Below are 144,179 nucleotides of genomic sequence, written 5' to 3'. Positions count from 1 at the left end.
AAAACTAGAAATATCCTTGTGTGCATGCTTAGTCATTCAGTCATGTCCAACTCTTTGCAACCCTATGGACTGTAGCCCGTGAGGCTCCTCTGTTCATGGAATTTTCCAGGCAAGAATACTGGAGCGGGTAGCCATTTCCTTCTCAAGGGAATCTTCCTGACTCAGGGATCAAACTGGGGTCTCCTGCATTGCAGGTGGATTCCTAACTGTCCGAGCCACCAGGAAAGCCCAATATCCTGAATGTCTGTAACAAAGTAAATGAATTAAAAGATTGTGATGTATCAGTAAACAATAAAAAGGAATGCACTGATGATACACACAACATGGATGAATCTCAAAGTAATTTTCTATGTTAAAAAAAGCCAAACAGAAATGAGTACATACTGCATGATTCCATTTGCATAAAACTTTAAAATATATAAATTAATCAATAGTAACCAAAATGCATCAGTAATTGCCTGGAGAAATGAGATGGAGCGTTCAGGAGAGAAAGATGATAAAGGGGCAAGAAACTTTGGGGAGTAAAATGTTCATTATCTTGATTGTGGTAATGAATTCATTAGTGTGTACCTATGTCAAAACACATCAAACTATATACTTTAAATATGTGAACTTCATTATATGTCAGTGATAGCTTCATGATGCTATTAAAAATAATATAAAAATCTTCTGCAGTAAATTAGCTTGTTGTATTCCAAAAGATGTTCAGTTACAGTTGATGCTTTGGCATCAGTGCAAAAGACTCAGAAGCGATTAACAGAATGAAAGACATGGTCAAAGAACAGCTGCCTTGTGGCTTAAAAGAATGTAAAAATAACTTCAACCAACTGAGAAAAGAGGAAGCAATTTTAGAAACAAATGCTAATCATTCCTCATTTTATAAATTATTTCTAAATATATTTTGTTAGTAACCTGTTTTATTCCTTAAGTTGAAGGTTTTTTAAATTTAAAATTTAGAAGATACATAATCACACACACACATTTCAAGGAGAAAAGAGATTGCAATCACTGTGACCAGTTAATCTCAAATAATATGGCATAGTTTGTAATGTAAATTAGGGCTGAGAGGAGGCAAATGTTCTTTTAAGCTAATAAAACGAAATGTTACTTCCCAGTAAATAAAAGTCCAATGTATATTAGAGAGAAAACTGGATTTCTCTTATAGGCCTTTGTCTTTTGTCTCTTATAGACAGACTTTGGGAAGAAAATTAATTTTTGTGATGGCAGGATGTGTTTGATTTTAAATTCTCTAGAAGATAAGCCAGAGCTCATCATTCTTCATGTTCCCCTTCTCAAGGACCTCTTTCCCCCAACAGAGACTACCAGAGTCTGAGCTTATCTGCCTTAGAGCAGTGGTAACTAGAAAGAAAAGAAAGGTATATTGAAAATAGAAGTACTTAAAGCTACAAAATCTGCAAAGCTGCAGAAGAGACTAATGGGTGCTATGATGTAATTATTTCTGCTGGGTAATCTGACAAATACTTAGGACAAGGCCTCCTCTCCTGCCCTACCCTTTACACCAAAGGAAAAGAATAAAAAGAGAGGAAGTTCCATAGTGGTCCAGTAGTTAAGACTCAGCACGCCCAATGCAGGAGGCCTGGGTTTGATCCCTGTCAGGGAACTAGATCCCACATGCTGCAGCTAAGACCTGGCACAGCCAGATAAATAAATGAATAAAAATAAACATTTTAAAAAAGAATGAAGAGAGAGAAATGGTTTGGAAAGCATATTAGTCTGAGTCAAATCAGGAAAGAAAACGTCCACAAAGAAAGTTTGCCATATAAACAATTACTAATAAGAAGTGACATCAGCAAGAGAGTGGAATAGGAAATCTCAGCCCTCATGTCAACACAGGCCTCATGGAAATCCCAGAAAGAGAAGATAAAGGGAAAGGGGCAGAAAGCTTATTAAAAGAAATAATGACAGAAAACTTCCCAAATCTGGGGAGGAAAATGAACATCTGGATTCATGAAACCCAAAGACTTCAAACAGATTGAACCTAAAGAGGTCTATACTGCTACACATGATCATTACAGGCATACCTTGTTTTAATTTGCTTTGCTTCATTGTACTTTACAAACATTGCTTTTATTTTTTTAAGACAAATCGAAGGTTTATGACAACCTTGCATAGAGCATGTCTACCAGTGCATTTTCCAATCGCATTTGCTGACTTCGTGTCTCAGTGTCACATTTTGATCATTGTAACAATATTTCAGACTGTGTTACTATTTGTTATGATGATCTCTGATCAGTGATCTTTTTTCTTAATTTTTATTTATTTATTGAACTATACCAGGTCTTAGTTGCAGCATGTGAGATCTTCAATCTTCATTGCAGCACACAGGATCCTTTCATGGCATGTGAACTCTTAGTTGCAGCATGTGGGATCTAGTTCCCTGACCAGGGATCAAACCCCTGCTCCCTACAGTGGAAGCAGAGTCATAACCACTGGACCACCAGGGAATTCTCACAACATTTTTTAAGATTGAAGTATAGCTAATTTACAATGTTGTGTTAGTTTCTGGTGTACAGCAAAGTGATTCAGATATATATGTCTGTGTGTATGTTTATATTCTTTTTCATGTTCTTTTCTATTATGGTTTGTTGCAGGATATTGAATATAGTTCCCTGTGCTAAACAGTAGTAGCTTGTTGTTTATCTTATATACAGTAGTTTGTATCTGCTAATCCTAGACTTTTTGTTTGTTTTTAAATTTATTTATTTATTTTAATTGGAGGCTAATTATTTTATAATGTTTTGGTGGTTTTTGCCATACATTGACATGAATCAGCCACAGGTGTACATGTGTCCCCCACCCTGAACCCTCCTCCCACCTCCCTCCCCATCCCATCCCTCTGGGTTGTCCCAGTGCACTGGCTTTGAGTGCCCTGTTTCATGCATTGAACTTGGCCTGGTGATCTGTTTCACATATGATAATACACATGTTTCAATGCTATTCTCTCAAATCATCCCACCCTTGCCTTCTTCCACAGAGTCCAAAAGTCTGTTCTTTATATCTGTGTCTCTTTTGCTTTCTCACCTAAAGGGTTGTCATTACCATCTTTCTAAATTCCATATATATGTGCTAATAAATGGTGTTGGTGATTTTCTTTCTGACTTACTTCACTCTGTATAATAGGCTCCAGTTTCATCCACGTCGTTAGAACTGATTCAAATGCGTTCTTTTTAATAGCTGAGTAATATTCCATTGTGTGTATGTACCACAACTTTCTTATCCATTTGTGTAAACTTTTAGTTTATCCCTCCCCATTTTCCCCTTTGGTAACTGTAAGTTTCTTTACTGTCTATGAGTCTGTTTCTATTCTGCAAACAAGTTCATTTGTATCGTGTTTTAGATTTTACATATTATATGACATGTAAGTAATATCATATGTAAATGATATGTTTGTTAGGTTCGATCTCTGGGTCAGGAAAATCCCCTGGAGAAGGAAATGGCAACCCACTCCATTATTCTTGTCTGGGAAATCCCATGGACAGAGGATCCTGGAAGGCTACAGCCTATGGGGTCTCAAAGAGTCAGACACAACTCAGTGACTGAACAACAGCAACAACAATATCATATGGTATTTGTTTTTCTCTTTCTGACTTACTTCACTTAGTATGACAATCTCTAGGTCCATCCCTGTTGCTGTAAATGGAATAGTTTCATTCTTTTTATGGCTGTGTAGTATTCCAGTGTGTGTGTGTGTAAACTACATTGTCTTTATCCATTCATCTGTCAGTGGACATTTAGGTTGTGTCTATGTCTTGGCTATTGTAGATAGTACTGGAGTGCATGTATCTTTTTGAATTAGAGTTTGCTCCAGATATATACCCAGGAGTTGGATTACTAGATCATATGGCAACTCCATTTTTAGTTTTTTAAGGAAACTCCTTACTCTTTTCCATAGTGGCTGCATCTATTTATGATCCCCCCAACAGTCTAGGAGGGTTCCCTTTTCTCCACACCCTCTCCAGCATTTGTTATTTGTAGACTTTTAATGATGACTGTTCCGACTGGTGTGAGATGGTACCTAATTGTAGTTTTGATTTGCATTTCTCTAATAACTAGCAATGTTGAGCATCTTTTCATGTGCCTAGTGGATATCTGTATGTCATCTTTTGGAGAAATGTCTATTTAGGTCTTCTGCCCATTTTTTTGATTTTTTTTTTTTTTTTTGAGTCGTATGAGTTGTTTGTATATTTTGAAAATTGAGGCCTTGTTGGTAGCATCATTTGCAAATATTTTCTCCCAGTCCATAGATTGCCTTTTCATTATGTTGATGGCTTCCTTTGTTGTGCTAAAGCTTTGAAGTTTGATTGGGTCCCATTTGCTTACTTTTGCTCTTATTTTTATTGCCTTGGGAGACTGACCTAAGAAAACATTGATATGATTTCTTTCGGAGAATGTTTTGCCTATGTTCTCTTTTAGGAGTTTAATGGTGTCATGTCTTATATTTAAGGCCTTAAGCCATTTTGAGTTTATTTTTGTATATAGTGTGAGAATATATTCTAAATTCATTGATTTACATGTAGCAGTCCAACTTTCCCAATCCCCACTTGCTGACGAGGCTATCTTTTCTCATATAGTCTTACCTCCTTTGTTAAAGATCAATTGACTGAAGGGACAAGGCTTTATTTCTGGGCCCTCTATTCTGTTCCATTGATCCATATGTCTGTGTTTTTTTTTTTCCTAATACCATACTGTTTTGATTACTGCAGCTTTGTAGTACTGAGAAGTCTGAGAGGTTTATGTCTCCAGCATTGTTCTTTTCCCTCAGAACTGATTTAGCAATTCTAGGTCTTTTATGGTTCCATATAAATTTTAGGGTCATTTGTACTAGTTCTGTGAAAAAGGTCATGAGTAATTTGATAGTGATCACATTAAACCTGTAGATTGCTTTGGGTAGTATAACTATTTTGGCAATATTAATTCTTCCAATCCAAGAGCATCGGATAGCTTTCCTTTTTCTTAAAATCATCTTCAGTTTCCTTTATCTGTATTTTATAGTTCTCAGCATATAAGTCTTTGACCTCCTTGGTCAGTTTTATTTCTAAGTCTTTTTTTATGTTATTTTAAAAGGAATTGTTTTTTACATTCCCATTTTGATATTTCATTGTTAGTGGAAAGAAATGCAACAGAATTCTATATGCTGATCTTGTATCCTGCTATCTTGCTGAATTCATTCATCAATTCTAGTAGTTTTTGTATGTAAACATAGCTTTTACTGGAAAACTAAAAAGTTGGTGACTCACTTCATTGTGATATTCACTTTATTGTGGTGGTCTGGAACCAAACCCACAGTATCTTAGCAATGTATGCCTGTAAATTGTCAAAAGTTAGAGATAATGAGAATCCTGAAGCAGCAAGAGAAAAGTGACTCATGACATACAAAGGGACCCCCATAAAACTAGCAGCAGATTTCTCAGCAAAACCCTTGTAGTCCAGGCAAGAGTGGGATGATATATTCAAAGTGCTCAAAGAAAAATGCTATGAGCCAGTAATACTAACTATACCTGGCAAAACTCTCCTTTAAAAGTCAAGGAGAAGGCTTCCCTGGTGGCTCAGTGGTGAAGAATTTGCCTGCCAGTGCAGAGACATGGGTTCAATCCCTGATCTGGGGAAGATCCCACATGCTGTGGGGCAACTAAGCCCACATGCCACAACTATTGAGCCTGTTCTCTAGAGCCCATGCTCCACAGCAAGAGAAGCCACCACAATGAGAAGCCCGTGCACTGCAACAAAGACCCAGCACAGCCAAAAATAAATAATTTTTTAAAGGCCAAGGAAAGATAAAACTTTCCAGACAAACAAAAACAGAGAATTGTTCACCACTAGACATCACTGACTCGATGGACATAAGTTTGGGTAAACTCCAGGAGTTGGTGATGGACAGGGAGGCCTGGCGTGCTGCAGTTCATGGGGTCGCAAAGAGTCGGACATGACTGAGCGACTGAACTGAACTGAGACATGGTTTATAAGAAGTGCTAATGGGAGTTCTATAAATTGAAATGAAAGGACACTGAACAGCAACATAGAAGCATATAAATGTATACATCTCACTGGTAAAAGGAAATACATAGGCAGATATGAAAGTGAAAGTGTTAGTCGTTCAGTCATGTCCAACTCTTTGCGACTCCATGAACTGTGGCCCGCCAGGCTCCTCTGTTCACGGAATTCTCCAGGCAAGAATACTGGAGTGGGTTGCCATTTCCTTCTCCAGGGGATTTTCCTGACCCAGGGATTGAACCCAGGTTTCCTGCATTGGAGGCAGATTCTTTACCATCTGAGCCACCAGGGAAGCCCAATAGGCAAATACAGAATAATGTAATACTGTAATAGTGGTACATAGGACACATTTGACCCTGCCATAAACGTTAAAGACAAAGGCATTAAGAGTAAATATAAGCACAAAAATTTGTTAGTATATGCATGCACCCATGCATGCTAAGTCGCTTCAGTTCAGTTCAGTCGCTCAGTCATGTCTGACTCTTTGCAACCCCATGGACTGCAGCACGCCAGGCTTCCCTGTCCGTCACCAACTCCCAGAGTTTACTCAAACTCACATCCACTGAGTCGGTGATACCATCCAACCATCTCATCCTCTGTCGTTCCCTTCTCCTCCCGCTTTCAATCTTTCCCAGCATCAGAGTCTTTTCTTTTTTTTTTAATTTTTTAAATTTATTTATTTTAGTTGGGGGCTAATTACTTTACAAGTAGTGGTTTTTGCCATACTTTGACATGAATCAGCCATGTCTTTTCAAATGAGTCAGTTCTTCACAGCAGGTGGCCAAAGTATTGGAGGTTCAGCTTCAGTCATGTCCAACTCTTGTGACCCCATGGGCTGTAACCCTCCAGGCTCCTCTATGTGATTCTCCAGGCAAGAATACAGGGGTCAGTTGCCATTTCCTTTCCCCATTGTTAGTAGATATATAATATAAAAAGAAGTCAATACTGGTATTAGTAACATAAAGGAAGAGGAGTAAATGTGTAGAAATGTTATATATGATTGAAGTTGTTATTCATTTAAAATACATTGTGATAATGATTTCATGGATGTATAATTACCTCTAGACTCATCAAGTTGTATACATTAATTATCTACAGTTGTATACATTAATTATCTACATTAATTATCTATTAATTATCTTTTTGTATGTCAGTCACAGGGACGGCGGAGCCTGGTGGGCTGCCGTCTGTGGGGTCACACAGAGTTGGACACGACTGGAGCGACTTAGCAGCAGCATACTTAAATAGTTTTTTTAATGAGCAAAGAATGCAAAGAGGCATTTCAGAGAGTAAGAAATAAAAATTCCTAATCAAAAAATTTTAGAAGGCCCATTAAATATCACAGGAAGTTGGGGGAATGAGGGATTGCTTGGTGAAAGGTATAGAGAACTTTACAGAATCTAGAAATAGAAGTAGAAGCAGCTACCACTCCTAGACCCAATCCAGAACTTGCAGAGAAGTCATGACCATGACTCACTGGACGACAGAGAAGTCATTGTGTGGTCATGCCAGCAGAACTTTATAGAAACACTCTATCTGTAACTTGCTGGGAAAATTCTATATTCCAGGGTTCCTGGGAAGCTGGTAACAGGGAGGTGTCTCTTGGGAGGCACTCTGCTATAAAACCACTCAAGGGGGGCACCAAAGGAAGTTTCTGGACGCTGAAGGCTGCTGGCTGTAGTGCACTGTGGATGCTGGATGCTGGAGAAGTTACCCTCACTGGGGACACCCAGCATCATTTAGGAGCTTGCTGAGCAAGCACATCAGACCATGACATAGAATCCGTTCCCCCCCCAGTGTCTCTCCAGCACCTTCTACTGACAAAGCTGAACAGTGTGCAGCTGACAAAGGAAGAAGATTTTAAAGATCCAAACCCATTTTCCCACAGCAGGCAGACCTTAGAGTCAGTTTATCCGTAACGGGCGCAGGAAGTGAGAAAGGAGGAGCAGAGGAGTCCATGAGCAAGGTGATGAAGGCCTAAGAAGTGTCCACACAGCACACCTCCCACAGAGCCACCAGGTTCTGGGGAACAGGAAGCTGTGTGGGCTAGTCCTCCTCAGCCCTCCACCCATAAGTTATTTAAAATATTTTATTTATTGATTTATTATTTATTTGGCTGCATTGGGTCTTAGTTGCAGCATGCAGGATCTGTGTTGTGGCACACGACTCTCTAGTGGCATATGGGCTCAGTAGTTGCGGCACATGGACTCTCTATTTGTGGCACATGGGCACCGGAGCACGTGGACTCAGTAGCTGCCAATTGCTCTGCGACTTGTGGGATCTTAGTTCCCCAACCAGAAATCGAGTCTACATCCCCTGCATTGCAAGGCGGATTCTTAACCGCTGGACTACCAGAGAAGTCCCACCCATAGAGTTTGAGAGTCAGCTACTAGCTCTCTTTGCAACCGCATGGACAGTAGCCTGCCGGGCTCCTAAGAGTCGGACATGACTGAGCATTCACACATGCACTAGCTCTGTGCAGGTAAGAACAGTTCAGTATTTGCTTTGGGTCCTGTGTTCCTTCCATTCAGAAGACCTCATCCTCCAGGCTCTTCAGCTCTCACTGGCTGTATGTATAAGGTGGTTTACTAGCAGCCCAGGAGCATTTACTAGAGAGGATGGCTTGAACAGACTAACACTGTAGTCATTTCCCTGCTGGCAATCAAAAAGGAATGATAACATAAGAAACATTAAGTATTCTTTGTTGTTGTTTAGTCTCTAAGTCACATCCAACTCTTTGTGACCCCATTGACTGTAGCCCACTAGGCTCCTCTGTCCATGGGATTTCCCAGGCAAGAATACTGGAGTGAGTTGCCATTTCCTTCTCCAGGGGATCTTCCCAACCCAGGGATCGAACCTGCATCTTCTGCACTGGCAGATGAGTTCTTTGCCACTGAGACACCAGGAAAGCTCAAGTATTCATTACCATATACTAGAATAGGCACTTTTATAATATTATATGTGTTAATGTACATATGCATCTGAAAATTAGTGGCTCGTCCATCTGGCAGAGCTGTGACTTCAATTCATACCTTCTGATTCCAGTTCCAGAGTTCATCATGTGCAATACTGGCTCCCCATAAGTATCACCGAGATGTCTTATTGACAAGACATAGCTGAGTTTATTCTTAGTGCAGTAAAAGAGAGCAAACTTGACAGAATATTCGTTGAGGAGGGGAAAACCAGGATATTTATGAGATTTGGAAGTCTGGATTAAGGAAGGCATTTTAGTGAGGAGTCTTGGTTTAGGATTAGGTAAGAATTGTGATATACAATATCATGATTTTAGTATTGGTGGACACAGGAAGGTGAGAATTTTCAGGGCAAGGAATTAAAAGTCTCAGTGTGTAGTGTGTCTTTCAGAAAGTTCCCAGAATGGGCAATAAAGTTATTTGCAAATTTTACCTTCTTGGGCAAGAGTCTGCTGAAATAGTAAATTATGGTGATGAAGACAGTGGAGTATGGAGGAGTACGGTCACATTAATGATTGTAGACAGTAAGCTGGGTTTTGGTTGTCATCCATAAGGAGTTTTTTCTTTTTCTCTTTTTGTTCCTGGTAATCAAACCAATTCACGAATAGTATTGTGGCAGATTATTCTGTGAATGATCGTTAACCAATTTATACATTAAAACTAGTCTTAGCATAATAGCTAACACTTACATACTACTTTCTATGTGATTTTCATATACTATGTCATTTAATCATCGAAACAACTCTATGAAGTAGGTGTTATTTTCATCTATATTTTATAGATAGTGAAGTGATGCACAGAGAGGTTAAGTAATTTACTCTAAGTCACAGTGCAGTAGACAACTGAGCTGGGATTTGAACCCAGGCAGTCTGATTCCAGAATCCTTGGGCTCAGGACCTAATTAGTATACTAATTATTCCATGTTAGGGTTTTACAGCTACAAGTCCCTCAATTCATGTGCAGTTCATACAATTCAGATCAGAGAGGTAAGTCAGATCAATCCATTGCTCAAGGTTAGGCAGTTAATAAGCTATGGCCTTAAAACTAAGTTTTTGGACTTTCCCACCCTCCACTTGGTCTTCTGTACCTCTTAATTTCCAAAGAACAATTCATAAATTCCTTAAACATTGCCTGACAAAGACTAAGTACACAAAACATTTAGTTCTTTATTAGTTAGAGGTTTTTGCAAGTTAGAGCATTGACTAAACTTTGATTCCTGCTATAAAATGAAATAAGAAATAGACATAGAAATTCCTTGTTCTCATAACTTTGAAGTGGCTTCACTAAATGACTTGCATTAAAAGAGGTGACTGAGGGACTTCCCTGGCAGCCCAGTGGTTGCAATGCATGGGGCACGGGTTCAAGCCCTGGTTGGGGAACTAAGATCCCACATGCCGCATGGCGTGGCCTTTAAAAAAAAACAAAAGGTGGCTGAAAATAATAGTATCTTATTTAAAACAAATATTCAACTCTTACATTAGAAATGTAAACAAAGCAATGATTTGTGATTTCTCAATGTGTTGTTCCTTGCTGAAAGGATCTATAGTCAGGATAAGCACGGTGCGAGCTTAAAATTTCTAACAAGAAGGATGCACAGAAAGGAAAGATAAGCTATGACATAAACCTTTTTTGGAAAAGAAAAAGGCATGGCACCATTAAATTTCTAATGCTAAAGATTTTTTCCACTAACTCAGGAAATAAAGCTTTATAAAGCCATAAAGTCAAGCTTCTTTAGATTTTAGCAAAATGAAAACTCTTTTGTCTTTCACTTGATTTGCCCCTTGTTCTGAATTCTAAAGTCATTGGGCAAGTTGATATACAGTCAGTCTTTGAGGTAGCAGGGTGGGGGAAAAAAGATGTACAACTTATGAACGATTTCCATATTACCTTTCTGGAACTTCCCTGGCGGTGTAGTGGTTAAGACTCCTTGCTTCCAATGCAGGGGACATGGGTTCTGTCTCTAGTCAGGGAACTGAGATTCCCACATGCTGCATGGCATGGCCAAAAAAAATTTTATGAAGATATTACCTTTCTTTGCTGTGTGTTTCACAAGCAGTTTACATAACCTTTTCAGGATATGTCATCAGCAGCAGCAACATACTTACATAATGTATGCTAACCACACAAGGGTACTTGGCTTTTTAGTAAGCATGGTTTGAAGTGGGCTTTGTGCTTCCCGTCTTTACTCTTGGTGGGTAGAGTGGGAAGAGATAGGAGAGAGGCAGGGCGACAAGAATGTTCCCATAGGCCTGCTCGAAGAAAGGCAAGCGTGTGCTCCCTATTCATCCTCCCAACACAACACACACGACCACATTACATAAAGAGCCCCATGCAGATGAAAGAAGCTCTTTATGTCTTGCCTTGAAAATGACACAGTAGTTGTGTGTCTCTCAGATGACCTTCCCTGGATTGACATGCCCAAAGCCATGTATAACTTCTACTCTGCGTCTCACTGCAACCCCTCCTCAAGCCCCATTCTCCTGACACGATCTCCTTGGAAACCAACCACTGTGGAGACAGTCACCTGGTTTCTAGTAGTTTTCCCTTTTATACCAGGGTGAAAAGAATATTACAAGTGAATACTTGCTGAGAAGCTGCTACACCTTTACCTAATACCAGGCAGAGCAAATTCAGGAAATGCCCTCGCAAACAGGAGACTCTAATCCCGTCTTTTGCCAACCATGAGGGATTCTATTTGGACAGCCACTCAGCCTTGAAGTTTTGCCCATCCCTCTGAAATGCAACCAGTCAGCATTTTATCTCCACTTTATGTTTTAAATTGTATTTATTTATTATTTTCGGCTATGCGGGGTCTTCATTGCTGCATAGGCTTTTCTCTAGTTGTGGAGAGTAGGGGCTACTCTCTAGCTGTGGTGCGCAAGCTTCTCACTGCAGTGGTTTCTCTTGTTGTGGAGCTCAGGCTCTAGGGCTCGCGGGCTTCAGTTGTTGTGGTGCACAGGCTTAGTCGCCCCACAGCATGTGGGATCTTCTTAGACTAGGGTTCAAACCCTTGTCCCCTGTGTTGGCAGGCAGGTACTTATCCACTGCACCACCAGGGGCGCCCTTATCTCCACTTTAAAGAGTAAAATTTAATGGAACTGGGATTTCAAAGACATCCACTTAAATTCCGGTTTAGTTCTCTCCTAACCTTCCTAACCCTTACACCTCTCTAGGTAGATCACTCTTGTCTGTGATTAATCTCCCCCATTTTGATACATGTTGCCTCCATTTCAGATGGTGATGTTTTTAACCTCTTTTTCAAATTCTGAGTTGGATACTACTAATTGCCACAACATCAGAAGAAAAGATTAAGCTTGGGGTGGGGGGGCGGAATTATATATAACTGTTGACGAAAATGTGCACCTGAGACCTTAGAAAAGAACTGATGTTCCTGGGTGAGACAAATTGGGAAATTGGGATTGACATATATACACTATTGATACTATGTATAAAGTAGATATTAATAACTAATGAGAACCAACTGTAGAGCACAGGGAACTCTACTCAGTGCTCTGTGGTGACCTAAATGGGAAGGGAATCCAAAAAGGAGGGGAAATATGTATATATATATGTGTATGTGTGTGTATATATATGTATATGTATATATATATATATGTATATGTATATATATATATATATATATATGTATGTATGTATGTATGGGAACCCTGCATGCCGTAGTCCATGAAGTCGTAAAGAGTTGGACACAACTTAGAGACTTAGTTGAACACAACTTAGCAACTGAACAACAGTGAGTGTATACATATGGCTGATTCACTTTGCTATACAGCAGAAACTGACAGAGCAGTGTAAAGCAACTTACACCAATAAAAAATAATTTAATTAAATTTGAAAAAGAATTAATGTTCCTAAACAGTATGATTTTATTTACAGAAGCAATTTGTCTTATTATCCCTGGATTACCTTTTACTCCTGAATGTTGCATGGGGTTTCTATTTCAAGTTAAATTATATTTCCTTTTCTTTTCCAACCTAAACTTCTAGAGTAAATTTTGTGTATGTGTGTCTGTGGGCATGTCATGTATGTGCACCGCAAATAAATATTACTAACGTATCTTTTGTCAATGAAGAACTATGTTGATAAGTGTGTTTTAGCAAGGGCTTTCGTGAGTGGTGGAACTTTCTCAAGAAGTGTGGTAAGGACACAGTAACGTGGTGGCATATTTTCACAACAGAATGTGGTTGTGTTGGTGGGTAAAGGACTCCATAAAAGGACAAAAGCATGGATGCAGACATAGGGCCAACAAATACTCTCAAAATAAAAGGAAGAGAGAAACAATAAAGGAATTAAACACTTGGCAGTCCTGTTTGCTTCCCAGGTTCAGCTCAAGTACCAAACTAGCATAACAAGTTTTCCTTCAGGCTATACTTGACAGAGGTACTGTCAGTGTGAGATTATAAAACCACATTCAGCTTCTATAAATTATAGCATTCCAGCCCCTCTGGCTCATGTTGGGAGCATCCCTCTGTAGTCCCAGAGTGGCCATGGTCCTCATGTCTTGTGATAAGCTGAATAAAGTTCCCCCCCAAATGTCCATTTTCTAATCCCTTGAATAATCCCATGTTCTAATCTCATGGCAAAGGGGATTTATGGTTGCAGACTGAATTTTAAGGTTGCTAATCACCTGTCCTTATGATAGGAAATTTTTCCTAGATTATTAAGTGAGCCCAGTGTAATTATACTGCTGCTGTTTAGTTGCCCAGTCGTGTCTGACTCTTTGTGACCCCAGGGACTCTAACCCACCAGGCTCCTCTGTCAATGGCATTTCCAAGGCAAGAATACTGGAGTGGGTTATCATTTCCTACTCCAGGGGATCTTCCGACCCAGGGATTGAACCTGAATCTCCCGTGTCTCCTGCTTGGCAGGCAGATTTTTTTTTCTTTTACCACCGAGCCACCTGGGAAGCCCCATGTGTAGTCATAAGTGAAAGGCACTCAGTCGTGTCTGACTCTTTGCGACCCCATGGACTATACAGTCCATGGAATTCTCCAGGCCAGAATACTGGAGTGGGTAGCCTTTCCCTTCTCCAGGGGATCTCCCCAACCCAGGAATCGAACCAGGGTCTCCTGCATAGCAGGCAGATTCTTTACCAACTGAGCTATGAGGGAAGCCCATAGCTTCCCTTACGTGTAATCATAAGGGTCCTCAAATATGGAAGAAGGAGAGTGTCAGGAGTGATGCAGTATGAGAAAGACTGGACTGGCCATTGCTGACTTTGAAGATGGCTGGAGTCAAGAAATATGAGCAATCTTGAGAAGCTGGAAAAGGCAAGAAAAAGGATTCTCCCCTGGATCCCCTAGGAAGAGGACAGCCTTGGCAGCACCTTGACTTCCGTTGTATGCCTCCTTCAGGAAATCTTCCCGGCCCAGGGATTGGACCTGTATCTCCTGCATTGGCAGGCAAGTTCTTTACCACTGAGCCCCCTGGGAAGCCCCCACCATCACTAAATATAATATGTTTTTAATTTATTATTAACCTTATAAGAGATACATAGCATTTTATTATTTTGATTTTCATTTCTTTAATTATGTGCAAGGTTGAGGTAACAATACTTTTGACACTGAGTTACTCTGACAGATAACATGCTCATTTGGAGGTATGACAAATCTATTTATGAGAAAATATGGAATGCTTGTATATAAACTGAATATTAATTTGTAACTGTCAAGTTCTGTCACTTTGAAGAGTCCCTTAATCTCCCCGGGCCTCAATGTCCTCAATCTCAAAATGAGAAGATTGACCTAGATAATCTCTTAAAAGTATATCTAGTTCCAAGTCTACAAACTGAATTGATAAAAGGAAAAAAGATCAACGGGTATCACAAGTATAAATAATAAATGTCTTAGTCCGTTTGGGCCGCTATAACAAAATACCATAGACTGAGTGGCTTATGAACAAGGAACATTTGTTTCTCACAGTTCTGGAGGCTGGAAAGTCCAGGATCAAAGCACCAATAGATTCAGTGTCTGGTTAGAGCCTGCTTCCTAGTTTCTAGAGCTGTCTTCTTACTATAACCTAACACAGCAGAAGGGACACAGGAGTTCACTGGGCACTTTCATAAGGGCTGTGCCCTCATGGCCTGATCTCCCAGAGGCTGCACCTCCAAACACTGTCACATTGAGGATTAGATTTCAACAAATGAACTTTGAGGGACACAAAATTCAGCTGATAGCAGTAAATAAACCACAATTTGTAGATGTGGAAAAAAAAATTGGGGGGCCACGCCACATGGCATGTGGGGTCTTAGTTCCCTGACCTGGGATCAAATGCATGTCCCCTGCATTGGGAGCACAGAGTCTTAACCACTAGACTGCAAGGGATGTCCCCCAAATTCTTAAGATAATAATAATCCACAGCCCCATAGAAGAATTATATTTATCTCTGATTTTTTTTTACTGTATTTTCATATTGTTATGTTTATACATGGTATAAAATAAAGATGAACCAAATAATTACATGAGAAGGGAAACCTTCATTTAGAATTATTTGTTACTGAGCAGCAGGGTCCCTTCCAACCCTACTGCTTATACTGTGAATTTTATAAGACTGATATCAATGTCTGTACATTATTGATTTGTTTTATACAGAATTATGTTATGTATTTATTTTCATATATTTATATGGTTCAAACATTTGTCATTTCTAATGGGAATATTAATCTGTTGCCCAAACAGATCACAATGGGCCTAGTAATTTCTACACAGTGGTATTTCAGAAACTTCCAAGTTTTGACTATAATATGAGAAGTAAACGTAAAGGTCTTTGTGAAAGATGGTCTTTTTCTTTTCTTTTGAAGTACTTCCTTGGAAAAGGTTGCCTAAATTCTGTCGGCACTGTATAAGAATAGCATTTTCCCCTACACCCCTGTCAAACAATGACCTGTTTAAATTGATTTATTTTTGTGAATTATAGTTGCAATGACACCTTAGAGTTGCTCTAATTCACAAAATTTTAAATTCTTCTGGGAGCTTAACTTTTGAATAACATTTGAGGGGCTTCCCTGGTGGTCTGGTGAGTAAGAATCTACCTTCCAATGCAGGGGATGTTGGTTCGATTCCTGGCCAGAGAACTAAGATCCCCCATGCCACGGAGCAGCTAAGCCCACTTGCCACAACAAAGATGTAGTGCAACCAAAAATAAAATAAATAAATGAATAAGATTTGATTACTACATATATTTCCTCTTATGTAACTCTACATTCATATTCTTTGACCCTGCTTCCACTGGAAAGTAGTTATTGCCTTTATAAACCAGTATCTCTCTTACATACATATTTTAGATCAGAAATTCTTATTCCTGCATATCAAGTACAAATATCTTTCTCATTCAGTTGTTTTCATTTTATTATTCATTGTTGTAGGAAAATTTTTCATTTCTTATTTTATGCATTTTACCATAGATATTTCTGAGTTTAATTATCAAGAAATTATCTCCCTTTCACAATTAATTTAAGATTTATGATTCTATTTTCTTCTAGCTCTGTTCATAGATGGCTGTTTAATATTTAACCAACTAATTTGAAATATATTTAGGATATGATATAAATATCACTATAAATTTTTCTTCATATTCCTGTCCATTTTCTTCAGCACACTTATTAATGATTCATTTTTATTACTTGTATCACTTGACTTGCCATATATTGCCATCTTAAAATGTTATTAGTCTATTTTTTATATCTGTTCTACTTCATAGTTCTGTTTTCTCTACTTAAGATGGCACCAGAAAATTGTGACAATCATTTAAAACTTTGACAGAGCAAATCCTACAGTTGTTTTTTTATATAAAAACATTGGTTAGAATGTTTTTCCATAAAAAGTTTACCGATAATCAAGTTCTGTTAAGTAGTCTGTCAGGAATCACCATATAATCAGTTAACATTTTCTAGTTTACACAGCATTTTCCCAGCAATTAGCTCATTTGCTGCTGCTGCTGCTGCTAAGTCGCTTCAGTCGTGTCCGACTCTGTGCGACCCCATAGACGGTAGCTCATTTGAGCTTCATACTAACCCTGAGAGACAGGTCAAATTCCAGACTTGTGACTTCAGATATGAACACATGTAAGAAGTTAGTCCAAAAGTTACTCGGCCAGTAGCTGCTAGAAATGTCTCATATTCCAATCTGGAACCCTTTCCACCTCCTTATTATCTTGCATCAGAAAACAGTAAAATGCCAATTTTTAATTATTGTTATTTCTTAACTGTCATTTCCTTCAGATCAATTGAAAGTCATGAAGGGTCACCTGGTACAGGGAAAAACACAAAAATGTTGGCGTAGTCATTTATTACTCTTGTGCTCATAAGCAAGGCTTAAACTCTTTGAGCTCTTTTTTCCTGTCTGTAAAACTGAATACCATTCATTCTGTCTACTTTTTGAGATTTCAGTAATGAAATGGCATCACATATATGAAAATCCCAGGAACAAAATAGAAAGCCCAGAGATAAACCCACACACATATGGACACCTTATCTTCGACAAAGGAGGCAAGAATATACAATGGAGAAAAGACAATCTCTTTAACAAGTGGTGCTGGGAAAACTGGTCAACCACTTGTAAAAGAATGAAACTAGAACACTTCCTAACACCGTACACAAAAATAAACTCAAAATGGATTAAAGATCTAAACGTAAGACCAGAAACAATAAAACTCCTAGAGGAAAACATAGGCAAAACACTCTCCGACATAAACCACAGCAGGATCCTCCATGACCCACCTCCCAGAATATTGGAAATAAAAGCAAAAATAAACAAATGGGACCTAATTAAAATTAAAAGCTTTTGCACAACAAAGGAAACTATAAACAAGGTGAAAAGACAGCCTTCAGAATGGGAGAAAATAATAGCAAATGAAGCAACAGACAAACAATTAATCTCAAAAATATACAAGCAACTTCTGCAGCTGAATTCCCGAAAAATAAACGACCCAATCAAAAAATGGGCCAAAGAACTAAACAGACATTTCTCCAAAGAAGACATACAGATGGCTAACAAACACATGAAAAGATGCTCAACATCACTCATTATTAGAGAAATGCAAATCAAAACCACAATGAGGTATCATTTCACACCAGTCAGAATGGCTGCTATCCAAAAGTCTACAAGCAATAAATGCTGGAGAGGGTGTGGAGAAAAGGGAACCCTCTTACACTGTTGGTGGGAATGCAAACTAGTACAGCCACTATGGAGAACAGTGTGGAGATTCCTTCAAAAACTGGGAATAGAACTGCCATATGACCCAGCAATCCCACTGCTGGGCATATACACCGAGGAAACCAGAATTGAAAGAGACGCGTGTACCCCAATGTTCATCACAGCACTGTTTACAATAGCCAGGACATGGAAGCAACCTAGATGTCCATCAGCAGACGAATGGATAAGGAAGCTGTGGTACATATACACAATGGAATATTACTCAGCCATTAAAAAAAACACATTTGAATCGGTTCTACTGAGATGGATGAAACTGGAGCCCATTATACAGAGTGAAGTAAGCCAGAAAGAAAAACAACAATACAGTATACTAATGCATATATATGGAATTTGAAAGATGGTAACGATAACCCTATATGCGAGACAGAATAAGAGACACAGATGCATGGAACAATTTTATGGACTCTGAGGGAGAAGGTGAGGGTGGGACGTTCTGGGAGAATAGCATTGAAACATGTATATTATCATATGTGAAACAGAACACCATTCCATGTTCGATGCATGTGACAAGGGCTCAGGGCTGGGGCAATGGGATGATCCAGAAGGATGGGATGGGGAGGGAGGTGGGTGGGGGGTCCAGGAAGGGGAACACATGTAAACCCATGGCTGATTCATGTCAATGTATGGCAAAAACTATTACAATATTGTAAAGTAATTAGCCCCCAACTAAAATAAATAAATTTATAAAAAAAAAAAAAAAAAGAAAATCCCAAAGAAATGTTGCCCAGGAGAATCATCAAATTTCTCTGAATCTAATTTGTAATGTAGAAAATGAGGTGTGATCGCCAAGGTTTTGTCCAACACAGATATTCCATCATTCAAGGCTATTAATAAGGGAAACAATTGACATTTAAGGATACAGTATCATTACTAGATAATTGCAGTTTCCACCTTTTACAGAGGGTGGCAGTGCTGATCTCTGTAGAGACCAGAATTTGGGGAATTACAGCAATCTCTTTAGATTTTACCTATATTACCCCTCTTAAATATTATGAATGTATACACACATATACATGTATATGCACATGTATATTTTTAAGTGGAAACACAGTAAAACTTTGAGTTATAGTAATATCCTATTATGGAAAAAAAAGTTCACCATTGAGATGTCATTTGTACTGACATTAGAATTTCAGTCAGGTGATTTGTGCAACTACCAAGTAATTCTTTACAACGAATGTTATGACATTCGTTGGCTACCATCACCCCTTGCATATCAGTTCTTTAAGTAGGTTTGAGGTCATCCTTCACCACCACCCTTCTTATTACCTATGTGAAAAGCAGTGCCAACCATTGAAAGCAGAGGAGTCCATGGGAAGGGATTAAAAGGCACTCTGGTCTACCCACTACCAGCATTGGATTTTCTATACTTTATTAAGCAGAGTTAGTCTTGGGCTCAGACCGTGAAAGTTATGCCATTTATCCTCCAGCCTCTCCTTGACCTTTTGCCCAGTTCTCTCCTTTCAAGAAGGGCTGGATCTGAGAGGCAGAATGTAGAGGAAAGAGCATGACCCTGGCATCAGAAGATCTGTGTTGTCACCTTTACCCCGCTACTTTGAATTTGATTGACTCCAGGTTGATCATTTAAACCCTGGGCCTGGTTTCCTCATTTATAAATTGCAGTGACTAATAGCTTATTGAAGGTTGCCAGAAGATGTGACAAATAAGAAAATTTTTATATAATTGATACATTTGGGTTATTAATTTTCCAATATCTAAATATAAATATTTAATGCACTGCTTCTTACAGAAATTTGTGAATAATCCCATGGTCTCTGCATATGCTGCCAACTCTGCTTGAATGACTTCTGCCCTTTACCCTCTGCATTCTGACTCCTAAAGGCTGGTTAGCGTTCCCTTCTTACAGGATACATAGTACTTACACTCCCTTCTGTTTAATCTTTACCATATGTTCAATTCCCGGTCATCTGTTTATATCTCCCACTAGACAAACTAGAGTCTTTTGAGGGCAGAGACTTTGAGAACAAGCATCTTTATAGGTCCTGATAAAATAGAGGATGGTGCTGGAGAAGACTCTTGAGAGTATCTTGGACTGCAAGGAGATCAAACCAGTCAATGCTAAAGGAAATCAACCCTGAATATTCATTGGAAGGACTGATGCTGAAGCTGAAGCTCCAGTACTTTGACCACCTGATGCAAAGAGCTGACTCATTAGAAAAGACCTTGATGCTGGGAAAGATTGAAGGGAGGAGGAGGAGGGGGCAGAAGAGAATGAGATGGCTGGATGGCATCACCGATTCAATGGGATTAAGTTTTAGCAAACTCCGGGAGATAGTGAAGAACAAGGAAGTCTGGCATGCTGTGGTCCATGGGGACAGGGCTTAGTGACTGAACAACAACAATAACAGATAACTAATACAGAGGGCCTTTGACTGTGTGGATCACAATAAACTGTTGAAAATTCTGAAAGAGATGGGAATACAAGACCACCTGACCTGCCTCTTGAGAAATCTGTATGTAGGTCAGGAAGCAACAGTTAGAACTGGACATGGAACAACAGACTGCTTCCAAATAGGAAAAGGAGTACATCAAGGCTGTATATTGTCACCCTGCTTATTGAACTTATATGCAGAGTACATCATGGGAAATGCTGGACTGGATGAAGCACAAGCTGGAATCAAGATTGCTGGGAGAAATATCAATAACCTCAGATATGCAGATGACACCACCCTTATGGTAGAAAGTGAAGAAGAACTAAAGAGCCTCTTGATGAAAGTGCAAGAGGAGAGTGAGAAAGTTGGCTTAAAACTCAACATTCAGAAAACTAAGATCACGGCATCCGGTCCCATTACTTCATGGCAAATAAATGGGGAAACAGTGTCAGACTTTATTTTTTTGGGCTCCAAAGTCACTTCAGATGGTGATGGCAGCCATGAAATTAAAAGACGCTTACTCCTTGGAAGGAAAGTTATGACCAACCTAGACAGCATATTAAAAAGCAGAGACATTACTTTGCCAACAAAGGTCTGTCTAGTCAAGGCTATGGTTTTTCCAGTAGTCATGTATGGATGTGAGAGTTGAACTAGAAAGAAAGCTGAGCACCAAAGAATTGATGCTTTTGAGCTGTGGTGTTGGAGAAGACTCTTGGGAGTCCCTTGGACTGCAAGGAGCTCCAACCAGTCCATCCTAAAGGAGGTCAGTCCTGAATATTCATTGGAAGGACTGATGTTGAAGCTGAAACTTCAATATTTTGGCCACCTGATGTGAACAGCTGACTCATTGGAAAAGACCCTGATGCTGGGAAGGATTGAGGGCAGGAGGAGAAGGGGATGACAGAGGATGAGATGGTTGGACGGCATCACTGACCCAATGGACATGAGTTTGGGTAAACTCCGGGAGTTGATGATGGACAAGGAGGCCCGGTGTGCTGCGATTCATGGGGTCGCAAAGAGTCAGACACGACTGAGTGACTGAACTGAACTGAATACAGAGGGAAGGTGAGAGAAATGATGGATAAAGCAAGTACAAGTAAAATAATAATAAAAGGCAGACTGTGAGATGTCCTGTGGTAGCTAAAAGTGAGAATGGGTGACATTTGGTTGAGGAATCCACTTCATGGAAGAAGTAGAATTAGAGATAGTGGATATCGCAGGGTGAGAATAACTTGATCAGCAAAAGTTGGAAAGACAGCATCCTAGATGGTGAGAACAGCCCAGTCAGAGGCACAGTACAGGGAAAGAGAAGGACATCTTTGAGCAACAGAAAGCATGCTCATTGGCAGTGGGTAGAGTACAGATGGGGAAGTTGTGGGAAATGAGACTGAAAAACTGAACAGGAGCTTACTCTGAATTCAGAGATGAGGAAGCCATTCCTATAGACTAGTTCCTCTAACCCCTGGACCTATCTCTTCCTGCTCTTCGCCATTAGTCACCACCACTGCCATCTCTGCTGGTCCAATGATGAGCATCTCAAAGGTGTGGAAAGGGGAAGATGTATCCGATTGTATTGCTGACTCCAATTCTTCAGCCCTCCCTGCAGACAGACACTTGTCATGGTCTCATTGGGGGTGGAGTGGATTTCCTTGCCCCTTGACCTTGGGCTTGGTCATGTAACTTGCTTTCATAAATGATATCTGGATGGAAGTATCAGTGTGACAGTTTTGAGCCTAGCCTTAATAAGCCTTGCACATTTCCATTTGTTCTCCTGCACTTTTGCTCTCTCCAGGAGATAAACATGCCTCAGAACAAGCTTGAGAAGGCAATGGCACCCCACTCCAGTACTCTTGCCTGGAAAATCCCATGGATGGAGGAGCCTGCTAGGCTGCAGTCCATGGGGTCGCTAAGAGTCGGACATGACTGAGCGACTTCACTTTCACTTTTCCCTTTCTTGCATTGGAGAAGGAAATGGCAACCCACTCCAGTGTTCTTGCCTGGAGAATCCCAGGGACAGCGGAGCCTGGTGGGCTGCTGTCTATGGGGTCGCACAGAGTCGGACACGACTGAACCGACTTAGCAGCAGCAGCAGCAGAATGAGCTATCTCACTGAAGCAAAGAAGGAAAGAGTACATGTGGAGTAGAGCCTATCTAATACACAACCAGGCTTTCCAGATGGCACTAGTGGTAAAGAACCTGCCTTCCAATGCTGGAGACACAAGAGAAGCAGGTTCGATCCCTGGGTTGGGAAGATCCCCTGAAGAAGGGCATGGTAACCCACTCCAGTATTCTTGCCTGGAGAATCCTATGGACAGAGGAGCCCACGGACTACAGTCCATAGGGTTGCAAAGACTTGGACACGACTGAAACAACTTTGCACGCACAATATACAACCAGCAGTGTGAAAAAGGGCCACCCAGGCTGCCACAGCCTGAAGCAGGGGCACGTAGCCCAGGCCAGCCTAGATCAGCAGAACCCAAGTCAACCAGTAGATGCACAGAGTTCTTGCCCAACCTTTCCGATGTCACCACTGCAACTAGATCAGGGTGATCACTTGATTAACGGGAAGCTGACTCATAAGCAGAAGGCAAATGAATTGAGTCAATTAAAAAATACTTTTTTAGTTGTGCTGGGTCTTTGTTGCTACCCATAGGATTTCTCTAGTTGTGACGAGCAGGGCCTGTTCTCCAGTTGTGGCTTCTCATTGTGGTGGCTTGGCTTGTTGCAGAGCATGGGCTCTAGGGCATGTGGGCTCAGTAGTTGCGGTTCCCAAGCTCTAAAGGGCAGGCTTAGTAGTTGTGGCACACAGGTTTAGTTGATCCTCAGCATGTGGGATCTTCCCAGACCAGGGATCGAACCTGTGTCCCCTGCATTGGCAGGTGGATTCTTAACCACTGGACCACCAGAGAAGTCCAGGGTCAATTAAATTTTTGAGAGTTTGTAAAAGATTGCAATGAGTAAGGGATAGAGGGACTTCCCTGGTGGTCCCGTGATTAAGACTTTGCCTTCCAGTGCAGGGGTGTGAGGGTTTGATCCCTGGCTGGGGAGCTAAGATCCCACATGCCTCGTGGCCAAAAATCCAAAACATAAAACAGAAGCAATATTGTAACAAATTCAATAAAGACTTTTAAAATGGTCCACATCAAAAGAAATCTTAAAAACAAAAAGCAATGGAGTCTTCTATACATGGAGACTGAGGTGTCATTTGGAGCCCTGTACCACTTAATGAATAAACTGAGAAAGCTGATCTTTAAGTAGGAAAACAGAGCAGATGCTCAAAGAGTTTCAGAGAACAGTCTCAGAGAGGCCAAAAAAATGAAAATTAGAGTAGACTCAGTTCTCAGAGGCTTCTTGGCACCAGCAAACATAAGGCCTGATTGAGCTGCAGGTCTTGTGTATAAGAAGTTGTCTGTTTTGTCATTAAAACCATCACTTATCTCCCACTTAGCATATTCACTTGTGCACCTGCACACACACTCGCACATATATGCACACAGAGTTTTATTTTTAACTAACTTAAATGGATTTTGTTCCTTGGAACTAAAGAACTGGACTAAGATATTGTCCAAAATGGAAAAAGAGGAAAGGTGAGTAACCAGTTGTGTGATCGGTATTCCCTCACATGATAGAAAATCAAACTGATCGAGACTGTGTGTCACGTAGCTTTTGCTGCATAACAAACTATGTTGAAATTTAGGGGCTGAGAATAACAAAATATTTCAGTTAGCTCACAGTTCTGTGGATTATTTGTGATGACTGGGACATTTGTGATGGCTCTTGTGGTCTAGGCTGGCTGGGTTGAGGCTGGACATTCTGGGATAGCCTCACTCACATCCCCGGTGATTGTTAGGCTGGTTTTTCTTTTCCCTTTTTTTTTTTTTTTTTGCTGCACAACGTGACATGTGAAATCATAGTTTCCTGCCCCCTTCATTGGAAGCATGGAGTCTTAACCACTTGACCACCAGGGAAGTTTCAAGCAAAGGAGCCCTGGCCCAAATGAAGAAGCTTGTTTTAAGTGTCTGCTCGTCATAGTTCCTATTGCTCCCTTAGCCAAAGCAAGTCACCTGGTCAAGTGTAGACCTAGGGCGATGGAGACTAAGCAAGGGCTTGGAGACAGGGAGGAGTGAACACATTGGAAGCCATTATTGCAGCCCACACAACAAGCTACAGTGGGCAGGGAAGGAGAAGGGGCTACTGCTAAAGAAGGGCCTGTGAGCAAGGGCCAAAGGCCAGGAAAGTGGTATTTTTAAAGGGGTGAGTCTAAGAAAACCTCCAATTTGCTACAACTTGTCCTGCATAACAAGATTTTAACTCAGAGACTTGTGTGACTCTAAAGCCACAGAAACACTCATCTAAGTAGCTATAAAAAAAAATTAAATGTAGAGACTTCCCTGGAGATGCAGTGGTTAAGAGTCCATGCTTCTATTGCATGGGGCATAAGTTTCTCCCCTGGTCAGGGAACTAAGATCCCACAAGGCATGGCCAAAAAAAGAAAAAGAAATCTTGCCATTTGTGATAACATGAATGGATCCTGAGGGCATTATCCTAAGTGAAATAAGTAAGACAGAGAAAGACAAATACCATAGGATGTTACTCACTTGTGGTATCTGTAAAACAGAACAGAAACAAAACTCATGGATGTGGAGAACAGCATGGTGGTTGCCAGGAGTGAGGAAGGTTTGGGGGTGGGTGAAATGGGTAAAGGGGGTCTAAGGTACAGACTGCCAGTTGTAAAAAGCATAGGTCATGGGGATGGTGAGCAGCATGGTAACAATAGTCAGTGGCATTGTTCCACGTGTTTGAAGGTTGTCAGGAGCCTGAATCTTGAAAGTTCTCATCACAAGAAAAACATTATTTTAGTAACTTCTTATGGTGATGGATGGTGACTAGACTTACGGTGGTGATCATGTTACAGTGTCTGCAGGTGTCGAATTGTTGTGTTGTATACTTGAAACTAATATGTTGTCAGTTATACCTCAATTTTTTCAAAATAGAAGGAAAATAGTTACAAAATATACAAGTATCTGAGTATTTTCACTGTGATTGGAATATATGATCTGCCTTTTCTTCTTTAGAAAAAAAGAGTAAAATTAAACGGGGAAAATCAAAAGATTGAAAATAGTCTTTCCTGAATGCAGTCCATGTCACAAGCTCTCTTATATTTGTTAGCAGAAAAGGCTCCCAAATAATAAACACAATTATAGAAGGAAAAGCTATTCTACTGTAAAACACTTCACTGAGCGTGCCGAAGAAGGCACCAGATCCTCACTTGAAATGGGGCTTGTTCCTTTAAGCTTCGTAACCACGTAGCTGTGAATCATGAGTTCGAAGTAATCACTCTGTTCTCTATTTCTGAACACGTAGGCCAGTCTGGGTGTTCCAATCTGTGAGATTGGTTGACTGGCAATGTCTAAAGGATGAAGCAATATGGACTCTGTCACCTTTAGAATAGGCAGGCATTTCAAAGGATCTGGACATTGACACTACGTCAAAGCAAGTTCTCTTTAATGGGCAGAGATGTCCTATCACCTCATCCAAAAGAAGACGAAGTCCTGAACTGAGAAACTGATGGTTTTTTCATTGTACAAATACTAATTTATAGATAGAAGTTATCTTCCCTTTAACCAGGTTCCTCTTGCTAGGTTGCCTAACCAAAGATTGTGACATCACCATCATTTCCAGGCAGCCAGACATGAACTACAAAGAAAGAATTTCCATTTGTGGACTTTAGTGTCATGAACCAGCAACTGGAGGAAACGGCATAAAGGGGAGAGGAGAAGTTGAGGTATATTTGAAAATGGATGTACAAAATATTCTTGAAATTCTCCTGAACAGCAAGGATTTAGGGACCAACTGTTCTTAAAAGAAGGAGAAAAACCCTCTGTCCTCCAGAAGTTAGTGATTCCATCTTGTGCCAGTTTTCACAAAATATTTAAAATAGCCTTAGCTTTTTTTAAAAAAAAGTATTAAGTTCATAAGCTTATTAAAATACATGGAAAAGGAAATGGCAACCCACTCCAGTATTCTTGCCTGGGAAATCCCATGGACAGAGGGGCCTGGCGGGCTGCAGTCCATGGGGTTGCAAAAGACTCAGACATAACTTAGCGACTGAACAACAGCATTAAAATACAACTAAAAGGAATTCTAAAAAATTCATTTTATCATAAGCAAGAAAATACACCAGTGCAAGCAATGTGGTCAAAAGTAAAAGAGATTGAAGGAATACCCTGGCAGTCCAGTGGTTAGGACTCTGAGCTTCCACTGCAGGGGCATGGGTTCAATCCTTGGTTGGGTAACTAAGATCCCACAAACTATGTGGCGCAGCAATAAATAAAATAAAGTAGTAAAGGAGGTCAAGACCAGAGAATCAAAATGGCAATGGGAGGGAAAGAGTGGTGATTTCTCAACCAAAGTAGTAAATGCCCAGTAATGTACAGTCAGCTGAGGAGGATCAGTAGGGACAGAACCATCCATATCTATTGGAACTATTTCTAGTTTTTTTAAAAGAGATTTTTTTAGAGCAGTTTTGGATTCACAACAAAATTGAGCAGGAAGGATAGAGAATTCCTATATGGCCACTGTCCCCATACCCACAGCCTCCCCCGTTATCAACATCCACTACCAGAGTGCTACATTTGTTACAACTGATGAACCTGCATTGGCCCATCATTATCACCCACAGTCCATAATTTACAGTAGGGTTTGCTCTTAATGTTTACATTCTGTGAGTTTAGACAAATGCATAATGACATGTATCTAACATTATAGTATCAATACAAAGTAGTTACACAAACCTAAAAATCTTCTGTACTCTACCTACTCATCCCACACATCCCCACCCCACAAGCCCCTGGCCAGTACTGATCTTTTTACTGTCTCAATAGTTTTGCCTTTTCCAGATTGTCCTATACTTGAAATCATATTGCTTGCTCTCACTTAGCAATGTCCATTTCTGATCCTTCCATGTCTTTTCATGGCTTGATAGCTCATTTCTTTTTTAGCACTGAATAATATTCTTTTGTCTGCATGTACCATAGTTCACTTATCCATTCACCTACTGAAGGACATCTTGATGGTTTCCAAGTTTTGGCAGTTATGAATAAAGCTGCTATAAACATCTACTGCAGGTTTTTGTATAGATATGTTTTCAGCTCTTCTGGGTAAATACCAAGGAATACAATTGCTGAGTCCAGTGGTAAGAGTATGTTTAGTTTTGTAAGAAACTGCCATTCTGTCTTCCAAAGTGGCTGTACTATTTTGCATTCCCACCAGCAGTGAATGAGAGTTCCCACTGCCCCACATCCTCACCAGCATCCGGTGTTTCTGTGCGGTTTTTAATTACTCATTCTATAACGTAGAGAGATTGGTGACAGAGATGAAGACTTTGGTTTTGTGTAGTGGTGAGAAATGGGGCCTTGGGAGAATGGAGAACAAAAAGTATGGAAGAATGACTCTGAAAAGAGGCCACAATTTTTTTTTTCAGTGATTACTCATTTACATATATAATGTTTATATGTTTGCAGTATTTTGGGAAAATAGTAACATTGATTCCTTGTAGGTTGGCTTATATTCTGAGTGCTTTTTTCATGAATAGTAATAAATTCATTGGAGAAGGGAATAGCAACCTACTCCAGTATTCTTGCCTGGAGAATCCATGGACAGAGGAGCCTGGTGGGCTTTAGTCCATGGGGTCACAAAGAGTTGGAAATGACTGAGAGGACACACAGACACACACATGCCGGAGTCCAGCTCCAGCGGGTCCAGAGTTCCCTCGGGATGGAGGGCGTCGGCGATATGAATGAGAAGACACAGCGAGTCTCAGCGTTTCCAAGTGTCTTCCAACTTTATTGTTTTTAAGACAGCTTTTATGTTTTTAGTGGTATATAGAAACAAATGTAAAGTATGGAGTCATACCAATTCAGCTTAAGGGACATACCGATTCAGCTTAATGGGTATATCTTAATGGGCCTATCAAGTTAGCTCAATGGGCCAGCAGCTTCGTCTTTAGTTACAAAAAGCCTCATTTTGTTTACATCATCTTCTGGCCTGGTGGCCTGCTAACACCCTGTGACTCTCCATTGATAAAGGTTGATCAATCAGAACACTTTTGTATAGGGCACATCAGGAAAGAATTCATCAACAGGAAATTTTAAGGTAAAACCTGTTTTTGGTAATTTACTCTATGCCTTGAGCTTAACAGAAAAGAATGTAGTTCCATAAAGTCAAAGAACAGCAAGCTGAAATTCAGCTCTAAGTAAGAATCATCAGTTAAATCAACAATTGTCTTATTATTTGTATTAAAGCTAAACTTCTATTTATATAAATCTCTAATTATTATGCTTTTATTATATAGGCTAAATACATTAAGAGTAAAAACATAGTGAGTAAATACAGATTAAGTAACAGTTCCACAAAGCACTATTTTTTGTATTTCCTAACAAGCCTTTTTTCCTGCGAAGGGTTTTGTGCCCATAGGGGCTTTCTGTGTGGAGGCTCTCAATGCTGTTTTATTACTAAGGAATAGTCATGCACATTAGCTCCAAAGGCACAGGTACATTTATTAAACAAACCAATATGTTAGCAAAAGGAATTTAGATCAGCATACTCTATATCCCAGATAATTTTATTTAGGGTGCTACCGTTCAGGGGCCTTGTTGATTTGAGGTTTCAGAATGATCTTTTTTAGAAGGGAATCAGGAAAGGCCTTTTGCCTAAGTCATAGAAAATAAGAAGAGGTTTATTATAGTAAACATCAGAAAGACAGATATCTTTAAGGTGAGCGCTGAGGCAGCCTTCCGAGAATCCCTGAGGCCTGAGAAGCCTTGCTCAAATCAGTCCTCTTTCTCATGACCCTGTCATGAGTGGGGATCTCGTGAGCTGGCTCCCGGCACACATGTGCATCTCAGCACTTGGTAACCAACCTCATATGTCTGAGTGACCTTGGACAAGCAACTTAGATTCTTGCCTTTATTTTCTCCTACTCTAATAAGTTCAGCTGAGCTAGATAATCTGAAAAGATATTTCGAATCCTTTAATTAAAAAAATAAATCCAGGGACTTCCCTGGTGGTCCAGTAGTTAAGACTCCTTGCTTCTAATGCAGGGGGTATGGGAATCCCTGGTCAGGGAACAAGGATCCCACATGCCAAGGGGTGAGGCAAAAAAAATTTACATACATACATATATACATATGTTTCTTTACATATAAATTTCCCAAAAGACACAGATGACTTTAGTGGAATATTTCAAAAATAAATAGAATTTCCCATTAAAAGAACAATGAATATACTTCAATTAACATCATTGTTCCTTTTTTCTTACATGCCATTACTGAGTGATAAATGATAGGTTTTCCTCCGTTTTTTTCCTACTCAAGTTTAAATAGGGAGCTTAGACAAACAAACTGTAAAATTACCTTTTCTTTTCAAGAGCACACATTTTTGTCAAGGAATCAGCAAATGAACGATTGTAATCTCACTGAGACTGGTGAATTCCTTCATCCAAACATGTATTTTATGCCTACTAGGGGACTTTTGAGAAAGGCACTAAAGCAATTTTCTTTTCTTTGTTTGATATGAATGTGTGAATGGAGCACTTGAAAAGCCATTGCCCCATGATCATAAATGTAATGCATAATTTCTAATCATAATTGAACACAATATTGAACATAATCGTGATTACACTGACTTCACTTTTTAAAAATTAATTTTTATTAGAGTGCCGCTGTTTTACAATGTTATGTTAGTATCTACTGTAGAACAAAGTGAATCAGCCATACATATACATATAACCACTCTTTTTTGGATTTCTTTCCCATTTAGGTCACCACAGAGCATTGAGTAGCATTCCCTGTGCTAAACAGTAGGTTCTCATTAGTTATCTATTTTATACATAGTATCAATAGTGGATATATGCCATTTTTGAGCTCATTTTTGTCATTATTCATATTTTTTCCATCTTTATATCAGTTCAGCTCAATCGCTCAGTCATGTCTGACGCTTTGTGACCCCATGAACTGCACATGCCAGGCTTCCCTGTCCATCACCAACTCCTGGAGCCTGCTCAAACTCATGTCCATCAAGTCGGTGATGCCATCCAACCATCTCATCCTCTGTCATCCCCTTCTCCTCCTGCCTTCAGTCTTTCCCAGCATCAGGTCTTCTCCAATGAGTCAGTTCTTCACATCAGATGGCCAAAGTATTGGAGTTTCAGCTTCAGCATCAGTGCTTCCAATGAATATTCAGGACTGATCTCCTTGAGGATTGACTGGTTTGATCTCCTTGCCGTCCAGGGGACTCTCAAGAGTCTTCTCCAACACCACAGTTCAAAAGCATCAATTCTTCAGCGCTCAGCTTTCTTTATAGTCCAACGCTCACATCCGTACCTGACTACTGGAAAAACCATAGCTTTGACTAGATGGACCTTTGTTGGCAAAGTAATGTCTCTTCTTTGTAATATGCTTCCTAGGTTGGTCATAGCTTTTCTCCCAAGAAGCAATCGTCTTTTAATTTAATGGCTGCAGTCACCATCTGCAGTAATTCTGGAGCTCCCAAAAAATAGTCTGTCACTGTTTCCATTGTTTCCCCCATCTATTTGCCATGAAGTGATGGGACTGATGCCAAGATCTTAGTTTTCTGAATGTTGAGTTTTAAGCCAACTTTCTCACTCTCCTCTTGCACTTTCATCAAGAGGTTCTTTAGTTCTTCCTCACTTTCTGCCATAAGGGTGGTGTCATCTGCATATCTGAGCTTATTGCTATTTCTCCCAGCAATCTTGATTCCAGCTTGTGCTTCATCCACCCCAGCATTTCACGTGATGTATTCTGCATATAAGTTAAATAAGCAGGGTGACAATATACAGCCTTGATATACTCCTTTCCTGATTTAGAACCAGTCTGTTGGTCCATGTCCAGTTCTAACTGTTGCTTCTTGACCTGCATACAGGTTTCTCAGGAAGCAGGTAAGGTGGTCTGGTATTCTCATCTCTTTAAGCATTTTCCACATGGAAAATTCCATCTTTATATATAGTAGCCAAAAGCAGAAAATAAAAAGGAGCATACATCTTTGTCTTCTGTTAGCCACTGGAGGCCTGGAGGTGAGCATATGCCGAGGGAAAGGCATACAAGCACGTGAAAGAGAAAGCATGAGGGACATAAGAGAATGTGAGCCTAGAGAGCCAAACAGATGCTAGGAGAAGGAAATCAAAGCAAGCAAAGTGTCATGGTCCCACCTTAAGCACCACTTGCATTTAACAGATCAAACCAAGACTTCAGAGGCATTCCAGGTATTATCCTTGTCCAGAACCTTATCAGGAACAGGTTTTCAATTGAAACCTTCTCAACTTGCATCGGTTCAAAGGTTTTGGAAGACAAGAAAGCTTCTGGATGCTCATACTTTGACTTTTCCAAAAGAGCCACTGTCTCAGTTGTAACCAAATATGACCAAGAATTAAATTCTGTGAGGAATAGAGATGACACCAAAATGTACTCATCATATCATTTCTCTGGTGCTCTAAAACCAAGTGCCTAAAAACAGCAACCATTTATTATCTCTCATAACTCTCTATGAACGAGCTAGACATAGCTGGTTTTCTTGCTCTGGGTGATATTGGCTAAGGTCACTCATTCAGCTTGGTCCCTCATTTAGCAGCTGCAGTCAGCTGGGACCTCTGCTGGGGCTGATATATCCAAGATGGTTTCATTCATGTATCTGGAAGCTGGTGTTGGTCAACAAAAATGCCATAGTTTTCCTTCACATGGCTTCTCATTGGCTAGTAGGTTAGTTTGGTTTTCTTAACAGCATGGTGGCTCAGTTTCAAGAGGGCATATGTTTCTTGTACAAAGACTTATTCAAGTCTCTGCCTGCATCATGTTTTCTAACATCCCATTAATCATGAAAGTCACATGGCCCAAGCCCAGTGTCCTCTGTACCTGTGAAGGTACAGAGGTGACTAATTTGGATAAGTGAGAGTAGAGTAGTTACAGGAGATGGAAATGTCTATAAGGTAATGGATAGGTTTTGTCTGCTTATCAAGGGAAATGTTACCATTTTATAACAAAAACATTAATATGGGCAGCCTCTGACACAATATATTCCAAAACACAAGTCTATATTTTGTAATGCTTTTTTACAGCTTAGACTTTGTACATACCGCCCATCACACCTATGACAGTTGTATGCCTTTATTTGTATCCAGTAGCAAAATCTGTAACAAAACTTTAAAATAACCACCCCCCACCCAGCCAAAATGTGGGAAGGTACAACACAAGGACATTATCATCAAAAGGCACAATTCATTAGGAGCCACTTATGTAACAGTCTATCATATTGATAGATTCATTCATTCATTCAACAGTTACTTACAGAACACCCATACCCTAGGGATATAATAATGATCAGGAGAAAATCCCTGGTACCAGGGAGCCTTGCACATTGCATTTGAGGTCAGGAATCTGCATCCTTAATAAGTGCCCTAGGTGATTCTGAGACAGACTAATGTTTGAGAATCTCTGCCTCTGACCTTTACTACCAGTATTCTAAGTGGATTATTTGATTGTTAACAGAGAACTAAGATTTGCGACAACAGTTCTATACAAGTCAGGGGACAAATTTCTCATATCTCACAGTTTTGCCAAATCCCAGAAAAATAGAAATTCTAGCATACGCATGGCACAGTGGCTCTCAAAGTGTGGTCCTTGTACCAACAGTAGGAGCATCACCTGGGAGCTTGTTAGAAATGCAGATTTTCAGACCTCATCTACTAAACCAGGAATTCTGGGGTTGTGGGCCCAGGTTTTAACAAATCCTCTACATCAGGGATCCCCAACCTCTGGGGTCTAATGCCTGATGATCTGAGGTGGAGCTGATGTAATAATAAAAGAAACAAAGTGCACAATAAATGTAATGGGCTTGAATCATCCTGGAACCAAACCCCATCCCGGTCTGTGGAAAAATTATCGTTCATGAAACCAGTCCCTGGTGCCAGAAAGGTTGGGGACTGCTGCTAGGTGGTTCGGAGAAGGCAATGGCACCCCACTCCAGTACTCTTGCCTGGAAAATCCCATGGATGGAGGAGCCTGGTAGGCTACAGTCCATGGGGTCGCTAAGAGTCGGACACGACTGAGCGACTTCACTTTCCCTTTTCCCTTTTATGCACTGGAGAAGGAAATGGCAACCCACTCCAGTATTCTTGCCTGGAGAATCCTAGGGATGGCGGAGCCTGGTGGGCTGCCATCTATGGGGTCGCACAGAGTCGGACACGACTGAAGCGACTTAGCAGTAGCAGCAGCAGCTAGGTGGTTCTAATGTAGGTAAAGTTTGAGAATGATCACCATATCTATTATAACTGTAACATTGCATGAAATGATATATAATGCTAGGTAGTTTGTTGTTGTTGTTCAGTCACTCAGTTTTGTCCAGCTCTTTGTGACCCCATGGATGGCAGTATGCCAGGCTTCCCTGTCCTTCACTCTCTCCTGGAGTTTGCTCAAACTCACATGCATTGAGTCGATGATGCCATTCAACCATCTATCCTCTGTCGCCCCCTTCTCATCCTGCCCTGAATCTTTCCCAGCATCAGGGTCTTTTCCAATGAGTCAACTCTTCAAATCAGGTGGCCGAAGTATTGGAGCTTTAACATCAGTCCTTCCAATGAATATTCAGGGTTGATTTCCTTTAGGATGACTGGTTTGATCTCCTTGCTGTCCAAGGAACTTTCAGTAGTCTTCTCGAGCACCACAGTTCAAAAGCATCAATTCTTCGACGTTCAGCCTTCTTTATGGTCCAACTCTCACATCCATACATGACTACTGGAAAAAAATATGGCTTTGACTATACGGAGCTTTGTCGGCAAAGTGATGTTATACTTAGATTGTTAACATGCCTGCGAGGAGATTTTCCAGTTTACATAGCAGGAGGGGAAGGCCCTCAATCTGGCTGTTATTATCAAGGATATTTAAATTTTGAATCTGTCTTTAACTTCCTCTGCTACCTTGGGCACAGCACTTCGTGTATCTGCCTAAATCGTTCCAGTCCCATAAAATACAGGAGAACCGCTCCTATTTATTATAATCCTTTCCAGCACTAACTCTCCAGGTTATACTTATTTTTTTGTATCTCTGTCAATCCATATCCAAGTAATCATTAGAATAACCAGGAGAGATTAAGGAAAGGCTACCTTTCCAAACAGATTAGACTATCAAATCATTTTGGACAGCTGATTTTGAATAAAGACCTGATCAAAGAGGCAGACAAAGTTGAGAATTGCCATTTCCAGAGACACAGATTCAGGTTCTCTTCTGGGGAAGAGAAAGAGTAAAGGGCTTATACAGGCAAAAGCCACAAGGTGGTTCAAGAATTACAACTGAACCAACATAAGAATGGGAATATTTGCCTTTAAGGAATCGTGAGTTATGTTACAGTAAGGGTTCGATAAGTATCTTGAGTTTCTGGAACACTGGGCATAAGTTGCATAAGTTGAGAAACAAACAAACAAAATGCACTAGACTCGAAAAAATAAGTCGGGCAAATATGAAAAGACCAAGAAGTGTTACCGGACAAAAAGAAAAAAATTCTCTAAGGAAATGTGGCCTTTCTGCTTATATAAATTCTTTGTAAATTAATAAGAAGAAAAACTAGAGGAGAAATATAAGTGAAACACCCAGAAACTCTTGGGGGAGGGGTGGAGTTAACACTGATTTCTTGCTGTACCAGTCTGAGATATTTCACAATGAGCTTTTGATGACTCAAGCTACTTAAATCCTTCTCATGAGGGACCTTGGTCTTTACCTCTGGATTTCTTTGATAGAAACACACCTGCTAGTAAGCCTCCATCTTGCCTTTCATGATGAACTGTGCTACTTCTAGAGTGTTTTCACAGACACTGTGTTACTTAAGTCTCACATTAACCTACCCATGTCAGAGATACTTTCCCTATTTTACAGACAAGCAAAAGAAAGCCATGGGAGGCAATGAGATACTCAAGTTCAGGAAGATTAAGTGTTAAATGCCAGGGTCAACTTCAGACCAAGGTCCTTAGTTTTCCAATCCAGTGTTTTTTCTATCACTTTGCCTTCAAGTCTCAGTGGGTGTTGGGGAGATCAAGGTGGATCAGCATCCTATCTTCTTCCTTTTTATCCATTTCTCTTCCTAATTTTCCTCAGGTTGCCATCAAAGGGCACTCTGCTTGTGTCAGGAGGTGAAAATTCTGGTCTTGGTTCTACCACTGAAGGTCTCAGACAAGTCACGTATGCACTCTGGGCCTCACGTGGACCATTGATATGATGAGATTAAATTCATTTTATGGCCAGACAAGAAAAATTTAAACATATTATTCTCGGCCTGTTTGGGCTTTCTCTGTCCCCTTTAGTGTGTATTCTGCATCTGCATCACAGACCTCCTTAGGAGATACCATTCCTTTGTAACTTTGTAAACAGTCAGGATGACCCACTACTAGCTTTCTACATGCAGATCTGGATTACATAAACATGTCAATGTGTCATTTAACATATCACCTTTAGTCTCAAAAACATAACTGTGCTCTGTCTTCTGACGGTCCTTAGAGCTTTCTAAAAGACGGTCTCCTTGGCTGTAATCCTCAGGTTGGCTCAAAAAAAATTTTCCATTTCTTTCTTGAATTGACTTTTGATTAATTTCTTTTTTAGGGGTGGGGCACGCTGCACGGCATGTGGGATCTTAGTTCCCCGACCAGGGATCGAACCTGCACCCCCTGCATTAGGTGCAGAGTCTTAACCGCTGAACTGCCTGGGAAGTCCCTTGATTAATTTTTCATCACCAGTTATTTCCAACTTTTTCTCATTGTGTGAAAAATGGAATCAGAATATATATTGGTTGATTTTTATATTTATATATAATAGATTTAAGTTTCCAGGCTGTAGCTGGGGTTTAAAGGGATAAGAAACAGCATGCAAACAGGGATGATTCCAAAAGAATGAGAGTGAATAAGTTTCTGAGAGTCAGAGTAAATATTTAGGGTGTGGAGTTGAGATAAGGCTGGATTCTCCCATTTAAGACCCATTGATATCCTTGGTATCAATCATCAATATCAAGGCTGCAAAACAAAGAGCTTTGTTGGAGTCTTAGGAATTGCATTTCCAGAGACACAGATTCAGGTTTTCTTCTGGGGAAGAGAAAGAGTAAAGGGCTTATACAGGCAAAAGCCACAAGGTGGTTCAAGAATTACAACTGAACCAACATAAGAATGGGAATATTTGTCTTTAAGGAATCGTGAGTTATGTTACAGTAAGGGTTCGATAAGTATCTTGAGTTTCTGGAACACTGGGTAGATGTTCTGAATGCCTATGTTAAAGATAAGGGTTCAAAGTTTAGATTCCATCCAGGATAAGACATGCATAAGTCACATTTCCTCAGACATAAGTTCTGTTTTGGTAAAGGAATGACAGTGTGGAACACACAGACTATCATGGGAACCACAGGATCAATAAGTTTCAGAATCTCTCGGGTACATCTAGCCCTACTTTTTCTGAAACGTCTGAATTCTGATCACACGTACTGTCCTGTTAGAATCTGAGAGTCAAAAGTGTGTGAAAGTTCAGACATGCTCAGGGATTTTTGTTTAATGGATCAGTGTGGTAGGTTTGGTGACTTTCTTTTTACTGCCTGTTAGAGTCAAGGAAATCTTTATCTCTATCAGTCAATTAACATTTTTCAGGGTTTTCCATCTGGGGCAAGTTGGCCTAATTCCTTTACATTTGCTGGTATGCCTGTCTGTGTCTTTTCCTTTTCCAGGAAATTCAGAAATACTGTTTCATCTGCACTCCTAAAGCAAGTCAGTTTATCAGTACTTACCAAGTCCAGCATCTCCAGAAGCAGGCCTCATCTGGAACACTAGACTTTGATTTCTAAACAGAGTATAGGAAAATTTGCTTCCAGAGCAAGAGTGAGAAAACTGTAAACACAAGAGATGAATAAGTGATGTGGTGGAGAGTAAGGCAAAAGGGGAAAAAATAGAAATGTTCCAGAACACTGAGAGATTAAGGAAATGGGGTGGGAAAAAATGTGAGAGTGGGAATAGTACAATGCTTTTGAAATTGATAGAGCATGCTGGTTTACAGAATCAATTTAGTGATTTTTCAACCAGCATTTTAAAAAGATGATATGCAACAGAATAACGAAAATACAGAATGCATAGGATAGAAAGATAAATATTGTTTTGGAAACATTTAGAATATATGTAACTATATAAAATATATATAACATGTAACTAGATAAATTATAAAGGCACGCGCGTGCACACACACACCCACACATTTGCCTGGGGTTGTTTTGTTAACTATTTCTCATAGTAGGTCTCGGTCCAGAGTTTAAAAACTCCTGAAAAACAGGATCCCAAAGAACCCAGCAAGGTAAATTCAAGGTCAAATGACCAGGCCCCTTTTCTCTCTTTTTGCTGTCCACAGCATTTAACAGAGGGAGAGGAAATGGCGGGTAAGGGAGAGGACACCAGAGGGAGGTCAAGCGAGGAGCAAGGGCGCATCAGGACAGGGAGGAGCCCCGGGACTTTCTGGATAGTCAGTTGATGACCGGACGAGGTTGATTTGTGAGCGCTTTCCTTAAACGCTAAACCGAAAGAACTTCTGAGTTCCTTATCCTTGAAAAACCTCCAGAGGCGAAGGATTCGCGCTGCTCCTGAAGGTGACACTACCTAGGGTCAGCTCCAGTGAAAGGGATTATTCTTAAGTGGGACGAGGAACGGGGAAGTGGGCGGGGCATCGGAAGCGCGGGAAGGCCTGGCGGGGTCAGTCCGGAGAGTGACTCACGCCGTGCTCTGCACAGCCCGCCAGAGGAGCAAGCAGTTCTGCATTTTGGAACCCATCCGCGAGCCGAAGCCCCAGGGCGTAGGTGGGCTTGTGCCCCTTCCGCGGGCCAGTGATGCTCCCTGCAATGGGCAGCACCGCTGCCGGCGGGCTCGGCAGCCGGCTCGCCGGGCCCACGTGACCTGCCGCGCGGGACACCGCCTCTGCCGCGCCCAGGCCCCGCCCCATGACGTCACGCTCCCTCAGATTGTCTGAACGTTCCTTCTCTTTCCGCTTTCGGTCATTGGCCGGCCTGGCAGACAGCGCCCCCCCCTTCGCCCCGCCCCCGAAGTCGTGGGGAACGCGGGTGGGGGCGGGGCCTGGGCCGGAGGGGCGGGGCGAGAAGGCTCCGCGCCGGTAAAGGGGCCGCTCGAAGCGTGGTCCGAGCCATCTACTGCCGCCAGCCTGCAGGCCCTCCAGGCTTGCCGCACGCCCCTTCCCCGCCCGCCGCCGTCACCAGGGAAACGGGTCAAGACTGCCCGCCGATCCCAAGCTGGTTTCATGGCAGCCGCGAAGAAAGCAGTTTTGGGGCCCTTGGTGGGAGCAGTGGACCAGGGCACCAGCTCGACGCGCTTTCTGGTGAGCCCGGGGTGGGTGCCACTTGAGAAGGTGCTGAACCGGGGCGGGAGCCTTGGAACGCCGGGGCTGAGTGTCGCGTCCCCATCCCGTTCTTCCCACGGCCCGGGGCCCCGGCCACGGGGCAAGAGGAGGAGGCCAAGGGCACCGTAGTGGGACTTGCCACGCTGGAGCCGCCCCGCCCGGGCCTGGGGGAACGCGGCCTCTTGCGACCCCCGCGGCTGAGCTGAGTAGCCCTGGCCTCGGTGGTGGAGCGCGGCCGCCTACTGATGGGGGGATTCCTCCCCCAAAGGGAGCTAGGATTCATCGAGCATCCGTGCAGAGCGGCCCGCCTGCAGCCGGGGACAGGTGGCCACACTGACCGCTGCTGCAGTCTTCCCCAGAAGCATTTGGCCTGCCCGGCTTAGGACGTCCTTGGATGGGGGGAAGCTGTGTCACGGCTGTGGGAGCCTAACACAGCGTCTTGTGGAGCAGTCAAACAAATATAGTATTTGCGTGATGATGCCTTGTCATCCTCTCCCACAGACATTGCAGAAGGTAGAATGCTCGGGGGCTGGCTAGTGGCAGAACACCTTAGGAAAAAGTCACTCTACACTGCTTTTACCGGGATCTTGATTTCATTTCGAAGCTTCGTAAATTTCAGTTCCGATACTTTGCCTGTTACAAAGATGACTGTCCTCTCGGCACTTCACAGCATAAAGTGACAGGGAAATTGTTTCTCTTTTTATTTGCCATGTGTGACAGCAGAGTTTTGCCATAATGGAGTGCTATTTAAGTGACTCTCTGCTGATTGGTTTGGGGCAATTAGGAAACTTGCTCTTAAAGTGATCTAGTACTGAGTTCAGTAAGATCATTTAAAAGTAATTGAAATAAACTGTTGTTGGTTAAGAGCTCATTCTTTCAATGGGCATTTGACTAACCTGGCAAGTTGATGTAAATATTTAATGATTGCTTAACTCCCTCTTCACTTCTTTGTCTCAATTCATGTTTTCATGTCTTCTTCAGAATATATACGTATGTATATATTGTATATATCTTATTTTTTATACATTGTATATATATCTTATATTTTTTCAGAACTCTATTTAGTTGACCACTTGACTAAAACCTGCATCTGTACCTTCATTTTAATACTCATCTCTCTTGTCTAAAGTCAGAAGCTTTTAGTCCAGTTTTAGCTTGGTTCTTACTTAATGACTTACGCTGGTTTGAGCTGCCAAGACCTAATTCTCCTGTTTCTTACATTGTTTATCTTTTGATCAGACAGGGCAGGTTTCACTTTATCTTATTTTCATATAAATATTTATAAAGTAACCCTGAATCATAAGTAAGAAAGATCACCTAACTGGTTTGATTAATAAAGTACACAGTCATCACTACCATTTCCCAAATTAAGAAAGACCATTAAGACATGTGTGCTGACTAACTGTGGGTTGAGTTTTGAAGCCACGTTCAAGAATTGCCCACGTAAATGCCTGCAGGGGACAGACAGGTAGAGGGAGGAGAAAGGCTGGAGAGTAGACTCAGGCTAAAAGGACAGCCTCTAGCTGCCAGGCAGGAACACTCGCCTCATGTTGCACAAGCTTCAGATTCTTTAAGAAGAATTGATAGTCAAGCGTTTTCAGTGAAATCTTCCTGTCCTTAAATGTTGGCAACTAGTTGCTAACGGACTGTAGGGGCCAAACCAAACATGGCAGTTGTTCCCAAGTTTATACAGCCTTTGCCCTCTCTGAAAGTGTGTAAAATATTTCCTAACTCTGTAGGCTGCCTTTTGAGTTGCCAGCCTGACTGTGCTGGTCTTCCTTTTGACTCGTCAGTGTTGCTGTACATGGGGCTTCCCTGGTGGCTCAGATGGTAAAGAATCTGCCTGCAATGCGGGAGACCCAGGTTCAAACCCTGGGTCGGGGAGATCCCCTGGAGAAGGGAATGTATTCTTGACGGGAGAACCCCATGGACAGGGGAGCCTGGTAGGCGCTACAGTCCATGGGGTCGCAAAGAGTCGGACACAACTTAGCGACTAACACTGTTGCCATGCATGTAGCCCAGCAGTCTTCTTTATCTACTGCAGGTTGTTCCTGGCCCCTCAGATTCTGTTGCCCGAGGAGTGTCTTTCTGTAATGGTGGGGAAGGAATGAATCAACTTTCTATTATCACAGTCAGTTGTTCAGCGATTGACATGAATAGCAGGAGCCTTTAAGAAGTTGGCTGCTGTTTACTGTGGCTTGATCTCAGTGAGTAAGCTGAGGTGCACATGCAGAAGGCTCCCATCCTGCTTATAGAGTGATGTTTAAAAGTTGATCAGTAAAGTTTCCTGCTCCTTGAGAAACAACTCTTCAAGAAAGCTTCAGAGGTAGATAGAAGACTACCTTTGTGAAGAGATCCTGGGTGAAGTAGAGAAAAATCTGGCAATGGTTTAGAAAGGGTTTTTTTCCTCCCTTGGTTATAAGGAAAGAAGTTGCTAAACCACTGTCTGCAAAATTCAGATAATAGATTTGCTGAACAAGTGCTTCAGTCACAAGGTGATCCCAGGGGTTGTTCCAGTCATATCGTTCCACATTGTAATTATGACTCAAAGATAATTGCTTACTTTCTCAGGAAAGAATACAACAGATAAGAACTGTCATAAGGAAGCATATAAAGCGAAAAGTATTAAAATAATTTCCTGGCCATTATTCATTGCATTTGCATGTCTCATTCAGTGTTCACAAGACCAATCACCTCACTGAGCTTCCCTGTCCCTTTTTCTATGCCAGTTACATTTTTTTCTCCCGTAAAGGACACAAGATTTCTTTATTCGTGTTCTCTCATCCAAGGGAAATGCCTCCTCCTCATTTTCCCATATCTGCTTCTTGAAATTCTGTTCTACCTCCAAATAGTGGCTCAGTTACCATCTCTTGGTGGAAGTCTTTGCTCAAACCCTTACTCAGAGTTTCTCCTCCTTCCTAGACCATTCTTTTTATGTCTCTGTTAATAGCTCTTATCAGCTTTACTTTGTGTTATCATATATCTGCTGAACTTAAAGCAGGAACCTCCTTTTGGAGACTTGTTCATCTTTGTATTCCTTAAAATATCTTGGTCAACATGACAAATGAACACCTGTCTTCTCTACAGGGAGTGCTTTACACATATTTCTTGAAAAGATTTTTATAGGTCAACTGAATTTTAATTCTGAGTCTCCTTTTTATTTTGTCAAAAAATCTTAAACCTCTCTGACTGATTACTTAATTGCTTCTCTTTTAGTAGTAGAACTGCAAATTTAGGATGTGTTCATTTCTTCCTCTAGTAGTCAAAGACTTAATCTGGGGACCCTAGGCATATGTTTTGCACCAAAGGAAAATTTCCAACTTGTCTGATAGGAAAGTGAACTGGGCTTGGCACAGGTTTACCCAGATTGCAGAGTAGGAACTTCTTGGAAAGAGAATTAGTGTAACAGGTTTAAAGGAGGGGCCATTTCTTTATAAGACAAAAGCTTCAGCTTAAACAGTCAACTTCCTTCTTTAATTTGGTAGCTTTGTTGTTTCCCCATTAGATTGACTGTTAAAAAAAAAAAACAGACTCCACCGTAGGAGGTGGGAGAGTGGCTCAAGAGGGAGGGGATGTGTGTATATTGATGGCTGATTGATGTTGATATATGGCAGAAACCAACACAACATTGTAAAGCAATTATCCTCCAATTAAAAATACATTAAAAAAACAAAGGCTTGGATTGTGTTGTACCTGTGATGTGTCAGGTACTCATTGAGGACTTTCCCAGCATTATCTCATTTAATCCTCATAACAACTGTGATGTGGGTAGTATTATTGAGCTCCTTTACACAGCTGATTAGAACATGTTGGGGAATGTGCCCAAGGTTGCAGAGTGACTGGTGGAACTGGGCTTCAAGTCCAGGTGTCTCCCAGTGAGAAACCTATTGTCCTAACTCCTCCTGCCTTCAGTAGGCTCCCCAGTTTTCTGAGTACAGTTGTTTCTCCATATCCAGGGGATTGGTTCCAGGTCCCCCATGGATACTAAAATCGTAGGATGCTCACATCCCTTATATAATGAAATAGCATGTCACTTGCATATAATCTAGGCACATCCTCCCTTACGCTTTAAATCCTCTCTAGGGACTTCCCTGGTGGCTCAGACAGTAAAGTGTCTGCCTACAACATGGGAGACCCGGGTTCGATCCCTGGGTCGGGAAGATCCTCTGGAGAAGGCAATGGCACCCCACTCCAGTGTTCTTGCCTGGAAAATCCCATGGACGGAGGAGCCTGGTGGGCTACAGTCCATGGGGTCGCAAAGAGTCAGACATGACTGAGCTACTAAACTTTCAACTTTCAGATGACTTAAATCTAATACAATGTAAACTGTGTAAGGAGTTGTAAATACAGTGTAGATGCCAGGTACAGGGTAACTTCATGTTTTGCTTTTTGGAACTTTCTGGAATTTTTTCGTAGAAAACACTTTGGATCTGCAGTTGCTCAAATCTGTAGAAACGGAACCATGGATGTGGAAGACTGATTGTGGAGGGAATATAGGAGTCTGGGCACTTACCAGTTCTGATTATAGTCCCAGATGAATCTTCACCAAGTAAAACAGACTTACACACTGGTTTCACAATATGTTTTTTTTTTTTTTTAAAGGTTGCCTTTGAATAAGTACTACTGATTTTGATCATCTTGTGACTCAGATTAAGTGGGGCCTGGGCAGGGCTTAGGTGTAGTCACCATGGATAATGGTTGTGTAACCATTTTGTTCCAATAGCCAGCATCTGTGAAGAATGGCTTGAATTGTAGCTCCATGCTTATTTTGGCAGGAAACATTGCCTTGGCCCCGGTTGTCTCATCATACTTAGAGATCTCAAGGTTAAGGGATGGGTTTCCGCTTTCTTTCTTTCGTTTATGTATTCAACGCATAAATATTAAGAACCCATTAGGGGACAGGGACTAATGAACAGTGAATTTGGTAAAATAAATTTGGCCCACAGCTGGAATGAGACCCCTCTTATAATAAATGTAACTGTGTTTTCCAACCCCCACTAAGTTGGTTTTCTTTCTTGCCCATCACATTACAGAAATGGTAAGAACATCTCATCAGAGGGCTGCCACCCTCTCTTGTCCTCTTGTCTCATAAGCATAAATGTTTAGAGCCTTCAGTTGAGACTTCCATGAGGGGCAGAGTGGTATCTTTTTTTCCTCCTCTCCAAAGCTTAACACAACGTTTGGCATCTGGTAGGTGCTCCTTGGACTTCCCTCATGGCTCAGTGGTAAAGAATCCACCTGCCAATGCAGGAGACACAAGAGACATGGGTTTGATCCCTGGGTCAGGAAGATCCCTGGAGGAGGAAATGGCAACCCACTCGAGGATTCTTGCCTAGAGAATCCCATGTACAGAGGAGCCTGGTGGGCTACATACAGTCCATAGTTTCGCAAAGTATTGGACACGACTTAGCGACTAAACAACAGCAGCAACAGAGGAGCTTGTTACATGAATAGACATCAGCAGAGAGAGGCCTCCAGGGCTCGATGTGTTGTCTAGAACTCTTGGACTGAAAGACTAGAGAGGGAAAACTTGTGGGGTCTTGGGAAAAGTTGGATTTAACAACTATAGTTATATTAGCGGTATGTATAAGTATATGCTATTGAATATAACCTCACTTTTTAAAGAAAAATATGCCATTTGCTATGTTCTCTTTATTTCTCTGGCTTTGGGAAGATGCCATGATGCCGTTTGTGGTCAAGTATGCAATGTAACATGTTCGTAGCTAGTATTTTTATTTTAGATGCTACAGATTTACATAACATCGTGGTGTTTTAGAGACGGAGTTTGCATTCCTGAAAAGTGTCTTACTTACCCAGTAGAGTGTGGCATGAGTAGGCTAGTGGGGAAATCACGTGGGGAGGGAAGTGAATGCATGTTTATGATGGGATGCTTGAGTTAGTCACAGGGTGGGTGAGGCAAGCCTGAAAGACAGTTACTTAGTAAGGACTGCATTTCATGTCTCCACTAGTCCGCTTTAGCTGAGACAGAAAAGGTGGGCATTGTTTCAGAAAGTTCTTTGAAAACAGTTTTTATAGAAGTAATTTTCCTTGTTTTAGGTTTTTTTAAGTGTCCCCCTCTTCCAAATCTGGAAATTGATCATAATTTAGGCACAGTGGTGAATATAGACTAATGACTTGTAATTCTCCTGCTTATAGTAGAAATAGTAGTAGTAAGTGGTAGCAGTAGTAGTAGTAGCAACAGTAGTGGTGGTAACATCTTTTCCTACCTGAACTTGTTTCTTCAGGTTTTCATTGCCCTCCCCCACCAAAAACAAACTCTGGCACTGAGACATGATTTGGGCTTAGAGATGAATACAGAACTGGTGATTTTTTCTTGTTTAAATCCGAACTCTTATCACCTATCTGCTGTGCTGGTGGTAGTAGTAATAATAGGCACAGTAATCAAAATAGTAGCACTGATAACAACAGTAGTGGTAACATCTTTTGGATACATGTTGTGTGCTCGCCCTATATGAAATACTTTTCATACATTACTTAGTCCTTTGCAGATGGAAAAATCAGCAACTTAGAAAAGTTAAAGTCAGACAGCTGACATAGGACTTCCGTGGAGGTCCAGGGGTTAAGGGCTTCCCAGGTGGCACTAGTGGTAAAAAACCTGCCTGCCAGTGCAGGAGACATAAGAGACACAGGTTCTATCCCTAGGTTGGGAAGATCCCCTAGAGGAGGGTATGGCAACCCACTCCAGTTTCCTTGCCTGGAGAATCCCCATGGAGAGAGGAGCCTGGAGGGGCTACCGTCCATGGGGTCGCAAAGAGTCTGACACAACTGAAGCAACTTAGCCCACGCACCAGTGGTTGAGACTCCATGCTCCCACTGCAGGGGGCACCTGTTCAGTCTCTGTTCTTGGTCAAGGAAGATCCCACATGCTGCCCTGCACAGCCAAAAAAAGACAAACACAACCAAAAAACTGATATGGACAGGGCTGAGCTTGACCCCCAGCCCCAGCTCTTCCAGGCCGGTGCTTTTTGCCTCCATATGACATCAGGCATGAGGCTCTCAACTGCCTTTCTGGCTCACATGCAGTTCTAAAACTCTCTGTCTTTTAATAGACATGTGGTTGACACAGAAGGTCGTATAAGTTTAAGATGTACACTGTGTTGTTTGATATATTTGTATATTGCCATATGATTACCACCATAGCATTACCTCCGTAGCTCTGCCTTGTCACATAATTCTCACTTATTTTTTTTTGGTGGAAACCATTAAGATCGAGTCTCTTAGCAACTTTGAAGTTTCTGGTACATTACCATTGACTGTAATCACTCTGCTGTGCATCAGCTCTCCAGGACTTATTTATCTACTAGTTCCAAGTTTCTGCCCTTAATGGATCTCTTTCTTTCAGCTATTTCCTCAAACATTAGCAACTGACTGCTGGGTATCTTCACTCAAATAGAGGTTGTTTAAAATGAAACTGGCAATCGCTTTACCTCTTTCCATACTGTAATTACTGCTCCTTCCCATACCTTTGTTTTGTAACATTGCCTACTCTTTTTTTAAAAACGTTTTATTTTATATTGAGGTATAGCCAGTTAACAATGTTGTGGTAGTTTCATGTGAACAGCGAAGGGACTCAGCCATACATATACAAGTATCCATTCTCGCCCAAACTACCCTCTCATCCAGGCTGCCACATAATATTGAGCACAGTGCCCTGTGCTGTAAGTAGGTCCTTGTTGGTTATCCATTTGAGTATAGCAAACTCTTAACTTGTAACCTGTAACCCGTCATCCTTGAGTATTCCTGCTTTTTTGTCATTCCTCCCTATCCAAGCCCTTGATGCATCTAAATACTTATATCTCCTAAACTGAATATCTCAGCAATGCACTTCATTCAGTACCCACGGCTGCCAAGACACCTCTAGGCATCTTACATGGATCACTGCAGACACATACATCCTCAGCTGCTTTCCCTGCCTCAGCCTATCTTCCCCACTGTTCCCAGTCTGTTTGCAAATTACATCTTCTGAGAGCCCTTCTCTGATTCCCCCCCAAGTTTCAGTTGGATGTCCTTCCTCCTCTTAATAGCATAGGCAGCCCTATGTTAGAAAACCTCTTCGTATTCTCTGCCACTTAATGGATGAAAACATCACAATTAGTCCCGGTATGATTTTGTACTGGAAAAGCTCTGGTATTTAGAAAACCTAGAGCTTAGCCCTGTTTTGTCAGTCCTATCCCATCTCTTGGAGCTCTGTTGGTTAAGTAAGAGAGCATTCTGTTATGTCCATGGGTTTCAGTTTGTATTGTCATTTTGCTTTCTGCCTTGGAACTCCGTGGTTAAGCTCACTTCTAGAAGAGTTTAAATCTGAAAGCTGAAGTCAGTAAAATATGGAATCTAAGGTAGGATGTGGTCCAGAGACTGAGCTAAAACTCTCTATCCCTCCCTCCCGGCTTCTGAAGGGTCCTAGAGATGTGGGGAGGACACTGAACACTGGCCCAGATCTCTTCCAGATCCCATAAACTCTTGTATATTCCTTTAAATGAATTTTCTTAAAATGAATTTTTTTAAAGAGAGTTTCTGTTCTGTGCCATTGTGCGTCTGCAGTTTGGACTGATCTTTAAATTGAGTTTCAAACTTGAAAAGGGCAAAAAAGATGAGGAGCATCTGTAACTCAGGGGTGTTTCTCCCTTGCCATCTAACAGTTTTTACATGAATGACCATGCTACTCATTTTATAAAGCAAATTATATAGCCATTGCCATCTTTCAGTGACAGTGGCTTTTGAAATCTACCTGAAAAGAACAGACTAGTATTTTCACTCCTGGGTAATGTGTTGTCATTGGAGTTACCTACCCAACAGCCATAGAGTCTTATGGAAACATCCTTAGCTTACTTTGGATACTTGTCCACCTGCAGACAAATGGATAATCAGGAGGCTTCATTACAGTTCCTCATGTGAACCTAGATATATGAGAAAAGCACTGCTCCACAACTTCACTGTCCAATATGGCAGCCACTGGTCTCAGGTGGCTATTGATCACTTTGAATGTGGTTAGTCTGAATTGAGTTGGGCCAGAAGTATAAAATCTATACCAGATTTCAAAGACTTAGTGCTAAAAAAGTAGACAAGCTAATCAATTTTGTATTGATCACCTGTTGAAATGATTTTAGATATATTGGTTTAAAAAATGTTATTAAGATTAATTTTACCTGCTTTTGTTTACTGTTTTTTTGTGAGAAAATTTTAAATTATAAAGTTATGTTATGAATTATATGCGGCTGGCATTTGTGATTTGCATTATATTTTTTTGGATGGTGATCCACGAAGCAAGTTGCAGATTCTAAAATAGTAAATCTAAAACGTGCCCCATACACTGGGAAGTGGTGCACAGGGTCAGATCCTAAACACCTAAAGGTGATGTCCATTTTCTTCTCAGAGTCAGAGCTCTAAAGAAGTAGAGAGGTCTGGACTTGATCCTCTTACATCCACATGTTCTGTGATCAGACATCACTCTCTAATATGCCAGATAGGATTTGCCAAATTCCTTCCCTTTTCAGTGCCTATTTCAACAGCCTTTAAATCCGTTTTTGTGTGTGTGCATGAGGGTCCTGACATTAGCCTACTTAAAACTAGTGGGTGATGGAAGAGGAAGCATACTCCATTCATAGCTCCCTAGGTCCACTGTCGAAGTCTTTTATGAATCCATCCACCAAAAAGGCACACCTTATTTTTTTAAATGTTTTAACTGGAGGATAATTGCTTTGCAATATTGTGTTGATTTCTGCTGTACAACACCACAAATCAGCCATAATTATATGTGTATCCCCTCCCTCTTAAGCCTCCCTCCCCCTTCCCATCCCACCCCTCTTGTTTCTTGTTCCAGAGTCCTTTGGGGACTTGTAGACTTTGGGAGCAGGAGTCACATGAGGAAACATTATACAACTATGGCTTCCTATTAGAGTTTCTGCCATATAACCATTTCCCATTTGATTTAATAATGTATCTCCTAACAAGTACCTGATAGACCACGGTGTTTTAGATATTCAACAAATGTTCATTAATTACCGACCCTAGGCCAGGCACTATTCCAGGCCCTAGAGAAACTTTAGAAAATAAAATGGGACAAATGGAGTGGACATCCTAGAAACTTACACTAATGCTAAATTTGTAAATTACTGGTATATTACACCGGTGGTTTCTGCCAGCTGCCTTTTATTTATGATGTGTCGGGTTAACCTTTGACTTGTGAGATATTTTATCTCCTCAGAGGACTTGAGAATTTGCCTTCTTGCTTTCATTATGTTTATCACTTCCTCCCCAAAAGATGATATGTGTGGTGAGTAGGGAGGTGAGCAGCAACAAGACTTGCTATGTGTTTTCCCTTATTACTTTGTCTTTCTGAGTCTGTCTTCAGTGAGGAATTTTCTCCCACAGGAAACCTAGGCCTGGAAACACTTTCTTAATTGGAGGTGACTTTACTGCTGCAATTAGAGTGATTGGGGAAGTTAATTTTAATTAAAATATGAACTCTTAACTCTGAAAGACTAAGTCATGTGATACTTAAATATAGATATAACCAGGTGAAAAATAATACTTGGAAAAGAAGTTGTTAGGTTTTTAGGAAGCTTTGTTTTAATGGTGTTAAAATTGCAGAGGCTAGTACTGCATTTATTCTTTGGTAGCTTTCCTCCACGGGTTTTAATGTTTTATAATCAAGGGTCACCAATTCATGTCACAGAGAGCACTCAGCTTGATGCCATGGTCGGTCCTCTTCTCTCCTTCCTGATAACGACTCTCCTTGGCTCTCATAAGAGTGAGATGCATTGTTACACTTTCCTTCAAAGGAATTTACACAGGATGCTTTCCTGCCTGGGCATCTATGATTCCTGTTTCTACATGCAAGATGGATGCAGAATGGAACCTGACACTATCACTATCAGCACTGATCCAGCTTTTTTATTTTTGGTTTTCCTAATCTCTAAAAGAAATCCATGCTATTCACTGGTTGATGTATTAAATTTCCTACATCTGGAACCATTTTTTTAAAGAATGAAGAACTGCCTCTTCAGCTTTATCTTTAACAGATTTTCATTTATCTAAAAAGAAGTTATTTCTGAAGCTACCTTATAACTTGCATGATTCTATCTGAAGAGAAAGTAGAACATCTTGTCAGGCATTTCCTCTGAAATGATTTTTCTATCAGTGAATAAGAACATCAGTTGCTGAATAACTTTTGAACATCTTTGCTGTCTACCTGCATTTTTTACTCTACTCTTGCAATATATTTTTCAGGTTTTCAATTCAAAAACAGCCGAACTACTTAGTCATCATCAAGTGGAAATAAAACAAGAGTTTCCAAGAGAAGGGTATGTTTCCTAATTTAATATGTAAAGATACCTCGTGTTTATTAGTCCATCTCAACCCACCTGCCCTATGTCTCTGTAAAGTCAACTTAACCAAATACCCTCCTGAGAAGACAAGGAATAGGTATTAATCAAGAAAAGAAGCAGTAACTTGGGACTTCCCAGATGGTCCAGTGGTTGAGAATCTGCCTTGCAGTGCAGGGAACTTGGTTTCTATCTCTGGTCAGGGAACTAAGATCTGACTTGCCAAGGAGCAACTGAGCCCATGTGCCATAACTCAGACTCGGCTTAGCAAAAAGAATAAATAAATAAGTAAATATACATTAAGAAAAAGAAGCACTAACTTGGTATGTCAGCAAAAATGTGGATGACTGATGGCTTAGAAATTCAGGGACAGAAAAGGAGTAATAAAGTAATAAAGCAAAGGTGCATTAGATATCAGAAATTCCACAATGACTTTGAAGTCATTTAGTTTTATGTCTTCATTATTGTCAACCCGCTTCTCTCCTGATTTGCACGTGAGGGTTTTTTCCTTAAATAAAGAGATAGGTTTTTTTAAATTCATATATCTTAACATCTGCTACTAAATCATCCTTTTGGGAAATAATGTTCATATGTAGTAATTGTGGTATTACTAATATATATGCATTATATAGTACATATACATATACTGTACAGTGTTCAAAAATTGATATTTATGATACAACCACTTTGAAAAACTATGTGGCAGTTTCTTATCAAATTAATCATATATCTGCTGCATTCCACTCAGGAATTCATCCAAGAGAAGTGAAAGCATATGCCTATGGAAAGACTTATCTACATGAATGCTTATAGTAGCTTTGTTCATAATAAAACTGGAAACCCCTCAAATGTTTGCCATCAGTAAACAATGAATATACTATTCATCAGTAAACAATAACAATGAAATACTGTTCGACAGTTTTAAAACAGTGACCTGATACATTCAACAACATGGTTGAATCTCTTTGATGTCATGGAAAATGAAAAAAGCTGGGCATAGGAGAATACATCCTATATGACTATCTAAAATTTAAGAAGATGCTGAACTAATTAGGATGATAGGAATCCCAAAAGTGGTTGCCTGTGAGTGTGTGATTGACTTGAAGGCATGAAAGAACTTTTCTGGCGCAATGGAAATATTCTATATCTGGATGTGGGTGTTGGTTAGATTGGTATATGCATGTGTTGAAACTCAACAAATGTATGTGCTTTAGATCTGTTCATTATATTGTAAAGTTTACTTCAATTTAAGAAAGAGGAAATCAAAGCAGTGCCTTACCAGATTTTCCATTAAAAATGTTCTCCTATGTTTCAGGGAATTCCTTTGTTTAATAATAAAAGTTATTGACATGTTACTAGCATTGGAATGACTGTCCATAGACCTGATCCCATTGCAGTTTAAGAGAGATGATAGTTAGTCTTGGAGGAATAGAAATTAGAAATATGTGGAAGGAGATCGGGTTTTTGGAAAGAGAAAATTTAGAGACAGAATTCATACCTTGGGAAAGCTGGGCAGGCCTAGGGGAAAGCTGCGCAGACCTGGAGGAAGGCTGAGAAGAAAGGCATTTGTCATTCCCTTGCTACTTCCAGATTGTAGCGTAGGATTCTTTTAATTTGTGTCATTTCTACTTTTCCATAGATAAGGTATGCCATTTGTTTCTCCCATATATTCATCCTTGTCATTTATTATGAGCCATTCTTCCTTCTGAGGTCCTTGTACCTTACGTACAATTGCACTGGGACTTGGTCTGAAAACTTGGACCAATCACTTGTCTACATGACATAGTTCTTGGAAGGAATTAAAAATTTTTCCCTACTTTCTAACAAAACATTTTAGGAAAAATCATGACAAAAGTGATTAATATACTTATTTAACGTTAGAATTTGTTGTGCTTCATAAATAAATAAACAAATATATAAGGAAGGAAATCAGTGTGTCAAAAGAATAATAGCTGTATCTAGTCTGCTAGTGAAACATGAATATTATCAGAATTCATCAGACCTACAAGATATAAAGAATCGGGGAACTTATTTCTTACTGGATTTGAAAAAATGATTTTAAAACAGGTAGAATATCTGCTGTTTGTGGCCTAGTATTTCCTCCTTTCAAACGGTTAATTACTGTATGAAGAATAATAAAAATGTAAGGGAAATTGGCTCTTCTTTAAGTCATTTCTTTAGAATATTGGGTATGCTTTGCTTATCTGATTTTCTTCAGTTTATGCAGCCACATCCTCATAAGTGAACATCTCTAGAGAAATAAATTATATCTGTCTTGCTTGTTTGTGGACTAACCAAAATACTTTCTTTTGTTTGAAGGTGGGTGGAGCAGGACCCTAAGGAAATTCTGCAGTCTGTCTATGAGTGTATAGAGAAAACGTGTGAGAAACTCGGGCAGCTCAATATTGATATTTCCAACATAAAAGGTATTTTTAATGTTTTACTCTCTCTGTGATTATCTCAGTTAAATTCATTCATTCATTCAGCACATACTCGAGTGCCTGTGCAATGGCAAGCATTTCTTCAAGAACTGAGGATACAGCAATAAACAGGAAGATTAGGTCCCTTTTCTCTTTGCTTCTGGTGCGTTTGAGACCACCAAGAAGAGCAGAGAAATATTAGCTAATTTCAGATATGGATAAGTTCCACGCAGAAAATAAAACCCAGTGATATGATCGAGTATATGGAGAAAGGCTTCCTTTAGATTAGAAGGCCAGAGAAGGCCTCTCTGAGGAGGTGACACTTTTTCTGATGTCTCGGAGGCCAAAAGGGACCAGCCAAACACTCTTCATCTGGGGGAAGAGTGTTTGAGGAAAAGAAAGTAGCATGTGCAAAGGCCCTGAGTGGGTATCAGCTTGGCCAATTCCTGGATCGGAAAGAAGGCCAACATGTCAAAAACAACGTAAAAGAAGGGTTGTTTCTTACAACCTGATAAAGGCTTTCAGTAGGAATTGAAATCTGGAAAGTGGATAGGTCCTTGTTGGCCAGTTAGGAGTTTGGATGTTGTTCTTAGTGTCACAAGGAGCCATGAGAAGGCTTTAAGTGAGGTGATAGAGGATAACAGGATCTGACTTGCGGTTTAGAAACAAACTTCCTGACTGCTATGTGGAGAGTGGATAGGAAAGGTGTAAGTGTGGATGCAAGGAGACCAGTGTGGAGACCACCGTGGAAATCCTGAGAGAGAGAGGACGATGACTTGATCAACAGTGGTTGTAGTGAAGGTGAGGAGAAAGGGCCAGAACTTGCTGATGAATTAGATGTCAGGGGAGCAGAGAGAGTACTGGGGTGAAGGGGAGAAATGGGTCACAGATGAGACTTGGTTTTGTTTTTTTCCTGGAGCTCTTGGATGGTTATAGAGATGCTCTTTACTGAGGAGAGAAAGAATAGAATAAGGAACAGCTTGGAGTGGACAGAGATTATTTGAAATCAAAGCACTTCATGTATGAAGTTGCCCTAAAATAATTGAGAGTGTGAGATTATTATAGATGCCTCTGTTCATTCCTAGTAGTTTTAATAGAATATCTGCCTATGTTTGACTTTGCTTCATTCATACAGGGAGGAAAAAATAACCCAGACATCTAAAATTGATATGCTACTAGTGTAAAGGGTGAAAGCATGATGTGGTTATTGCCATCTCCTTAGAGTTTAAATGTTTCTAGCTCATCATTCAAGGGGTATTCTCTTTCTTGCTTGGCTAATTTGTCTCTAGATAGAGGGAACAATTAGTTGTTGTTGGTGGTGGTTCCTTAATTAATGTCATCTTGGCTCTGAAATTGACTCGCACTCCTAAGTTGAAACATTGATTTTTTTCCCCCAGAGTTTCCCTAATTTCCCTAAATAAAAGTCATTTCAAAAAAAGACTAAGCACAATCAAAACTAGTCATTCAGCAAACTCAGAGTGCCTACAATGTGCTAAGTGCCCTTGGGACACAGTGGAGCACAAATAGGGTTGTACAGCTGTCAAATGGGAGAAACATGTCAATCCCATTACAAATTCATGGGATACTGTAACAGTGATATTTCTGTTACTGCAGATTTTTACAAGAAATACCCACGGGCAGTTTGATATAGGTTAACAAGTTTTTAATGTCCTACCCTCATTTTATTCCTACATCTAAGGGAAGAACTTCACACTTCTTTTAGAGTTGCATTCACCAAGTTTTCGATAAGTTGCGTGTGAAAGTGATTATTGGTCAGTTTTCTTGAATTGTCCTCAGAGCTTTCACAGTCTAAACAGTCTAAACATATGAGGCATTCAGCAGCACACTTTGTTGTCAAAACATCCATTACCAGTGACATTAATCATCTAGGTGGCTGAATGCCATGTTCAGGATGTAGACTCCAGAGCCACTGGCCATGATTTTGACCTCATTCTACCTCCCTTACAGGTGAGGTAGGCTGCGGCGTGTTAGCCTTCTGGACCTACTCAGGTGGTTCTTTTTTCTCTTGTGTTTGTGGTGTTCCTGAAGATGACACATAACTACAGTCCAGGTGACTTGTCTTCCACTTGCATTGTCTTCAAGAGCGCTGAACACACAGCTCCCTGCTCTCTGCTCCTCTGTGTCTGGCCAGTGTGCAACTTATACCCTAACCAGAGTGACCCAGCACTTTCTTCTCAACAACTCCCAGCCTATGGCCGAAACAGAGAACATTCCACAAGCCCGTCCATACCAGGCCAATTGTGCTAAAAAAGTTTTTTTTCCCAGATAATTTCTTGAATGGGCACTGTCAAGGGCCAAGCTTTGGCTAGAGCTCTAGGTCACAGAAGCCTCATGATGTAAAGGATTTTCCATCACCCAAACCTAGTTGCGGATGAGGGGACAGGAAGCCATCACAGGTCGTGGAGCTCTTTAGTGGTGGATAGCATGCATGCTCAGCTGCCCTGTCTCCTGGTCCAGTCCTCTCTTTCCTGAGCCACACAGATGTTAACCTCAAAATGGCTTGAGTTTTGAGTTCCAGTGTGGCAAATAAATGATTTTTTTCCCCCACTAAAGAGTGACTCATTGATCACTTACCTGGTAGTCACTGAGTTCATCATAGCTGGTTGTATTTCTTTTACAAACTCCAGTTTCATTGGTTTTAGTTGTCCTCATCAGCCGAAGTGTGTTGATTTCAGGTCCGTACAAACAACGTCTCTAAAATCAGAGGTCACTTTCCAGTTTAACAGCTCACAGGAGCCCAAGACAGGTAAATAGGCTGCTGCCTTCCGTCTTGGCTTAGAGAGCTGGGCAGGTCTGTTTGCCTGTCACTGGACTGAAGGAAATACAAAGTATACAGACTGACTAGCCATTAGAAAGACTGAAATAATGCCATTTGCAGCAATATGGGTGGACGTAGAGATTGTCATAGTGAGTGAAGTAAGACAGAGAAAGAGAAATGTTGTATGACATCCCTTATATGTGGAATCTAAAAAGAAATGGTACAAGTAGAGTTCCTTACAAAACAGAAAGAGGCTCACAGACTTAGAAAACGAACTCATGGTTGCCAAGGGGAAGGACAGGTGGAAGGGATAGTTAGGGAGTGTGGGATGGGCATATACACACTGGTGTATTTAAAAGAGATAACTAACAAGAACCTACTATATAGCACAGGGAACTCTGCTCAGTGTTCTGTGACAGCCTTGAGGGGAGGGGAGTTTGGGGAAGAATGCATACACGTATATGTATGGCTAAGTCCCTTTGCTGTTCACCTGAAACTATCTCAACATTGTTAATTGGCTATGCCCCAATAAAAAATTTAAATAAAAAGTACACCGAGTGACAAAACTAGATAATCTCTCTCATTCATCCTCTGTCATGAGGTACAAACAGAACACAAAATACACTGTTACAAAGTTGAGAGCATCAAATCCTCAGTGATTAGATAGTAGTTCTCACACCCTTGCAAAACAAGGAAACTCCCACATCCACTGCCTCACCCTACTCAACACATCCACAGACATTTCCTTCACCTCTCAGACTTGGCCTCTCAGAAAAGGTATTCTTTGTCCCAAAGCACTTCTCAGCAGTGGCCAGATATCATTTGCAATTGTTACAACTTGCCATAAGCACACAGCTTTATACTGCTTCCCACCTGGCTTCCAGTAGTCCCAGAGCCTTCCTCTAGGGATTGTATTATTTTGTGTGTGTGTGCTCAGTTGTGTCCGACTCTATGTGACCCCGGACATAGCCCGCTAGGCTCCTCTGTCCGTGGGATTCTCCAGTCAAGAATACTGGAGTGGGTTGCCATTTCCTCCTCCAGGGGATAGTCCTGACCCTGTGTCTCCTGCATTGGCAGGTGTACTCTTTACCGTGGAGCCGCTTTCTTTTACTATGTGTGTGTTTCATTTTTTTTTTCAGAAATGTGTTCCAATTATAAATTATAACTTATTTTTAAATAAGGATGCATGTCATCTATAATTCTACGAAGACAACAATTATGACATTCTGGACTCTTTCCAAAGGCTTTTTCCTCAGTATATTTTCTTAACTGCAGTTATAACTTTTCATAGGCAATCTTAAGCAAAATTTAACCAGATTTTGAATGTAGCATTTAACTAGTTAATTTTATAGTGACACTCAGTGTTGAGGAAAACAAAATCCTAGAAAAGTATCTGCCAGATACAAGAGGAATACATCGGGGTGTTTTGTTTATTTGTTTGTTTTTGTTTTTTTATACATTGGGCTTTATATGTGCCAATGATTATAATATCTGTAGCTAAAAGACTTGTATGTCATATGCTCTTATTGTAGCTTGACTAGGGTGGCAAATTATGAAACCTAAACATGTTATTCTGAAAAAGAGAGAATTAAAATTGGAAACTAGTAAGATAAGTACCTGTGCAGTCAGAAAAGGTTTCTTTCAGGAGCATAGAAAAACCTAGAGGATTTTAGGGTAAAAATGGCAAGAAATCAGCATGTGAAAGAAGTTCAGAAGTTCAGAGACCTCTATCAGAGAAAGCAGTGCCAGACGTGTTTGTGTCTGGAAGAGACTCCTGAGAAAGCTGGTTCGCTGGACTTTGTCTGCAAGAAAAGCACTTTTGCTTGGCACGAAGAAACCAAATTGAGAGAGAGGGGAAAGAAGGAGTGGTCAGAGTGGAACCTGTGACTGATGACTCAGATGGCAATAGCTCTAGATAATGTTCTAAATACCAGGTAGAATGAGCCAACAAAGAAGGGTAGCCTGAAGGGCGTAAAATAGTAACTCCAGGATTGCAACTCAGGAAGCAGACAACTAGTTAACCGCTAATGAATGCAGTGGGGAGGAATAGGAGAGTTTAGTAGAGCATGAATTCCTGATGAGTCCTCATTGTGAAGTTCACCTTAACAACCATTGCCAAGGTCCTGCTGAGGTCTCTAGCCTCTGCTGTGCCCACAGTGCTGCTAGGGAATTCCTTCACTTTTGTGTGTCCCACTTCATTCAGTCCCGTTCCTTGCGACTGACACTCCACCGTCTGCATAGCAATGATGACACTGAATGGCAGCCATAAGTAACGTGTATGAAGTGGTTACTGTGTGCCAGGCACTGTTTGTTTTTTTATTTATTTATTTTTAATTGGAGGGTAATTGCTTTACAATATTGTACTGGTTTCTGTCATATATCAACATGAACCAGCCGTGGATATACATGTGTCCTCTCAGGCACTGTTTTAATAGGCATCAATTCAGGTTTCTCTTTTTGTAACCTGGTAAGGCTTGCCTGGTGACTCAGATGGTAAAGAATCAGCCTGCAATGCAGGAGACCCGGGTTCAATCCCTGAGTCAGGAAGATCCCCTGGAGAAGGGAATGGCAACCCACTCCAAGTATTCTTGCCTGGGAAGTTTCATAGACAGAAGAGCCTGGAGGGCTACAGTCCATGGGGTTGCAAGAGGCAGACAGACTGAGCAACTAACACTTGCACTTTCAAGGTGGGAATTATTGGTAATGTCCATTTTACGGAAGATAAAACTGAGACCCAGGGTTACACTGCTAGAAAGCAGAGGCAGTCTGGCTTTGGAGCCTGAGCTCTATTGAACAATGCCCAAGATGCGCAACCCCTGTTTAAGCAGATCACCTTGTACGCTACTTCACAGAGAAAGTTGAGGTCCTGGCATCTAAATTCCTCGACTTCCTGTCCCTGTTCTTAATGTCTGTATCTCTTGCCCCCTTCCCTCCACCACAAGGGCAGCAAATAACCTTCTGCCCTAGTGAAGCTCCTCCCTGGGTGTTAATCTCATCCCCTCTGTTACTGTAAGAATCAGGATGGTGTTCCATTCATTTCCAGACCCCTTCCTCCCCTACCCCCATATTCTTCTTTCTCTTCCTGTATTCCTGCAAACATTTTTGTCTTCCTTTTTTAAAAAATCACCCCCAAATCTCTTCCTTTCCCCCTGTGCCTCTAAGTTTCCTGGTAATGGAATCGCATTCATCTTTGTATGTCTAGGCAAGGTGTTACAATGAGTAACTCTGCGTTGGATGAAGATTATTTAAAACAAGGGAGCTGTTGGTTCCCTTCAGATCTCTGTTGGTCAGAATGTTGCCAGTGTGTTTATTCTGGGGTACAGTGTGAGTAATTTGGACAGATAGTTGCGTGTTCCTAGGGGAGGTGGTGAAGGGACTTTAAACCATGCTGTATGGAGGTGGGGGCAGTGGAACAAAATTGGATTGTTCAGCCTCTACAAGGGAAGAGAAGGCTGGAGGGACAGAATAACTGCTTCAAGTGTGAAAGGCTGACCTGTGGAAGGAGTCACCTTATTCTTGTATTTTCAAAGAGTGTGGCAAAGATCGACAGGCAGAAGCGACGAGGAAAAGGATTGTTTTCAAATAGCAAAGCTGTGCAGTAGAGATTGGTCTGCCTCGTGAGGTAATATCTTTTCACTAGAAGTGCTGTCTGAATGGTCTCGTAACAGGCAATTCCAGAGATTTGAGCATAAGTTGGGTTGATTATATTGCCTTTAAGGTTAAATTCTGAAAGAGCTCCACCCTTTAGCCCAGCGTATGCAACTCTATACATGTGGGGAGTATTGAGAAAAATATACCAATGCTCCGATGCTACCCCAGGTAGTTAAATCAGAATGTTTGCTCCAGGGCCTGGGCACTGAAATTCTATAAAAGCTCTGCAGTTGATTCTAATGTACAGCCAAGTCTGAAAACCTCCAATTTAGCTGAATCAAGCTAAACTGAATAAAATGGTATGGAATGGTATTTTATTTAGAGTAACTTACTGTAACTATAGCCCTTGAGTTGTACATAGGTTAGTATGAGATAATTGCCATCACATATTGTACTTATGCCTGATTCAAACTCTATGTCTTGTAAACTATTATTAAAATACATAAAGAAAACTGAATTTCTAACTAACCGTAATATGAGTTTACCCAACATGAAGGATTCTATCAGTGGCTGTTTTTATAAAATGCAGATGTGTGTGTGCGCCACACACACACACAGAGAAATGTCTTGTAGCAGTTCGTAAATAAATGAGTGAGGTTATTGATGGTCACCTCAGCATAATAAGTAGGGTGTTGTAAACTGGGGAAGTTATTGCATTCCCTTTTTATAAGCCAACCTGGGAGTCTTTCTTTTCACTATTGATCTGGGTCTATGTCATGGTGTGCTGTAGTAAAGAGGAAAGGAGTCTAGGGAAAAAAAAGAAGCTTGACTTGGAGGTTCGTTTTTCCTGGGGCCATTCGAAGAAAATCAACTCAATACCACTACCAACGTTCTAAATATTTTTTTTTCCACATTGTTATGTTTACTTGTGCCTATATAAAAAAAGAGAACTATCCTCAGGTTTTTGCTTGTTTTTTTTTTTTAATTCTTTTCTGTTTAATTTTCTCTTTAAAGCTATTGGTGTCAGTAACCAGAGGGAAACCACTGTAGTCTGGGACAAGTTAACTGGAGAACCTCTCTACAACGCTGTGGGTAAGCTGTTGTGCATAGATGTCAAATGCAAGGCATTTTTCTACTTGCAGATGTGGTCATCCTAAAACATCTGGCTCCAAAAGCATGTAGTCATGTTTCCTGTAATCTCAAAGAGTCTTCTAAGAAATGGGTTGTTATATTTTTACCAATTTCAGATAGTTATTCCCATGTTGAATTAACTCTTTCTTTTGCTCGCCCCTTCCTGATAATTTGTAGTAGACAAATGAATCAGTATGGCTCGAACTTTTCGTAATCCCTGCTGTTTCTGACACCTAAAAGAGATCTCACCTCCTCCTCCCCTCAAAACTCAAGATTACACATGTGCCCAGTCCCATGTCTACCTCTCCATAAAGTACTTGTGTACTTGTTCTTCCCATATAGGCATTTGAATCGACTCTGCTGAGCTTATGAAAACAAAAATCTCATCATTTTAGCTCCTTCTGCTATAAATGTGGCTATGTCCACAGGGTGGAAAGGCTCAACCTCAAACATACCACCATTAGATATCACGCTTTATCAGTGGAAATGACCATGTATATTTTAGTCTCACTCTTCGCAGCACATGACAATTGAGCACTGAATGACACTGTCCCTTACTAAAAGGAAGATTTTGTTTTAAATATACAATCACTAAAAGGCATCATTCTGTCACTAATAGAAAAGCACCATTTTTTGGTCAATAAAGTAACAGGTTGTGGGTTGGGGAGTGGAGGCAGAAGTTGTCAGAGGTGGAATGATTTACGGAGTGAGCAATTTTTACTTTGCAGTTACTTTAATACAGATTGGAAAAAGTGACGTTCAAGCAGAAAATATGCTTAAAAAGTGTTTTGTAAGAGTAGCTTGAATCTTTTGGAAAGAATCTTTATAAAAAATTAAGGTGTTTAATGTTACTGTGTTATAAGAAAGCATTTAGTATGTCTTCTGTACTTGTGATAAAAAAACTAAAGATGCAAAAAAGGTCAAAGAATTGCAGCCAAAGGTCCTATTAGACAAAATACCTCTTTTGAATCTTTATTTTCTTCTTATTCTCATGAGCAGCTCATTTTAAATATAAGCAGGATATTACAATTTTAGTGACTAGGAGAGTATTCTTTCACAGACCAATGTTAGCCAACTTTTTATACTAGTTAGGGTTTTACTTTTTGTTTTCCCCCTCATGAAAGGAAGGGCCTACTCACAGGAACCAGAAAGTTCTTGTTAAACTGTTAACTTTGAATTGTAGAAATGCAGCTTTGGACTTTGAGTTGTCATCTTAAAATAATGCAACTAGGTTAGTTGAAATTATACTTATAGTGAAGGATTTCAGTAAATATTTTACCAGGAAGACTTGATGTGCTTATTTATTCATTCCTGTTTCTTCTACAATTTCTAGTTTCCTATTTAAAAAATATCAGGCGTTCAAAACAAGAATGACTGAAAACCAAAGGAAACAACTGACATTATAAACAGACCCATAGGAAATCCTAATATTAGAATTATCAGACTTTAACCATGATCTGCATGTTCAAGAAATTCATGGGGAAGATTGATAATCTTAGAAAACAATTAGAAATTTAAGGATAGAGATTTTATAACAGTATTAAACTCCATTGATGAGTTTTACATCATATTAGACACAGCTGAGGCACACACGCACAAAGGTTTAGAAAATGCCGAAAAGTATCTAAGAGAAATATAGAGTAAGATAAGAAGGTTCAACATATTTTTAATTGGGGAGCCAGAAGAAAAGAAAAGTGAGAGAAAAGTTTTTCAAAACTGCTGAAAAATATGCCACCAATTCAAGAAGCAATATGAATCCCCACGCAAGATATATACACAGAAAGCCATACACAAATATAGCCTGAGACCTGAAGATAAAAAGAATTTTAAAGTAGCCAGAAGATGTGATTTGAAGAGAGCAACACTAAAACTTCTAGCTGATTTCTCAATGGAAACAGAATACAGTTGAATAAAATCTTTGAAGTGCTAAAAGAAAATAATATCCACCTAGAATTCTATATTTAGTGAAAATATCTGTAAGAAATGAAGGTAAAATATAAAGGCAACGACAAACCAAAACTTAGAAAAATCATACAAGCAAACCCCTACTGAAAGAAAAACTAAATAGTTGTTTTCTGGTAAAAGGACAAAAATGTTCTCAGGTGGAAATTCGGCAATGCAAGGAGGAACACAGAGGCCAAGAAAGAGTAAATATGTAGGTCATTCTAACTGAATTTTGACTATATAAAATAATAATGTATTGTGATGTTCCAAATATATTAAAATTTTAAATACTACATGGCAAAAATAGTAAATGAAAGAAATATGTGGTAGATGAGGTTAAAGTGTCTTGTGGTCCCAGTACTGTCAAGGAGGCATGTTGTAATCTCTAGGGTAAGCATAAAAGAGTAAATAATGTATAATAAAGGGGGAAAATGGAATGACTTTTAAAAGGAAGGCAAGAAAGGAAAGAAAAAGGAATAGAACCAGGAAGGAAGGACAAATAGGAAACATTTAAATCCTACCATGTAAGTAATTACATTAAAAAGGACAAGATTACTCACTTCAGTAAAATCTAGCAAAGGCGTTAATTGAAACTGCTAATAAGCTGATGGGATTAGAACAGTAAGATTGGAGAGACAAATTGGCCAGACCTTTCAGAGCAAAGATACAGCTGGTATGTTTGGAAATTGAATAGGACATAAACATGAGGCAAAAATAAAACAGGGCTATAAGAGTTTTAGCCTGAGAGAACAGAAGGAAATTAAGTAATATTTAAAGAGTGCCAACATGAGAGAAAAATGACTTTCTCTCTTGGAAAAGTTGAATATGGGACTTGGAATTAAAGCTCATTTCTGGACAATTAGAATTTGTGGCTCTGTTATAAAGAGATTGTTCAAAATATAGACTTAAAAGTTGATAACAGGAACTTCCCTGGTGGTCCAGTGGGTAAGACTGCATGCTTCCAATGCAAGGGGTGCAGGTTTGATCCCTGGTCAGGGAACTAAGATCCTGCATACCTTGCGGTGCATCCAAAAAAAAGAAGTTGTTAATATAGTCTCGGTTTATTATAGATGAATTCACCATAAGAACGAAGGTTACATGATTTTATGCAACTGAAGTTGAAGTGCCTTTCTGTAGACAGGTTCTATGATGACCCCTAGGCATATAGTGACAATCCAGGCAGTTACTGGCTTGCCTTGGTGACACAGAAGGCTAGGGGTAGAAATTTGGAGGCTAGACAAGGAAAGACAATAGAAAAGGAGGACAGAGAGTAATTAGCTGGGAGGAGACGCCACTAAGTCATGACAAGGATAAATTCTGCCTCCAATTTTCTTCCACCCAGGAAATACTAAGGTGGCATATGTCCATGCAAGTTTTCAGTTGAGAATATCAACACAATATGTTGATATGAAATCTTTAGCACCTTTATCTTGAAACAAGACGAAAGGGAATTGATGGAAACAGAATCAGCTTTTTACATATCTTTGTCTTTGAGCTTCTTTGTCTTCATTTATATCATGGCCTGTGGGTTTTCCACTTTTTCCCTCTCTCTGTATCTATATATTTTCTTCCTTCCTTGTCCCTTCCTCTTGTAAACGTTTTCTCACTCGAAGCCTATCCTGTGCTTCTTCGTTTTTCTCTCTGTTTACTTAGTAAATTATATAACCAATGAACAGTATTTGTTATAGGCAAGCACAGGAGAGGGACAGTCTTCTTTTTTTAATTGCTTTTTGCCGGAGTCCAGCTCCAGCAGGTCCAGAGTTCCCTCGGGATGGACGGCGTCGGCGACACGAATGAGAAGACACAGCGAGTCTCGGCATTTCCAAGTGTCTTCCAACTTTATTGTTTTTAAGACAGCTTTTGTATTTTTAGTGGTATATAGAAACAAATGTAAAGTATAGAGTCATACCAATTCAGCTTAAGGGACATACCAACTTAGCTCAAGGGACATACCAACTTAGCTTAATGGGTATATCTTAATGGGCCTATCAAGTTAGCTCAATGGGCCAGCAGTTTCAACCCTCATCGAAGCCATTTGCGTGTCTTTAGTTACAAAAAGCCTCATTTTGTTTACATCATCTTCTGGCCTGGTGGCCTGCTAACACCTTGTGACTCTCCATTGATAAAGGTTGATCAATCAGAATACTTTTGTATAGGGCACATCAGGAAAGAATTCATCAACAGGAAGTTTTAAGGTAAAACCTGTTTTTGGTAATTTACTCTATGCCTTGAGCTTAACAGAAAAGAATGTAGTTCCATAAAGTCAAAGAACAGCAAGCTGAAATTCAGCTCTAAGTAAGAATCATCAGTTAAATCAACAATTGTCTTATTATTTGTATTAAAGCTAAATTTCTATTTATATAAATCCCTAACTATTATGCTTTCATTATATAGGCTAAATATGTTAAGAGTGGAGAAGGCAATGGCACCCCACTCCAGTAGTCTTTTGCCTGGAAAATCCCATGGACGGAGGAGCCTGGTAGGCTACAGTCCACGGGGTCGCTAAGAGTCGGACACGACTGAAGCGACTTAGCAGCAGCAGCAGCATGTTAAGAGTAAAAACATAGTGAGTAAATATAGATTAAGTAACAGTTTCACAAAGCACTATTTTTTGTATTTCCTAACAAGCCTTTTTTCCTGTGAAGGGTTTTGAGCCGGAGGCTCTCAATGCTGTTTTATTACTAGGGAGCAGTTATGCACATTAGCTCCAAAGGCACAGGTACATTTATTAAACAAACTAATATGTTAGCAAAAGGAATTTAGATCAGCATACTCTATATCCCAGATAATTTTATTTAGGGTGCTACCGTTCAGGGGCCTTGTTGATTTGAGGTTTCAGAATGATCTTTTTTAGTAGGGAATCAGGAAAGGCCTTTTGCCTAAGTCATAGAAAATAAGAAGAGGTTTATTATAGCAAGTGTCAGAAAGAGAGATGTTATTTTTAAGGTGAGCGCTGAGGCAGCCTCTCGAGAATCCCTGAGGCCTGAGTTGCTCTGCTCATCAGTCCTTCTCCTCATGACTGTCATGAGTGGGGATCTCATGAGCTGGCTCCCGGCAGCTTTTTATTATGTCACCATTTTTATGGGGTCCTTGATAGGTAATCTACTCACTCAACCCCTGTACAATAACAGAGAGGAGAAATTCGGGGTCCTATTAGTGGACATGAAACAGGCTTGGTGAAGACGTTGAAGACCAAGAAAGGCTATTTGTTCTTCCTTGTCAGTAGGATGTGTTTGTTCTCTGACATCTTTTATAACGGCATGCTTATGAGGTAGAAAAACATGCAAAGGCATCCATTGAGGCACAGACGGTCTGTTTCAGAAGCTTCATATTGTCTTAGTGTTTCTATGTTAGCTCTGTGATTGGCAAGGTGAACACTGGTGTGATACCCAAGATGGAGATTAAACACATCCCTCCTTCCTAGTCCCTGTGCCATGATGCAGCTGTTTACCATGATGGTCTCACGGATGGATTGCAGCAGCTTTGTGGCCCTGGATCTGAAGCAGGCCTCTGCCTTCTCTCGCCTGTCTTTCATTTTCCTCATCCCTCTGACTTTTCTCTCTCCCTCTCAGCATTATCTTCATCATATTTTCCAAATAATTCCCTCCACTCTTCTCTCCACCATTTTTCTAAGCCTTTTCCTTCCAGAATCACCTTTTTTTTTTTTTAGTGGTCTACAGGCCTTGCTGTCTTCTTAATAGTATTGAAAAGGAGGTTTAGATTGACAAATGTACCACAGACTAAACTGATAAAGAAGCACAAAGCTCCACAGGTAGTTCAGATGCTAAGTGGGGGAAGGCTTGAATCAACTGATATTTTAGCAAATTCATATACACATTTCACTGATGCTGCTGGGGAAACATCCTGGCCTGACTCGGATGGCCCGGCTCTTTCCCCACTTCCTGGCTAAGTTTCGTTACTCACTACTGAAGTTGCTTGGTGCGCATGGCAAGCCAAGTGCAATAGGACCCTCATCGTGGTAGCCTTCTGTCGAACACAGTTCATGATTTAATGTCAAAATATTATTCATAGTAAGGACTAATATCCAGGGAGGCCAGAGTCACTGATGTGAGTCCTGTAGTATATTACAGAAAACCACCAATAAAAATCATGTGTCTCTCAGCCATTATTCCTTCTTTAAATGGTATTACAAACGTTTTTTCTAAGGTACTGGATTTAAAGTTTCCTATGACACAAGACTCTTTATGCAGAGAGTGACAGTTTTAGACATTGGTCATTTTCTTTACCTTTTTTTTTTTTAATTTTTGCATATTAGTTCACCCCAGGCCAATGACTAAATCTGGTTAGTCATCTGTTGAGATCTGAAGGAACCCTGAGCTCAATTCTTGTATCTTTTTGGGAAGTGGGATATGTTTCAGAGTATCAACATGTAAGAAAACCATAGCTGGCAAACCTCCTAAAACTCCTAAGCACACTTGGTCTTAAACAACAAAGGTGTGGTTTTGTATTGTATTGTTTTTCTTGGGAAGGGAGCAGATTGTTATTTTTTGTTAAAATATGGAGTATTCCACTCTGTCACAATCCACTTATTTTTCAATTTTTCATGTCCGTTGTTACATAGTTCTTTGAATGCCTTACATCTCCTTCAATCCTGGGTAAAGAAATACTGCCATATTTTGTGGTGCTTGAATTCCTCAACTCTGCCAGTTTAAATAAAAAGAAACTAAATTAGAGTTCAACTTGGAGCTATGTTTTTTTCATATTCTATTTAAGGCTGTGACTTCTTCTGGGTTACAGCTATATCATAGAGATTTAATTCTGGACTCAGACTCTGGGTTCAAATTCCGCCTTTTCCACTTACTGTCATTTTGTGCCTGTTTCCTGAGTGATTAAGCTGGAGAAATTAAAAGTGGCCCTCATAGGCTTGAGGAACAATGAATTAATACACATAGGACACTTAAAACAATGCCTAGCAGACTATCAGGCTTCAGTAAGTGTTCAGAACATGGCCACTATTCTGAATTGGCTGATGACCTTTTCAGTCCAGGAATGCCAGATGAAATGGCTGGTTTAAACAACAGGTGTTCTTAGGGGAAACACAGAGCCTACCTGGGGCCCCATGCACTCACGTCAGCCATTGGCATCTTGGCATCTATACACCTAAAAGCTGAAATAGGTTTCAGCCCCCAAATTTTGACAGACACGTTTTCATTCACTGCCCCCTCCCCCAACTCTCCGTTTTTCTTTTGGTCCCCACCTGATTTCAGAAAATGTCATCAGCTGAGGGACAGTCTCTTCCCCTTTGCAAATGACCTCATACCCATTATAATAGCTTAACCTTTGGCTAGTTACCATAACACATAGCAGTTAAATCTGGTTTCCTAGATTTCATGTCCACTGTGGGGAAAGCAACCCAGTAACACTGAGTGTAACTGTCAGCAGTCCTTGCTTAGTTCTTCCATAACCTGTAGCCTTACCTTATCTCACTGTCAGGCCAGTAGCACCTCATAGCAAACCATCCCTAGAAGCTGTATTATTTGCCTTTGCTTCTAGTCAACTAAAAATAATTTAGATGATCTCTAGTGTCATTTTTCCCCCCTTTGGTATATTTCCCTTCTATTGTTATGACTAACCAAAACTGATTCAAATTTCTAAATATTCTAAAACAGATTTCTTCCTCTATACTGTTTACTACATCACTCAATTAACCTTGACCCATGGGCTTTGAGGCAACTGCATTTTTCTTTACTCTTAAAACTTTGTTTTTCGGAACAAACTAAATCTAGGAAACATATATTGGATATGACTTCATTTAATACAAAGACAAGTTCCAGGTCGCCCAAGTTGGGTTTTTGAAACCTATTCATTTGATGGTGTGAACCATTTAAATCCAGTTTATTTAGTCTAAGTAAGGTACGTGTTTTCTAGAAATAGGCTGTATGGTGTTCTGGACTCTGTTTTCCTTCCGATGTTTTTCTGAATCACTTTGGGACTGAGCAATTCCCTGTTCCCTCTAGACGTGCTGTTGCTTTCTGTGGACTTTACCTCCTGCCACCCTTCCAGGGAAGTGCTTTCCTGGAGCACTGCCTTCCCAAAGCCACTTGTCTTCCTATGGGTGCCCTGCCCTCTTCCGCAGAGACTAGCAGTTCCCTTAACATTCCATTCATACGTCCCCTAGTGATGCACTCACTCACTGCATCACACAGCATTTCAGTTCTGCGGTTGGGTCAGCAGTCAATAACCAACTGAGCCACTTTCCTAACTGGGACACAGACTGTGTGGCCAGGTAGGGAAGAGTCATCTGAACAAGAAGCAGGAATTGACCTGATCTTTGTCCAGCCGGAAATGCTATTGAACCAGAGACTGGACAGCCTCTGTTCCCCTACTGCTCCACGTCTCTTCCTTATCTTTTTCTACACTCAATTGGGTAGGAAACTGTTCATTCTGATGAACTTGCCCATGTGAGCCACCATGTCCTAAATGGTCAGGAAGAGAACGCAAACCTTGAACCTGGCCATCTCTAGCATGAATTGCCATTATTTCTCCTAATGCTCCAGCTGCTCCAGTTTCTCCTGGTCCTTCAGATCCAGCTGCCGTTGTTCCCTCTGGCTCTTCAGTTCCAGCTGCTGGTGCTTCCTCAGGTATTGGTGCTCTGGCTCTTGCTCGCGCCCCAGCTTCCAACTCAGACGTGTCGGGGAAAATTGACTGCTGCCGTTGGTTCTGGATCTAGCACCTCTTCTGATTGTTCTCAGAAATTACCTCCACATGGGGCTTAGTCCTCCTGCTCGGGATCTTCTCTTTGGCTTTTCGTCTCTTATTCTGCTCATGTAATTTTGCCATCTTAGCTCCTTTAATGAGTTTTCTAATTTTCCTTTGTTCTTAATTCAATTAATTTCAAGCATTTGTGTATTGCTTGGTAGTGTACCGACCACTGACATTTTCCTCTTTGGCAGTTTTACTAATTCATTCCATGTATTCTAATTGCTTTAGGCTCGAGTTATAAAAACAAAAATTCTGCCAGCCTTCTGTGATCATGGGATAATGGAAGGAGAGGGACTTCTGAGACCATCTAGTCTAAACTGCCTAATTTTATATTCTGGAAACCCAGGTCCTAAAGGGAAGTGAGACTTGCTTGAGTCACATAGCTTGTTGGCGGCAAAGCCAGAAAATGTAGATTTTGCCTCCAGTGTTTTGACTGTCTTCGGTGAGGGGTTCATTCTGTGGATACCAGATACTGGTACCAGATACCAGTACTGTCGATACTTCGAAGCTTTTAAGTGAGGAGCATAGTGCCCCATTAACTTAAGTAGTCCTTGTCCAAGAGCAATAGAGGCACAGAGCCACTTGATCATCAGTGTGTGTCTAGTTTTGTTTTGAAATTAACAGTTGGAACAAATTCAGTGTCCTAAAGAACATGCCCTAAAAAGAGGTTCTCAAGCGTGAGAAGAACACTGAATAACACAGGTAGGAGGACTCAGGCCCTTCTTGCCTGGACTCACAACCAGATTCCTACAATGCAGGGACTTCCCTGGTGGTTAAGACTCCACGCTTCCACTGCAGGGGGCGCAGGTTCATTTCCCTAGTTGGGGAACTGAGACCCCACATGCCATGCAGCATGGCCACAAAAGGGAAAAAATAAAGTAAGAATCCTCTGATGTAGGGACCAGAATGTGTGATTGCAAAATTTTCCAGGTGGTTCAGGTGTGCTTTCTGGATCAGAACCACTGCTGTTGAGTCTCGCAGTGTTTCTTAAAGAGAGGGCTTCTGTTTGGGCTTCCCAGGTGGCACTAGTGGTAAAGAACCAGCCTGCCAATGCAGGAGACGTAAGAACATGAGTTTGATCCCTGAATTAGGAAGACCCCATGGAGGAGGTCATGGCAACCCACTCCAGTATTCTTGCCTGGAGAATCCCATGGACAGAGGAGCCTGGTGGGCTATAGTCCATAGGGTTGCAAAGAGTCGGACATGACTGAAGCCACTTAGCATGCACACGCTATTGTGTTTCAGAGTATTTCTTTAGAGAGGGCATCTATTTAAGAGGTGTAATTTCTGGGCCCCCTCCCCAGACCTATTGTCCTAGAATTTCTGGCAGTGGAATTTATCTTTCAGCTCCCTAGTAATTTTTATGTCCATTAAAATATAGAAAAATGCTGACGTGGAAGGCTTTGAATCAGTAAACAAAAAAGCCTAAAGCCTAGAGAAGTGTCCCTTGATAAAAAATAAATTTTACCTCATGATTCAGCAAACCAGCATCACTAAAACAAAGTTTCACAAGTCAATATTTATCCTGCTGAGTTCAGTGAATGTTGACATTTTCTATCCTAACCCATCTTATTTCATTTTTTTTTTGCATAGGTAATCAAAGTTACATTGATTTTTAAACCCCTAACCCATTGTAGTTTGAAACATGGAGGATTGAGATGTGCTTGTGAATTCTACCTGTCACAGAAGATGTGGCCGATTCAGCTCTCTTCCAGGGCGCAGCAGGTCCCAGCTGCACACTCCCAAGCTGAGTTGAGAACAGGGACTTTCGCGGACTAAACACAAAATCTCAGGCAGGCTAATCTGACTACACCTGAACCAATCATTGGGACAAGATCCTAGAGCTGAGGGAAGGGTGGAATCTCAGGCTGAGGTTGAAGGAGGGGTGGTTTCCTAAAGAGAATTAGAGCTACAGCTCCCAGCAGCGGGAGGAATGGGTGCCTGGCAGCAAAGAGCAGAGGTCTTTGCTTGGCTGTGTATTTCCATGAGCTTCCTCTTGGCCTCCTGTTTCCTTGGTGATGAAGAATCTTGTTTTCTACTTTGGAAACCAGTATAGCAGGTGTCCCCAACCCCCAGGCCATGGATCAGTACTGGTCCATGACCAGTTAGGAACTGGGCCACACAGCAGGAGGTGAATGGAGGGTGGGCAAGCAAGCAAAGCTTCCACCTGTGTTTACAGCCGCTCTCCATCCCTCACATTACCGCCTCCGTCAGATCAACAATAGCATTAGATTCTCATAGGAGCTCGAACCCTACTGCACTTGAATCATCACCCCTCTCCCCCACCCTGGTCCTGGAACAAATTGTCTTCCACGAAACCAGTCCTTGGTGCAAAAAAGATTGGGGACCACAGCAGTGTAGTATCCTGAAGTCCCTAATTCAATTCTCCTGCAAAGTAGCCACCATCAAAATCAAGCACAGACTGCCCTCAAGGGAAATAATGCTTTAAGTAATTAAAAAGAATTGATTAAAATCCACAACAGGAAGTAATTGGTTTTTAAATGAAGAAGAAGGCGTAGTATAGTTAAGGGTGAACCGAACTGGACAGTAATGGCCAGCACTCACACGGGTAGCAGACAAGCATGCATGATCTCCCTGGTGCCCTTTAAATAGACTGTTTTCAGGAGGCATCTGAGCATAGTCAGTGCCTAAAAATATCGAGTGAGCACTCACAGATTCCAAGTTACAAAAGTTTGGTTCAGAACTGAAATCTGACAAATAAAGCTCAGCTGATACTATTGTTTATCTTTCACAGTTGCTTTGTATATCCTTTAATGTGTTCTCTTTCTCAAGCCTTCTGTCCTAAAGCAGAACACAACTTCCTACTAGGGAGATCAGAAAGTGGGTGATAGTTACTCAGTAAAAACAAGGTTGATCTGTTAAAATGGAGAGTTTACTTTATAATCTAGCAAGGAGAAAAATGGTGACCTTTAAATGATTCGTGTAATGATTCTGAATTCTAGTCTACCTTGAAAGAGTTTAATATAAATAAGCATTCTGTACATAAGCAAATGAATCTAATTTTTCCCCTCTATAATAGTGTCAGGTTCTCTCCTTTGTCACAAATTGCTGCCCAGTTTTTCCAAGGTACAGCCTTTTATACCTAGTACAGTGATCCTGAGCTGTGCATTTTGCCCTGGCAACTAGCCTGCCTTGCATTTAGATTTTTTTCTGCACTCGTGTATGCATAGAAAGTCCATATCCAAAACAGTTTTTTCATCTTTTTCTATAAAAAGGATACAAAATCAGCACCCTAAGGTATGTATTGTTCTCCTAACTTGGTCTATAATTTTGCATAAAAGCTTTAAATTCTCCCTCATAAATTTATCCTCTCTTCTAACAATATGCCCATTCATTTCTAATTTTCTAATTTCTGTCTTTGGAAAGCTACAGCATTTTAATTGCTTTTAGAAACTAATCGGTCTCCTATCCTTTACAGTGATTTCATTAAGGTCTGATTTTTTTTTTAATCAAGTTTTTCATATTTATTATTGTGTTTTGATCTATAGTGTGGCTTGACCTAAGAACCCAGTCTACCGTTGAGAGTCTTAGTAAAAGAATCCCAGGAAATAATAACTTTGTCAAGGTAAGAGATCTCTTAAAAAATATGCTATTTATGTGAAACAGAAAACCATTCCATGTTCGATGCATGAGACAAGGGCTCAGGGCTGGGGCAATGGGATGACCCAGAGGGATGGGATGGGGAGGGAGGTGGGTGGGGGGTCCAGGAAGGGGAACACATGTAAACCCATGGCTGATTCATGTCAATGTATGGCAAGGACTATTACAATATTGTAAAGTAATTAGCCCCCAACTAAAATAAATAAATTTATTAAAAAAAAAAATGCCTACCCCACATTAAAAAAAAAAATATGCTATTAAAATGCTCATTTAACAGAAAAAAAGCTTGGAGATTTCACCAGGCTTTCTGTCTTATTGCACAATAGTTATTTGATACAGTTTATAGAATATTTCTCTACAGATAATTACCTTTCTGTCTTCCTTGCCCTGTGGTGAATTGGAGAAATAATGTTCCAAGATTAATAGGCTGAAGGGGATGATAAAGTGTCCCAGTGGCTTAAACCATACTCCCTAGGGAGTGCTGTAATTCCACCATGCTTTCCAAATCCTTCTCTCTTGCTTTTTCATCATCCATGAAAGAAAGTTCTGGGTGCTTTTGAGGTTTTAGGCATCTGGACTCAGGGAGAGAAAGTAGAAGACACTCCAGCCTTTATGTGAATTCCTCTTCCACTTTTCTTCATACGAAGATGCCAAAAAATTGCCTAGTTTTCGGTCCTTATATAGATCTCTCTTCAGACAAATGGGGAGAAAAATTTTAAAACAGGTGAGGTACTTTTGTTAGCAAGGTCAAGTTCTAGTATCCAAAAGGAAATTTCAGAGTTTTTTGTTTCTTTGATTTTTGGTTTGTTTGTTTGTTTGGGGCTTTTGGTTTATTCCCTTTATATTTGTCAGTGGGACTCTTAAATGGTAGTTTCTTGTGGTTGTTGGTTATGAAAGTGAAAGTGTGAAAGTGAAAGTCACTCAGTCGTGTCTGACTGTTTGCAACCCCATGGACTATACAGTCCGTGGAGTTCTCCAGGCCAGAATACTGGAGTGGGTAGCCTTTCCATTCTGGGTTGGGATCTTCCCAACCCAGGGATTGAACCCAGGTCTCCTGCTTTGCAGACGGATTTTTTACCAGCTGAGCCACAACTAGTGCTCAAATTGCATTAATTGTTTTTCTCTCCAAAGCCATTTTAGGTAACTTTTACACTTTCTACTTAAATCATGAAAATAAGATACTTAAATGCTATCTTACTCTTTGGTTTGTGGGATGACCCTTGGTCCCTCAAATGAAAGCAGCATATGTTATTTATATTATTTCTAAAGCCCATATGTTATTTCTATTATAATTTTTGAGCATGGATCTTTTTTTTCCCTAGGAAAGCTAGTAAACTGTGAGTTAAGATTCTTAACTTACAAGGTTGCATTACAGTGTTAAATAGTTGGAGATTTTTCACTATGCATATCGATGGGAGGTGAGAAGGAAAAGGGATCACTTCCTGCAGTTGGGTGAGGTGCTAAATGAGAATGGGGATCGAGAAGGAAAAGATAGTTGCATTATTTTGATGTATTTTTTTAATCCCTTTCACCAGCCCTTCTAAATGTAGTGTTTAATATGCTAACTAAAATGAATTGGACTGGATCCATTCTCAAGGAAACCTGTATTTCATTTTTACCCTCTATCCTTTATTCAGTTAACCCTCCCTTTATTGAATGTATTTGTGGAATTTATGCAAACTCAATCTTTTATATATATATACACACACACATATATATACACGCTATTTAAATTAGTTGAAGTAACATTGGTTTTTAAAATCATATAAGTTTCATGTGTACAACACTGTATTTCAACTGGCAACTACTTTCTTAAATAGAACAACTTCGTGTTGCTTTCATCTGGTGTGTCTTTGAGCTCTATTGTCCACCAATTTTATGTTATTTGAATATATATGTGTGTTTGACTATGTATTTATTATATTTTTAGCACACAAATATATTGTTTTTGTTAAGTCTTATCCATCTTAAAGCAGTCTTCTGATTGTGGTCATTAGTTTATGAATTGATAAACTTGCATTCTCTGATTTTCAATAGTTTTAAATATTAATTTCACCGAATATAAAATAAAAGGCAGGGTTTTGGACTAGGTTCTGTGTGTAATACTAACTTATCACAAAAGTTAACATCTGTGGCTGAGCTATCTAGGTTTCAGGGCATGTGCCATTTAATTTTCTCTTTATCTTGCTACATGGATGCTCTTTGAACTGCAAACATATCACTCTGATCTTTGTTCAGAAATATACTTTCCTGTGCCACGAGATAGGAAAAGTGTTTTTTATCCGTAATACTTTGAGATTGCCTTTAGGGTCATTGCATATTTTGTAATTTGTTGACCTTTTTGATTTGGTGTTTTATTTGAAGCTGTTATGAATTTCATTTCCTGGCTGAATGTCATAACTGTATTTAGTCCAAGACAGGCCTTCCACTTAGCACTTATTTCAGTGCAGTGAAGCTTCGTTGGCTCCTTGACAATGTGAGAAAAGTTCAAAAGGCCGTTGAAGAAGATAGAGCTCTTTTTGGGACCATTGATTCATGGCTTATTTGGGTATGTTTAAAAATCATGTATGTATGGAAAACATTTTTAAATTGCTTATCTTTTTTCTATGGAGAGTTTCAAACTTTTTAGTTGGCTGCATCATTAAGAAAAGCCACTCAAGAAACAGCAGAAAATTTCAGCTGCCATTTGAGAGGCATTTTTGGCTACTTCCTCTTGATTTTTTTCTTGCCTTATTTCAGTAAAAATGGAGGATGATTGCCAAAACCGTATCTCATGTCTGTTACCTTTAGCATAACTAATTTAGGTAATTATCAAGTAGTAAATTTCAGTCGCCTGTATCCCTTGCCTATTATTCACTCCCTTGGCACATGCAGGGGACTGGTTCTAGGACCCACTGGAGATAGTTTGCACTCTGTATCTATGGATTGTGTAATACTATAGTTTTTATTTTAAAAATCTACGTATAAGCACACCAGCACAGTTTGAACCTGTGTTGCACAAGGGTTAACTGTACTTCTTTTCCACTAGCCATTTCTTAGAAGAAATTATCTCTTCTATTTTCTACTATTTAACATGGTAATACATCTGGGACTACTTTTTAGCATTTGCTTTCAACATCACGTAGCTGTCTATTACTTAATTAGGCCACAATATGAAAAATCATAGTGGAAATTTCTGATGTATAATCTTCTTGCCTAAACTGAACATGAATGAGTAGAAACAAACATTTCCCAGATACATACATTTCTTCTCTTCCCTCCGTCTCTTTATCTCCCTGCCTCTCTTATTCTGTTATTTTCAAGGGCATTTTCAAATACACCCAAAACGTGGAGGGAATAGTGTCATGCTGCTGCTGCTGCTGAGTCGCTTCAGTCGTGTCCGACTCTGTGCGACCCCATAGACCGCAGCCCACCAGGCTCTGCCGTCCCTGGGATTCTCCAGGCAAGAATACTGGAGTGGGTTGCCATTTCCTTCTCCAGTGCATGAAAGGGAAAAGTGAAAGTGAAGTCGCTCAGTCGTGTCCGACTCTTAGCGACCCCATGGGCTGTAGCCTACCAGGCTCCTTCGTCCATGGGATTTTCCAGGCAAGAGTACTGGAGTGGGGTGCCATTGCCTTCTCCGAATAGTGTCATGAACCTCAAGAATAATGAGTCAGCTACAGTCACTGGCTATGGCCAAACTTGTTCCCACTATACTCACTCCCCATGGATAATTTTAAAGCAAATCCCAGACATATAATTTCATTTGCAAACACTTCTATAAGTGTGGGATTATTTTTTTTCAAAGTTCAGGGGAACGTTAAAGGAACACTGCCCCTCTTGTCACTTGCCAGATCCACAGAGCAGATCAGACAAAACCCTCTGTCAGGAAGTGGCGCCTTCCCCAGCCCTCCCTGTCTTGGCCATGGCACGCTATGCTTTGTGTTCATGGCCAGCAGTTTTCATATGTTTTAGTCACAGTTGAAATAATTCGGACAATAGTTCTCACCATTGCCTGGAGCCAGAGTAAGACAGTATGTTGAACTCTGAGCTGCAGGACACTCGAGGCAGCACATTGAGCTGTCCCCCTCCTTACCTGTTCCCACATGATGCCATTTCTGCACTGCTGTTCCTTGCTTACTTCTCACTGCTTCTGCATAAAAGAAAGCAGCAGTCCTTGTAGTTCAGGTCCAAGGGTATTAACATTAGAGAGTTTAAAGCTCTGCTTTCAGGATGTGTGCTTGGGTCAGTGAGGTGCAGCCCAGTGAGAATTGTTACTTCAAAACAGGCACACATGCACACATACAACAAGAACAACAGGAGCAACACAGGTCAGTAACATCCCAAGAGGGAGGCACATCAAATTTAATAAGACTCTGCATCTTCCAAAGATAAGAGGATGAAAGCAAAACTGATTTTTTTTTTCATTAAACATCAACTAGAACTGCTGTCTGCAATGATGGCCACTTGACCACATATGGCCATGCAGCACTTGAAATGCGGCAGGTCTGAATTGAGGTGTGCATGAGTGTAAAATATACACTGCATTTCCAAGAGTTAGTATAAAAAAAGAAGGTAAAATGTCTTAGTAATAATTTCATACATTGAAAGGATATTTTGAATATATTAAGTTAAATAAAACTTACAGCATTATTCATTTCACCTGCTTCTTTATGGTTTTTAAATGTAGCAACTAGAAAATATCCAATTACATGTGTGGGTCAATGCGGTTCTGTTACATTGTATTTCTGTTGGACACCAAAGAACACTAGAAGATGAAGTAATTGAAATGTTCCATTCTCTTGCTGTATGAAGTCTACAACAGCTTCTAGCTCTTGACAAAGTAGAAATTAAATTGCAAATAAGTACAGATTTAACATGTCCTTTTCTTCTGTCCAGAGCTTGACGGGAGGAGCCAGTGGAGGTGTCCATTGTACAGATGTAACAAATGCAAGCAGGACGATGCTTTTCAACATCCATTCTTTGGAATGGGATAAAGAGCTCTGCGAGTGAGTTGTGTTTTGCCCTCAGGATAGTTTTCCAATTTGTTGCCTGTCTATAACCTAAATCTTAATTATTTTCAGATTGTCAGTGGAGCACCAAACTTTGCTGATATTTAACTACAATATACAAGTCTATGTTGTATGCTCTTTTTTTTCTAATTGGAGGATAATCGCTTTACAATGTTGTGTTGGTTTCTGCCATACAACAATGCGAATGTGTATATATACACCTTCCCTCTTGAGCCTCCCTCCCCCACCACATCCCACCCCTCTGGGTCATCACAGAGCACAAGGCTGGGCTCCCTGCAAGAGACTATTACTGCATATATAATAAATAGGCCAAAGTAAGTAATTGTCTTGATTATTCTTCAAGGAAAATTAGGTTCCTTTATAAAAGTACTTTGTTTTTTGTGTACTTTTGCTTTTGTATTAATTTCTTTATGTAAAGGTAGAATGTTAAATATCTAAGCCTACTGTTGGCTTATTTATTTCTTCCCATTTAACTCAACTCTCAAATATGCCCGTTTTTAATTGTTGTTTGCATGCCTTTAAATTCATATAAATGTTTCTAGATGTTTACTTAAAATAGTATTATATACTCAATCTTATTTTACTGTTTTTTTAGATTTTTTGAAATTCCAATGAAAATTCTTCCAAATGTCCGGAGTTCTTCAGAGATCTATGGCCTAATGGTAAAAAGAAAAAGAAATTTTTTAAATTTAATTTTTACCTTAAAAAAACAACCTTACTATTCAGAATTCAAAAGTCAATTGTGTTATGTTTTATTAGAGACCCGTGAATTTTTTATGAATGTTGGCAGTATGTAAAATAAGAATTTAGTATTGTCTAAATAGTTTTATAATTTCGAATTCTTGAGTCCTTCTTGCCAGTTTGTGTTTTATATATACTTTATATAAAATTACATATAAAACTTTATATACTGTGAACTTTATTGGCTTTTCTTTGAGTATTTTAAAGTATTGATGAGATCATCTAACTGCAGTAGGTGATAAGGGAATATTTGAGCCAGTTTCTTCTTTTAATCCAAATAACTGTTTAGTAGTTGCATTGCCTGCTTTTAATTTATAGGAAGGTCTCTTCACATTTTAGTGACATTCTTTTTCCTATTGAATCTCCTTTAATGGCCAGACCATGTCTCATATTAGATTCTTTGTCAGCCTGAACAAAACTTTAGCAGAGAAGCTGAAGGCAAAGAGTCTGTTCTGATTTGTGATTGTTAATTAAACTAGTTTTCATCATGGGCATTTTTACTGTTGCTTTCATTGAAACCCACAGAAGAAGTAGTCTAAGCACAAATTACACGTAGCATCGCTGAGTATCTCTGATTACACACCAGGAATGAAAACCTCTAGGATGATTTGAACTGGTGTTTAAGCTCAAAAATCTAGAATTTATGGTAAAAATTAAGAAAAGTCTAAGATTAATTGCCAAAAAATAATGTTTGGAAATTTCTTAAAAAATATTAGTCTACTTATAGACTTAATAATACACTAGAACACCCAAGTGTTCTGGTTAAAGCTTAAGCAAAAAGTCTTAAGTGTTTCATTTATAATAAAGCGTTTTAAGGAAACATGGAATTTTTTAGGGGAAGTGTAATCATTGCTTATCTACAGTTTAAAAAAGCTTTGATAATTTCATAGCTACCTATAAACTGACTTGGGTCAGAGGAAAAAAAAACTGTTCTTGAGAAACAGTTTCAGAGGATGGTTGAAAAAACATTTAACTGGCCTAGTTTTCTCTTGCATTTAAAATATTATCCTTCTGTCCCCCTCTCTCCTCCTTGCTGACTATAGAAAATCTCTCATAGCCCGGTGAGTAGGTTGCCCACCAATGATGCTACCCATTCATTTGGAAAAGATACAGTGCATTTCCATTTAGTTTTAGATAAGCAGAAATCCATTTACTCAGCAAATTAATCCAGACTCTTCCATGACCCTCCAAATTATTATAAGCTCTAGTGAAGCTTTAGTTATTGTGAAAACATAATCTTATTTGTTTCTTTTTAAGTCCTCCATAAAACTGGGAGTGATGTTTCAAAATAAAAGACTAAGATAGTTTTCTGAAATGAGAAATTCTGATGGTTCCTATTACAAAGTACAGTTGTGATGTGCTTTTGGGCTTTAGCATAATAGGGAAATAAGGTATAGTTTTTAGATGTTCTCTACGTCTCCTAAATGACATCTTGCCCAACCTTTCAGACCAGTTAGTTGGAAATGCACTGTCACTTTTTCTGCATGCTTCACCAGAGAACATTCCCAGGAATCCTCCAGGGACCCCCTCCCTGTAAAGAAAAAAGAGCGCTTTCTGTGCCTGACTGCACATAGTAGATTCTGCTGGTAGTTTGATAATAACTTGAATAGTGTAAACAAAGACTTCTTCCAGCATCTGAATACCTTAAATATCCAGTCTCTAGGTTTCCTGATTCACTTTCACTTATAAGCCAGGTTCAGATTGTCCAAGAATGTATACAGTAAATAAAAGGTCTTGGATTAACCCAAAAGCATAAAAGAAATAAAATATTACCCCACTATCTAGTGAGTATTTTCTATCTTGTGAATGGTTTCCACATGCATGCTCTTATTTTCCTAACCATAGCTGTGTGAGATGGCTTCTCTTCTTCCCCTCACTATCGCAGAGGGGGAACCCAAAGCTCCCAGAGAAATGGCAGACTGAAAGGTCAGGTGAAAGCTTTTGTTAGGTCCTCTTCCTGATATTGGAGAAGGAAATGGCAACCCACTCCAGTATTCTTGCCTGGAGAATCCCAGGGACGGCGGAGCCTGGTGGGCTGCCGTCTATGGGGTCGCACAGAGTCGGACACGACTGAAGCGACTTAGCAGCAGCAGCTTCCTGATATCAGGTTCATCATAATGTTTGTTCGGGTTTTTTCTGTAAGATGATATGGAAAAACCTGAACGAACTTTTAAGCCAATCCAATACATCACAGGTACTTTGGGGATCATATTCCTTTCCCCTAATTCCTTGATATCAATACGTGTTCGTTTGTATTAGTGTAAGTATTTTTTTCAAAATTAAATTTGGTAAAGTTCACAGTCAGCCACTTAAATCTCATTTTTTCCTCAGAGTGCTTACTGGCTCAAAATCAAAACCACTATTCATGACACAAATTAACTCTTGCTTATCAAAACTTGAAGAATGATGTTGGCTATGAACAAATAATGCTCCATACCTGAACCCCTCTCTTGTTTCTTACTTATCAAGAGCAGTTTGGGTAGGAAGAACAGTTGGTAAAATACAGCCTTCCCAAATAAACATGTTCCATGCTGGTTTTATAGCTCTGTGTTCATTATGAAGGATGTGTTAGTCTGTTCATAGTAATATCAATAATAGCAAAGAACTAATGGTCTTTGGCATTCATATAAGCTCAGGCCCATTTTGCAGATGAATAAGTTGAGGTATAGAGAAGTTTCAGCAGCCTGCTCGGTGACTAACTAACTAACTAACCAGGAGTAGATCCTGTATCTCCTGGCTCCCTGTCCAGTGTTTCATGTCCATGTCTCTTCTTGTCATTCAAGGAATATTTCTAGTATCTCTCCCTCTGAACCACTCATGTAGTTGAAACACTTGCTTTGTCTTGTCTGCCCACATGCTCTGGCATGTTGCTATTTGCGTTCATTTCTGTTACAGTTATGTTAGTAGAGCCAAATTTGTGATTATTCATAATCCTTTTTTAAAATTTTATTAGAAAGCTGGGGCCTTGGAAGGTGTGCCAATATCTGGGGTAAGTTTCATCACCAAACATCTCCCTACCACCTCCCTACCCCAGCCCCTTTCGTGTTCTGGCTTTCCTTAATCAATCTGTTCCTTCTTTAACTATGGAAAATAAGTAAGAGCAGAAGGATTGGCTAATTCTTGTTTTGACGGGACGCAGTGTGGGCTATTGAGAATTTTGTTGAGTAAATTAATTCTAACTCTCCCTTCCTATCCCTGTTCGGAGCATTAACATATGGGGCAATGGCCAAATGGAGGCAATGCAAAGAATATAAGACAGTTCGCTCCTTCATAAATGAAGAAAGAGAAATAAATCTTATGGCTCTCCTAAAAAGAAAATGGATAATATTGTCTTAGTATTCTTTATTGTCATATATCCTTTCAGTGTTTGGGAGACCAGTCTGCTGCGTTGGTGGGACAAATGTGCTTCCAAGATGGACAAGCCAAAAACACGTGAGTTTTAAGAAACAGACCTGCAAACCAATGAGGTCTTGTTTGTTTTTCCCTTTGGTGTTTGGAATGAGGAAAAGCTTTTGAAGTTTCTCCAGACTGAAAATTAATAGTTCAAGGGTGCCAATACAGTTATATATGTATACACTTTTTGCCATTTGTTTTTCTTCATCTTCTTCACATAAATCACACCATGGCATATATAAACATACTGATGAAGCTTGTGAAAATCTTAATTTATAAAATTCAAAACCTTTTCCATACAGAAACTAAATGTTGGTTTAAAGTATTTTTGCCTTGGGACGGACTTCCCTGGTGGTCCAGTGGTTAACACTCTGCATGTCCAATGTAGGAGGCATGGGTTCAATCCCTAGTCAGGGAACGTGACAATCCCACATGCCATGCAGGCAGCCAAAATAAATAACAATTTTAAAAAATTTTTTAAATAATAAAAAATAAAGTATTCTTGCCCTTTGCAGAGGTTGTTGGAGGGAGGCTGAGCAGAGGGAAGAAAGCCATGATGAAACTCTAATTTTCAACATATTGTTTCAACATATTGCACAAGACTTTCTCACTAATTTCAAAGTCATATTTTTGTGGGATTTTTCAAAGTTGTTTCTCTGGCACTATGCTTTCTCCCCGTCATTTGAAGTTTCTGCTTCAAGACAAAACAGAAGGATTGACAGAAGTAGAGATTTGGTGCATTTTTCTTCTCATCTCATCTTAATAGTCACACATGTAGTCTGTAACAAGCCCCATATTTAAGAGTGGTAAGATGACTCCCACTTTAGGATGAGAAAAACAGATATTCAGAGAAGTTAAGCTAATAAGTGAGGAAAGCAGTCTTTGCATCCGAATCCAGCTGATTGACTTAGGGCACTTGACCTTTATACTTTACTGTCCCCTATGAGGAAAAGATTTCCATAGCCCTGGCAGCAGGCTGTCTACCTTTAATGGTTTTTATCTTGAGGATTCTTTTTTTTTGGCCACACCCCACAGTATGTGGGATCTTAGTTCCTGGACCAGGGGTCAAACCCACACCCCCTGCAGTGACAGTGTGGCATCTTGGACCATCAGGGCAGTCCTGTTGAGCATTTTCTAATTCTCTCATTAATGTTAACTTCAGTGCTTACATTCTCCTTTTTGTCAGTAATGGAATGTCTCTATATTTTAGAGGTAGTGTTCTTATACTCTAGTAGGGTCAGAAGTCCTCATGCAAAAGTGTGACATTTGGGTGACAGTTTTTCTGAGAGGAAAGATAGGAAAATTCTTCACAGGTCATGGTATCCTGTGGGTCTAGAAACATATTCTTTGAATTCTGGATTCCAGGTAGCTAAGTCAGGAGTCAGAGAAATGATAGATAGAAAAGTAGGCTATCCCCCCTACTCTTTCCTCCTCTGCCTGGCACCCTAATGCTAGTAAAGCAGATGCTGTCTCTCTTTGGCAAGTACCTGACACTGTAGAGCACATGGGAGGTGCCCAGTAAAGTTGCCTGATTTTGTTTCTGTTTATGCTCCCCTCCCTCTTAAGCATTATCAGCCAATTCCGGAAATGCGGGATTTAAATTAGGGAGGGCAGGGTGAGTACCTCAGCAGCCCCTGCAGGTTGGAAGAGGGGAAGAATTGTAAGATCTTTGGCTCATGTTTCTCTTCCTGAAGGAAAAGGTCACAGATGTACAGTTCACCATAGTATAGATCAGAACTTATGTGCCATAATAAACTTGGAAGTACTGCTGTTGGGTTTCAAAGGGAGGGAAGAAAAATCACAAAGACTGTTAGTAGTGAGACGTTTTGAAGACTGAGCAGTATTGGTGAACACATGGAACACTGAACCAAGATGCAAATAATGAAATGGAAAACTTTATTTAGAGAATGTAGAGAACATTTGGGTAGGGAAGTGATTGTGGGGAAATAAGGCTAAGGTGGTGTGACACCCTAAATTCCAGAGTAAGGAGTTTTGTTTTTTTTTTCCTGGAAGGCAATGGGATACTTCCTGAAGGTTTGGGGGCTGCTGTTCAGAGATGACTGGAGCTGTTCATTAATGATAAGGCAGTCCTGGGTTAAAGTGAGGAGAGGGCTTCCCTGGTGGCTCTGTGGTAAAGAATCTGCCTGCCAATGCAGGAGTCACGGCTCAATCCTTGATCCCAGAAGATCCCACATGCCGCATAGCAACTAAACCCCTATGCCACAATTACTGAGCTTGTGCTCTAGAGCCCAGGAGCCACAACTGCTGAGCCCACATACTGCAAGTACTGAAGCTCCCGCACCTAGAGCCTGTGCTCTACAACAAGAAAAGCCACCACAATGAGAAGCCCTAGCATTGTAACTAGAGAGTAGCCTCCACTTGCCACAACTAGATAAAGCCCGCTCAGCAATGAAGACCCAGCAGAGCCAAAAATAAATAACTAAAATTTTTAAAAAAATAAAGTGAGGAAAACCTAGAGGCAGAGAGGACATGGAGGCCGCTACAGCATCTCAGTAACAGCAACAAGGACTAAGAAGGATGAGGAGGACCGAGATGGAGGTATGGGTGGATGTCCATGGCACTGCACAGGAACACGAGACAGGAAGTAGGTATGGCGTCTAGTCATCTGGTCCCAGTGGTTAGACGTAGCCAAAGTATGGATTGGGTTCAAGTAGAAGACTTTCTGTTTGGGATACGTTGGTGATGCTGGTAGGCTATACATTATACATACATGGTCATGGGGAATGAATGTAGTATAAAAGTATAGATTTTGAATTTCCCATATTTAGAGGTGATTTTTGAAGCAATAAGAACTGATGAAATTACCAAGAAAAAGTATACAGGTAGAGGAGATATTTAGAAGAAGGAAGAGATGACAGGATGGAGAATTCAGACAAATAGAATGTAGTGAGTCATTAATGTGGAGATCCAGGGTCTCTATTTAAGACTCTACTAGGGTCTCTATTTAAGAGAGGGGCTTGGTCAGCGGTGCAAAATAGAACAAAAAGGACATAGAAATCAGGTCTTCAGTGGTGACCTCCAAGAATGAAGCTTTAATAGAATGCTCAGGATGGAAGCCAGGTTACAAATGGTCAAAAGAGATGCAGGTAAGTAGAAGATCAAGACAGCAAGACAGAATGTGCTATGCAAAAAGGCAACCATCCAGGAAGGGGGAGTGAAGTAGACAGTTTGTTAGATTAATAGGATCTTTCCAACTTTGGGGAATTTTGTTTGTTTGTGTTTTAATTTAAGCTTGTGTTTTAAGTGCCTCCTTTCTCCCAGGGGCTCTAAGTGTAGTAGCAGAGGCCTCCTGCCTCTTCCACAGATTCAACCAGGACTACTCACACACCCCCACCCCGCCACCCCCACTGTCTGAACACAGTAGAATCTTGAAAAAGGATTGGTAGACCATATAAATGCTGAAAAACCCATATATTTTTGATGATTGGGAAGAAAAAAATAAATAAAATTTAAGAGGAAAATAATTGCCTATATATGGCTTTGAAAGCAGTAGCCTGGGGACTTCCCTGGTGGTCCAGTGGTTAAGACTCTGAGTTTCTGCTGCAGGGGGAATGGGTTCTATCCTTGGCTGGGGAACTAAGATCCCACATACTGTTCGGCCACAAAAGAAAAATGCTGTGGCCTAAATGTAGCAAAGAAGTCTCTTCATGTGTTGATAATGCTCATTAATTACTTATGAAGTGTACATGAACTTAAGAATTTACTTCTATTAAGTACCTTGAGCCTCTGTGTCAATTTCATAATTTAGGACTTGTACACTACTGTTCAGTATACATAGTGTTTATATGGGGACTAAATCAGTACAGATTTCTCCTTTATAAAGTGTGGAACAGATAATTAACTTCTACTTTTATGAATATTTGTTCATGGAGACTGACTTAAAATACGTAGATTTTTCAGGGTCATAGAAGTAAAAAGGTATAGCAATTTATGTGTTTTGACTTCATAAATGAACCTAGTGTTATTTGACTGGTGTCTTTGAAAACTGAGATAGATACTCATGAATGCCATGCTCCCTGAATGTGCTGGCTGGCCATCAAGCAGCCCACAATCATGCTTGAATCGAGCAAAAGAGATAGATGGTCTTGGGCGAATTCTTCACATCAGTGGTTCCTGGAAAAATGTTTTTCAGGAAAAATTGCCCCCATTCTGTTTGCTCCATAAGACAGACACAGCCAGTGGGGTCTGTTGGCTTAGCGCTGACTAATATTAATAGCAGCATCTGCTGGGATCTGTCTGCGCACTCCTGGGCTAAGCCCTCCCCCTTCTCCCACCTGGGCTAACGAATGTCGAATGTCGCAAGCACAGCAGCAAGGCCTGTGGGGAGGGAATCCCAGGCAGGTTAGGACAGCTGTGGTGAGCCAGGGATGACAGCCAACTCATTTGAAAAGTGTTGCCATGGGACCCTTGCTGATATCAGCTTGAACCACTTATCTGCTTGGCACAATTCAGAACCACTAATGCATGTCCAAGTGCCAGATTTGTTGCAGAGTCCAAAGCTTTTGCTGATAAGGCCGCCACAAAGTGAATTCAGTTCTTCCCTGGCAGCTGTGCTACGTGCTGGCTCTGACTCTCACTCTCTGAGCACTGTTAGAACACCCTATTCTGAGGGGAAGGGAGAAGATAGACCAGCAATAGCTTTTCCCTCCTAGCCACTCCTGTCCCAAAATCCAGCTACACTTTTCCCCCACGCAGGACCTACACCCTCTCCATGCCGGAGGCTGACGACTGCCTAATGATGGAGCTAGGCCGGCCTGCCCCATTGCTGAATGGCTATTAGCCATGATGTTTCACTCCACGTGGATTAGAAGAGATGTAACCATGAGAGAATTTAGAATTTATTGTAACTCAGTGCTATTTTATTAATATAAACATGGATCTGGGTTACAACTAAGCTCTGAATACTATACTTGCATTTTTTCATTGTAGTTCAGTCACTCAGTAGTGTCCGACTCATTGCAACCCCATGGACTGCAGCATGCCAGGCTTCCCCATGGACTGCAGCACACCAGGCTTCCCTGTCCATCACCAACTCCTGAAGCTTGCTCAAACTCATGTCCATTGAGTTGGTGATGCCATCCAACCATCTCGTCCTCTGCCGCCCCCTTCTCCTGCCCTCAATTTTTCCCAGCATCAGGGTCTTTTCCAATGAGTTGGCTCTTTGCATCAGGTGGCAAAAGTATTGGAGCTTCAGCTTTAGCATTGGTCCTTCCAATGAATATTCAGAGTTGATTTCCTTTAGGATTAACTGATTTGATCTCCTTGCTATCCAAAGGACTCTCAAGAGTGAGTCTTCTCCAGCACCACAGTTTGAAAGCATCAGTTCTTCGGCACTCAGCCTTCTTTATGGTCCAACTCTCACATTGGTACATGACTACTGGAAAAACCACAGCTTTGACCATATGGACCTTTGTAGGCAGTGATATCTCTGCTTTTCAATACGCTGTCTAGATTTGTCATAGCTTTTCTTCCAAGGAGCAAGCGTCTTGTAATTTCATGGCTGCAGTCACCATCTGCAGTGATTTTGGATCCCAAGAAAATAAAGTCTGTCACTGTTTCCATTTTTTCCCCATCTATTTGCTATGAAGTGATGCGACTGGATGCCATGATCTTAGTGTTTTGAATGTTGAGTTTTTCCATTAGGATTCCACTAAGTACATTTTCTTCTAGACTTTTTTTTTTTTAAGGAAACACATATTTTTAAAATATTTGTTTGTTTATTTTTGGCCATGCTGGGTCTCGGTTGCTGTGCAGGCTTTCTCTAGTTGTGGCAAGTGGGGGCTACTTTCTAGTGGTGCTTGGGCTTCTCATTGTGGTGGCTTCTCTTGTTGCGGAGCACGGGCTTTGAGGCGTGTGGGCTCAGTAGTTGTAGCACATGGGCTTAGTTGCCCTGTAGCATGTGGGGTCTTCCCAGACCAGGGATCAAACCAGTGTTCTCTGCATTGGCAGGAGAATTCTTTACCACTGGACCACCAGGGAAGTCCCTAGACTGTTCTTTAAAACATTATTCCAAGAGTGTATATGATATTTGTTAACTTTTGAAACTTTTCTAAAAATTTAATTTCTTTTATTGTTCTATGTTAAATGTTAATGTTGTATTATTAATGTTTCAGCATTTACTTTTAATAAAATTGTCCTACTGTTCATTCTTCCCCTAACTGTAGGTACGGAACAGGCTGCTTCTTACTATGTAATACAGGCCGTAAGGTTGGTGTTTTTCAAATTAAAAGATTCATGGAAGTCTTCTTTAACTTCATATAAATAATACTTCAACATAATTTGCTATTAAGTAACTTGTGAGTCAGCAGCTTTTAAAAAATTTTTTACCAGGGTTTAATTTAGAGCTCAATAAAAATGATGAGTATCACTACATTTGAAGCATTCTTGTAAGAACCATTTTAGGTTCTTTGACTTTTATATGTGTATTTTTAATTGTGTCAGTAGAATATCTCACTAGGAGCTTGTCAGATTCTTAATTCATGTCTAATTTCCAACAAGGGATAAATTTGTACTATATGAGTGTATTGTTCTTTTTAAAATAATTTTTTATTGGAGTTAATAGTTGATTTATAATGTTGTGGTAGTTTCAGGTGTACAGCAAAGAATGTCCACTTTTTAAAGATTCTTTTCCCATGTAGGTCATTACAGAGTGTTGAGTAGAGTTTCCTGTGCTATTAGTTATCCTTATTAGTTATCTGTTTTATATATAGTAGTATTTATATCTCTATCCTAGTCTCCCAAGTGTATTGTTCTTAATACTGGCAATTTTGATTTTTAAGATATATTTTCTAAATTGTCATGTTTATTGAATTATGTTATAACTAGATCATTTTTGCTTTAAAAATCTTCTTATGCTGTCTTTTTGTTTTCCTGACTATAAACTCTTTTTCTGTTTCCTACAGTGTGTATTTTCTGAACATGGCCTTCTGACCACAGTGGCTTACAAACTCGGCAGAGATAAACCCGTATATTATGCATTAGAAGTAAGTACATTTCAATCAGTATAGATAATATGACAGACATTCAAAGCTAATAAAAATCACAGTGTTATCTGTAAGAATGAGAAGCAACTTCTCATTCATTATAGTTTTATCATGACATTGCAACAGTTAAGTCACAAAAAAAGCTCCGTTTCCAATTCTAATTCTCCTTATTTCTAGTTACTTCCTAGAAATAGTGTTCAACTTCTCAAAGTCATCCATGAGGGACGGAGGGAACTTCTTCTAAACTCTGGTTAATGTAATTTTGACCTCTTCATGTGAAGTACAAATGTTCTTATGGCATCTAGAATGGTGAATCCTTTCTAGTAGGTTTTCATTATAGTTTGCCCAGGAGGGATTCATCAGAGAAATCACTGTCTATGGCAACTGTAGCCATACAAGCTGTCTTTCTTAAAACAATGAGAGTTGAAATTCAAAATTACTCCTTGATTCATGGGCTGCAGAATGTATGCTGCGTTGTTGTTTAGTCACTAAGTCGTGTCCAACTCTTGCGACCCCATGGACTGTATCCCACCAGACCCCTCTGTACATGGGATTCTCCAGGCAAGAATACTGGAGTGGGTTGCCATTTCCTTCTCCAGGGGATCTTCCCAACCCAGGGATCGAATACACATCTCTTACATTGGCAGGCAGATTATTTATCCGTGAGCCATCAGGGAAGCCCATATGTTGCATTACTAGGCAGGAAAACAACATGAATCTCATTGTAGGTCTCCATCAGAGCTCTTGTGTGACCAGGTACGTTGTCAGTTCCCTTCATATTTTGAAGGGAATCCTCTTCTGAGCATTATGTTTCCACAGTGGGTTTAAAATATTCAGCACTTCATATTGTGAACAGATGTGCTGTCATCTAAGCTTTCTTGTTTCATTTATAGAGCACAGGCAGCATAGATTTACCATAATTCTTAAGGACCCTAGGATTTTCAGAGTGATAAACGAACTTTGGCTTCAACTTAAGGTCACCAGTTGCATTAGCCCCTAACAAGAGAGACAGCCTGTCCTCTGAAGCTTTGAAGTTAGACATTGACTTCTCTCCAGCTGTGAAAATCTCAGATGTCTTTCCTTCCAAAATAAGGCTATTTCATCTATATTTAAAATGTGTTGTTTAGTAGCCACCTTCATTAATGGCCTTAGCTAGATCTTCTGGATAACTTGCTGTGGCTTCTACATCACCACTTGCTGCTTCACCTTGCACTTTTATGTTACAGAGACAATTTCTTTCCTTAAACTACGTGAACCAACCTCTGCTAGCTCCAAACTTTTTTTCTGAAGCTTCCTCCCCTTTTCCAGCCATCATAGAATTAAAGAGAGTTAGGGCCTTTGCTCTGGCTTAAGGGAATGTTGTGGCTCATTTGATCTCCTATCCAGATCACTCAGACTTGCTCCATATCAGCAGTAAAGTTGTTTTACTTCTTTATCATTCGTGTGCTCACTGGAATAGCACTTTTAATTTACTTCAGGTTTTCCTTTGCATTCACAACTTAGCTAACCATTTGGTGCCAGAGGCCTAGCTTTCAGCCTATCTCAGCTTTAGATATTATTTCCTCACTAGTTTAATTATTTCTATTGAGTTTTTGGTTTAAAGTGAGTCATGGGACTCTTCCTTTCACTTGAGCATTTAGAGGTCATTGTAGGGTTATTAATTGGCCTAATTTCAATATTGTTCCATCTCGGGGAGTAGGGAGGCCTGAGGAGAAATAGAGAAATGGGGAATGGCCAGTCAGTGGAGCTGTCAGAACATAACACATTTATCGTTAAGTTCGCCGTCTTTTATAGGAACAATTTGTGGCACCCCAGAACAGTTACAATTACAGTAGTAACACCAAAAATCACTAATCACAGATGACCTTAACAAATATAATAATAAAATTTGAATTATTGCTAGAATTACCAAAATGTGACACAGAGATACAAAGTGAGCAAATGTTAGAAAAATGGTACCAGTAGGCTTGCTCTGTGCAGGGTTACCACAAACCTTCAATTTGTGGGGGGAAAAAAAAACCCTAGTAACTGTGAAGCGCAGTAAAATGAGGTATTCCTGGGACTTCCCTGGTTGTCCAGTGGTTAAGACTCCACAGTCCAATGCCAGGGGCCCAGGTTTAATCTCTGGTCAGGGAACTAGATCCCACATGCTGCAGCTAAGACCCTGTGCAGCCAAATAAATAAATGTTTAAAAAATAATAAAATGAAATATGCCCACTGTGGGATTTGTGCCTCCATGACCATAAGTACTCTTTCTGCTACTCTAGCCTGAGAGTTCATTAATTTAGTCTAATCATCCCATCATATCATTGGCTCCAGGAGCATGTATTAAAATATCTAGCTCTTTTTGAATGAATTATCAAGCCACATCTATGCCATTTTTGTATTAATATTTGCACAGACGATCTTTTGTTCATCTACATTGAGGTCTTTGTTTCTTCCTATTAAATTTCATGATAGTGATTTCAGCCAATTCTGACACAAGTCTGAATGCTTTTTCATTCTTCACTCTTACTCTTCCAGTTTTGTCTTATCTGGAGACTTAACTCATTAGCTTTATGATTTTTTTTAATTTATTTATTTTAATTGGAGGATAATGACTTTACAATACTGTGATTGTTTTTGCCATACATCAGTATGAATCGGCCATAGATATACATGTGTCTCCTCCATCCTGAACCCACCTCCCTCCCCACTGTATCCCTCCAAGTTGTCACAGAGCACCAGCATATACATTACTGTATGATTTTGTTTTGATTCATGTAATTTTTTTTAGTGTCATAGAATTTTAAAGCTGAGGGAAGCAGTGGATTAGATGACAACAGGCTTCGCTACACCCTGCTATCCCCTTGTTTCATGCGTGAAGAAGGGAAGTGAAACGGGAGTCATTTGGCCAAGGTAGTTTGATGCAAATCCACTTTATTGGACATCAGAGTCTAGATGCCTAGGCTGCCCCACTGGACCATCTCCTTCCTTATATATCTGAATATTCAGGGCTTCAGTCTCCCCAGTCCAGTGTTGTTCTCACTGCACCCCCATATGTCACACCCTTCTTCTGCTAACCTAGCAACTCAGTCATAACACACACACACACACACTAGTTTGTTAACGACAGATCGAATTTCTTTTCCATGTTTTCTAATTCTTTTCACAAAAATTTTGTCAAAATTTTAAAAAAATAAAAAAAGAATGCAGAGAATCAAGCTAGGTTGGTACAACTTTTTCTCAGTGAATTCATGCAAATTCCTCCTGATCGCCCTGCTTCATTTTTGGGGTAAGTGCTTATAAGCAGGTATTTAATACTCATGTCCGTAATTTGACAGATTTTGGTTAGGCTTTGCAATCTGAGGTGTCAAAAAGTAACTTTCTTTACTTTCAAAAGTACTCTCTTTGGGGAATTCCCTGGTGGTCCAGTGGTTGGGACTCCATGCTTTCACTGCCAGGGGCAGAGTTTCAATCCCTGGTCAGGGAACAAAGATCCCACCTGGTGAGGCCAAAATAAATAAATAAATAAAAATTTTTAAAAGTACCCTCTTTGAAAACAGAAACTGCGCCTACCCCTCTTAGTTTTTAGTCTTCTTTCATTATGCCTCTGCTGACTAGGAAGCAACATAAGGCATTTCTAATTTTGTATTGTTGTTTGGGGGTTTTTTGGTAGTACTTTGAAAATAATAATTATATATTTTTCCAAGAGTGTTTATAATTGTTTAATATTTTTAATAACCATCCAACCATGATGAGGGCCTTGAATGCTTTATACCTACCACCTCCACCAGCAGTTATGTTATTGAATTTAAAATTTTCATTTCCTCCTTTTCTTAAACGTACAGTAATTCATATTATTTTCAGTCAATCATAAATGATATTAATTGACATATTTATCAATTTCTGTGTCCAGTATCCATTTCTTTGGTCCCAGACCTTTTATGTCCCCATTCACCATCCCCAGGTTTTTTTTGCTGAGGGATAACCTTTCAAAGTTCATAGAATCTGGGGTAGTAAGCCTGTTCTTTATAGGTTTCTCTTTATTATGCCCTCTCTTTGGAGCGGATATAAAAATCTCAGTTTTTGTAGCTACATCCCTTCTGGCCATTTTTTGCTGCCAATCAGACCTTGGCTGCCCTGATATAAAAGTTTTTCAACTTTATATCCTTATCATTGACATTCCATAGTTTTACTATGATATGCCTTAGTTTAGATTTATTTTTACTTATTCTGTTAGGTACTTGGATGCAAGTCTGTCTTCAGTTCTGAAACATTCTCAGCAATTATCTCTTAAAATATTGCTCCTCTACCATTGCCTCCATCCTCTTCTGGAATTGCTATTGTCTGGATATTGGAACTTTCCAACCCACCCTCCATGTCTCTTAACTGCCCTTTTATATATTTTTAATCTCTTTGTTTCTCTGTGCTGTCTCCCTGGTGAGTTTCTCAGTATCTACATTTCAAAATTCTCTCTTTAAAACAAACAAAACAAAAACATTTTAATTGTGAAATTTCAGACATGTAGAGAAAAATGCATAAACCATCAATGTACGGCTTCAGTTCAGTTCAGTCGCTCAGTCATGTCCGACTCTTTGCGACCCCATGAATCGCAGCACGCCAGGCCTCCCTGTTCATCACCAACTCCCGGAGTTTACCCAAACCCATGTCCATCGAGTTGGTGATGCCATCCAACCATCTCATCCTCTGTCGTCCCCTTCTCCCCCTGCCCCCAATCCTACCCAGCATTAGGGTCTTTTCCAATGAGTCAACTCTTCGCATGAGGTGGCCAAAGTATTGGAGTTTCAGCTTCAACATCAGTCCTTCCAATGAACACCCAGGATTGATCTCTTTTAGGATGGATTGATTGGATCTCCTTGCAGTCCAAGGGATTCTCAAGAGACTTCTCCAACACTACAGTTCAAAAGCATCAATTCTGCGGCGCTCAGCTCTCTTCACCGTCCAATTCTCATATCCATACATGACCACTGAAAAACCATAGCCTTGACTAGATGGACTTTTGTTGGCAAAGTAATGTCTCTGCTTTTAAATATGCTATCTAGGTTGGCCATAACCTTCCTTCCAAGGAGTAAGCATCTTTTAATTTCATGGCTGCAATCACCATCAGCAGTGATTTTTGGAGCCCCAAAAAATAAAGTCTGACACTGTTTCCACTGTTTCCCCATCTATTTCCCATGAAGTGATGGGACCAGATGCCATGATCTTAGTTTTCTGAATATTGAGCTTTAAGCCAACTTTTTCACTCTCCTCTTTCACCTTCATCAAGAGGCTCTTTAGTTCTTCTTCACTTTCTGCCATAAGGGTGGTGTCATCCGCATATCTGAGGTTATTGATATTTCTCCCGGCAATCTTGATTCCAGCTTGTGTTTCTTCCAGCTCAGCGTTTCTCATGATGTACTCTGCATATAAGTTAAATAAGCAGGGTGACAATATACAGCCTTGATGTACTCCTTTTCCTATTTGGAACCCGTCTGTTATTCCATGTCCAGTTCTAACTGTGGCTTCCTGACCTGCATACAGGTTTCTCCAGAGACAGGTCAGATGGTCTGGTATTCCCATCTCTTTCAGAATTTTCCACAGTTTATTGTGATCCACACAGTCAAAGGCTTTGGCATAGTCAATAAAGCAGAAATAGATGTTTTTCTGGAACTCTCTTGCTTTTTCGATGATCCAGCGGATATTGGCAATTTGATCTCTGGTTCCTCTGCCTTTTCTAAAACCAGCTTGAACATCTGGAAGTTCACGGTTCACGTATTGCTGAAGCCTGGCTTGGAGAATTTTGAGCATTACTTTACTAGCATGTGAGATGAGTGCAATTGTGCGGTAGTTTGAGCATTCTTTGGCATTGCCTTTCTTTGGGATTGGAACGAAAACTGACCTTTTCCAGTCCTGTGGCCACTGCTGAGTTTTCCAAATTTGCTGGCATATCGAGTGCAGCACTTTCACAGCATCACCTTTGAGGATTTCAAATACCTCAACTGGAATTCCATCACCTCCACGAGCTTTGTTCGTAGTGATGCTTTCTAAGGCCCACTTGGCTTCACATTCCAGGATGTCTGGCTCTAGGTGCCTGATCACACCATCGTGATTGTCTGGGTCCTGAAGATCTTTTTTGTACAGTTCTTCTGTGTATTCTTGCCACCTCTTCTTAATATCTTCTGCTTCTGTTAGGTCCATACCATTTCTGTGCTTTATCAAGCCTATCTTTGCATGAAATGTTCCTTTGGTATCTCTAATTTTCTTGAAGAGATCTCTAGTCTTTCCCAATTTGTTGTTTTCCTCTATTTCTTTGCACTGATCGCTGAGGAAGGCTTTCTTATCTCTCCTTGCGATTCTTTGGAACTCTGCATTCAGATGGGAATATCTTTCCTTTTCTCCTTTGCTTTTCACTTCTCTTCTCTTCCCAGCTCTCTGTAAGGCCTCCTCAGACAGCCATTTTGCTTTTTTGCATTTCTTTTCCATGGGGATTGTCTTGATCCCTGTCTCCTGTACAATGTCATGAACCTCTGTCCATAGTTCATCAGGCACTCTATCAGATCTAGTCCCTTAAATCTATTTGTCACTTCTACTGTATACTCATAAGGGATTTGATCTACGTCATACCTGAATGGACTAGTGGTTTTCCCTACTTTCTTCAATTTAAGTCTGAATTTGGCAATAAGCAGTTCATGATCTGAGCCACATTCTGTTCCCGGTCTTGTTTTTGCTGACTGTATAGAGCTTCTCCACCTTCGGCTGCAAAGAATATAATCAATCTGATTTTGATGTTGACCATCTGGTGATGTCCACGTGTAGAGTCTTCTCCTGTGTTGTTGGAATAAGGTACAGCTTAGCACGTTATTATTAAGGAAAACCTATGTGGGACTTCCTCGGCAGTCCAGTGATTAAGACTCCACACTTTAACTGCAAGGGGCCCGGGTTTGATCCCTAGTCAGGGAACTAAGTTTTCACATGCTGTGCAGCCAGAAAAAAGAAATATTAAAGATGAAGACCCATGTAACCTCACCCAGGTCAAAAAACAGAACTGCCAGGAACCCACTATGTGCCACTCCCAATCACAGTCTCTTTCCTTTCCCCTAAGGTAACCACTGCCTTGACTTTTATTATAACCACTTTCTTGTTTTCTTTATAGTTCTAACACTTAAATGTGCAACTCTGAACACCAGAGTTAGTTTTGCATGTTTTTAATAGTTTATATGTTAACAATATAAAAGAGTGAGACTGAGTAATACAGTATGCAAACTTTGGTCTCTTTCACTCAACATTCTATTTGTGAGATTCATTGCTATTGTTTCATTCTTTCTCACTGCCATATGTAAATACCACCAGCAGTGTACAAGAACAATAATTTACCTGTTTTCTCTTGTCTGTTCTATGGTTTATCTCATCTGCTACCTTTTTTAAACTCAGTACTTTCATTTCTAGAATCTTTAATTGGTTAGTTTTCACCTGATTTTGTTTTATTTCTCTTTTTCTTTTGGTTAGTAATTCATGTTATTTTCATGGAAATCATACCTTAATTTACCTCTTTGGCTTTTGTTTGTTTTTTTCTTTTTTGGCCATGCTGCACGGCATGCGGGATCTTAGTTTCCCGACCAGGAATTGAACCTGTACCCCTGCAGTGGAAGCTCCTAACCTGGACCACCAGGGAAGTCTCTTAATTCACTCCTTTGAATACATTTAGCACATACTTATTTTAAAGACTTATTTGTCAGACTGGAATGAATTCTGTTCCAACTGTTAAGTTTTGTTGACTGATGTCATTTCTTCCCCTTCCATACATTTTTACTAGAATTGATGCTTCTAAGCTAGCATATGATGTGCAGTAATATCTAATTTACTAAAAAGTATATATATTTTAATTTAATCAATTTTAATAGAAATGTAATTAACTTACACTTAACTTAGTTTTAAGTGTACAACATAGTGACTCAGTATTTTTACACATTACAAAATGATCACCACAGTAAATCTACTTAGCATCTGTCACCATGCAAAATTATTATAATATATTGACTATATTCCCAGTGCTGTATATTATATCCCTGTGACTTATTTATTTTTTAAATTTATTTATTTATTGGCCACGGCACTTGTGGGATCTTAGCTTCTCAATCAGGGATCGAACCTATAACCCCCACACTGGAAGCATGGAGTCTTAACCACTGGACCACCAGGGAAGTCCCATGCCTTGTTTATTTTATGACTGGAAGCTTGTACCTCTTAATCTCCCTCATCTGTTTCACTCATCCTCCTACCCTCTTCCCCTCTGGCAACCAACATTCTGTTCTCTGTTTCTGCGAGTCTGTTTCTATTTTGTTTGTTCATTTGTTTTATTTTTTGGATTCCACATACAAGTGATACCATGCTATATTTTCTTTCTTTGACTTATTTCACTTAGCAAGTACCCTCCTTCATATTTTCACAAATCACAAGATGTCACCCCTTTTTATGGCTGAGTAATATTCCATTGTATATATTATAAAATTATCCATTTTATTCATCTATCAAGAGATATTCAGATCGCTTTCATATCTTGGCTATTGTAAATAATGCTTCAATGAACATGGTGGTGCATATATCTTTTCTAACTAGTGTTTTTGTTTTCTTTGAAAAATTACTCAGAAGTGGACACCAGGGCTCAAGGGTTCCCTTTTCCCCCCTATCTTCCCACAGGTGTGAGGAGATTGCATTGTGATTTTGATTTGCAATTCCCTGATGATTAGTGATGTTGAGCACCTTTTCATTGGGCTATTTACTATCTATATGTCTTCTTTGGAAAAATGTCTATTTAGGTCCTCTGTCAATGTTTTAATCAGATAGTTTTTGACATTGAGTTATATGAGTTATTTGTATATTTTGTATACTAACCCCATTTGCAAGTATTCTCTCCCATTCAGTGGGCTGCCTTTTCATTTTGTTGATAGTTTCCTTCACTGTGCAAAAGCTTTTTAGTTTATTTTTGCTTTTGTTTCCCTTGCCTGAGGAGACAGTACAAAAAGAATATTGCTGAGGTCAAAGAGCATACAGCCTGTGTTTTCTTCTAGAAGTTTTATAATTTCAGATCTTGCATTTAAGTTTTAAATCTGTTTGGAGTTTATTTTCATATATGGTGTGAGAAAGTAGTCTGGTTTGATTCTTTTGCACATAGGTGTTCTGTTTTCTGAGCACTATGTCTGATGTTTTAATACTGGATTTCTTCATGTATTTTGCAATTTTCCCTTCTGCTCTCATTTTCCATTAAGCCAATAGCCTTAGTCAGCAGGTAGACAACTGCTTGTTTTCCAGCACCCCTGCACAAGCAGGTGAGCACCACCGAGCCCCTGGCTTCAAGCACTGACACTCTTCCTGGTCTTACCTGAAGCACTCTGAATTCTTTTTCTCTGCAGGAGTCAGTTCCAGCCCCTCCTGCTGCCTGACACGTACAGAACAATGAGTCAGAATCCATCCTGCCTGTGGCCTCAAACCCTACTTGGCTGTGCATTTCTGTTTCTGTCCACATTGATGCTATTCTCTTCTTGAGTTAGCATGTGTTGCTTTGTTTTTCTCTCTTTATATTTTGCCTGTTATCCTCTGTTAGGGACACAGGTGATTTTTTAAAGGGCAAACTCAACCATCTCTGTTGATAGGGATTTTATCACTAAGAATGTTAACATCTCTGGGTCCCTATTTCATTGTTAGTAAACAGGAAGTGGGACACATGATCCTTCAGTTGTTTTGAGACTTTAAACTCATATTAAACTGCTGAAATTTGTCCCACTGTTGCTAGTTGGAAATTTTCCTTATTGGTGGAAGATAGTGAAACAGAATAGAGCAAGAATTACCAAACTAGAGTGAGTAGTTCTGCCTTCCCTCTGCTATCTGTGTGCCATCTTCCCCAAGCTGTGCTTCTCCCTTCCTTATTCATCTTCTTTTTCTAAATGTGATTTCCCAAAACAAAATTCTTCTGGGGAGCTTTGATCTGATTATGAACTTGAGCATACTATGGGTTTGAGACTTCCATGTTCTGTATTCTGTCACTAGGATCTAAGTTCCCTGTGGTCAGAAGACTTACCTGTCTTATTCACCACTCTATCCCAGAGTCTGGCATATAGTAGACACTCAATAGGTATTGTTTATATACCAAATCCTATATTATGCCATTTTTGCCTATTTAAACATGAACGCCAAAGAGGATTCCTTATAATACCCCCCATTGTTTTTTTTAATTAATTTATTTTTTATTTGAAGGATAATTGCTTTACAGAATTTTGTTGTTTGCTGTCAAACCTCAACATGAATCAGCCATAGGTGTACATGTGTCCCCTCCCTCTTGAACCTCCCTCCCATCTCCTTCCCACCCGTCTAGGTTGACACAGAGCCTGTGTTTGAGTTCCGTGAGACATACAGCAAATTCCCGTTGGCTATCTATTTTACATATGGTAATGGAATTTTCCATGTTACTCTCTCCATACATCTCACCCTCTCCTCCCCTCTCCCCGTGTCCATAAGTCTGTTCTCTATGTCTGTTTTTCCATTACTGCCTTGCAAATAAGTGCTTCAGGACCATCTTTCTAGAATCCATATATATGTGTTAGTATATGATATTTATCTTTCTCTTTCTGACTTACTTCATTCTATATAATAGGCTCTAGGTTCATCCACCTCATTAGAACTGACTCAAATGTGTTCCTTTTTATGGCTGAGTAATATTCCATTGTGTATACGTACCATAACTTCTTTATCCATTCATCTGTCGATGGGCATCTAAGTTGCATCCATGTTCTAGCTATTGTAAATAGTGCTGCAATGAACAATGGGATACACGTGTCTTTTTCAGTTTTGGTTTCCTCAGGACATATGCCTAGCAGTGTGGGATTGCTGGGTCATATGAGGGTTTTATTCCTAGTTTTTAAAGGAATCTCCATGCCGTCTTCCATAGGGGCTAACACCCCCTGCCATTGTTTTCTTTAAATGTCCTTTTTCTTGTGATTTTAGTGTTAAGTTTTTCTTTTTGGAGTTTTTCATCTCTCTTGAGCCAGATACTCATTTTAGGTATAAGCCTTATTTATTAGTTAACTGTTGCTGCATAACAATATTACCACTGATGTAAGTGGCTTAAAACCATATCCATTTATTATCTTAAAGTTTTCATGGGTCAGGATTCTGGGCAAAGCTTAGCTGGATCCTCTAGTCCGGGTCTCACTAGGCTGCAGTCAAGTTTTAAAGTGAGATTGCACAAGGTGTAGACTGAGGTTGCAGTCTCATCTGAGACTCCATCTGTTTCTAGGTTCACTAAGGTTATTGACCAAATTTAGTTCCTTGTGGTTGTAGGACTGGAGGTTTCAGTTTCTTGCCAGCAGTCAGCCAGAGGCTGCCCTCAGTTCCTAGAGGCCACCTGCAGTTCCTTCCTACGTGAGGACTTAACACCAGCAAGGAGGGGAAGAGAGTCCAGAAAACAGATGTGATAATCTTATGCTATGTAATCACATACATATTGCCACATACATCCTGTCACCTTTGACAGGTCCTGTTGGTTAAAAGCAAGTCATAGATTCCACTTTACTTAAAGGGCAAGGATCATGGAAGAACATGAATAGCAGGAGTTGAGGATCATGGGGGCCTATAAACATTGTTTAAGGACTTTTCTAATGTACTTTCTTACAAAGTATACTTTCTGACAAATAAATGCTTTTAATTTTAATTCTCTAACTTGTTACCAAAGTATTAATGATACAGATTGCATTTCAAAAATGCTTCCCCAATTCACCTCTCTGCTCCTGTTGTCTTCTCTTTGCAATTAAAAATGCTATAGAGTTAGATTTTTGCATTTGTAATCATATTTAAATTAAGTACAGTATAAATTATATAGTGTTGTGTATTACTGTAGCATACACAAAACTATGTTTCCTGTGCCTAATGGTTGATTTTGAGCAATTTAAGGATAACCTAAATTTTACATAATTTTTCTCCCATGTACTGATTTTAACCATAACTGCATTGTAAGACACATCCTACATCCTGAAATAATCTACTTTATAATACTGTTCATGGCAGTAACATTCATCTCAAGGAACTTTAGAGGGAACGTATGTTTGCCTGCTATGACATTATATCAGACCTACTTGGTTATTTTTAATCTAATCTTCACATAGCCTTTTCCATAGCTTTTCACTTTCCAGGCTGTGTGTCTAGTTTTGAGTAATTTATTTCTCTTGTCCAGTTATCATTGAACTTCCTCTTTTCACCCCTCATTTCTATTATGTTTTTCTTTGTGCATGCTCAGTTACTTAGTCGTATCTGACTCTTGGTAACCCTATGAACCTTAGCCCGTTAGGCTCCTCTGTCCATTGGTTTTCCCAGGCAAGAATACTGGAGTGGGTTGCCATTTACTTCTCTAGGGGATCTTCCCAACCAAGGGACTGAACCCACGTCTCCAGCATTTCAGGCAGATTCTTTACCGCTGAGCCACTGGGGAAGCCCTCTCATTTCTATTATGTTTTTGTTTTTCTTAGAAAACCGCAATTAGGCTTCTGTGTAGCTTTCCCAGTGGATCGTGACTTAGAATAAGGGTTGATTCATATTTGTAGTTGATGAGCTGAAGTATTGAATCTTTATATTTATGATATAATTCACAGTAACTTATTTGATCGCAAATAGACAGTCACCTTCTATCTATCATTTTAGGTTTCCCTTCCCATTTTCAAAGCATTATGCCACCTTCCCTGCCCATTTTCAAAGCATTATGCCACCTTCCAATTTATCTCCTGCCTTTGGATTCAGAAGACTACATCTTTTGTGAATTTGGAGGTTTCTCTTATTTTTATTAATTTGTAAAGAGCTATACCAAGTATTATATCATGATACCAAAATTATATACTTATTTCAGATAAGTGTTCTTCATATTAAACCTACTTCTTTGTTCAACAATAGAACACTCCTGTATACTCCTGATGACCAAATTTAAAATAATTTTCTTCTGGAAGCTTGACAGTGGCTTTAAATAATGTCCAATAATGTTCTCAATCAGTTACCTTTAATGAAAATCTTGATTTTCCTTTTATTACAACCACATTGCTTCCTCTCAAAAATAATTATCTGAGCATGTAACATATTGCCCTCATCAGTGGAAAGGAGGTATACCAACATTTGATTTCCCAAAATAATGAAGTTCCACTAGCTCATAGCCATAAGACCACTCCACTAGACTTCCAGCTTTTTAAAATTTGTTGTTTACTCACCTAAAACCATTGGAAACATACACATTTCTTGGTTAGATGCCATGTAGGACCAGTGTCTTTTTGAGTGTATAAAGAGAAAGAACATCTGTTTTTCCATGTCTATCTAGAACTGTGCTGTCCAGTATGGTAGCCACTAGCCACACCTGACTATTGAACACTTGAAATGTGGCTAGACCAAATTGAAATGTGCTATAAGTGGGAAATATGTACCTGATTTCAAAGACTTAGTGAATTTTATATATATATATATAAACATATCTCAGTGTTTATATTGTTACATGTTACAATGATAATATTTTTAATATATTGGGTTAAACAAAATATATTACAATTAATCTAACCTTTTTAACTATGGTAACTAAAAAAGTTAAATTACATTTGCAACTCACATTATATTTCTGTTAACAGCACTGGTCTAGAGAATCTTATGTATTTTCTAGTCTTTGGCAACTAGTATCTCTGAATTGTTTGCTTCCAAAGGATGTTTCAGAGTTGAATTGTCTCCGAAAGCAAAATATGTACTTAGTTCTCCTTAATGGTCCTACTCTGTACCTAAGTATATAATATATCGAAGTTAGGAAGTGTATTCTTTGAGGAGAGGCATTTGGGTTAGGGTCCCTTGTCGGGTGTTTGTTAAACTTTCGTTGTCCCACTTTTAAAGTCTGACTCTATCTTCACAGAGATGTTGAATCAGTTCCTCAAATAATTTTTATAGCTGAAAATTCACTGTATAAAAAGAGCAACTGGTGTTTTGCCAGCTTTTCGGTAGAATATAGTGACTTGTTCTCATAGCAGCTATGAATGGTAGAATATATTAATAGCAACATGTTCAGCGTCTAGTTTGTTTACATCCTGAAAACTGATGGCAAGAAGGGATAACCATTTGCAATTCAATTTACTGGGGATGGAGGCAGGCAACATATAAAAAAATTCTGTTTCCTACACTTACTATATTACCGGATGTTTTGGTTTGGTGTGACTCTATGGAAGTCATTTACACAAATAACCTATATGAAAAAAAAAACACGGAAGATGAACAAATGTGTATGAATGAAATATCAGAACCAAAAAACCTTTTTTGAAACTGCTAATGGTTTGTGCTAATACTTCTTTTGGCCCCAGAGTCTTTTTTTTTTATTAACAGCTTTATGGAGATGTCCTTTCCGTATCACACAATTTACTCTTTTTAAGTGTATGATTCAGTGGTTTTTAGTATGTGCACAGAGTTGTGCAGCCATCACCCATTCTAAATTGAGAACATTTTTATTTCCCCAAAGACTAATTCTGTCACCTCAATTAATTAATTTTAATTTTTATTGGAGTATAAATGCTTTACAATGCTGTGTTAGTTTCTGCTGTATAGCAAAGTGAATCAGTTATACATATATCCCCTCTTTTTAAAATTTCCTTCTCATTTAGGTTGCCACAGAGCATTGAGTAGAGTTCCCTGTGCTATACAGTCAGGTCCTCATTAGTTATCTAAGAATAATTACTTTGTAGTTAGCTTTCTTTGCTGATTTCTTTTTGTGTGGTTGCTAGATTTAATATACTGTTCAATTTGGGAAATGGGCTTAAAAAACTTTCAGGGTAACATTTCCTAATAACTTTGTGGCTACGATGGGAATGTATTCTGGGTGATAATATACCTTTGTAATTTAGCAACAAGACAATTGTACAAGAAACAAATTGCTCAGCACAGTGATGTCCATCTATGGGGACAGGTCCAAGGTCTACTGGAGGGCTGTCTTCTCTGCCTCATGAAAAATTTCTATAATGACTTAGATAAAACCATGTTTATATTTAAAAGACCTGGTTTATGATGTTTGTAGAAGTCCCAAAGTTGAAATTTTTGAATCGTATCCATCTGGTAGAATCATACATAGAGAATATGCTCAATAAGGACTTTATATACTGAGAACATATTTAATATATTCTCTCTTGGATTCCTTTCTTCCCATAGGGTTCAGTAGCTATAGCCGGTGCTGTTATTCGCTGGCTAAGAGACAATCTTGGAATTATAAAAAGCTCCGAGGAAATTGGTGAGTATATTCTAACAAAGGGCTGGAATATAAATAATGAAAATTTTAAATATTTTACCCTTGCAGTCTGTTAATGCTTTGCCCTATATTTGACATTAAACTATACGGAACCCTATTATGAGTTTGATTTATAGATAAAAGACTCTTTTTGAAGATTTATAAAACAACAAATTGGCATAATTAGTGGTGCTTACTCATAAACAGGCACGGTAGGGCATAAAAATTACCCAAGTGTAAAATGGAGCACCAAAGATTGCCAGAATCTGCAGTTAAATTTATCTGATGAAAAAGAGCTTTAACTCTTATTAGAGTGAGAATTAAAACTCCAGTACCTGTAATTTAAGTATTACTATGACTATTTTCAAACGATAGGTAATTAATTTTGAACTCCCCACCCACTCTCCTACTTGTTTCATTTCACTTGAAGGTGAGGCAATCAGGGACACATTTCTGATTAGGAATGCAATGAAGGCCACTTCTTCATCTGCTAGTCAGCAACCTTAAAAATAGTGGAAATGGGGACTTCCCTGATGGTCCAATGGTCAAGAATCCGCCTGCCAATGCACGGGACACAGGATCAATCCTTGGTCCAGGAACTAAGATCCCACATGCCATGGGGCATCTAAGCCCATACCCCACTCCTACTGAGGCCACATGCCCCAGAGTTGGTGCTCCACAACAAGAGAAGCCACTGGCGATGAGAAACCTGTGCCCCATGTCTAGAGAGCAGCTGCCACTCGTTGCAACTAGAGAAAGCCTGTGCACAGCAATAAAGACCCAGCACATCCGAAAATAAATTAAATATTTTTTTAAAAAATAGTGGAAATGAGCTACAATACCTTAACAAAACTAATCCAGTTCCTGTCATTCTTGGACTGGGTTATATTTTAGTGGTAGGTATTCAATGTGGAGAAATTTGCTTTTCTTGCTGCTTGTATCCTGCTACAATTAGCAACATTTTGCTGTACTGCATATTAGGAAATCAAAAGGCCCGTCCTAATTTTTTAAACACGTGTGCTTGTTGATGGAAAGAAGTAGTATATACTAGAATGATTTTTTGTGTTTTTTTGTTGTTGTTGTCGTTTGTTTTTAATGTTAGAAAAACTTGCTAAAGAAGTAGGTACTTCTTATGGCTGCTATTTCGTCCCAGCATTTTCGGGGCTGTATGCACCTTATTGGGAGCCCAGTGCAAGAGGGTAAGAATTGAAAATAAGGTATGCTTTTGTCAGTCTTGATTTATTTACTATATTAGCTAAGAACTTATTGGTTAATAGTTTTATATTTTCAAATGATTTTGAAATATGGAGGAAATCTTTTATACTTGGGAAGTATAATTTTAGAACCTTTAAACTCTAAGAAGTTGGGACTTCCCTGGCTGTCCAGTGGTTAGGACTCCACGCTTCCACTGCAGGAGGCATGGATTCAATCCCTGGTTGAGGAACTAAGATACTACACTGCATGCCCTGTGGCATGACATAAAGAAGAACTCCAGGGACTTCCCTGGTGGTTCAGTGGCTGGGACTCTGCCCTCCCTCCCAGTTCAGGGCACCTAGGTTCTAGATCCCACCTGCCACAACTAAGACCTGGTTCAGCCAAATCAATAAATAAATATTAGAAAAAAACCCATGAAGTTATGTCATCTGAAAATAAGCCCCGGCCATATTCCTATTCATGTTAGTATTATTATCATTTATCTTCAAGATACCTGCAAGTTATGTATCAAAAGGCCATCATCTAAATGAATATTGATTTGGTTTTATATTATTGTCATCTATTCAGATAGATCATGAACTTTTTCATATGTGGATGCAACATTGTAGACTATAAGGATTTTGCCAGCTACTTAATGTTTGTGCCCAGTTTCGGCTCCCCCCCTGACCCCGTACACGTCTATGTACCAAATTCAACCTTTCCATATTTAGCACATTCCCGATTGATGACTCATTTATTCTGCTCTAATCTTAAAAATCTTTGTGTGTATTTTTAGGATCATCTGTGGGCTCACTCAGTTCACCAATAAATGCCATATTGCTTTTGCTGCATTAGAAGCTGTTTGTTTCCAAACTCGAGAGGTAATCAACATGGGCCTTTTTCCTGTACTTAATCCACCTTTATTATTCCTAAACCAATTTTATATATATGTATATGCTAGAATTTTATGAGAATTTAATAAGCTTGTTCTTGTTGTTCAGTCACTAAGTTGTGTCCGACTCTTTGTGACCCCCATGGACTGCAGCACGCCAGGCTTCCCTGTCCTTCACCATCTCCAGAGTTTGCTCAAACTCATGTCCATTGAGTCAGTGATGCTATCCAACCATCTCATCCTCTGCTGCCCACTTCTGTTCTTGCCCTCAATCTTCCCAGCATAATCAGAAATTAAGCCTGGGGACTTCCCTAGCGGTCCAGTGATTAAGACTTCATGCTTCCACTGCAGGGGGCACGGGTTCCATCCCAGGTCAGGGAGCTAAGATCCCATGGGCTGCACAGTAAGGCCCCCTCCAAATTTTTTTTTAAATTAAGCCTGCCTAAACTGTGATGTAATAAATGCAAGTTTGTTTTCTTTTCCCAGCTGTCATTACTTTCTAAGTTCCTGTTAGCTGCTGGGCACTGGGCATTTTACAGTTGAGGGGATGCTGAGCGACACATATTAGGCAAAGGATTTGAGTAGTAGCACAAACATAGATACCACGGCAGGAAATCAGGGTGCAAAATAGAGTTGTCTGGCTTGCTTGGATATAGAGGTGAGTACAGAGGAGTGGTAAGAGAAAAGGTTGGTGGTAACCAGATCAAGGAGGACCTAGAAGAAATCTCAATTTTCCTTCTGTAGGCTTTGGGGAGCTTTTGCGTATTTTTAAGTAGAAGATGGCTATTTTCTGAGATATTACTGTGTGGTACTTTGATGATGTTCATTGCACTGGGTTTTTTTTTTTTTTCAGATTTTGGACGCCATGAACCGCGACTGTGGAATTCCACTCAGCCATTTGCAGGTAGACGGTGGAATGACCAACAACAAAATCCTTATGCAGTTACAAGCAGACATTCTGTATATTCCAGTAGGTCAGTAACCCTCATTCCTTCAAACCCCAATAGTCATGTTTTTTTGGAAGAACTGATTTTTCAGGCATATGTAACTGCTAAGATAGTGATGTTGTTCGCTCCCCTCAGTGAAGCCGTCCATGCCTGAAACAACTGCCCTGGGAGCCGCCATGGCTGCAGGGGCTGCAGAAGGGGTTGGAGTCTGGAGTCTGGAGCCTGAGGACTTGTCGGCTGTCACAATGGAGCGATTTGAACCTCAGATCAACGCTGAGGGTACTTTTATTTATTTTTATTGTAGAGTTGATTTCTAATACAATGTTGTGTTAGTTCCAGCAGTACAGCAAAGTGATTGAATTATATATACTATGTTTTTCAGATTCTTTTCCCTTATAGGTCATTACATAATATTGAGTATAGTTCCCTGTGCTCCACAGTTACCTTTTTCAGTGAGGGTACTTGTAAAAACTGAAGATTGGTGTACTGTGAAAAGGGAGAGAGAGTTTGGTGGTTTAGTCACAAATCAAGAAATGAAATAAGATTGCAAATGCAAAGGTAATTTCATATTCAGCTGCTGAACATATTTGGCTTCATATTTGAATGAATGTGAATAAGAGAAATAGTTCCCTATTTAAAAAAAAAAACAAACTTCTATAATCACTTTTTTACCATTCACTTCTACTGTTTATAGTCTCTTCATGTACAAGGATAACAGTGCCACAGTATCAGTTTTATTAATAGCCTGTTAGTGTAACCTTTTCTGACAGTGACAAGGGAGATATATAGACCACCGACACATCATGTCTGCATTGGGTCATCTTTAGTGCCAATGCCCAGTTTTAGGACAGGATTAACTGGGCTAAGGACCATTCTGGTAACTTTTAACTAAGCACAGCAGGGCTAGCCTGACAAAAGCAGCAACAATTTACATCAATGAGCATTAAATATTTGACTCACTGTTGCAACAAACAAAACTAAGCCACAAGACCGACCAATAGACTGTAGCCCGCCAGGCTCCTCTGTCCATGAACTTTCCAGGCAAGAATACTGGAGTGGGTTGTCAGTTCCTCCTCCAGGGGATCTTCCCAACCCAGGGATCAAATCCATGTCTCTTGCATCTCCTGCATTGGCAGGTGGATTCTTTACCACTGCACCACCTGGGAAGCTCTAATACCTGTAATTAAGTTTGTGTACAAAAGTCAGGTTTTATATATTCAATTTGGTTTTAAACCTTTTTAAAAAGCTGTCTATAAAATGGTATCATAGTGAATTTTGTGGTGGTTCAGATGGTAAAAAATCTGCCTGCAAGGCGGGACACCTGGGTTTGATCCTTGGGTTGGGAAGATCCCCTGGAGAAGGGAACAGCTACCCACTCCAGTATTCTAGCCTGGAGAATTCCATGGACAGAGGAGCCTGGCGGGCTACAGTGCATGGGGTCACAAAGAGTTGGACACGACTGAGCGACTTTCACTTTCCAAGGTCCTCTGCCTTCCCCCAAAGAGAAGGCAGATCAAATAGGATTCTCCTTTCTAATTCATCACCACCTGCTTGTGAATGACCTGGTCTTAGCAGGTAGCCTGTCTCTGCATCTCCCTTCAGTTTGCAGACCAGGCTGAATTTCCCTCCAACTTCCACACAAGCTTCTCTCTGCCGTCACTGGCAGTCTTTGGCAGCCATACTGGGATCGGAGTCCTGGTAAAGCTCCATGTCAGTTAAATACAGTGTAACAAACATCAGTTTAATAAGTGAAACAATTTGTCAAGAATGATGAGTGAATATTAGTACTTAGAACATCTTAGTAAACTGTCTTTCTTTTTAAAAAAACTTTTTATTTTTTATTGGAGTATAGTAACTAACGGACTTCCCTGGTGGCTCAGAGGTTAAAGCGTCTGCCTCCAATTCAGGAGACCTGGGTTCGATCCCTGGGTTGGGCAGTTCCACTGGAGAAGGAAATGGCAACCCACTCCAGTATTCTTGCCTGGAGAATCCCATGGACGGAGGAGCCTGGTAGGCTACAGTCCACGGGGTCGCAAAGAGTCGGACACGACTGAGCGACTTCCCAGTAGCATAGTAACTAACAGTTGTTATTGATAGTTTCAGGTGTACAGCAAAGTGACTCAGCCATACATGTGAAAGTGAAAGTCGCTCAGTTGTGTCCGACTCTTTGTGACCACATGGACTATACAGTCCATGGAATTCTCCAGGCCAGAATACTGGAGTGGGTAGCTGTCCCTTCTCCAGGGGATCTTCCCAACCCAGGGATTGAACCCAGATCTCCCACACTGCAGGCGGATTCTTTACTGTCTGAGCCACCAGGGAAACCAAGAATACTGGAGTGGGTAGCCTATCCCTTCTTCAGTGGATCTTCCCAGTCCAGGAATCGAACTGGGGTCTCCTGGCAGATGATTCCATACATATACATGTATCCATTCTCCCCCAGACTCCCCTCCCGTCCAGTCTGCCACATAACATTCGGTAAACTGCCTTTCTTATGTATGGTTTTCCTACTTTCTATTTCTAGAAAGTGAAATTCGTTATTCTACATGGAAGAAAGCTGTGATGAAATCAATGGGTTGGGTTACAACTCAGTCTTCAGAAAGTGGTAAAAATGTTTTTTTTGTTATTGCCACTTTGTCCTAGTATGTTAAATAGCTTCTTTAAGTATCTGTTTATACTTAGCAAGGCTGCTCTGAAGAATAGCATTATCATATGCTCATAGTTTCTAACATTTTGAAAATACTTAAAGTTCTAAACATAAAATGTAAATTATCAGATTGATATATGTGCTTATCTCTATCCTGCCATACCTTTCCTTATTAGTTTATTCCTGGTACTTTGATTGATAACTTAGTTTTCTTAAAAGTAAAAGTATTTCTAGTTTCTTCCTAATGAAAAAAAAATCAACTAACCTTTTTTTTTTCTCTTCGTAACTGACTTTGCCTTTTTGGGAGGCTGTCTTCATGACCTGAACCGACCAAAAGCTATATTGATTTCATAATACATTTCACGACTTCCTAGACTGCTCCCAAGCCCTTAGTGAGTGTATGTTGTGAGAATTCATTGAAATAAGAGGAAGAAAAGTACCAAGCATAGTAAATTAGAAATGTCATAATTGGGAAATGCTCTTGGCAGAAATTAGAGGACTTTTGTTTTTAATCACTTAGATGGGAAGGTATCTACCATAAATAAACTATTTAGTTGTAAACAGCTCTGAGCTGCCTTTAATATTGAAACAGCCTTTAACATACCTTTAATATGGCATGATATTGTAATCCGTTGCTAAATACAAGATTTGGAATTTAATGAATGAAACAATGGCCAATAATATTTTGAAGCATATAGTTTAAGAGAGAGGAGTTTATAAATGAAATATAGCCTGCCTTCCAACCCCAAAGTGAGTATAGAACCACTTTTTAAAAAAATTATTTATTTATTGGCTGCACCAGTGCTTAGTTGCAGCATGTGGGGTCTAGTTCCCTGTCTAGGGGTCAAACCTGGGCTCCCTTCATTAGGAGCCCAGAGTCTTAGCCACTGGATCACCAGGGAAGTCCCAAGAACCACTTTTAATGTATCTAGCTTTTCAGAGAAGCTTCTGGGATCATCCTGTTTCTACTTGAAGCTTTTGTTTATTATCCTAAATAAGCTTTAGGCTTAATATCCATTGTCTTGACATCTTTTGTTCTGAGACCCACCTTTCTTTCTAAGATGGTGACAAAGCCTTTCTTGCTAAGATTGTCTGCAGTTTTGAGACCTTTTGCAGTTAAACTTCTCAATCATAGGTATTTTTTGTAGCACAGTGGTAGTTGCTTTGAAGGACGCAACAGCCGTGCACTCTGATTTATTTTCTGGTTGCCCTCAGTTAAAAGCTGATGAAAATGAGTTCCGTGATTTCTTTGACTAGTTGTATTTTTTTAAATGGCACAGAAACTTCCCTGGCAGTCCAGTGGTTGAGACTCCACACTTCCAATGCATGGGGCACAGGTTCATCCCTGGTCAGTGAACAAGATCCCGCATGCTCCCAAAAAATAAATAAAATGTATTTTATTTATTTTATGGCCAAAAAAATATTATATGGCCAAATAAATAAATAAAATGGCACAATTCAACCTGTTCCCCTCCCTCGCTGTATCTGCCTCCATGTTGATACCATACATACTTCTTCCTTACTTGCAGTTGAGGATATGATTTTAATCGCCAAGTTCCCACAAAGCCAATTATCATTTTCTCTCTGTTTGCTTACCTTACTGTCAGTGAACTTAAAATGCCAAGAAAAAGTGGATAAAGACAATTACATGATTCTTTTGTTTCTGCCATCAGAATTGATGATAAAATAATTTGATTTTTTGAGAGCTTTCGATTTTTCAAACTTGACTTTTGTTTCAGTTAGGCTGCAGTGTATTTAAGGCAAAGTGTAAAAAACAATTTGTAGTAGATTTATGAAAAGCACTCATGTACAACATTTTGAGAGTCTCAAAAACTGTATAATAATCCAGATAACAATATTCAATTAGTGAAATGCTGATTGTTCTTCATGCAATGTAAGCTATGTAATAATAGTACAGATAGAATCTTGTTTTGATGATCTCATAAGGCTATTCAAATTGCTACCTGGCCTCTTATCCTCTTTAAATAGTTTTAATTTATGGGAAGAATATTAAGTTAGCTTAATTTCCAAAGCATATTGCCAATTTTGAAGCATTCATATTTATTTTCTTGTTGGTAACTATATTTGAATGGAATGTAAAGAATTTTTAACATACATTTAATATGTTTTAAATGTTGTAGAAATGATTGGGGATTTAATATTTTTTGGAGAGAGCTTATGATAAATAATGACTTCATGACTTTGTACTCCAAACCCACCAAAATAACATTTTTTTCAAAAATTGTTAAATGTTCAAGATACATAATATTTAAATTCAAGAAAAGCCTATGTCTGTATCTATCTAGCTATTCTTTAAAGGAAATGTTTTCAATCAGGTTAGAAAATATCAAAACAATTGTGTTCTCAGACAATATTTTAAAATGTAGATTAATACAGTTTAGTTTTTAAATTATAGTAACATTAATTTTCAGGTTCATTTTGTTATACCAACTGTGTGTAAAAAAGAAAATGAAACCAATAGGGTTTGAAATTCATTTTCAAACTCATGAATTGGACTAATATAACTCTTCTCTGATAGCCAAAGGATCTATAATTTTAATCTGGATGGGGAATGGGATTGCTCACTTAGTATCTTTTGGGGAAGAACCAAGAAAGCTAAAATCAGCAGCCTCCCAAAAAGAAAGTTCTCCTTCAGCTTTCTTTGGCTTTGCCAGTGGAAGGTTTATGTTGGTCTATATGCTCTATGTTCTTGCTATTTGTGGCATGCTATCTGTATCGTTTGTTAACTGTCATAAGCCCTCAGTTTGGATTCTGGTTTTGATTTAAAGTAATAACTCTTTGATACTATTTTTATAACTTTTTTTTTTGCTATCATGTGATTCTTAACACAAATATTGTAATTATGTGTCTCTCTTTTGGTTTGCTTGACTGGAATTCCCTCCTACTCGGATGACAACAGGTGACCCTAGTATCTTCTGTAGTCTACCCTTGGGCTTTTTTATAGTGAGTAGCGTGGTAATGTTAATCGGAGCAAGGTACCTCTCAGGTCAGTTCCTCTTTAAATTAGACAATTATATGAGTTAGCGTTAATGTATTTGTGTATAAATCAACAGAAAGTTTTCAGTATTTTTCCTTCTTCCTGTTCTTAGGAACCTGGAAAATCTATTAAAGGTCTAGTTAATATACCATTTAATTCAGAATTAAGGACTGTGACTCTGCTTTTATTCTCTTTGATTTTTAGTAGATGATTTTCTTTGAGGGGCTACATTCTGCTGGCAAGTGCAGCAGTAAGCACAAGTACTACTGTTCATGCTTAAATGAAAGGATGTTCAGAGTGTTAGATGAAATGTATAGTATTTGAAATCAATTGAATTTGCTTTCAAATGTGCCTAAGTTGTTTTTCATGCTTATGAAAATCTTCTACACAAGTCTTAATATTTCAATCCTGGTAAGACTTTCAGCCAGAGTATGTTAGCAGAGTTTCTGTAAAACTCTAAACCTGGGGAAAATTTATTGTCACTTTTATTTTAGTTAAGAGAATACATTGGTGAACTGAGATTTTTTTTTAATTATTGCTGAAATAAATTGGGGGTGAAATTCAAACTGAATTATTACTTTTGCATGTTCTGAATATTCTTATAAAAGTAAAATTGCTCAGTACATTATAAAACTCACTGTGTAACCAGCATTAATTTAAATATAATAATCATTTTTGGAAGTTGTTCCTGATGATAGCTCAGTTTTTCTTCAAATTAATGGCCTAAATGGAAATGACATACTTCATATGTTGCCAAGAAAGTGAAACATTTAAAAAATCTTCTTAATTAGGGAAAGAGTTGAATTATTTCTCTTAATTAATTACAAGATGACCTGGGTTTAAAATGTAAAAATTTTTTATTGATATGGGAGAACATCTGTTTTTAGAAGTCTGACAAGCATTAATCAGCTTGGCATCATCACTAAAGCACTATATATAAATATGGAATGAAAAGTTATTTACATTAGCAGAAAGGGAATAAAAATTATCTACATTAGCAGAACATTAAATTATCTTTTAAATCATGATAAAATTTCATGATTATGTGCATGAGAATTTAAATTAGATTTACCTTTTTCTGTGTTCTTCTTGTTTATAATAAATTTGTTCAAATCTTTTTCTTCCATAATAACCATGTTGGTATTAGTGCTTTACACCTTACAAAAGGCTTCTGTATACATAAATCTGTACAGAATTAGCAGATGCTTATTTTCTTTCTGCTTCTCAGGAATGTTTGGTGGAAGAGTCTGAGTATTCCCCAGAAGAACTATAATTTAAATTTTTTTTAATTCTGTTTTAGGAAAAGTTCTATTTTTTTTCTTTATCCTGAGGTTTTTTTTGTTTTGTTTTACTTGTTTGTTTGTTTTTGGCTGCATTATGATGGTCTGGAAAAAGAAAGAAAATAGCATTGCAGCTGAATGTTTTCATCGATATTTTTTCCCCTTCTGTTTCCCTTTGATACCAGTACAGAATGAAAAAGCTTGGTCTTTGAAAAAATAGGATATATAACATATCTCTAAGCTAAAGGATACAGTAAATGTCCAAATTCCCAGACTTCCAAAATAGATATGATTGCCATCTTTAGGATCTCTCTTGGTAACATATGCTGAGATTTGAGAAAAATTGGAATGACTTGTCTTGGTAAACAGTTAGCAATAGTGTTCATTTGCTAATTTTGAAATTGGCCCAGTTATATTTGTTGCATTTTACCTGTGAAGCAATATTTAGGAATCATATGGAATTTCTAGCTCAATAATGATCGAATCATCTTCATTGCTTTAACTCCTAAATTACATGTTGATTATTATTGATATATATGATTTTTGTCCCATTTTAGGTATGCCGTAAATACTACCAACTCATGGATTCCAAAGATGCGAGCTCTTTACCTATGGAGAGAATCCAGTGATTCTGTCTCTTAATGTGATGACACTATTCATAGACTGATTTTATTTATAAGCCACTTGCTGCATGATCCTCCAAGTAGACCTGTGGCTTTAAATAAAGAAAATGCAGCAGAAATAATGCTATAGAAACATTTGGTGTGTTTTTTAACAGCACTAGTTAAGATTGGACCAGCCACCTTTGGGGCTGACCCCCTCCTTTGCAATCATTTCCTGCCTCATTCCCTGTAAGATCTAGGAAGAATTCAGATCCTATCCATTGGAATCTTTCATCACGTATATTCAAATTCTGATGGGCCAGGATTTGATTCCTGCACTACACACGCTTCATTAAGGGGCTATTACTAACCGGCTAAAAATCTGTGATTTTTTGTTTGCTTCCTTTTAACAGACTCCCCTACCCAAAGTCCTCTTCTCTGCTTATTAGGGAGACCACAACATCTTCACTAAATGTTTAAATGGAAGCCTCTACTAAATTCTTAAAATAGAAATTTCGTACCCTCATTCTTTAGGCATTTTTCTAAAAAGTATTTGCCAAAACTGAAAATTCTTCACGTATTTTACATGGTCTCACTAATTATACTGAATTGCTATCTGGATCTTATAGGGAAGGACACTTTCCTTTTTTTTTTTTTTTTTTGTTCCTTTTTATATTTTTTACATTGTGTATAACATATATGTCTCTATATTTTGTATAATGAGGGTAGCCCATTTATAAATTAAGAGTACATGTTCTCACTAATTACACTGAATTTCTGTCAGGATCTTATAGGGAAGAATACTTCCTTTTCTTTTCATCTCTCCTTTTTATATTTCTTACTTTGTATGTGTAACATACATGTGTTTATATTTTATATACTGAGGGTAGCCCATTTATAAATTAAGAACACATTATATTCAGTGGATTCTAATGGGGCTGGTCTTAAGTGGACCACTATGTGTATAAATATTTTGGGGAAAACAGCTGTATACATTTTTGGGCAAAAATTATGCATATTATTTCCCAGGAGAAGCTTTCTTGAAGAGCCAACATTTAAAATTTAAGTATATGTTCTATGTGAATAAAAGAAAATGTACTTTATTGTGACTATAATTTCTTATACCATACTTTTATATGCTAAAAAAAAAACCCTGTGGAATACTATAGCAAATATTGTTTTCAAATACAAGCACTTAGTCCATATAAAGTTTGCTTTTCCTTTGATATAAATTTAGACCTATTTGGGATCCTTTTGAGGGAATATCAAAAAAAGTTTATAAACTTAAGTAGAAAAAAAGAGCCAAGAATCTCTTTCCATCTAAGTATGTTATAAATTGCTGATGAGAAATTAAAATTTCTATTTGATATGACAAGTAGTTATCTCTGCTTATGGACATATTATTAATACAACATAAAAATGGTTTAATTGATAGAAAAAGCTTCCAGTAAACCCAAGAATTTCCTTCTTGGGTTGCAGCCACAACCAAGAAATTCTCAAAAAATTTAATGTGAGGCATTATAGCAACTTACCTAATCTAGCTTCTCAATGTCAATTTTAAAAGAAGCTTAATTTTTTTACTACAAACAAGAAAGTACTGCCTCCTAATTATTTTCTTCAGTGATGAAAATGGAAAAATATTTGTATATTAATATAAAAGGTTTTGTTTTGTTTGGAATGAATGGTAGCTTGCATTTTCAGTTCTGATTATGCTGTTTGTAAATTATTGAATCTGCTGGGTTTTATTGGTGCAGCTGCCACTTTAGTGACATAAATGTTACAGAACGGTACTATGAAATTATTACTTTGTGGCAAGGACACTTTTAAACATCGTTTGTTTCTACAAAGGTAGTTTGAGTTAATGTAAATAACTGTGAAAATCATTGTTCCAATAATTTTAAGATTACATTAATTTTCTATAAATTGTGATATTTATAAATGTTTGAAATGATACACGTTGATATTTAATGATAAATTTACTTAAAATAAATTGACCCTCATTCTTACTTGCATTTCTCATTTACAGACTAGAACTTAGATCAAAGTTAATTGAGAAAGATGATTCAGGAAACGTTCAGCTCAGCTGTTAGCCCTTGATCAGGCACACACTGAAGAATTAACCAACAGCTGAAGAAGTAGTTTCTGGGACGATGAGCACCTTACTTGTTCTGTTAAAAAAGACTACACTGTCCCATCTCAGCATCCAGAAAATGCCCCGGTGAGGTCAGCAGCTGTTCTCAATAGAGTCTTGCAGTCATGGCTAACCATGGCTTACTGGTTCCACTCTATGCTTCAGTTCCTCTCTACCTGGGTGAGTTGGTGGAGTCAAGTACGCCATTATTTTCTGAACTCAGTCGCCAACACCTCAATCTTTTGTTCTCCAGGTAATCAGTAACATAAATAATGCATTTTTGCTTCTGTAATGATATCTTAGAATTGTTTAGTGTGTTTTTTTTTTAAATGCCTAAGTCTCAGTTCTTTGGCTTATAGGTATTTTGTATCCTGTGGGAATGAAGAATGATTGCAATTTAGGAGGAACCATGAAACAAAGATGTCATAGCACAGAAACTATAACAGCATTGGTAGTCAAGTAGGTAGTTTTTACCTCATAGTGTCTAATCATAAAGAGAAGTGCAAAAATTACTATTTTTATAGCTTTAATAAGGTATAATTGATATATAGAAAACTGTACATATTTAATGTATATACTTTGATGAGCTTGGACTTAATGCATATACCCATTATCCCATCACCAAAATCAAGGTTATAAACATACCAATCACCTCCAAAAATTTCCTTGTGTCCCTTCGCTTTCTGTGTTTGTATGTTTAAGAATGCTTAACATGAAATCTACCCTCTTAAATTTTTAAATGCACAATAACGTATTGTTAACTATGGCACTAAGTTGTACAGCAATCTCTAGGACTTAATCATCTTGTGTAACTAACTTCATACCCATTGAACCCCCTCACCCCACCCCCTGCTAACCACCAATCTCCTTTCTGTTTATATGTTTGACTTTTTAAGATTCCACACATAATGGAAGATTATGCAGTGTTTCTTTTTGTGTCCAGTTTATTTCACTTAGCATAAGGTGTTATAGGTCCATTGATGTTGCAAACAGTAGAATTTCCTTCTTTTTAAGGCTGATCAAGATTCTATTGTATGTATATACCACATTTTCTTTATCCATTCATCTGTCAGTGGACATTTGGGTTGTATCTATATGTTGGCTGTTGTGAATAATGCTGCAGTGAACCTGGGAGTGTAGATATCCTGATTTCGATTCTTTGGGATATATACTCAAAAGTAGAATTGCTGCATCATATGGTAGTTCTATTTTTAATTTTTTGAGGAATCTTCATACTGTTTTCCATAGTGGCTGCACCATTTTACCTTCCCACCAACAGTGTAAAAGTGTTCCAAGAATTAGTTTTTAACTAGAACTTTGTAATAGCTTGTTTTAACTATACTTTTTAAATAAGGAAGTTTACTTGATCTGTTCTTGCAACCTAACAATTCATCAGGTCACATAATAGGCATTACTGGAAAACTGAGTGAGTTTCAAAACCAACTTGATTGCTACTTGATCTATACTTTATAGATACATATCTTAGCTCCGGTCTTACGTTAAAGGATAAAATGTGTTAAGTATCACAGACAAAGAACTCTCACCAGAATTTCTAAAGATTTCCCTGTCATCAGTTTTAGTGAAAATGACTTATTAAGTTAAATTTGGGGACTGTAAAGATAAATATTCTGAGAAACAGAAGATAGGTTAAAAACAAGTTGCTCATGTTAATCGGCTATACCCCCAATATGAAATAGAAAGGTTTTTTTACAAAGTTTTTAAAAACTAGTTGCTCAATTAATTTTAATTAATTTTTGGCCATGCCACATTGCGGTGCAGGATGTTAGTTCCCTAAGCAGGGATTGAACTCTCGCCCGTTGCAGCAGAAGCTCAGAGTCTTAACCACTGTACCACCATGGAAGCCCCTTGCAAATCTAAATTTTTGAGCTTAAATTCTGAGGCCAGTGTACATGAATGTTCATGACAGCATTATTCGTAATAGCTCAAGAGAAAACAACCGTCTTATCAATTGATGAATGGTAAATGAAAGGTGAGATATCCATACAGTGGAATATTACTCACATGTAAAAATGATAAGGTACCACACACATACTACAACATAAATGAATCTTGAAAACTAAACAGAGAAAAATCATACAAAAAGCCACATAGTGTATGATTCAGATTGCATGAAATGTCCAGAATAGACAAATTCACAGGGACAGAAGGTGGATTAGTGGCTGCCAGAGTCTAGGGGGGTGGGGTACAGGGAGGGGAAAAGGGACGTGACTGCTAATGGACAGGATTTCTTTTGGGGTGATGATTGCACAACTTTGTGAATATACTAAAAACTGAAGCATACACTTTAAAGGAGTGCATTTATGGTATATGAATTATACCTCAATGAAAGTATAATTTGCATTTATGTAAAATAAATATATTTGTCCAGTCCCTGACAGCATGTGAGCTTATAGTCCCTGAAATGAGTCCTCTGAAGGAAATAAATTTTATTTGCTCCTCGAAAATATGGAGGTTAATAAATGTATCTCCTTTTTATTTCACTTTCATTAACTCTTTTTCAAGTATCTAATATTGGAAATAAGAAAAATCCTTTAGTCACTATTACATAAAAGATTATGAAGAAGTAGAAGATCTGGGCTCCCATTCAGCTTCCCAGGGATTTTCCTGGTCTGTCCAACAGAATATACTGATCAAAAGGGTACAGCTAACTCGTTTTCCCCAAAGACTTGGTAAATGAGGAGGCAGTCTTCTGAACATATTAAGTAAAACATATTACCATAATTACCAGTAACTTGACTTGTAGTTAAGAAACTGTGCTGTGTCTTAATTTTCTTGAAGGTTTAATCTCATCTTCTTTCTCCTCAAGCTCATTTTAAACCTTCAGCCTTTTATTAATTTACCACCACGTCTCTTTCTTTACTACAGTGTTTTTAGGAGAAAACAATGTCTGTTTGCCATCTACCTCTTCAAATAATTGTAAATCTAATTCAAATGACAGTGAATATTTGCAAGTTCACTCTCTACATCACTGGTTTCTCAACAGCCAAGGGACCTCTTTGCAAAATAAGCATTCTTGTCCATTTAATTTTTTGATCAAATTGTTTGTTGGAAATGAATAATACTGTTCTTAGAAAAATTGGAAAATAAGAGATTAGAAAGAAGAGTAGAAAATCATCCAGACTCATAAATAATACCTGTGGTTATTTTTTTCCCTAAACTTTAAGGTGGTATTTTCACAGATCTTGGATGTTCATAAATGTTGTATAAAAATTTTAGACGACACAACGTATCATGTATGTGAACACATATAGTTGAACTAGAAGTATGAAACTTGGACGGGTATGATAGATGACCAAGTTTTGGATGGTGGTTACCTCTGGAAGGCAGAGCATGGAATCAGGCAAGAGACTTCACTGGAACCTGAAGAGTTGTGTTTCTTAAAAAATTAAGAGTTAAAGCAAATATAGCAAAATCTTAAGATTTGACTGAGTGATAGGAGTATGGATTTTTTTTTTTTTACTATATCCTCTACTTCTCTGTATGCTTGAACTATTTCATAGTAAAAAGGTGAAAAAAAAGACAGTGTATCATCGTCCTAATTATATGTATGTCCATTATTGTAATCTTGTTTATCCTGACACCCTTCCCAATTAAAAGGGCTGAAATCTTACTGATCTTCTGGCACAGTTATTTCAAGCACCTCATATTAAGCATCAATATTCAGAATAAATAATGTATATTGGAAATTATATCCTTAACCACCCATTTGTTGTGAATTCCATGACTCAGAAAAAATGCTTATTTGTCTTATTTCCAGTATAGAACCTTCCAACAAATTTGAATAGATAATTGTACTACTCTCAGCCCACCACATTCAGAATTATATATTAAGGCTAGAAAATTTCTGGGCCAAAAAGTCTCCATTCTAGATATAGGTTTAATATCAAGGGAGAAAGAGCACTGCCATTATACTGGATTCCAAATTGGGCACAAGACCCGTTTTATTCTGTTTCAGGTTCTAGTTCATTACAGTTGAAAGAAAGCACTGAATTATAAAATTGGATGAAATTGGTTTCCTTTCAAACGTGTTTAAAAGACCACAAAGACATGGGTAAAATAAAATGGTGCAGTGACAATCGAAATGATTAACAAAATTGGGCTTGGAAACTGAACAATTATCCCCACAATATTCAAAGAACTTTTAATGGCTGTCATATTTCATCTCGGGAGTTATGGTAATTTATTTATTCACTCTGGGATTGGTTCTGTAAACTTTTTTTAACCCAAGTTCCTAGATCAGAGCCTTGGGGGTGGGGACAGACTCCTTTAGAGCTACTGAGCTTCCTGACCCCACCATTCCATTCTTGGCACCCATTCCCTTCAAGCCTGCACCTGCCCCCCCTCGTTCCTCAGCTTCCTCAGCTGGAATCAATTGCCCTCCCTTCCAGCCCATCCCCCCCATGACATCAGTCAACCAATAAGCCATCGCTGGGTGCTTAGCCCAGCACCAGCAGCACAAGGACACCCAAGAGAAGAGGGCTTGACCTCCTTTCAAGGACCCTGCAGTCTGGAGAAGTAAGTCATACACAGTAAGAACCAGGGAGGTGTTGCACTGAGGGAAGGGTGCCAGAGAAGCAGAGAGGATGGGTTGCTGGGAGCTGTTCACCTGTGCTGGATTTCTTTTTCCCCATTGTGGCTGGGTATTTCACTTCTCTTTACTCACTGGGAGGTAAGACTGGTATTTAGTTGCTTTGTCTAATAGATTTTTTAAGGATTTGTGTCCCACAACTGGAAGAACTGGTGAAGGCACAAGTGTTAACATGGATTTCTTTCATCTGATCGTAGTAGACAGAATTTCAAATGTAATGTGTTTTTTTTTTTTCTTTAGTTGAGTTGTACTTTGGAAGCTGTAATGGCAATATTAAGTAATTATAACATGGAAGGATGCCGAGCCATTTCTACTGAATTGTCTCAGATGTACAATCACAGTGTGTACCATACAAGATCCCCCTATTTTTTCAAAGTCCATCAGTTGAAGTCTAAAATTTTTTGTCGGCTTGTTAAAGGTCACGTGGAATAGAAAGAAGCTGGCTTATTAGAAACAAATTCAACCGCTAGGTGGCGCTGTTTTCAACACTCAAGGCATTTTTGTCTTCTTAGGTAACCTTCCTTTCCATCATTGTGTGCTGCAGAAGTGGCTGGTATGCTTGTTTTGGGTAATCATAATTACATGATAGCATTGTAGTGATCATGTGTGATCACTACAATGATGTCCAGGATGCCTTCATGCTAGGCTTATAAAAAACCAAAGGCTTCAGTGAAGCCATTATTCCACTTATACTTTCCTACTGTTTTGATATTTCTTAGGCTTTTCAGCTCATGAAAAAACTCAGATTTATAGATAATTTTCCTCATCATCTATAATTTAACATTTAACAATTTAAAAGCTGAAATATCTCTGCTAATTACACGTTATTACTCTGCTAAACTTATTCAGTCATAAAAATAGAATCATAAAAAAAATCATAAACAACTTTGGAATTGAGTCATCTAAATTAATTTTTATCTAAGAGAAGTAATGATATTCTGCTTTGCATCGTACTGTCTTCATAGTTAGCCTATTTTCTGTAAAGAAGCTTTTTAAAATGCCTCTGTTCATAGTTGACTCTTGGGATGGCATAGTAGAATCAACCAATTCCAAGGGAAAATTGTGCACCCATTCTTTTCCCCAGTACCAACCAAATTATTTTCATTCTTCTTTATTTTATTGTTTCTGCCTCACTTATGTTGTTCTAGAACATTATAAAGAATCTGTTTATAGCAATCCACAAATATGACCAAATCAAGACAAAATTGTGTTAATTGTACCTGATATTGATCACAACATTATTGTCTCAATACCAAGCAAGTATCTTAAAACTCCATTACCCTGGAGAAGGAAATGGCAACCCATTCCAGTATTCTTGCCTTGGAAATCTCATTAACAGCGAAGCCTGGTGGGGTCCGTGGGGTCGCAAAAGAGTCGGACACACCTTAGTGACTAAGACGAAAACAATATGCTAAGTGAAACAAGTCAGATAGAGAAAGACAAGTACTGTATGAGATCTCTTATATGTGGAACTAAAATATACAACAAACCTTGAGGAAATAAACAAAATTGACAAACTTTTATCCAGACTTATTAAGAAAAAAGAAGAATCAAATCAACAAAATCAGAAATGAAAAAGAGGTTACAACAGACAATGAAGAAATATGAAGGAGTATAAGAGACTATTATGAGCAACTATATGGCAATAAAATGGATACCCTGAAAGAAATGGACAGATTCTTAGAAAAGTTCAATCTTCCAAGAGTGAACCAGGAAGAAACAGAAATTATGAACAACCCAATTACAGGCACTGAAATCAAAACTGTGATCAAAAATCTCCCAAAAAACAAAAGCCCAGGACCAAATGGCTTCACAGATGAATTCTAGCAAACATTTAGAGAAGAGCTAATGCCTATCCTTCTAAAACTCTTTCAAAAAATTGCAGAGGAAGGAGCAGTTCCAAACTCTATGAGGCCACCATCACCCTCATACCAAAACCAGACAAAGACAACAGAAAAAAAGAAAACTACAGGCCAATATCACTGATGAACATAGATGCAAAAATCCTCAACAAAATTATAGCAAACAGAATTCAGCAACACATCAAAAAGCTCATACACCATGAGCAAGTTGGGTTTATTGCAGGGATGCAAGGATTCTTCAGTATATGCAAATCAATCAATGTGATACACCATATTAACCAATTGAAAGATCAAAAACATATGAACATCTCAATAGATGCAGAAAAAGCCTTTGACAAAATTCAGCACCTATTTATGATTAAAACTCTTCAAAAAATGAGCACAGAAGGAACCTACCTCAACACAGTAAAGGTCATATATGATAAGCCTACAGCAAACATTATTGTCAATGGCGAAAAAGCTGAAAGCATTCCCCCTAAGATCAGGAACAAGACAAGGGTGTCCATTCTCACCACTATTATTCAACATAGTTTTGGAAGTCCTAGCTCTGGCAATCAGAGAAGAAAAAGAAAGAAAAGGAATCCAGATCGGAAAAGAAGTAAAGCTCTCACTGTTTGCAGATGACATGATAATATATAGAAAACCCTAAAGATACTATCAGAAAATTACTAGAAGTAATCAGTGAATTTAGCAAAGTCACAGGATACAAAATCAAGACACAGAAATCACTTGCATTCCTATATACTAACAATTAAAAATCAGAGAAATCAAGGAATCAATCCCATTCACCATTCACCCATTCACTATTGCAGACCTAAATGTAAGACCAGGAACTATAAAATTCTTAGAGGATAACATAGGCAGAACACTTGATGACATAAATCAAAGCAAGATCCTCTATGTCCCTCCTCCTGGAGTAAAGGAAATAAAAGTAAACAAGGGGGACCTGATTAACCTTAAAGCTTTTGCACAGCAAAGGAAACTATAAGCAAGGTGAAAAGGCAACCCTCAGAATGGGAGAAAATAATAGCAAATGAAACAACTGACAAAGGATTAATTTCCAAAATATACAAGCAGCTCATACAACTCAATACCAGAAAAAGAAACAACCCAATCAAAAAGTAGAAAAAGACCTAAACAGACATTTCTCCAAAGAAGACATACAGATGGCTAACAAACACATGAAAAGATGCTCAACATCGCTCATTATTAGAGAAATGCAAGTCAAAACTACAATGAGATATCAACTTACACCAGTCAGAATGGCCCTCATCAAAAGGTCTACAAACAATAAATGCTGGAGAGGGTGTGGAGAAAAGGGAACACTCTGGCACTGTTGGTGGGAATGAAAATTGATACAGCCACTATGGAAGACGGTATGGAGATTCCTTAAAAAACTAGGAATAAAACTACCATATGACCCACCAATCCCACTCCTAGGCATATGTCCTGAGGAAACCAAAATTGAAAGAGACACATGTATCCCATTGTTCATTGCAGCACTATTTACCATAGCTAGAACATGGAAGCAACCTAGATGTCCATTGACAGATGAATGGATAAAGAAGTTGTGGGACATATACACAATGGAATATTACTCAGACATAAAAAGGAATGCATTTGACTTGGTTCTGATGAGGTGGATGAACCTAGAGCCTGTTACACAGAGTGAAGTAAGTCAGAAAGAGAATGATAAATATTGTATACTAATGCATATATATGGAATCTAGAAAGCTGGTACTGATGAATTTTTTGCAGGGAAGCAATGGAAAAACAGACATAGAGAACAGACTTATGGACATGGGGAGAGGGGAGGAGAGGGTGAGATGTATGGAGAGAGTAACATGGAAACTTCCATTACCATATGTAAAATAGATAGTCAATGGGAATTTGCTGTATGACTCATGGAACTCAAATAGGGGCTCTGCGTCAACCCAGAGGTGTGGGATGGGGAGAGAGGTTCAAGAGGGAGAGGACATATGTACACCTATGGCTGATTCATGTTGAAAACAACAAAATTCTGTAAAGCAATTATCCTTCAATTAAAAAATAAAATATACAACAAACTAATGATTATAACAAAAAGAAGCAGACTTATGGATATAGGGAACAAACTAGTGGTTATCCATGGGGAGGGGGAAGAGGGACATATAGTGGTGGGGGAGTGGGAGGTATGAAATGTTGGATGTAAGAGTCTACAAGGATGTATTGTACAGCATGGGGAATATAGCCAGTATTTTGTAAATACTGTAAGTGGAGTATAAACTAAGATTTTTATTAAAAAATTGTAATAAATTTTTTAAATGGAAAAAATCTCCATTATCATTAGCTTTGTACATATTGAGTTATATAAAATTTCTAAGAAAATGTTTTTTTTACTGTAGCCCATCAGCACTTTGATCATATATCCACTATAGCACTGTAGCATCCAAATCTAATAAAATACAACTCATCTGGAAATTGATGAATAATTTATAGAATAATTTGTAAACACTTTCCACATACAATTACATGAGATAAAGGGTATACTTTGAAAAAAATCATAATAGACTCATATCGATGTTAATAAGCTACAAATAGGATTCAATTCCTTCAATCATAAATTAGTTGTTGAGCCAACTGTTTTAACAGTTTATTCCTTAGGTATCTTTTGAATAAATTGTATTTTAAATGGAATTCTTTTTCTGTAAAATAAAACATTTTTCAAAAGAAGTTTCTTTGAATGTACTAATCTAAAAAGAATCATAAACAACTTTAGAACTGAGTCATCCAAATTAATTTTTGTCTAAGAGAAGTAATGATATTCTGCTTTTCAATGTAATATTGAGAGGGCAACAGGCAGGAAGGCCAGGGGTCTCCAAACGGAGGAGATAGGCTGCAATTGTCAGATATTTTATCTCTCTCTTAATCGGCAGGAGGAAACAAACTAGCGATATTTTTTGCCTTCTCTATACAAATTTAAAAGAGGTTTCTCTTAAAATACTGTGTTGCCATGACACCTGGTTTCACCTGAAGTTAACTATTCTCAAACTTTGAGTTAACCAAAGCGTTTTTCTTATGGAAATGTTTGTCTTAAGATATGTTAATGTACTATGCATTTACCCCAGACTGTGTCTTCAAGTCAGTTCCGCCTAATGGCTCAGCACCTACTTGACAAACCAGTATGTTATACTCAGACATTGTTCCCCTAATCTATGTAAATGAAACTATTTGCATGATCTGCCTTTCTGCAAAATTCAAGTCAATCGTTTTAAGACCCCCAGATTATTCCAAAATACATTTTATGGATGAGGGGCCTGGTGCCATTCTGAGTTTAAGACATTCCTTTTCTTTCATTAACAAACTGCTAGTGACTATATAACATCCAGCTGAAGACTAGCAGGGGTGTACTCTTTCTGCCCCCTTCTGGTGCCTGTGTCAGAAGCTTTCTCTATCTCTTTTATACTTTAATAAAACTTTATCACACCAAAGCTCTGAGCGACCCAGCCTCGTCTCTGGCCCCGGATTGAATTCTTGTCCTCCAGAGGCCAAGAATCCCGGCCGTCTTTCTGTGGTTCAGCAACAACCTTTCAGTATAAGTAAGAAATTTAGTTGTAGATGCATAGATGCTAAAAAATAATACCGAAGTAGGAAGACACAGTGAAAGATTCTTTGCTCCCAAAAATATTTTGAGCTTTGCTGTGGAAAGACATTAAGAAGGATTTTATCCAAAACATGTGACTGGGATGTTAACTTGAAACAAAGTGAATGGCCTTAGAGTTAGACTATTCCTTTCTCTACACTCGGGTTTCTAGGTTAAAGAATGAGTTTTGTTTCTTTATTTTATTGAAGTATAGTTGATTTACAGTGTGTTAATTTCTGCTGTACAGCAAAGTGATTCAGTTATACATATATATCCTTTTTCATATATTTTTCATTATGATTTATCACAGGATATTGACTATAGTTCTCTGGCCATACAGTACAACTTCGTTGTTTATCCATCCTATATATACTAGTTTGCATCTGTTAATCCCAAACTCCCAATCCTTCCCTCCCCCACCCAATCTTGGCAACCACAAGTCTGTTTTCTGTGTCCATATGTCTGTTTCTGTTTCATAGATATGTTCATTTGTGTTGTGTTTTAGATTCCACATACAAGTGATATTTATGGTATTTGTCTCTCACTTTCTGACTTACTTCGCTTAGTATGATAAACTGTAGGTCCAATGGTTTTTATTTTTAAAGTTGCTTTTTGTGGAGCTACTTTTAGGCCACTTGGGGAAGGGATTAGAGAAAGTAAGGTAGAATTTCTCTTATTATATTTTATTGATCAATTGGCTTTAGTATATCCAAATGGACTTGGCCATTCTAATCATGTATGCCTAAAGATTTTCTGGAATCAAAAGGAAAAAGATTAAAAATCCAATTCTGCCACAGATATGTGGTTCCTAAAGTAGAATATCCTTAGCTTATTAACAAATTTTGCATAAATATCGTCTCAAAATATTAACACAATTAAGTTACTGATGATTTTAGCATCAAAATTTCAGTTTAGAGTAGTTGCACTTTTTTAATAACTGGTGAGCTGAGTGTGTCAGTTATCTATTGCTGCATAGGAGACTGCCTCAAAGCTTTGTGGTTTAAAACAACAATTGCATTGATCACAGTTCTGTGGACCATCCGTTTGGCCTGGGCTCATTGAGAGCAGTTTTGTTGCTCTTGCTTGGATCATTTATGGGCCTCCAGTCAGATGACAAGCTGGCTGGGAGCTGGCTGGCCCCAGGTGACCCCACTCGCACGTCTGGCAGTTAGCTAAGGCTGTCAACCAGAGCACCTAAGTTGCTCGCTGTTCTCATGGTGGCTGTGTTCCAACTGAGCAGAAGTGCAAGTTGTAGGGCCCCTTGAGGCTTTGGCTTGGAAATTCTACAGTGTCACTTCTGCCGCTTTCTGTTGGTCAAAGCAAATCCTATGCCCAGCCTGAAGTCAGAGGAAGGGAAAATAGTTCCTGTCTCTTGACAGAAAGAGCTGCAAATAATTTGTGGCCATATTTATCACACTAGGTGATTTGGATCAACCTTCTCATTGGAAATATTGAAATAATACCTTAAAACTATGGAAGAACTAAATATATATATATATATATATATATCTCCACACACACACACATATATATATATATATATATAAACTCCCAGGTTAATGTTTAACGTGGGGATGGTAACCTGTAGTCCATGATATAAGCTTTCAGAGCACTGAAGATAAATAAGCTTTACACCTGGGATCTAGATGTCCAGGAGCAGGACACAGTCAATATAAAAGAGAGTCTCTTGTGATTCTGCAGCATTATGAAAGCACCCAAGAAGACTGCACCTCCAGGATCCACTCCCTTATTCCCTATCCCAGGAGACTAGAGAGAAGGCTGCCTTGGCTCTGAGCACAGCTAGAGTAGAAGAGAGAAGGACGAGTCCCTGAGAAGTTGGCACACGCCTGTCTCATGCAGATTTGTACCCCCAGAACTCCTAGCTTCAATGAGCTGGGTCCCTCAAGCCCTGAACTTCGTTGATGAAATCTGGACAGGAAATGCCTGCAAGGTGTCTGACCTAATCAAACCACAAAGCCTCTGGACCCGAGGTCATTGGAAGCCACCAGAAATAATTTTCCTAAGGCACCTACCAGCCTGGAGTTCATGAAACCACTGGAAGACAAGACATGATGAAAAATAACCTGCTGAGGGGCTTCTCTGGTGGTTCAGTGGTAAAGAATCTGCCTGGCAATGCAGGATACACGGGTTTGATCCCTGGTCCAGGAAGATCCCACATGCCACCGAACAACTAAGCCCATATGCCACAGCTATTGAGCCTGAGCTCTAGAGTCTGTGAGCCACAACTACTGGAGCCCATGGGCCCTAGAGTCCATGCTGCACAACAAGAGAGGCCACCACAAGGAGAAGTCTGAGAAGCATAACTAGAGAGTAGCCCCCGTTTGCTGCAACTAGAGAAGAGCCCACGCAGCAGCGAAGACCCAGCACAGCCAAAAGTAGATAAATAAAATAATTTTTTTAATTTTAAAAGAGAAAGAAATGGCCAGACCTGAGTGCCACCACATGCTCAGTCATGGGCCAGTGGCCACCCCAAAAAGCATAAGTGCAGTTCAGACACTGAGAAGAACCCCAGAGGACCCAACGGCAGGAGGCTATCAGCTAACCTCCCTCCTCGCAGGTGGTCAGAGCCCCTTCCATGCCTGTCACAGACATTGTAAGAAGTGAAAACACCAGTCAGAGAAGGGACAAATATTTGCATCATATATATATATATATATATATATATATATATATATATATATATAACCAAGCACTTGTGTCCAGAATTGAAAGAAACTTCTGTAAATCAATAAGAAAAAAGGAGACAACCCAATTTAGAAAAATGGTTAGAGGAATGGAAGAAGCACCTCATCACAGGAAATCCCAAAGACTATACTATCTTTTTTTAGAGAAGTATATGTGTGTGTGTGTGTTAAGTCGCTTCAGTCGTGTCCAACTCTTTGTGACCCCATGGATGTAGCCTGACAGGCTCCTCTGTCCATGGGGATTCTCCAGGCAAGAACACTGGAGTGGGTTGCCATGCCCTCCTCCAGGGGATCTTTCCAACTAGGAGATCGAACCCAAGTCTCTTATGTCCCCTGCATTGACAGGCATGTTCTTTACCACTAGTGCCACCTGGGAATCCCAGGAAGGTATATATAGGTAGTTAAACTATTAAAATGCAAGGGAGTGACTAATATGGAAGTCAGAATAGTGGATACCTCTGAAAGTCTGTGGAGGGTGTTGTGGTTGGGCCATGTCTTAGTCCATTCGGGTTGTGATAACAAAAATATCATAGACTAGTGGCTTAAACAACAAACATTTATTTTTTACAGTTCTGGAGACTGGGAAGTCCAAGAGCAAGGCACCAGCAGATTCGATGTCGGGAGAGGGCCTGCTTCCTGGTTCATAGACAACCATCTTCACACTCTGTCCTTACAAGGTAGAAGGGACAAGGGAGCTCTTTGGGGTCTCTCTTATAAGGGAACTGATTCCATTCATGAGGGCTTCACCCTCGTGACATAATCATGTCCAAAGGCCCAACTCCCAACACCATCACATTGGGAATGAGGCTTCAATGACATGAATTCTGGGGGGACGCAAACATTCAGTGTATAGCAGGCCATTCTATCTCATGAGTGGAGTGATGGGTACATGGTGTTCACCTTATAATAATATATACTTTATATAATTGCATATTTATATTTTTTGTGCTTTTCTGTATGTAGTTCTATCTCACAATAAGAAAGCCAAAAAATTTAAAACACAGCTAAGACCATAGAAGAAAATATCTTAAATGAGAAATAAGCAACATGAATAAAATCTCAGGCCTATCCAACACTTTTAACTCTGATATTTTTCCTCCATAATATTTATTACCTTCTGACGCATCATATATTTTATTAAATGACTTTGCTTGTTTGTTTCTCTTACCATTCTCTAGAATGTATGCTCCATGAAGACAGAGTTTTTTCTAATTTTCTGATTAAGTCTGTTTCTTAATTCACATTACCTAGGAGTGTGTAGCATGTGGTAGATGCTGAATATATATGTGTAGAATAAGTGAATGAATCACATTCTAAGTATTTACCTTTAGCTGCAAAAGACTGTTCTGGTGGTTTGGGAATGGCCATTTTTTTTTTTTTAATTTTAATTTATTTATTTGGCTGCGCTGGATCTTAGTTGCAGCATATGGGATCTTCATTGCAGCGTGCAGGAACTTTTAGTTTCAGCATGTGGGATCTAGTTCCCTGACCAGGAAGCGAACCCGGGTCCCCTGCCTTGGGAGCTCAAAGTCCCAACCACTGGACCACCAGGAATGGCCATTTTTGAATGCCACTTTATGAATGATGGGCCTTCTGGTGGCTTGGGTAATAATTTTTCATCATGTATATGGTGATTGGTCACTGGAGTGTTCAGTTTCCCAGAATCTGGTCTGAAGGAGGGCTCAGCTGCCATTTTATCTGCTAGGAGTTACCTCCAGAGTCACTTTTCTTCTTCCAAATTCTCCTTAAAGGTTGAGGTAAGGTGAATAAAGTTTAACAGAAATGATCAGAAGTCCGAAAGCAATTCTGGACATAGTTCCTGCATATTATAAACTCATGACACTGGTTTTCTCCTACTATGGCCATTGTGATGTCAGTAGAGAATGCTATTGAGATTTTTAAGAAAGGTCTACACTGAACAATTTATGGTGCTTTCCTAGTGTGTGAAGAGGACCATACTTTTTCCTAGTATGGGGTAGGAGACTTTCCCTTTTTTACATTTATTTTTAAATATTTATTTTTATTTATTATATTTGGCTGAACCAGGTCTTAAGTGCAGCACGCGGGATCTTTGATCTTTGTTGCAGCATGTGAGATCTTTAGCTGTGGCATGTGGGATCAAGTTCCCTGACCAGGAGTTGAACCCAGGCCCCCTGCATGAGGAGTGTGAGGTCTTACTCACTGGGCCACCAGGGAAGTCCCTTCCCTTTTACTGTACATACATTTACATTGTTTGACTTTTTAAAAGGTTTTATAAGAATTGCAGCTTGTATAGATAACAAATAGAAAGCAAATCTCAACTTGCAAGAATCTTGAGGGAGAATAAAATACATTTCTAAAACATCAGAGGAAAACTAAGGGGAACAAGGATGACATGGTTAAGCTTTTGGGCTCTCTGCCTAGGTTTGACATACAATAATTAGTTGTGTGCTGTTCGTCTAGTTGTTCAATTTGTTTGCATTGTTCCCTCATCTAGAAAATAATAACAATCCTCACCTCTTAAGAGTTGTGAGGGATAAACAAATTGCTTAGAACAGGGGTGTCACAGAGTAACTGCTCAATAAATGTTAACTATTATTATCTTTTAGTAGATAGGAAAAATAGTAATGATAAGATGTGTGTGTGTGTATGTGCTCAGTCGTGTCTGACTCTTTTGTGAGTCCATGGACGATAGCCCACCAGGCTTCTCTGTCAATGGGATTTTCCACGCAAGGACACTGGAGTGTGTTGCCATTTCCTACTCCAGGGGATCTTCCCAACCCAGGGATCGAACCCAGGTCTCCTGCATTGCAGGTAGATTCTTTACCATCTGAGCCACCAGGGAAGCCCTTGCATGTCCTTAAAAAGAAGGAGCCAGAATTTAAATTTAAGTCTGTCTTGTGTGTGCTTCGAGTGCTCAGTCGCTCAGTTGTGTCAGACTCTTGCAAGGCCATGGACTGTAGCCCGCCAGGCTCTTCTGTCCATGGGATTTCCCAGGCAAGAATACTGGAGTGGGGTGCCATTTCCTACTCCAGGGGATCATCCCCACCTAAGGATCTAACTCATGTCTCCTGCATCTCCTTCATTGGCAGGCAGGTTCTTTACCCCTCAGCCACCTGGGAAGGCAAACTGCCCAAGAGGTTCAATATCAAGTGTTGATCCTCTGGTTTATAAAATGTTCTTATAAGGTGATCAGTAGACAATAATAATAATAATAGTTGAGATGTTATTGTATACCCACATTAAGTGCTTTATATGCTTTGCCATACATTATCACACTGAATTCTCATCAACATCCTTAAAATTAGTTAATACTATTTAACTCTGACTGGATAATTTATTGAGTGTTTTTCTGCTGTTTTTTTTTCCTTTTAATGCTTGGAGGGCTTTATGCTTGACCGGGGGGGGGGGGGGGGGTGCGAGGGACAAAGATAAATGCTTCTAAAGGCAGCAAGTTAGGAAATAAAGGGCCTAGAGCCCCAGGTCTTCTCCAGAGGGAAGGCTCAGGTTCTTCTCCCTACAAAAACCCTAGGAGGGCATTTCAGAGGCCTTGTGGGTGGGCAGCAGTGGGGAGGGGCAGATGGAGTGGTGCTCAAGGAGGCTGATCCTAGGACTAGAATCTTCCCCAGAACAGACAAGCTCTCTCCCTAGAAGGGCCTCAGGGATGTTGAGTGATTTGCCCAAAGTCTAAGAGCAAGTGAGTAACAGAACTGAGACACAGGTCTGAGTATGTCAGACTCCAGAGCCAATGCTCTGAACCACACTACCAGACTTCTTAGCACTGCTGAGTCTCTTCGGATCACAATTAACTGCGTCCTTCCATATGCATTTCTGGGGCCCAAAGCTGGGTGACGTACACATTCAGAAGTGTTAGCAGGAAATGGTGGTGGGAGAGTAGAAGGTCATGTGCAATTGAGCCACATGCCCTGAAGTTCTACTGGGTGAACTTTGATTCCATATTCTAGTCTTTGATGTAGGCTTGCTTCCTAGATATGTGGCTCATTTTCTTTTCTTTTAAACTTTTTTTTGTTTGTATTGGAGTATAACCAATTAACAATGTTGTAACAGTTTGAGGTAGACAGCAAAAGGACTCAGCCATACATATACGTGTATTGATTCTCCCCCAAATTCCCCTCCCATCCAGGCTGGAAATGTGGTTCATTTCCATTCAATAAAGTTTCCATGATGAATATTTGCAGATATATGTATTTGTAAGCCTTTATTTTCTACTTCAGTCTCCCCCAAATTCCCCTCCCATCCAGGCTGGAAATGTGGTTCATTTCCATTCAATAAAGTTTCCATGATGAATATTTGCAGATATATGTATTTGTAAGCCTTTATTTTCTACTTCAGTGACCTCTGCCATTAATATTTATGATTAATCTGTAAAGCATACGAAATCATTCCTAAGTAGGTGACCCTAAATTAGCAAACTCCAATCCCATCAACCACAGAAGATTTATCCATTCTAGGAGTAATTTATTTTTTCATCACTGATTCTCTGGGGAGGTTTCAGAGCTTCTTTTCATCATCATTCCTTCTCAGGTAACTGACAAAATAGCCTGATAAGCCTTTGAAAGTGCTGGATATTTGATAAATGTCTAGCTAGAACTTTCAGGTTAAGGACAGAACATGATCCTTCCTCTGTGAGTGATAATACCAGAAAAGGAAAGAATGTCTTGATATAGTTGTAATAAAAAGAGCCCTTGATATCTTAGTGTAATGAACAGATTTCTTACCCACCTGTTCTGGGAATTGACAGGTGTAGAAATAATAAACTAAAATGTCTCTGTAAATTTCATAAATGTAGTAGATAAAAGAAAAGCCATCTTTAAAAAAATCTTTTTAAAAATTGGAATTTAAAAGTCAGAGAAACAAGCTACTGTGTCTCAAAACTTTTTTAAAGCCACATTTTAAACACAGGGGAGTCAGGTTAGGGGCAGAAGGGAGGGGAAAGAGGCGAATGAAAAAACCTACAAGCAAACCAACCAACCTGGGAACTCAGTGTGGCCAGTAGATTTAAAAGATAAGTCATTACTGAAAACTCCTGATTAGCTAACCCTGTGAATCCAGGACAATAAGATAGACGTGGAGCTGACTCAGATGCGCTTAGATCAACAGACTCCCCAGCTGACCCACAGCCCTGTGAGCACAATCACTGTTGATTGTATGCAACAGAGTTTGTTTCATCAATTACATGCTAATAACTGACCAATACAATAGCTGTGTCTGTTGGGCTATTTTTTTTACAATGGAAAGCTGACATAAGCAAATGTACAGTGATCCTAGAAACACTTTGGGTCAAATACAAGAGAATGGAGACCAAAAAACATTCAAGCTTTCCTCTTGAGAAGCCCAAAGCCAACCGGAAGTAATACTGCAGGGCTTGGAGAGCTTGCTAGGGAATCAGTGCTTTAGAGGCATGGTAGAGGATCCAGGAGGAGAGAGTCAGTGGAGGGAGAACGTTCAGTTACTCTCCCCTCTGATCTTGACTACTGAGGACGCAGCATCATGTTACCGCAGCCAGCACTGGGCTTTTAGGCTTGTTACCTCTACTCTCAGATCTTCTCATTGTTTCGCCCATTAGGTGAGTTTGTCCTTATAAACTGTTCATAAGTAGCTCTTCTGGTTTTAGGGGGGTTAACTGAAGTTCTCTTTGTTCAAGTTTTCTAGTTAAATCATCATATGCAGTTCAAAAGGTCGAAGGGGGTAAACTTTGGTTTTTGCTACTTTTATTGCTTTTTTTGTCATTCCTTTAACAGTCCTTTCTCTTAACTGCCAAATTAAAATTTCTGTCTCCTATACTTAAGATATTGAATAAATGTTTTGTTTAATTTCCTTTTAATAGTTGAGTTTGGTGGGAAGTTTGGGCTAGTTTTAGTTCCCAATGTTCAGATAGCATTCAGTCTCCTGAGTATAAAGGAAGTGCATTTGTTTAAGCCACACTTTTTGATTCATCCAAGCCCACTTTCCAGTATGCTTACCTTGTGACTTAATCTCTGCTTATATGTTTGATACTTGTTAATAAGTTAAAAGAAGTTTTTGAAGTTTGTGGAGGGTGAAGGGCAGTGTGCGTGTGCTTTCAGGCCTGATTGAATTAAGCACTCTGTTCTTAATTTACTACTAAATCTTCCTTTGGCTTTTTATTTCATAAAAGCTTTCTTAGAAAATATTTTATGTTCTTGGGGTAGAAAGTGTAACCCATTTCTTCCCATCCCATAGGTTACACCTTGACCTAATGTTTTTATGCCTGATCATTATGCTTACTATTATTTCTTTTAGGGTGTGCAGTATATAGACTGTATTAACAAGGGTTGGTGAGGTTTATCGGGGTTTATCGATGATAGAACAGGCTCCTCTGGAGGGGTATGAAACACTGTCAAGTCCTTTGAGTTCTAGGCTATTGCCGGTAGTACTCTGGTAAATAATTCTGTTGTTAGAATCATTTGGGTTTAGGGCTAAACAGAGTGGGATATCTAACCTCAGTTTGGGTCTTAGCTGTTGTGTGATCAGAAATGTTAAGGTCAGTTTTGCAACTTATTTTTATTTTATTATTATTTTAATATTTTATTTACATTTTTATATTTTATTTTATTATTTATTTTTATTTGGCTTATGGTAGCATAGCTAGGACTTTATTTTGAGGTACCCTTTGACATGCTTTACAGTGGATTTCTATTAATTTGGGTAAATTGTCTGACTACGGTGGCCGGCCTAAATTTACCAACCCTGTTTAGTTAATGTAGCTTAAACTTTTGGTTACAAGCTTACTTCTTAGCACTGCTATTTCCCGTGGGGTATGGTTAAGCAAGATGTTGTGAGCCACTTTTTAGCGTGCTTGATGCCTGCTCCTTTTGATCTTTTATGATTTACAGGGCATTCTCACTGGGCTGCAGGTACTTGTATATGTAATTTTACCTGAAATTCATAGAAAGGCTGGGGCCAAACCTATGTGTTTTCAGAGTTAGTAAACTCATCTAAGTAGTTTTCAGTGCCTTGATTTATTTTTTTTTATTTTAAAAAAATTATTTATTCTCTTTTTGGTTGTGCTAGGTCTTCGTTGCTGCATGGACTGTTCTTTAGTTGTGGGAAGCGGGGGCTACTCTCTAGTTTGTGGTGCGTGGGCTTCTCATTGCCGTGCCTTCTCTTGTTGCAGAGCACAGGCTCTAGGCGCTTGGACTTAAGTAGTTCTGGCTCGCAGTCTGCAGAGTGGGGCCTGCTTGAGGGCTTAGTTGCTCTGTGGCATGTGGAATCTTCCCAGACCAGGGATCAAGCCCATGTCTCCCACACTGGCAGGCGGATTCTTATCCACTGGACCACCAGGGAAGTTCAGTGCCTGGCTTTAATTATTAAGCTACGTTAACAGGTTGAGTTGGATTTTATATGTATAAGAATTATGTATTTAAGTGATATATTGGTATTTGGTATGGTAGTTTGGCTTGTGTTAAAATTAGTATTGAAATATTTTTTTTTCTTTTGGAGATTATTAAAATGTACTTTCATTTTGATTTTGTTGGCAGTAAATGGCAGATTGAGGGGGATGTCTGTCTTTATGAACTTTACATATGCAAGTAATGCATAGATATAGTTAGGAGGCTAGTTTTGGTTAATTACTAACTTTAGTCTCATGAAATAAAGGTAATGTTTGTTAGGTGATTTAGTTAAGTATTGTATATTTTATATAGTTTGCCTTGTTTTGAGGGTATAGCAGGGCAACAATAGGTATATAAAGTATGAGATTTTGCAGGGAATAAGGGGTGTTTTACTAGGCAAACTATTTACTTGATACACTGTGTGTGTGACACTAGATAAAGAACACCAGGTCAAACCGTAGTTGTACCTAGATAATGTTGACTGAAATAAAACCGCACAACATGGGAGCTATGAGTTTGAGTTTTATTTGGGGACTTACTGGGACTATAGCTCAGGAGACAGCCTCTCAGATAGCTCTGGGGAACTGTTCCAAAGAGGAGTATTTTGTGATTATGTTGGTTTTATAGAAGGGTTACATGCTATCGTGGCACGTCTTGGTAGAAGGTAACTACTAGTCACGAGGAACAGACCTCTTAGTTAACGGGTTTAGTGCTTTTCTAAGTATGGGAAGATGTAGGAAATTGGTTTCATAAAAATATCTCCTGAAAACACGTATCTGAAGGCCTGTTCTGCCAGTTGTCCCAGCTCACAGAGTGCCTCATTCCAGATTTCTGCCCTGAACTCCTTTCAGGGGGTGCTGAAGGTCAGTGACTGCAGTAGTTGAGGACAGTCCTTGTAGAGCTGGATGGTGAGTGACACTCTTTAGTTGGCAGTCACAATGCATTGATTCTACATAAATGTAAGTAAATCCTGAGATATTATAGTAGGAAATAGTAGGAAATCCTCCCAGAAGTTTTCAAGTCGTTCATAGTTAAAACAATGAAACCAGGAATTCCATGGTGGTCGGGTCGTTAAGACTTCGTGCTTCCAATGCAGGGGGTGTGGGTTCAATCCCTGACCAGGGAACTAAGATCCCACATGCTGCTCAGTTTGGCCAAAAAGTACAAAATTAAAAAAAAAAAAAAACATGTGTGGCAGAGTGTTTCACTGTTTTTCCCCTATTCGGTCACAGTTCCCTATATCCATGCCCCTGAGTGAGCCTCTTGTACAATGACTCTGGGCTGACTGCATGACTTGTATTATCCAGTGAGGCGAAAGTAAATAAAGTGCAAGCAAAAAAGCTTGAAAAGTGATAGCCCTTTGGGAATCGCCTCTTGTTCTTGTTTGGAGCCCTGAGACCGCTGTGGAAAGAAGCCAGGCTTGCCCTCTGGAAGCTGAGATCAGGTGGAACAGTCACTAGGTCATCTCAGCTGAAGGCCCTTAGTCAGTTAAACTTCCAGCTGACTGCACTCACCAGCCTGAGCGCAGAGGCCCGCGGGAGGGGAACGACCCACACAAGCATAGCTCCAATTGCCAAACCTCAAAACTGTGAGTAAATACATGATTGTTGTTTTAAGCCATTACATTTTGTAAGTGGTTTATGTCACAGTAGAAACTAATGGATACATCTTGTGGGTGACCTCGTGGATGGCCTCTGCAATTCTTACTCAAAAGGAAGTGTCTTGTTCCTAACAAGTTGGTAATGTGATACTGTGATTTATAATAATGTGTATATTTGGTCTTCGTCTCCATTTCTGGCACAGAGCTCCTGAAACCTTGGAATTGCCTGCGATGAGAGTAGTATTAGTAAAAAGGTGTCTTTTGTTATGTTAATAAGGTCATTTGGAAAGCATCTAAGCTTGGGGCGGGGCTGGTTGCAAGGGGAACCGACCATGTAATAAGAGGGTGGGACTTTCAGTCCTACCCACTCCCCTGCAGATTGCTAGGGGAAAGGGCCACAGGTGGTTGAGTTCTATCACCAATGGCCAATGTAATGAAGCCTCCAGAAAAATCCAAAGGGATGGGGTTCAGAGTTTTTCCAGGCTGGTGAGCACTGAGGAGAGTGGCACACCTGGGGAAGGCATGGCAGCTCTGCAGCCCTTTCCACACGCCCCACGCCTGTCTTCTCTCTGGCTGTTCCTGAGTTGTGGCCTTCCCTCATATCCTCCTACCCTAGTAAGTCACATGTTTCTCTGAGTTTTGTGAGTTGCGCGAATGAGTTCATCAGACCTGAGGAGGGGGTCGTGATTTGATCTATAGCTGGTGGGTCAGAAGCACAGGTAACAACCCTGATTTGTGATTGGTGTCTGAAGGGGGCCTTTAACCTGTGGGATCTTATGCATCTCCAGGTAGATGGCATCAGAACTGAGTTGCCTTAAGAGGGTGGTAGTGAGGGGGAAAAAAAACACAGTTGAGAATTAAAAACACAGATTAGAATTGGGTGTAGATTAGAGGTAGAAAGCTTACTAAAGGTATTATTGAGCCATTGTTCTTGACGTCAGCTTTGATACCCCTTTCTCTCTAAGCTTGCGCACACCCATCACCAGAGTCTGTTGTTTTTACCTCCTATAAATCCACAATCCATCTCCTTTTCTCCGCTGACACTGGCACCACCATAGTCAAGGCTCCCTCCTGGACTACTCAGCAGGGATTTCTCCTCCTCATCTCCCTGCCCCCACACCAGTGTCCTCTCCAACATAACAGAGCAGTCACTTTAGAAACAAATCTGCCCGTGTCCCCCTGCCAGTTAAAATCCTTCCGTCACTCTCATTTATCTTAAGATAAAAGCCCATGTAGTTACTGTGACCAACAGCCCTTCACAGTGTTACCAAATGCCAGTGTGTGTGCCCATGCCCAGCTGAAGCCAAACACATCGAATCGTCAAAGTTTGGAGCACAGCAGGGTTTATTGCAGGGCCAAACAAGGAGAAAGGGCGCCTAGGGCTCAAAAGACCTGGAACCCTCTGGTGGTTTGGGGGAAGAAATGTTTTTAGGCAGTATTGGGGTCAGGGCTGCAGGTGGTGTGACTTTGTTCTGACTGGTGTGTGATGAGTTAACAGGGAGATACTCCAGGGCTCTTGTGCTCAGCCTGAAGTTACCATCCTCCTCCTGAGTCGGGGCCTTAGTGTAGAAGAGCTCAAAAGTGGTTAAGTATTTTCCTTGAGAAGGAACCAGGACACTACCCCATCTCTGCACTATATATGTATAGTTTTTCTCAGACAAGGCTTTATTGGGATTCACAGAGGGAGAACAAGTAACAGGGGCTTGCTCACCCCCTGAGGAGAACAGGGGTAGTGAGTTGGTTCCTTATTTGGGGTGAGTGAGGTTTGGAGGGGAGGGTATAGGGGCATGAAATGAAGCATAGGACATTTGGGGGGTGATGGGAGTTTCCTGTATGGTACCCTAATGTCATGCATTTGTCACTGTTGACTGCTCCTCTGTTTCTGTGGGGCTTCCCAGGTGGCGCTAGTGGTAGAGAACCCACCTGCCACTGCAGGAGACATAAGAGATGCGGGTTCGATCCCTGGGTCAGGAAGACCCCCGGGAGGAGGGCATGGCAATCCACTCAAGTATGCTTGCCTAGAGAATCCCCATGGACAGAGGAGCCTGGCAGGCTACATTCTATGGTGTCGCAGAGTCAGACATGACTGAGGCAAGTTAGCATGCACACTGTTTCTGTATCCCTTCCATTCCCTGACTAGAAATTGTTTGCCTCTGACGCTTGGAACTCAGAGAAGGTCTAGGGGGCTCAAGCCCTTTTCCTGCCAATAAGAAACGGGAGAAACAGAGAAGCTTTTGTACCCAGAAGGGTCCTACTCAGTTTCAACAGCATCAGCCATCCCCCATCGCCCACCTCCAGCCTCATCCTCACACCTTCCCGCCTCCATCTCTCTCCCCTCCCCTCCTCCCTTCAGTTCTGGGCTGGGGCTTTTGCCATGGCTTCTTTTGTTTCCCCACTGGCTTTTCCCAGACCCCTCGTCTCACCTCAGGCATCACTTAGGGAAGCCTTTTGTAGCTCCCTAGTGCAGGCTGTTCTTTTCCTTTGTTGTACTTTTATCTCATTTTGTGATTGAATATATTCATGTTTGTGTGATTTTTTTTATTCAGATTAATGTCCGTATTCCCAAGTCCACTGTAAACCACAGAAAGAAAATCCTGCCGAATTTAGCTCACCCTTGAAGCTGTGCCTGGTGTAGTGCCTGCCACATAATGGACACTCAGTCCATAGGTGTGGATTGAATGTATGAGTTTGCTATGCAGAGTTGTCATTGCACTTGGCTATAATATACTCAGTATATATTTGCTGAACGAATAAGAAATGAATGAATTAGCCTGGGATAGGGAGGGCAGAGCAAATAGGAAAATAATATCTTCCATGGCATTGTGTTTCTTACACATATCAAGCTAAATACTATTTTTGGAGTGAATGAATCATCCAATTAGAGCATTTTCAAGGATAAAAATAGTGACCAAAAGAACAAGAATTCTTTTTTATACTTGAAACAGTTGATTAAGTGGTGTCTTTTGTGTAAATAGAGAACTAACTTGTAAATTAAAAAATAAATGGAAGTGGCTACTTCTCTGGATGTAGATCTACAGGCAGTGGTGAGGTTCTAGGGGATAACATGCTGTGGTCATGGTTACTTAATATTTCTGTAAAGTTGGCAGGATGAATTCTCTTGGTTTGTAAAACACTAGACTAGTCTCAGTTAAAAAAAAAAAGAGTATACGTTGAAGTCGACTAAACATAAATAGAAATTAAAAGAGAACATACATACTTTTCTATCCCCTGATTATCCTCCTTATCCTGGAGAATTCCATGGACAGAGGAGCCTGGCAGGCTACAGTCCATGGGATTTCAAAGAGTCAGACATGATTGAGCAACTAACAAAGCCTCATTGTCTCTCATATGTCAAAAGAAAAAAGTCACCAGGGTCGTAGAAAATCCAGCCACAAGTTTTGAAGGAGCTCACAGGTGAAATGATGAACCCCTCTACAGTAAATGACTGCAGTGCTGGTCCCCTGTTTGTTTCCACCTTATCCACACCTTTAACTGGTCCCTATGGGCACAGACTCAGGGTTTGGCCACATGGTTTGCTTTGCCCACAGGATCATGAGCAATGAAATGATTGTTTCTTTAAGCATGTCTGTTTGGGGTTTCTTCTTTAACCCAGTCTTGCCGCTCAAACAGTTTTCTAAACAGCAACCTAAGATGTTATTGCACTATTGAAGAGCCTTCAAGATTCAGTATTGGCCCTGAGAAAGGAACCATCAATCGGGGGTCAGGGGCTAGATGAGGAGGCCTCTGAGAAGTCAGGATTCATTCAGGAGTTTGGTCAGATCTCTGTGTATATGTGTGCTTGAGTGGGTCAGGAAACGTTCCGTGTTGATGAAGTGACATCTGTTTCTGAAGAATCTAATATAGGGGCAACTTTTTATCTTATTTTGAAAAGTTGAGGAGACTCTCAAATACGGAAACATAGAGTGGGGATTTTTTGTCACCCATGACACTGAGTTCTAAGTCTTGGGCAAGGTGAGATGTTGACAGTCATTTCTGTCCTTGTTGAATTTCTTTTTGTTATATCCTCAGCATCTTAATGCAGCCCTCTTGTTAAGATGCAACCCCCTTCACATTGTTAAACGGTGCTGAATAGGTCCAGATGCTTTGCTTTAAAAGGACATTTTAGTTAATGTTCCTTGAGAAGGAGTAGTAACCAGTGTTGCCCATTGGTCTGGTCATGCCAGGTTCCAGATGGCCTCAACACTGCTTGAGGATACAGAAGTGTTTTATTGAGCTGGAAGATTCAACATTATGTGCTGAACCACTTCTACCACTTTGGGAGGGGTTTTAAATGTAAACCTCCAGCATTTCTGGTAAAATATACACCAAGTGTGACAGAGTCATCAGAACTGCTCTCTTCTGCAACAGAATGTGTGAGCCATTATTGTGTTTGCCACAATAGAATTTCCAGAAATTTCCCTCCTTGCCTACTAGTAGAAAAGCACTTGGGAATATTATGGACTAAATTTACAAAGAAAGTAGTTTCAAGACTGGAGAAGGCAATGGCAACCCACTCCAGTCCTCTTGCCTGGAAAATCCCATGGATGGAGGAGCCTGGTAGGCTGCAGTCCATGGGGTCGCTGGGAGTCGGACACGACTGAGCGATTTCACTTTCACTTTTCACTTTCATGCATTGGAGAAGGAAATGGCAACCCACTCCTGTACTCTTGCCTGGAGAATCCCAGGGACGGGGGAGCCTGGTGGGCGGCCGTCTCTGGGGTCGCACAGAGTCGGACACGACTGAAGCGACTTAGCAGCAGCAGCAGCAGCAGTTTCAAGACACAATATGTATATACACACAATGTGAGTCTCCAAGATCATTAAGTAGCCCATCTAAAGTCTTTGACAGTGGGATTACCCATTTTTAAGGGTTAAAATGCCAGCAGAAGATTGGTTTGTAGTCACTGTTGGTTTATCAACTTGATGTATTTCTTGTAAAGTTTGCCTGATTAGCTGTGTGATCATTGTGCCAGTGAGATATGATTATAAAAACATTGTATTAACACTTTAAAAATTAAAAATAGGGAATTCCCCAGCAGTCCAGTGGTTAGGACTGCACATTTTCACTGCTGAGGGCCTGGGTTCACTCCCTGGTCAGGGAACTAAGATCCCACAAGCCATGCAGTGTGGCCAAAAAAATTAATTAAAAGTGTTCATCAGTGGTTCATTACAAGCTACAGGAAATCAGTTTAAGCAAACTGTGGTGGGTTGCAAACCTGGCCGTAATTGTTTTTCTCTCTTCACAAGGGGATAGTCTATCTGCCTCTTGAATCTGGGATGATCATGTGAGTTGCTTTGGCCAGGGGGAGCTGAAAAAGTCTGAGGCCATCAGATGTTTGAAGAGTGCTTGCAGCTGGACGAGACCAACCCAGGCAAGCCCAGCATCAGCCAGCTGACTCACAGCATCGTGAGCTCAATTACTGTTGGTTCTAAGCTAGAGTTTTGCAGTAGTTTGTCAAGTAGTAAAAGCTAACTACTATAGAGCTTCTGCCAAAGAAAGAGTCATTGGAAGCCCCCTGCGTGCTTTGAGGCTGAACCAAGTGGAGCAAAGGGCAGGATAAACTTGAGCCTCAGAACAACCAGTACTGGGGACTTGAACATCAGCACAAAATTTGTTGTTGTTGGTCTGTCACTCAGTCGTGTCTGCCTCTTTTTGACCTCGTGGACTGCAGTACGCCAGCCTCCCCTTTCCTTCACCACCTCCCAGAGTTTGCTCAAACTCATGACTGGGGATTTG

At 39.6% G+C, this 144,179-nt stretch overlaps 1 protein-coding gene and 1 long non-coding RNA gene across 8 annotated transcripts; both read left to right on the top strand.

Moving 5' to 3' along the window:
- Positions 1-38,765: 38,765 nt before the first annotated feature.
- LOC145536000 (glycerol kinase) lies at positions 38,766-114,715 on the top strand. Of its 7 annotated transcripts, XM_081564361.1 has the most exons (22): positions 38,766-39,017; positions 50,289-50,362; positions 52,703-52,809; positions 60,188-60,265; positions 68,767-68,850; positions 72,481-72,557; positions 75,003-75,140; positions 77,471-77,580; positions 78,200-78,266; positions 79,389-79,406; positions 81,299-81,334; positions 81,710-81,777; positions 87,924-87,966; positions 88,662-88,742; positions 103,926-104,004; positions 105,104-105,200; positions 105,992-106,076; positions 106,941-107,061; positions 107,170-107,313; positions 109,559-109,639; positions 112,602-112,688; positions 114,517-114,715. In XM_081564361.1, exons 1-22 carry the CDS (start codon positions 38,940-38,942, stop codon positions 114,525-114,527), a joined length of 1,764 nt encoding a protein of 587 aa, XP_081420487.1. In that variant the 5' UTR covers positions 38,766-38,939; the 3' UTR covers positions 114,528-114,715. The 7 variants fall into 7 exon arrangements, with proteins under 7 accessions (XP_081420487.1, XP_081420489.1, XP_081420488.1 ...); XM_081564363.1 differs by lacking the exon at positions 68,767-68,850; XM_081564362.1 differs by lacking the exon at positions 79,389-79,406.
- Positions 114,716-116,587: 1,872 nt separating this feature from the next.
- On the top strand, positions 116,588-120,323 carry LOC145536003 (uncharacterized). The gene is made up of 3 exons (XR_014075590.1): positions 116,588-116,945; positions 117,052-117,151; positions 119,878-120,323. It is a non-coding gene; the product is annotated as an uncharacterized LOC145536003 (long non-coding RNA).
- Positions 120,324-144,179: the final 23,856 nt, after the last annotated feature.

This window comes from Giraffa tippelskirchi, chromosome X (assembly GCF_054371585.1).
Source record: "Giraffa tippelskirchi isolate mGirTip1 chromosome X, T2T-mGirTip1v1.2.pri, whole genome shotgun sequence".
NCBI lineage: Eukaryota > Metazoa > Chordata > Mammalia > Artiodactyla > Giraffidae > Giraffa > Giraffa tippelskirchi.
Note: the sequence above shows the minus strand (reverse complement) of the source record. Positions and strands in the feature narration are given on the sequence as shown.

Coding starts and splice junctions, on each gene's coding strand:
- LOC145536000 (XM_081564361.1), top strand. CDS start 38,940: ATGGCAGCCGCGAAGAAAGCAGTTTTGGGGCCCTTGGTGGGAGCAGTG. Junction 77,581..78,199: donor TGGGATAAAGAGCTCTGCGA/GTGAGTTGTGTT, acceptor CTGTTTTTTTAG/ATTTTTTGAAATTCCAATGA. Junction 81,778..87,923: donor GATGGACAAGCCAAAAACAC/GTGAGTTTTAAG, acceptor CCCTAACTGTAG/GTACGGAACAGGCTGCTTCT.